The sequence below is a fragment of the Cajanus cajan genome, chromosome 7 (assembly GCF_000230855.2).
Source record: "Cajanus cajan strain Asha chromosome 7, NIPB_CcT2T_4, whole genome shotgun sequence".
NCBI classification, from domain to species: Eukaryota; Viridiplantae; Streptophyta; class Magnoliopsida; order Fabales; family Fabaceae; genus Cajanus; species Cajanus cajan.
Window position 1 is genome coordinate 5,588,606 of NC_138523.1, and position 144,179 is coordinate 5,732,784.

The 144,179-nt window shown below is 33.8% G+C and overlaps 7 protein-coding genes and 1 long non-coding RNA gene across 12 annotated transcripts; 5 read left to right on the forward strand and 3 right to left on the reverse strand.

The window, feature by feature from the left end:
- Window positions 1-10,491: 10,491 nt before the first annotated feature.
- Window positions 10,492-13,733, forward strand: LOC109810223 (uncharacterized). Its single transcript, XM_020373632.2, has 2 exons — window positions 10,492-11,330; window positions 12,057-13,733. Exons 1-2 carry the CDS (start codon window positions 10,495-10,497, stop codon window positions 12,319-12,321), a joined length of 1,101 nt encoding a protein of 366 aa, XP_020229221.1. The 5' UTR covers window positions 10,492-10,494; the 3' UTR covers window positions 12,322-13,733.
- A 1,239-nt stretch (window positions 13,734-14,972) lies between these two features.
- On the reverse strand, window positions 14,973-101,335 carry LOC145949691 (uncharacterized). Of its 4 annotated transcripts, XM_083060464.1 has the most exons (8): window positions 100,883-101,325; window positions 100,606-100,809; window positions 100,284-100,521; window positions 98,984-100,201; window positions 98,812-98,916; window positions 98,661-98,733; window positions 98,485-98,580; window positions 97,961-98,398 (listed from the first exon to the last, which is right to left on the reverse strand). In XM_083060464.1, exons 3-4 carry the CDS (start codon window positions 100,482-100,484, stop codon window positions 99,536-99,538), a joined length of 867 nt encoding a protein of 288 aa, XP_082916590.1. In that variant the 5' UTR covers window positions 100,485-100,521; window positions 100,606-100,809; window positions 100,883-101,325; the 3' UTR covers window positions 97,961-98,398; window positions 98,485-98,580; window positions 98,661-98,733; window positions 98,812-98,916; window positions 98,984-99,535. The 4 variants fall into 4 exon arrangements, with proteins under 4 accessions (XP_082916592.1, XP_082916590.1, XP_082916591.1 ...); XM_083060466.1 differs by lacking the exons at window positions 97,961-98,398; window positions 98,485-98,580 and adding an exon at window positions 14,973-14,983; XM_083060465.1 differs by having other exon boundaries at window positions 100,284-100,809.
- Window positions 33,339-37,800, forward strand: LOC145949692 (uncharacterized). Its single transcript, XR_014428096.1, has 3 exons — window positions 33,339-34,179; window positions 35,224-35,256; window positions 36,875-37,800. It is a non-coding gene; the product is annotated as an uncharacterized LOC145949692 (long non-coding RNA).
- Window positions 43,810-45,873, forward strand: LOC145949779 (uncharacterized). The gene is made up of 2 exons (XM_083060656.1): window positions 43,810-44,654; window positions 45,684-45,873. Exons 1-2 carry the CDS (start codon window positions 43,810-43,812, stop codon window positions 45,871-45,873), a joined length of 1,035 nt encoding a protein of 344 aa, XP_082916782.1.
- Window positions 52,351-53,268, forward strand: LOC109810225 (retrovirus-related Pol polyprotein from transposon RE1). Its single transcript, XM_020373634.2, has 2 exons — window positions 52,351-52,672; window positions 52,808-53,268. Exons 1-2 carry the CDS (start codon window positions 52,351-52,353, stop codon window positions 53,266-53,268), a joined length of 783 nt encoding a protein of 260 aa, XP_020229223.2.
- Window positions 101,336-103,198: 1,863 nt separating the features above from the next.
- LOC109810265 (uncharacterized) lies at window positions 103,199-104,303 on the forward strand. The gene is made up of 3 exons (XM_020373687.3): window positions 103,199-103,355; window positions 103,444-103,608; window positions 104,119-104,303. The coding sequence occupies exons 1-3, from the start codon at window positions 103,292-103,294 to the stop codon at window positions 104,256-104,258; spliced, it is 369 nt and encodes a 122-aa protein (XP_020229276.1). The 5' UTR covers window positions 103,199-103,291; the 3' UTR covers window positions 104,259-104,303.
- A 1,771-nt stretch (window positions 104,304-106,074) lies between these two features.
- On the reverse strand, window positions 106,075-109,346 carry LOC109791558 (kinesin-like protein KIN-12D). Of its 2 annotated transcripts, XM_083060492.1 has the most exons (8): window positions 109,172-109,346; window positions 108,833-109,066; window positions 108,684-108,753; window positions 108,531-108,593; window positions 108,300-108,379; window positions 108,140-108,188; window positions 107,331-107,876; window positions 106,075-106,237 (listed from the first exon to the last, which is right to left on the reverse strand). In XM_083060492.1, the coding sequence occupies exons 2-7, from the start codon at window positions 108,985-108,987 to the stop codon at window positions 107,658-107,660; spliced, it is 636 nt and encodes a 211-aa protein (XP_082916618.1). In that variant the 5' UTR covers window positions 108,988-109,066; window positions 109,172-109,346; the 3' UTR covers window positions 106,075-106,237; window positions 107,331-107,657. The 2 variants fall into 2 exon arrangements, with proteins under 2 accessions (XP_082916618.1, XP_082916619.1); XM_083060493.1 differs by lacking the exon at window positions 106,075-106,237 and adding an exon at window positions 106,673-107,158 and having other exon boundaries at window positions 108,833-109,345.
- A 16,490-nt stretch (window positions 109,347-125,836) lies between these two features.
- Window positions 125,837-129,117, reverse strand: LOC145949573 (triose phosphate/phosphate translocator, non-green plastid, chloroplastic-like). Its single transcript, XM_083059854.1, has 3 exons — window positions 126,833-129,117; window positions 126,479-126,608; window positions 125,837-126,369 (listed from the first exon to the last, which is right to left on the reverse strand). The coding sequence occupies exons 1-3, from the start codon at window positions 126,956-126,958 to the stop codon at window positions 126,302-126,304; spliced, it is 324 nt and encodes a 107-aa protein (XP_082915980.1). The 5' UTR covers window positions 126,959-129,117; the 3' UTR covers window positions 125,837-126,301.
- Between the last annotated feature and the right edge of the window lie 15,062 nt (window positions 129,118-144,179).

Genomic DNA, 144,179 nt, shown 5'->3' on the forward strand with positions numbered 1-144,179 from the left:
TGGCTTGGTTTGGACATCCAGACCACTTACATAAGCAAGTGGACCTCCAATTCTAATGGGCCAAAAAGAGTCTAGGCCATCCAATCCTAAATAAGTCTAACAAGACTTAGCTAGTTACACCTCGCCTAATGTACTAATTACACCCTTAAGTAAAACAATACAAGGAAAAAATTACCTACACTAAATTACCCAAAATACAAGGTCAAAATAAAGGAAAATATACAAAAATAATAATGAACTATGAAATAAGCCTATAGCTCAACAGATGATTATGTCCTCAACCTTCACCTTAAGCCCACTTTTCTTGCATTCTTCTTAACATTGCTTTTGTCAAAGGTCATATGGCCTTCAAAATGATTTTTCATCACCAAGGTATCACACCATTAAAGAGAATTAAATGAAAATAAGAATATCATTGGGAAATAAATAAAAAACAATTTTGTAATCAAAACACCATATAGTCAAAAAATAAAATGGTCATAACATAATTTTGATGTAAATAGATATGAGGATTTGAAAAGCTTCAATTATTGAAGACTTTTATGCCTTTTGTAATATCTCATTCTCACAATAATCTCCCTCATATTACAAAAGGTAAAGAAAAAAATTTTGATAAAAGAAAGAAAAAAGAAGATTGGGTTCTTATATATAGGTTGCAATGTGTAGAACCTAGTATAGCAAGCTATATGAACCAAACTTAGACTAAGAAGACTTAATATATGGTGACATTGGTATAGAAAGTTGTAGTGACCCGAAAATTCACAAAAATTAACAACATAAAAGTGGAAAAAACATAAAATCAGCTAACCAAGGGTTCTCATGAAACAAATCTCGGATATTCATGCAATGAAGTGTGTGTGTGTGTCAATGCAGAAAACATAAAACAAAGCCTACCCATATATGAAAATCCTGAGCCCTTTCTAAAGTTACAATTATCTTGAATTTAACAACACAAATGAATAATTTAAGTGGCTCGACCTTATCAAACTAACAACATAGAAAGACTTCTTATCTCTAAAGGTTTGGCTTAAAAGCCTATATCAAAGCATAAATGAGTTATTGGATTTTTCCACTTAAACTAGGAAACATTAATACTCTTGTTAGTAATAAAAAAAACTTGGGTGTGAGCTTACCACAACATTTACATGTGGATTAACCAAGCCCTAAACAAGATTAGACCGCCACCTACCCTCTAAATACTATTCACTATTTAAGTAGGGACTTTGGCCCCTGACCTCATGCCTTATTTATTGGTTACTTCACAAACAATATAGTTTGGCCTTGCCCCTATACTATATCAACCAAGAAGCTAGAGGAAACAACTTATAAAAGAAACTCTTCACTTTAAGAGTCAATTCTCTTTTTGAAGGGTTTTTTTTTATTTTTTTATTTTATTTTTTATCTTTGGGATCTTGTAGCACCACCACTTGAATCCTCACTATGAGATTTTTAAACACAAAAAAAAAAAAAAAAATCCATCTCTTTTGTTTCTAAGTTCAACTCACAACACATAAATCATGCATCATGCATAATAAACTCACACAACACTTATTGGATACAACATAATACACCTCAATTCAACATCATATATATACATCATAATCATCTTATAAAATAAGAGAATCAATATAACATACCATTTTTATGTAACAATATTATTTAACTTACAAATGTAATAAACAACTCACAATTGAACACACCAAGCACACCATCAAGATTCAACACAAAAAACAAAACATACAAAAATAGGGGAATCTTTCTAGGTAAGTATAGCCTCGTTAGAGGCCTAAACCGTACTAGAGCTCTTCACTAGGCGGGTTGTTCTCACTTAATAGCATAAGTTGTTGTGGCTGGGAAAACTTGACCCATTATAGGTCACCATGTGGGGCGATAACATTTGTGGAAGGAAACATTTGTGAATAGTTAAGATATGAGTTGATTGTTAGTGATTTGAGGTGTTTTGGTGATACGAGGCTAAGAAATTAATGTGTGATACTGATATCATTGTGAAACTAGTTAAGTTATTTATTGAAACGCATGGTTTGTGATGGAATAACACTAAGGCCAAGAAGACCAAGAGGTGATATATTGAAGGAAGCAAGAGGAATGGGTTAGTGTTGAAAAATCATAGGAGGAGTAAGCCTACTTTTGGGCCTTAGCTCCTAAGTTTTTATAGCATTTATTTTTATTCCTATTTTTGCCCTTATCTTTAATTTCCTATTTTACCCTTGTATTTTGGGGTGCTTAGGACTTAGAATTAATTTTCTTTGTATTTCCCATTTTGCCTTTGTATTATGGGGTGCTCTAGATAATTAGGTTTTTAATTTTGGGCTAGGGTGTTAATTAGAGGGTGATGCATGTTTTTTGGTGTCATTGGGTCTATTTTTGGTGTTAGAAAGGCTTAGGCCCAAGTGGAGGGCAAATGTTGCATGGTCTTATCATGCACCTAGATATAGCCAATCTAAACCCAAAGATTCCATCCTTAGCCACCAAGTTGCATCTAGGGTTCATTTGCATTTCATTTGGAATGCATTTGCCTACTCCAAATGCAACCCTAGATGTCTCCCCTCCTATAAATACCCAACACCCCACAGCTTGTAAATACTTTGGAATTTATGATATTAAGAGAGCCTTTGTGCCTTAATATTCTTCCTTAGTCCGCTTGGTCATTTCGGCCACCTATCCTTCTCATCTTCACCGTGAGTGTTCTCACCTTTAGGAGTGGCCTTCATCCATCAATGAAGTGAGCCAAAACCCTAGAGTACCACCTTAGCATTTCATCAAACACCTAGCCTCCATAAACACCATTCGCCCATCTCCATCTCCAAGGCTAGAAACCTTGAGTTCCATGATCCAAGGAGTCCGGTCATCCCTCTTTCACGCTCTTAACTCAATCCATGCAAGGAGGGTTGCCATCGTGTGGTATCTAGAACCAATGGTTCTTCAAGGGTAATCTCTAGTCTATTTTGAGTCTTTTAAAAATCCGGTCATGTCATGGTGTCTTCTTGCTTGTCTTGAAGTTGTGCTTGATAGATCATATTCATGATATATTCTCATGGTCTATGTGTCTTGTTTTGTTCATTGATTCATGCCATAAATTTCCTTATGAATCATCTTGGTGCCTAGGTTTCTTTGTAGGATCCGTCCATTTTTGTTTAAGTTTGGGTGGCTGGAAAATTTTGTGCATGATAAGAAAAATGATGATCATGTGTTTTTATTTTATAATCTATTAAGTTTTGTCATAAGAGTATGATTCTCCCTAATTTTTCTTGAAAGAAAAATCCAAATACACATGCCTAAAGACTTTCATGATCAAAATATGATATGCATGCTATATGTTTGTTGAAATGGCCGTGGGATTTAGAGTGCTTTAGAGAGTCAATCATGCATGCTAATTAATCCTAGCATGTTCCTTGATATTTAACCATTCATGTGTGATTTGTATCCTTGCACACATTGCAAAAATCGGCCATCTTGCTTTCCTTTTCCATTTGCACTTAATATGAACATGTTTTGATTGATAATTTGAGGTTGAAAAGTGATTATATGTGCTTATTTTACTGCTGGACTTTATTACACAAAAAGCTTAAAGAAACTAAAATTATTGACTCATTAAGCCATCACTAATTGCTAAAAGGATACTCCAAATTTTTTGCTAATCAAAATCAACAAACACAAGTGTAAAACCCAAGCAAAGGAGGAATATTAATATAAAAAAAAAAAGCAAGAAAGTGGCTGGACATTATCATTAAAAAAAAAAAAAGTGCCAAAACAAGTGAAAAAAAAAATGCAAACAAAAGGGATCCTTTGCTAGACTTGTGGACTTTTGGACAATTTTTCCTACCTTAGCAATTGGAGTTATTCTTTGGACCTTTGGACTATGTTTTAGTGGCTGAATGAGACTTTAAAATTTAACATGTTAAGAGCAACATTTTATCAAACACTTGCTACTCAATTCTAGTGCCATTCTAGGAATTAATCTTTTGAGTACTTGCCTTTCTTAATGTGCCTTAATTTTAGTTTTTGTGTCTTCTTTCTACTCTTAAGTTTTGTCACATATATCTCTACTTGAGTTTAGCCTTTTTAATTGTGCCTTTTTAGTTTTATTTCTTTGGACTCTTGTACTCTTGGGTGGTTTCTTCTTGATCTAGGTGTGGAAAGCTCCTAAAACTCATCACATACACTTTTGGTGAATTGACTGGAGGAGCTGTCCGATTTGATTCCAAGACCTTTGGAAGGATTTCTACTATCAAAAAGAGTGCATACACATTGAGAGGCTAACTTTTGGTTGTTCCTTGTGAAGGGGTGACAAGTGGGAGACTTGAAGACTCAATTTCTTGAATTGTTTTATCTTTTGCACCATTTCTTTTAGGCCACTTGTATTTGGCCTTTATTTATTCATTTTTGGTTTGTAATTGACCATTTATAAACCTCTTCACTTTGGTTTTAGTTCGTGTAGTTGAAGGTGATTTGAAAACCTTCACTTAGGACTTCGACTAGAGTATGTTTTAAGTGCTTTCCTTGTTGCATGTTTTAAAGCTTTTAGTAGTATAATTGTTTAGGTCCTTACTTTGCTTCCAATTACGTTTAGAAGGCTTTCTTTTGCCTACTAGGGGTAACGTGCACACACACACTTCATTGCTGTGCCAAATTGTTTTGTAAGAAAAGTTGAAAAGGCTTAGTGATTTTTACTTGATAAGGCTTGGTTATTAAGTGATTCTTTGTAGTCCACCTCCCTTTGAAAGTTCACTTTGTACACTTAGGCCTTTCCTACCTATCTTGCACTTTGAAAACCTTTTGTGAAAACCCTTTTATCACTCACTCTTTGTGAAAAACTTTTTCAACCTTTTTGAAAACAAATTTGTGAAAACCTTTTCTTGATCAAAGATGAGTGATCATTCTAGTGTTCATGGTCATAATTCTTGCAGTACTAGGTCTAGTGTTAGGGATGAACTTAGGCAACTAAAAGAGTACCTAAGAAAAAAAGAAGAGGAAAATATAAAAAGAGAGGAAGAGTTGAGAAGAAAAGAAAAAGAGTTTGAAAAAAATAATGCGGAAATAAAAAGGTTACTTGCAAAATTAGTTGAGAGGAGAGAAACTAGTGGATCCAAAACTAGGGTTGTCTCAACTAGGTATCAAAATTCCAAAGAGGTTAGAATCCCTAAGAGTATGCATGAGGAAGAAAATACAAAAAGAGAGGATGAACTTAGAAGAAAAGAAAAAGAAAAGAAAATAGAAAAGAAAGAAAAAATGAAGAAAAGTATAGAGAAAGTTCAAGAGTGGTTAGAAAATGAAACACAACCAACACTCTTAGAGAAGAGTAAGGAGGATAATGTTTCCTCCAAAGGGATTATGCTTGAAGAGAGTCACTTTCCCATTGAAAATGATTTAAAAGAAACTCTCTTTATTCATCAAGACCTTAACTCTTTCTCTCACATTGCCACTAGTCATGAAGTGGAGATTCAAAAACAAGTCCTTTTTAAAGAAAAAGAATCTCAACTTCAAGATTTAGTGAAGAAGAAGTGGACTTCACTTAGTCCCACTTCTTGTGCTACTTCCTTGGTGGTGCCCAAGGAAGATAAGCCTTCCTTCTTTAAGACTTTCTCCACTTTAGTTCCCTTCATAAAGCACCCAACTTTAGATTTGTATGATTTGTTGGATACATCTCATGGTGTCCTATTTTCTATTTTTGATCTTGAGGGAAGTTCAAACTTATTTGAACTTAACTTGGATACTTCCCTACAAGACAAACTTAGATTATATGAGTTTTCTAAACTCCTCTTAGCACCTTTTTCTCATATGTATCTAACAAATTATGCAATACAAAGTTGTTTAGGTAATTTTTTAGTTAAGTTTTCTTTATTTTCCAATACATACCTAGGTCATTACATTGGGCACTTCCAACAAGATATTTTAGTTTTTAGGACTAATACATTAGTGTGCTATAGTTTTAGTCTTTTTACCTTTTTAGGTTTTAGTTATACACCTAGACTTCACCATGGGGAGGATCCTATCCTTAACATTAGAGAGTCTAGTCCTTTTAATTTAGACAATCTTTTTAGCATTTTTAGTAGAACTCCTCTTAGGATACACTTTCCATTTCTATCATATACTATTACCTCTAATGCATATTTTTATGTTTTTGTTGGTCATGATGCCCACCATGAGGAACCTCTTGATTTGAGGTCAAATCCTTTTCAAGAGGGAGGGAATGATGGAATAACACTAAGGCCAAGAAGACCAAGAGGTGATATATTGAAGGAAGCAAGAGGAATGGGTTAGTGTTGAAAAACCATAGGAGGAGTAAGCCTACTTTTGGGCCTTAGCTCCTAAGTTTTTATAGCATTTATATTTATTCCTATTTTTGCCCTTATCTTTAATTTCCTATTTTACCCTTGTATTTTGGGGTGCTTAGGACTTAGAATTTATTTTCCTTGTATTTCCCATTTTGCCTTTGTATTATGGGGTGCTCTAGATAATTAGGTTTTTAATTTTGGGCTAGGGTGTTAATTAGAGGGTGATGCATGTTTTTTGGTGTCATTGGGTCTATTTTTGGTGTTAGAAAGGCTTAGGCCCAAGTGGAGGGCAAATGTTGCATGGTCTTATCATGCACCTAGATATAGCCAATCTAAACCCAAAGATTCCATCCTTGGCCACCAAGTTGCATCTAGGGTTCATTTGCATTTCATTTGGAATGCATTTGCCTACTCCAAATGCAACCCTAGATGCCTCCCCTCCTATAAATACCCAACACCCCACACCTTGTAAATACTTTGGAATTTATGATATTAAGAGAGCCTTTGTGCCTTAATATTCTTCCTTAGTCCCCTTGGTCATTTCGGCCACCTATCCTTCTCATCTTCACCGTGAGTGTTCTCACCTTTAGGAGTGGCCTTCATCCATCAATGAAGTGAGCCAAAACCCTAGAGTACCACCTTAGCATTTCATCAAACACCTAGCCTCCATAAACACCATTCGCCCATCTCCATCTCCAAGGCTAGAAACCTTGAGTTCCATGATCCAAGGAGTCCGGTCATCCCTCTTTCACGCTCTTAACTCAATCCATGCAAGGAGGGTTGCCATCAGTTTGGTATTGATATCCAATTTACTATGGTTAAGGTATTAATATGTGATGACATGAGTTCATTATTTTGAGTTTGAGATGATTTTATGATGATTAGCTTAAGGATAAGACCTTGGGTATGGAGAAAAGAAAAACACTAGAAGGGAATGTTGAATAGTGTCAATCAAAAACTCACATATTTTGAAACAGTGAAGTACTAATCTTAACTTTAGAAGTGTGGAAAAAGAGAAAATAAAGAATACCATATGTTTTTATATTGGTTTGTCTTAACCACCGAGACTACATCCAGTTCTTTATCAACTTGATTAAGTTCCACTATCTTTTACAAAGATATAAGTATTATTTCCCAAGTCACTTCTAGCTTAACCTAAGTTTTTTTTCTTGACTTTTCCCTTCAAGTAACTACCCAAGTATTCTTTGAACATAAAACCTCTCCAAGTTTTAAACAACCATATATTCTTTTTTCAATCAAGCTTTTCTAGGTTCAATGCAATAACACAAAGTTAAAGTTGGGTAGGATAAATGTTTTGTTTCGTCTTACTTTCAAGACATGATACAACAATATTAAGTACACGAATTTAGATAGAAAGAATAAATGTAATTTTACAATATATGTGCCTCTTCTCTTTTTGGATCTTCAAACTTCTTTATATAGGTGCTTCATTGAAGTTGACCATTGCAAATCTTTGAGTGTCTCTCATAAGCTTGCTTCATTTGTCTTCATTTTTTGTTCCTTGTGGAGAGAAGTGTCCATTGGTGCATTAAATGTGTTTCACCAAATTGTCACTTCTTAGCTAATCAAGGAAGCTACTTATCACCTTTTAGGTATAAAATAAGTAGAGTCATATGTGTGCCAGTTCAAAATAGGCTTTTCTTTTAGGATTCTCATGATTCAAGGGATTTACTCATATTTTTTCTAATGTAAAACATGTTTTCCTTATCTTTTGTTATTTTGGGTACCAAGGAATTTATTTCACTTTGATCTATTAAGGAATCAAGTGAACAAAGATTGATTTAGTTATTAGATATCATAAATGATATGGTTTCAAATAAATGTCTAACAAATTAAGTCTTTTGGCTAGTTGTGGGCTTCTTGAGAAAAGGCTCCTCCTCCAGTTCAACTTTGAATCAACCTTGTTTCCTCTTGTTGCCCAAGAGAAGGTGAGTGATCCCCATTTTCTTTAGGGTGGTGGAGTTGATTTCTTCTACACAACCCTTTCCTTGTCTCATAGGTAGTGATGTTGATGCCAATGTCCTCATTAACCTTAGTGAAGAGAATCCCATAGGGAATGGGTTCCCTCTTACTCCTTTCATGTCTCTTTGGCTGAGATAGGACTTCTAGTGGTTGAAAACCAAGATTGATAATCACCCATGAGCAAAGAGGTATGCTAAGGAGTCGAAGATCAATTTTTGACCTAATAAAAGGTATTAGCAAAGGTGTGAAAGTGATTAAGTTAATGATTTATAATCATAATAGTAATAAAGGATCTTGTAATTACTCTAATTGAGCTACTATTAGAGGATGTTGCGTATAGTATCTTGCAATGTGTGGACTATGTAATGTACTTATGTATTGTGTATTTGAGGTACATTGGTGGTGCTTAATTTAGTTACCAGATTTAATTTAATAATTTGAATTATTGATTGAAGTGTACATGAGAATGAGACAATGAGGATGTGCTATGTCTATGACATGAGTAGATGAAAAGTTCATGATGTGAAATATTGCATAGGGTCTTGTGTATGTGACATGCATTATATGCATGGAATGTTGATGACTGTACATGAGGATATTCAGAAATGTTGATGATCGTACATGAGGTTACTCGTACATGAGGATACCCATACATGTTAATAACCATACATGAGGATACTCGAACATATTGATAATTATACATGAAGATAACCTTACAAGATATTATTGGAGCCAAATGCATTTAGATCTAAATGAGTTTGTGTCCATTACATTGAGTGTGTAGATTGCAATTGGTTACTTTTTAGTGTATTATGTCGTTATATGAATGTTGTGACTAACTTGTAATTGATATTTGTTGTATATATCGTATGTTATGTGTTTATGTGTGTAGTTATTTGACCTTATCTTGCACTAGAAGCCAAAGTGAGACATATTGTTGTCCCCTTGTTCTATTTATTATATTTTTTTATGTATGTTTTACAAGAGGATCATCAAGATGATGATAAGGATAATGAGGCTTAGGCCTAAATATTTTTTTTGATAAAGCTTAATGAGATGTGGTATCATAGTATTTAGCTTAGGGTTTCAGTTTATTTGAACTTATTTACCTCATGATTATTATTTTTGTTTTACTTATGTAAAGGCTTTGGATAGCTACTATTTTATTTTATGCATTTTTATCTCTTTAATAATTTGTTTTTCGTTGAAATGAATGTGAGCCATCTATTATTATTACTGTTGTTGTTATTTGAAGTGAAATTAATATTATCCTTAAATAAAAAATAGAAATTTTAATAAGGAAAACAAATTATTAAATGGAATTGATAGTAAATGACAATGTGAAAATTAATTTTAATTCTTCTATTTCTTTAAATAAAATATTTAATAAAATCATGCATTTTGAAAATCTAATTTATCTAAAATTAATGATTAATATATATATACTAATTTTTTTTTTAAAATGAAATGGAAAATATATGAAATATAGGGAAATGCATTTAGCGAGTAATATAAATGTAATTTTGTCTAACAAAAAAAAAATGAACGTGGTCCACGTTGACTTGATTGATTTTATATGTTTACATTAAAAAAAAAATATATATATATATATATATATATATATATATATATATATATATATATATATATATATATATATATATTGGCATGTAATAGCGGCTACAAAATTAAAACTTACAACTTTATGTATATTATTCAAATCCTCTTTATGATTAGCTAACTATAGTGGTTCATTTATTCTTTTTATATAATAAATTAATAATGCATTTGGGAAGTAAATTAAATTAATATTAATTACTATGACTTTTTTATTGCAATAATTTAAGACTAACATTGTTTTCATTTAATCCCGCGTCTTGACATATGCAACATTTTGGTCTAAATCGAGAAATTAGATAAAGTCTATTTGAATATATTACACAAATGTAAAACACATTAAAAGAAATAGATTATTAATGCATTGCTCATAATACACTCTCAATATGGTTAACTTTCATACATAGAAAATCACCATTCATTCATCTTTAATTGCCTCATACATGGAAAGGACATTGAAACAATGAACTTGGTTCATTTCCCCCTCCAATTTCCTTCCCAAGATAAAAATGGCACCTCTTCATATTTTAAAATTAAACATCACATACCTTTATAAATAATAGCTATATTTTTATAACATCATCTCCACTCTCTATCAATGGCTTCTTTCATCCCATCTTCGGACCTAGGAGCCAATGTAATTGTTACGAAAGAAGAATTCTTTATCTTTCACAACATTGATCGTCAACTCTTCTCCCGATTGGTGGTGGGATTAGGCCATGACACTAGCCAATCCACACATGTCATGGCCTTCATCATGTGGCTTGAAAAACAGTGCAAAGATATGAAAATGGTGAAGAACATCCTCCAATGGCCAGAAGCCAAGCTTGATAGCCTTGCGGGTGAGGCCATCTTGGTTTTGAATTGCATTGAGAGTTCCCAATTCCCTCATGATGGTGTTGTTAACGATAAGGGTTTGCCTTTGATCAAAAGCATCATGCGAAACAATGCCATATCATTGAAATACTTTTATGATAATCGTGTGACTATAATCGATGAGCTAACAAAATTACTCAGCAATGTTTGTGAAAGAGCCTTCATAGACATAGTGCAACAAGTGCAATATACAAAGGCTATGGAGGAGCAACACTTGAAAATTGCAAATATTTATGGGGCTGGTCCTTATATAAAACAAATGGTATATTATACTCCGCTACCTGGGGTTAATATCGTACCTCATCAACAGGTTGCAATATCAACACCACAATGGAGTGAAGGAAGTTATAACACTTCGAGTGTTGCTAATCCTCCTCAAGAGACGACTTATGATGTTTCAGTCCAAAAAGAATGTAATCCAAATTTTAACGAGCTCATGGCCATGTTGAATCATACCAGTGAAAATAAGGAGGTTCCGGTTGATGATAGGATAATCTTTATGACGTTTTCCAGAGGGTACCTTATTTCGGAAGTTGAAGTCCGGGATTTCTTCTTAAGGTACACTATTTTTATATTTGTTACCATATCAATATATCAATCTACAAGCTTAGATTCAATAAATGGTGTATTACAATATATTGAATTGGGATTGTCTCGATTTGAACTTTTAATTGATACATGTGTGACCTTATGTATTTTACAATGCTTTGTCTCAATTGTCTTTGTTGTTGGTTTGGTTTGCACAAAAAGGTTCCTACAATGTCATCTTATTATTTCCAACCCGTGATCAATATACTTTGCTCATTTTTGAATGGGAATTGCTTGAAAACATTTATAAAATCCAACTAAAAATTTTCATAAAAATAGAGATTATTTTACGATTTTTCTTTATCTTCTGTGATATCCACACAATTTCGTAATTTTTAGAAAATTTCAGTCAAAGAAAAGCATGTTCAAGAGAGTGTTAGAGTGAAGGAATGAAAAACATACAGATATATATAGTTTTGATTATGCACCCGTGCAAATTCTACTATTCAACTTTTATTTACCGCATACACTTAAGGATTAGGTATTCTAAACATTTCACCGTTAAAATAATATTAGCAATTGCAAACTCGGTATTTAGATTTGACACAATTATATTTATCCACCAAACACAATAAAGAAGTCTTTTATACTTTTGTGAATAATCAAAAGGGCCAAAAGGGTTGAAACCTCATGTGGTATTTCTCCCCTCATTTTTTATTCTTTTTATATTTTCACTTTTTTTTTTCTGTCAAACAGAATGTATGGGGATATTGTTGAAGCATTGCATATGCAAGATGTAGTTCCACCGGAGCAACCGTTATATGCTCGCGTAGTGATTCGCGCTGAGGCCATACATATGATTGATCATATCCTTGAAAGTACAAATAAAGTAAAACTCTCCATCAATGGGAAGCATGCTTGGGCCAGAAAATATGTTCGTAAAGATAACAAGTCAACTATTGAAAAATCCCCAGTGACTTCACGAGCACCTTCACCATCTTCAATAAAGACATTTTATTGATATTTTCTGAAATGGGTTCAATTACTTCTATAAGATGTTAACTTTTGTTGTCAGGTCGTGCTTTGAATTTCCAGGGATATATATAAACAAAAATGGGGTTTGTGTCGAGATAACATATTGAAGGTTTTGAAAAGAACATTTTGAACAAATGTTTGTTCTCTAAATTATTATCTTTCATGAACTTTTTAAACCATTGAACTTAATGTTTGGATATCTTTCGATTTAAGTATATAGTTAATTTAGTTACCTTTAATTTTGTTGATTAGTTAAGATGTTTACTAGTTTTGATTATATACATACTTATAAATGTATCATGTAATGTGGAGATACCTTGCTTTTAGTGAAAAAAGAGTAAAAATAACTAATTCTTTTGAATTAGATGCTAAAAACACTAACTTGTAATTAGGGTCTATTTAGTGTTAAAAAATTGAGATAGTATGAATGAGGTCATAGTAGTGAAACTATTATATAGGAAAAAAAAATACAATACGACTTACATCTAGTTACAGAAACATATCCAATGTGACTTTTTATTTTCGATAAAAAAAAATTTGTATTAAAAAGAAACTAACGATCTATTTGGTAGTCAAGATAAGATAAGATGAGAAAATGATAGAATAAAAGTAGGATATGATAAATGTGAGATAAATTTTAATTCTATCTAATATTTGGAGCACCAGAGGATAACAAACCAGATCATATTTTTAAATTATAATTTTAACTATATTTTATACAATTTTTTTTTATTCAAGTAGTTACTTTTTTTCATTTGTAAAACACAAATTTCACAATTTTTTAAATTAAAAATATTATTTATCTCTATAAAAATTATTTGTATAAAACTAGTGGGACAAGTCCATTTCATATTGGTTGTGTCAATTTTATAACTTCAATTGTATAATTATAAAGATTTCAAGGATATATATGAATCTAGGGGTGATTTCATGTCAAACAAATAAATGATGTATAATTTTGTTCATTTTCACACCAGTGTTCTAAGGTTTTGCTTAAGGCTAATTTGTCTCAGTTGAGAGGTGAGTAAAGTCTATTGAGATTCACATGCTGCTGAATCAATTTGTGAGTGTATTGATGATTACAAAAAGGAAACATAAGATCATGAAATGTTTAAAGTGAAAAGTTATAATAGTGTAGTATATGTTATAATTGCTTTGTGTTTGTCTCTATTCATGTTAATATAATGTTTGTACTTTGTGCAAAGGTTAACCTTTATCCTAATCAACTTGAAAGTAGTATGATGATGATAAAATATAACTTGAGAAGGTTTATGGATGTTTAAATCGAATTTTGAGATATTACACAAAATAATCGATTATTCACAGGATAATCAATTATTTGTTCTGTTTTTCATTAAATTGAAAAGCCTTGCTGTAATAATCGACTTTCTGTAGAAATAATCAATTATTCCAGAAAGCACTCTTTAGAATAATCGATTATCCTGTGAAATAATTGATTATTTTGTTCTTGAGTGATTTCTAGAATTACTTAGAATAAAATAATCAATTATTCTTATAAATAATGATTATCTAAGCCTGAAAACTTTATAAAAATGGTTTTCTCATTCACAAACATATTCAAGTGATATTGTTCGAACTTTGTGAAATACTTTTGATCTTTGTGATCTTCTTGGAGCATTTTCTTTGTGAAACCAAGAATTGAAAACACTTTGTGAAATGTTTTGAGAAAACTCATCTTCATCACAACATTCTTGAAGATGAGGACTAAGATTTGTCAAGAATTCACAATTTGATCTGTTTAGCTTTTAGATGAATTCGTTCCTTAATTCTTTTTGTGTAATGTGGTAAGAATCTTGATTAAGTTTCTCAAGTATGAGAACTCTTGTAGTGAGTGACTGCAATAAGTGTTTTCTTGGGTGCAAGAAAGGTTGTATCTTGTATGTAGGAGTATATTGCATGTGTGGTGTGTGATCGTAAAACTACTTCATAAAGGTAGTGGACAAATCTTGATCAGGTTTTGATTGAGGGTTCGATATAGGCCACATATTGAGTGGGTGAACCATGATAAATCATCTTGCAGTCTCTCTCATCCTTACTTTTTTTTTAATTTAGTAATCTTTGATTAGTGTCTTAACTTAGTTAAAACTGGTTGCATGTGATAGCTATCTTTGTATAATTGAGATGTTAATTGAAACTTAATTCATGCATTGTTTCAGGCCTTTTAGCCAGAATAAATTAAAAAAAATTAAATTGTTTTTGAAATAAATTATTTAAAAAATAATTTACTAAAATAAATTATTTTGACCACGTGGCTACTCAAAAAATGTCACATGGTTCAACGTTTTGCATGTAAATGAAGAAAACATCAATATAAATGACAATTTATGCATGTAGAACACCACAAAACCTAACCCAAAAACATCACATGCATTGACTTTTCCATGCAAGTAAAACAAAACCGAAAAACATGGAAAGCGTCACACATATTAACGTCTTTGGTAAACTTTGGAACCAACCAAAAGCGTGACATTGGGTGACGTTTTCTCATGAACTTTCTTTTTTTTTTGGTATGTTTTAATTTTTTATATTTATTTTTATTTTATATTTTTGTTCTTTAAAGAAGTGGAATGGCCGAGTAGTGGCGGTAGTGATATTCAATCTGTAGTTTTGCCATTGAGCTTATTACACTGTGCATTTGCTTTGGTGACGTTATGATATATAGCTGTGCATTATGAGTCATGATCACATCATAACACACATTTCATTCTACTTATCTCTAGGATGATTTATAACTTTAGCCTCCCTATAATATACAATCGGTAGCCTCCCTCTATAATATACAATCGGATCCATTTTCTAATTTTACATATTTGGTTCACAATTTTATAAAATTACTAAATTTGGTCACAACACTGAATATTCATTTCTTAATGAATAAATTAATGTAATGTTGATCATTAATATTATTCATTTTCTATCAATTAAAAGATGACATGATAAATAATATTAAAATTATTTAGATTAAATTATATTTTTACTTTTTTTTATCTATACATAATAATTAAAGTTTCACGTTACCTATTACAAAACTTCATCAAAAACTTGATAAAAAACAATATTCTACTCCCGCTTTTGGCACTAGCAAAAGTTAGTCTTGTAGATACTCAATTTCGTCTAGGCATCCAAAATAAAACAAGAAGGCTTTGAAGGTCCAATATGACACTTGAACAGACTAGAACAACATTAAAGGGCCCAGAAGCACAAATGACTGAAATAGGAGCTTGGAACAGGTCGTTTCCAAATTGGAACGAACCGTTCCAAATCATAAAAAAGGTCTAAAAACCCTAGGTCAAAACGGGCCTTTCCAAAATCCAGAACGAGTCATTCCAACCCAGGTTGTTATGAGTAAAATAAGAATCTAGAACATGTCGTTCTGATTTCAGAATGAGTCATTCAAAATTCAAAATTTGCTAACAACAGATTAATCTAGAACGACCCTTTCCGATGACCAGAATGACCGTTCCAGTTAGATCTGACACTTGTAAATAGTTGTCTAGTGCATAGTGTAAGGGGACAAAAAAATTGGCTTTCTTTGATCCATTTTCAGTCATTTAGCTTAGAAACTCTCTCTCTTTCTTTCTTTCTCTCTCTCTCTCTTGTATTTCTTAAGCATTATGAGAACATTTGTAGTTCAAAAGGTTGTCAAAAAGCGCCTAACCCCCACATTTAAAGGAAGAATTCTATAAAAGCTCGCTTAGGAGGTACTTTTCAACAATTCTCATCTCTCTCTTTTATTTAAATTGCTTTATATACATGACTTTGTCATAGATAAATCGTAATCATGTAGACATACCATTTTCAAATGTGTCGGATCTAAATCCCTTATTTTTATATAAATAATCCCAATGTAACATGTAAATAACCACTAAAAGGGGAATAAATATTCAAACTATTATTCTTTATTATGTTAATTTCATCATAGGGTACCGATTTAAGACGTTGTAGGTGCCTAATACCTTCTCTACATGTAAACGACCCCGAACCCAATTCTGACTAGGAGGGTCATTTTGGCAATTTTAAAAATCTTTTCTTTTTCTGATGTTTTGAGTAAAACATTGGTGGCAACTCTTTCGAACTCTTTTCTAAAACCGTTGGTCAAGGATTAGTTTGGTTGTTGGGAACTTCCAAACCGATGAGATTTTCAAATAGAAGTCAAAACCATCTGTTGGCTAGATTAGAATTTTTTGGATTTCGATAGATGACGACTCCACTGGGAAAGCTTTAAGAGGGTCAGGCCTAACTAAATGATAAAATTAGCAAAATAAGAATAATAGTTCAAATATCTTTTCCCCTTACTTTGTTTTCTTTTATTTGGTTGGCTTTAATATCTGCATGTTTGTTTAAATTTCACACTTGTTTGAAATGAACAATTATACACAAACCTTTGCACACAACAATTTTTCCTACACTCGAGGGCATGAGCATGTAAACATAAAGAGTGGTTGACGTACGACCGACTCAAGAATGGCCTTGAGCCTACAAGTCTTGTCGAAAATCACACTCAGGGTGATAACCGGTTATTCTAGCCCAAAATACTGCGTTAGACCTTAGAGTTTGCTAGGTGATGACGATAGAGATATTGGGTCCCTATAATGGGGCCACCTTGGGAGCCTTTAAAGACTAGTGAGGATAATTAGAACCTTCCTATACAAAGCACTTTCTTTAATAAGGACCACATACCATGGATTAGAACGTGACTGTTTGTGGGTGTACGTTGGTTGAGCATATGTATGTTGCATTCTTTGTGTGTTTTTGTTTATTTCAAATGGATAAAGATTATAGGAAAATGAATGGATACTAATAAAAAAAATTAAAACCCTTCTATGTACCCTAACATTATCAAAAAAGAATCATATAGGTTAGTTTATTTTTTTTTAAAAAAATATTAGCAAAAAAAAATCATGCATCATAACCCCTAGATAAAACATGATAATACTTAGGCAGAAAATCACATCATGCATTTCTCCTAGGGTGGTAATTAATCAAACATTCATTTTCTTTATATATAGAAGATATAGATAGTAGCATGCATGGACCGTTGAGGAAAGAATATTATAAATTATGCAATGCCAAGAGTCAGTAGCTTGTGCGTCTTAATGCTAAGAGAGGTCAAGGCGGATTTCAAAAAAAATTATGGAAGAATCCTTGAGCTATTAAAGATATTTGTTGACCCCGCCTATATAAGAGCTTTGGTATATTTCAATTCTCGTACTTTGACTTAGTACCGACCATTGAGGAATACGACATAATGATCAGATGACACAAATCCAAAGGGATTTATTCCATCAAAAAAGGATGTATATCTTCAGATAAGGTAGCTGAAATAATCAGACTACCCCCTCATTTATTAACTTTAGAGGGCAATGGGACAGTCAAAGGATGAAAGCTCTCTATACTTTAAGGACACCTCTCCCTCCTATCTAAGCAAGAGGATTGGATGCACTTCAATAAGACACTCGCCTTAATCATGTTTGGGATAATACTTTTCCCATTTCATGAGAAGGTAATAGATCACACCGCAATTGATGCCTTCTTTGCCTGAGACACACACCTGAGGAGCCTCGTGCTTTCCATTCTTGCCGACACCTTGATTATTTTGGACTTTTGTAGTCATAAATCAGGAAAACAAATGAGATGTTATAGCCCGCTACTTTATGTTTAGGCATACACCCATTTCTTTACCAAGGGACATATGGGAAGACTACCTGATCCATTGATAAGTTTTCCTAGATTTTCCATGTCAAGGAAATACACCATGGTTTGGAAAGCCGAATTGGAGGATTGCAATGAAGACTTCTTCACATGGATTTGTCCATGGTTTCGACCAATTCAAGTACTAATCCGATGTGGCAAGTTTCCTAACGTACCTTTGATGGGACTAAGAGGATGCATAACCTACTCTCCGATGCTAGCATTAAGGCAGCTTGGGAGGACACAGACTTTGTCAAATCTGAAAGACCTCGGAGGGGTTTGCTTCTTTTACTCCTCCGATCAACAACAATTGATAGACACCATTAAGAAAGCTTGGAAGAATCCATTCTACTCTAGAGACGAAAAATGTGGTAGACCCCAGATAGCTTCTTCAGATGATTACCACCAATGGATAAGTGAAAGAGGAGTCAGGGGCACAACCAAACTGGTGAACCAACACGAGTAGCAACAAGTCAATGCCTTGACTAAGAGGATATAAGTTTTGGAAGCTCAAATAATGGCCCTAGAAGAAAAGGATGAGGCATCTAAAATTAACATCAATAGCCTACAAAGATAATGCAAGAAGAAGGACATGGAGATCGAGCGATTAAAGGATGAATGCACTGATTGTAATACACAGCCGATGAAGACTCCAAGAGTGGATTCAGATAAGAAACTCACGAAAGCTTTGTCAAAGGTAGCACAACTTGAAGTCAAGCTCCATGAGTAGGCATAAGAAATAAAATAGGAACAATGAAGCTTACCTACGACCCAATATGAGGTCTAGGTTTAGTGGGAAATAACCCAAAAATGAGCTACCACCATTTCTAACTTTCAACAAAGGGAGGAAAAGGGGCTCGAATAGCTTAAAGAAATCACCCACCAAAGAGACCAAACTCTTAAAGAAATTTAAGAGCTAAAAGTAATGATGGGACACCATCAAGAGAAGGTCAAGGAAGCATAATCAATTTGCGATAACATGAGCAAAGTGGTCCATGGACAGGCAAAAACAATGAAGAAACATGTTCTAGAAGCCGAGGATGACTTATCTATGTATCAACCAAGCATAAGCTTCTTTAGGCATCTACGTTATTGTCAAAATTTATTGAAAAGTATTGTATAAAGAATATTCTATAAATGAACAAATCAATAAGAATGATATTCATTGAATTCCTCAATTTTCCTTGAATCCTATGTTGCATTTCATTTAGAAAATATGCCTTCCATGTAAATAATAACAAAGATGTAAAAAGGGAAATCTAACCTATGCATGTTAATCAGATAATGAAATCACTAGTAATCAAATGCAAGCCTGGCGCATCAAATCGGGGAATGTTTCGCATAAAACTAATAAGCGCACAAAAGGACAAGTGGCAAAACATGACCAAATTAACAATTCCAGGCCTAGTCTTTTCCCATATGAAAGCAACAAGGTAGTGCCATGGATCTATGAAGTGCAAAGCTCGCCACTAATGGATTCATCAAATATTACCAAGATTGGAGGAATGACTAGGAGAGGATGAATCTATGCTCCTAAGGATTCACAAGGCAAAACCTCCAAAGGAAAGGATAAAGAGGAGGGGAGCAAGGAGCTTGACGGAAAAGATGAACTCCTTAAGTTTATTTGAAAAATTTAATACTTCATCATTGATCAACTAAACCATACCCCAACAGAAATCACACTGCTTTCATTGATCATGAGTTCAAAATCACATAGAAAGGCTTTATTAAAGGTTTTAAATGAAGCCTGTGTCGCACATCACATCTCTCAAGATAAATTTGAAGAGATTGTGAGCCACATCATGACTAATGATCACTTAACCTTCACAAACGATGAGATACCTAATGGACGATTAGACCATAACTGGCCCTTACATATCTCTGTAAAGTGTAAGGAGTTTCTCATCGTCAAAGTTTTGGTAGATAATGGGTCTTCTTTGATGTGCTTCCTAGGAGCACTCTCGATAAGCTAACAATCAAGTAAGCCCAAATGCGACCAAGCAACATGATCATTCGAGCCTTTAATGGATCCTGAAGGGAAGTAATGGGAGAAATCACCTTACCTATCCAGGTAGGGCCTACTATTTTTAATGTGTATTTTCAAGTGATGGACATCACTCCCACCTACAATTGTCTTCTTGGAAGGCCATGGATACATTAGGCAAAGGCAATACCCTCCACACTTCATCAGAACATTAAGCTAATAGTCGATGACAAGTTGATAGTCATGCAAGTAGAAGAAGACATGATTATCAGTAAGCATTGACCATCCCATACATAGATGTAGCTAGAGAAGCCTTAAAGACAGCTTTCCAAGCATTGGAGATCGCCTATGTCGAGAAGATCTCAAGCAAGAGGAATCTAACAGCTTAAATTTTGTTTAGAAGTGGCTAACGATCAGGACAAGGGCTCAGTAAGAACACCCAAGGAATAATGGAACTACCAGACTACATAGGCAATCTAGGATGAAAAGGTTTGGGATACGAACCAATCGTAGACCTTAGAAAAAAGAAGACAAGTAATCTTACTCTAAATGAGATCTTTTGAAGCCTTGACATCCAAGTAAGTAGTGATAGAAAAGAATGGCACAATCCAAGAGGGGGGGTGAATTGGATTCAATGACCCTTTAAAAATTTATCAGAGTATTTTGGATCTTAATTTCAATCAAAACTTTTCTATGACAGAATTTCCAAATGAAGCACTTCTAAAGACTTGTTACAAAAATATGAATGCAATATGCTCACTTGATTACAACATAATGAGGTTCAACAATAATGTTCAATTACAGATTTAAACCATCAAGATTCACATACACTTGTTAATCAAGTTTTATCTTCTTTAATATTCAATTAAGCAATTACTCAAAGTAAGAGATAAGGTAGAAGAAGATTGCACAAGTCTTTTATACTGGTTTAGCCACTCCACATGTGACCTACATCCAGTCCTTAATCAATACCTAATTAAGATTTGTTCCACTATCTTTAATCAAGAAGGTTTACAAGCAAACACACATGCATATACTTCTATACTAAAGATAACCACTTTCTTGACCCCAAGAAAGCACCCCTTGTAGAACCCACTACAAGAAACCTTATTACTTGAGAAACCCTTCTCAAGATTTTCCACAAAGATTCACAAAGAATAAAAGGAACGAATTCACCTGGAATTCTTGAACAAATCTTTATCTTCCCCTTTCAAGATTATGATGATGATGATCTTCTATCAAAGCTTTTCACAAACGTTTTTACTCTTGGATTTCACAAAGAAAACTCTCCAAGATGTCACAAAGACTCACAAAAACGTTTTTCACAAATTGATTATCAGTTCTAACTCATGTCTGAAGTTTCTCAAAGTTCAAACTATTTATAAAAGTTTCAGACACAGATAATCGATTATTTTAAAGAATAATCGATTATTTTGTTCTTCAAATTTTCTAGAAATCAACCAAGAACAATATAATCGATTATTTTGCTGGATAATCGATTATTCCAGAGAGTTGTTCCTGGGATAATCGATTCTTTTGGCAAATAATCGATTATTACAGCAAGGCATTCCACTTAGCCTATTTGCTGAAATAATTGATTATATTTAACAATAATCGATTATTTTGAGTTAGTTCTTAAAACTTCATTTTAAGACTCAAAATAACTTTCCAATGTTTTTAACTCATCATCATATACTCTCTACTTTTTTTAGATATAGATTTTCTTATGCACAAAGCATACTAAGCACACAAAACTATAGAAACATATTCACAACAATTTATATCCTAAGTTCTATTACATAGCTCCAACTCATAGCATTTTCTTGACACTTCTTTGACTTTGTTTTTGTGCTCCAAGTTGTTGTTCTCATGTTGTGATCATCAAAACTCTTTTAAGCTCTCCCAAGATCAACAAGTAGTGGAACATTTTTGGTAGTTAGGTCAACTAGGTCTCTATGAAGGGGAAATCTTCTATTAATATTCCTGTGTATGAATCATGAACTCGGGGCATCTACAATAAAAGGGCACATGTAAAATACAAGTTTATTTTAATGCCATATGCTTTATTCATTTCTTTTCTCTTTTTAAACATTAAATCTAGGCCTCATTAAATAATCTATAATAAACAAAGTGTGTTCAGAATAAGGATATCATCCAGATGATAACTTGACAAAATTAGAAAAAGAAAACGTAATAAAGAAGTAATCACACAAATTAAACATGACTAGGGTTTAATAAAGCTAAGCAAAGAAGGAGTCCTACATATCAAACAAACATTGCAAAAAAAAAAGCCCGACAGGAAACCCACAAAAGGGGGCTGTGCAAAAATTAGGGCAAGATGTACTAGGAAACTTATAAGCAAAATGGGTAACCTAGGCAAAAGTAAGGATAACAAAATGTCTGGTAGGGAACACATCTCAAGTGACTTAGGAAAAAGTTAGGACGCTAAAGTAGCAACCAAAGTTGAAAATCCAAAAGGCAACTTGGGGAGGAATCATTCAATAAAAAACACAAACCCCAAGGCATCACCCAAACTTGTAAAGGAAGGCTAAAACACTAAAACAATTTCCCTGTAATGAACACACCTTGTTTAGTAACCTTAAACACTAGCCTGTCTCGGCCAACCATTCTTCTAAAAAAACCCTTTTTGAAAAATCCCCTATAACAGACCTTTTGCAAAAATTGTATATCCCTTTTTTTTTTTCTCTTGACCCTTATGGCATTAAAATAGTACCAAGAGATACAGTGAAAACTCATAGTAAACGGATTAAGATGTCTCCGAAATGGGTCTGGAAATGCTTAACCACAATACGTTCTGGATAAACATATATTGGCCGAAACATGGGAGCAAATAAGCATATTCCTGGTAAATAATCAAACAAAGGCATGAATACAAAAATGAGTCGTCCGTGCCAATAGATAAATATTCACAATTTGATTTTCTTAAAATAAAATTGAACTTACATTTTTAAGAATAGAGCATAAATCAGATTGCATACAACAAAGGACATATAGAAAGGCTTTAGTAAAAAATAAAAAATAAAAAAAATAAAAATAAAAAAGGGAGAGGGGCCAAAACGAGTCGTTCCAAAATTGGAACGTCCCATTCTAGATCTCATTGGGCAGAACGAGTCGTTCCAAAGCCAGAACACCCTATTCTGGTCATCATTAAATCAAAACGGTCCATTTCAAAAGTGGAACGGGCCGTTCCAGTTTAACATTAAACCAGAACACCCTATTTTGAGGACTAGAATGGGCCATTTCACCTCAGAATGGGCCATTCCAGAGCCTGGAATGAATGTTCTATGCATTTTTGAGGCTATATAAAAGCCTTTCCCCCTTATAATCCTTAACTATTTCCCAAAATCCCCATACTTTAGAGCATTTTTATCATCTTTTTTCCTCATTTTTCACTATGCACCGAGGCGGATCATACCACAACTAAGGTAAAAGGGTTCAGATGCTCTCTTTGTTACCACCACCACTATAGGCTCCATCACCAACACCACCAGTTCAGGCCATAGAAGGACCTGTTGTCATGAGTGATGAGGTCTGCAAGCGGCTCCGCTTACGAAACTTCGAGTTCACATATGCCCAACAGCTGGATTTCACCATTCCGGAGTAGGTGGGACTTTTGGAAAAAGTCCAAGAGGTACTCAAGGCCATTGGATAGGAGTTATTTTTGGAGCCGCTTGATGGAGCCTATAGAGAGGCAATGATCGAGTTTTTGGCTTCGGCTAGACTATACACAGCCACAATACCCGAGGGACCAGATGCATTGATGGTTTTATTCTGGATGGCCAGGGTCCTCCGCACCATCACATTGGCAGTGTTTAACCGGATAGTCAATTTCATTATGGGGGAGCAGCTGGCGACGTTGGAGTATGATGCTAGTCTTCTCGCCCTTATCACTGACACCATGTGGCAGGAGCTCACTAGCGACACGATCATGCCAAGGACCATCAAGGCCTCGAGGCTTAGGGACCCCACACTTCGCGTGGTCCATAAGCTCATGATAGGTACTATTCATGGACATTACCAAAGCCCAGGCTCCGTCATGAAGAGCAACCTCTTCCCTTTATACTACATGACCCACGAGGTTCATTGCAACGTAGGAGCTTTCTTCCTCTGCCACATACAAGACTATGGCGATAGATCAGGCATTGCTAGTCATAGCGGCTTCATAGTGGTCGAAGCTATGCTTAGGCAGGTGGCCAAGCACTTTAGGATTGTCGACATGTACACTAGGATTGGGCCAGCCCTTCGACCCCTTGATGCACTCACCTTGAGGGGCATGGGTGTCATTGATCTCACCCGATATGGTTACATTGTCGTCAAGGCATTTGATATGGACAATATCATCTTTGGGGAGGTGCCCGCTCAATAGGAGGATCCCGCTCCGTAGCAGCAACCACCATAAGAGTAGTCGATGGCCTTGCAGCCACAACCATAGGGGGGATCAAACATTGAGGCCTTCCGCTAGTAGATGGAGAGGTGGTAGTAGAGTTTCAAAAGACGCCTCACATCTGTACAGGAGGAGATGCGCCAATAGCATAGTCAGCAGTAGTAGTGGCACGAGCAGATGATGAGCTAGCTGTAGAGGCGTTTCCCCGATCCCCTTATTGAGGATTAGGACTTTATTTTTCTATGTTCTTGTATTTTGATTTATGTATTGTACTATATATATATATGGGATCATTTTGTTTCAGCTACGTTCGATTGTCCTTATTTATTTTTATAGTTTTGGAAAAAAGAATAATAATGACAAAATAAAAAAATATAATAATACAGAAAAAGGCAATGCTTTTGCAATAGAAAAAGCTAAAGCTAAAAAAAAGCAACAAAAGCAAGACTTAGAAAAATCCTCGACATGTGGGATTCATCCACAAACAAGGGGCAGAGTTTTCCCATAGTAGCAATCCCGCCTTTTGGTTAACTTAAGCAATCCAATAAGGATCATAACCATCTACAAGTGGACCACGACACCCTCAAGCCACATCAACACCCAACACTACATCAAGATCATCAAGAGCTTCCTTGCTCCTCAGCACGCATCTCCAAACAATCCCGACAACACATCCACATGACTCCATTTGAGCAATCAATAACCATCCATCCAGAAAACTCCAATAGCCACACAAACACCTGGAGAGGCATCATAATACTCACACGTCTAGAACAACACAGAATCCCTGCCACATATTCCATCCCCAATAAAAATGCCTAGAGAGGCATCACAATTCTCACACGGCAGGGGCAACATCAGAGTCTCTATCACCTATCCATTCCCTAGTGATCACTCACACAGTAGGGGCATCACCCACATCCTACTAAACTCAAATCAAGAAAAGGTACACACCAAGCAACCCTTGCCCAGCATCCCAGGGGCATCCTACGAACAACAAAGTTGAGAACACTCACTACAAGGAAAATGATAAATTGTGACGGTTATCTAGAAACCGTCGTCGCTTGATATTGTGACCCTTCATACGACAGTTTTTCAAAACCGTCACAAAATTGTTTAACATTGCGACGATTTATCGTAAACCGTCGCAAAATTTGTTTAACATTGCGACGGTTTATCATAATCCGTCGCAAAATTTTTAAACATTGCGACGGTTTATCGTAAATCGTCGCAAAATTTGTTTAACATTGCGACGGTTTATGATAAACCGTCGCAAAATTTTTCAACATTGCGACGGTTTATCGTAAACCGTCGCAAAATTTATTTAAGATTGCGACAGTTAATCATAAACCGTCGCAAAAATTTTTTAACATTGCGACAGTTAGTCATAAACCGTCGCAAAATTTTCAGCATTGCGACGGTTTACTATAAACCGTCGCAATCTACAAGACAATTTTTTTTATTAGAATTTAAAAGTTTTTTTTTGAAGTATTATGTATATTATCTTAATGAACTTATATTTTATTAACAATTTTATATATACTTCCTTTAACATGAGGTACACAATTTTTTTTTCTTTATATAATTTCAAAATCGGGACTAGAATATAAATTTATCTTTCAACAAACTTATGAATTTATCTTGTATGTAAGATGTGTTAGAGTATATAAATAAATATAATTATCATTTTATAACTTAATTTTTGAGTTATCAGATCACATATTATTGAATAATTTACAATGTTAAATTTTATAAATTTTATTTTAAATGTCCATCTTTTTAACACTATTAAAAATATAAAAATAAATATGTTAAATTTTATAAAAATCCAGTTTAATTTATTTATGATATAAATATGTTTTTAATATCTAATATATATTTTTAGATGATAATTTATTTTAAAATATCTTATAATAACAATTCTAAATGGAACATAAATCTTCTGATTTTTCTTATTTTTGATTTTTTTAATCAATATATACAATTTTACTATTTTGTTGTTTTCAATCAACGTATATAATAAATAAAAAACACAAAAGATAAACATGCATGGTACAAATTTTATTTTATCAAAAAATTATTTATTTTAATATATTACATTATATATGTGAATATTAAGACATATATATATATATATATACATATATATTATAATTAAACTTTTTGAAAAAATTAATTCATTATTAAGAAATTTTTTTTATCACCTGAGAATTAATTTCTTTCAAAAATTTGTCAGATATCAAATAAATAAATTTTTTTTTGAATTTATATTTTTATTTTATTAGAATTTAATTTCTATTTTTTAAAATATATTATTATTTTAGATAAAAAATTATGTATATGTCAAATAGTAGTGGGGGCAAGTGCCCCACTATTCCAAACGTGCATCCGTCCATGTATATATATATATATATATATATATATATATATATATATATATATATATATATATATATATATATATATATATATATATAATATAGGGGGTTATAATTATACTGGTGTAACTTTTACCAAGTATTATGCCGCTCAATATCTTTATATTAAATGTGAATTTTGTAAATCCAACCGTTAAATTGAAAGTTCATATCACTTTATAAGTGTATATCAAATTTTGTTAAAATTTAACAACAACTGGAAGGTAATCAAAGTGTTTATATTTTAGTGTATTTTGAAATGAATATATTACATCAATTTTGTTTTATAAAAATAAAGTATCAAATCATCTTGGATTAATATAAAGTTTTATATATAATCTATGAGAGATATGAACTTTCAATCTAACAGTTGGATTTACCAAATTCACATTTAATATAAAGTTATCGAGCGGTATAATACTTAGTAAAATTTATATCGATGTAATTATAACCCCCCTCATATATATATATATATTAAATGTGACTTTTACTAAGTGTTACACCGCTCAATAATTTTATATTAAATGTGAATTTTGTAAATTCAACCGTTAAATTGAAAATCTTTTACTCTTAAATCATATATACAAAATGTTATATTAATCGAAGATGATTTCTTATAAAAAAAAATTAAATCTGTCGGAAAATTTATATTTTCAATGAGAAAATTTTTGTAGGAAATATTTCAGAAAAATTTATATTTGTCAAAAATGTAAGAACTGGTTTTAAATTTGATATGAAAATATTATGATATAATTAGATAAAATTTTAAGTTAGTATTTTATTAATGGTTGATAATTAAAAAATAAAACAATGATAAATACATTTTTGAATTTTATATGTTTGATTTAAGATAACTTACAAAATAACTCTTGGTAAAGTTATTCCGCTCAATAACTCATGGTGTGTGTTGAATTTCATCGATCCAATTAATTTTAATTTAAAATTTATTAAATTTTACTAATAATTAATATAAAAAAATTAATTAGTTTTGGAATAAATTATTTGCTAATTAAAAATATAATTGAAACATTAATTATTTTAAATTATTTAACTAAAATCTTATTGACATTTACTATATGATCTTAATATTTTTGTATAACTAATATCTGGTTTTAAATTTGATATGATAATATTATATATAATTAGATAAGATTTTAAGTTTAAAGTTAGTATTTTATTAATAGTTGATAATTAGAAAATAAAACAAGGATAAATACATTTGTTTTGAAATTTATATGTTTGATTTAAGGTAAATAAATATATTAAATTAATTAATAATTTATTTAAAATGTTAAAATATAATTTATAAGTATGTAATAAATAAATATTTATAATTTTATAAATTATATTATCATTATAAATTATAAAACTAAATAATTTAAATTATAATTTAAAATATAAATAAGTAGATGTTAATTATAAAAGTAAGTACATATAAATAAAGAATAACTAAATATATTATTATTATTATTATTATTATTATTATTCGTAATATAAAATTATTATATACTATTATTATAGTACAAATATGAGATTGTATATTTGAGGATGACTTAAATGAATTAATTTGTACAAGTTATACTGACAACATACATATACATTTCGGTAGCTTACTCATCAGAACTTCACAGTTAAGCGTGCTTGACCTGGAGTAGTACAGTGAAATATCGTGAAATAGAACCATTGAGAGACCAAATATGAGGATTGTTACATTAATAAATTTATTAAAATTAAAAAAAATTATAATTTCTGACGGGTGAAAAAAGGGTCATAATATTAATTTAGAGGCAGTTAGTGCGTCGGGTGCTTCAAGGGTCGCAATTCCAATTTTGCGACGGTTTGTGCAACGGTTCTGATAACCGTTGCAAAATTGCCTAGTGATGGACAATTCTGCGACGGTTCCCAAACCGTCGCAATGTTGTCTTTGTGGCAGTTCTAACCGTCGCAATGTAGGCCATATAACCGTCACAAAATCGTCATTTTCTTGTAGTGACTATCATGTTCCTCAAAAGTAGAATCATCAACACTTGAAAAAGGTTGACTGAAGCCTTAATGTTAGTCCAACCCGGAGAAGCTAAGCTCAGAATATACTCATTTCCTTCAAAGGAATCAATGATGGAGGCCCATGGGCCAAGGGCCCAACTACTAGAGCCATGGTTAAGAGGATACATGAAGAATAGGCCAGTGCTAAAGATAAACCCATAATTCTTTTCACTTGGGCTACACATTAAAATCCATGTAGAATAGGTTTAGCCCATTGGGCTTGTAATTCTTGTTTTTGGGCCTTGTATTTTGGCCAAGTAGTATAGGATTTGGGCCTTGTAATTTTCGGCCATTTTAGGACTAGGATAGTTAATCACATGTGATAATTCATTTACATGCCATTTAGTATGCATTTAGGATGCATTTGACCCATGTGATCCGGCCTAGAGGAAGGCGCACATGGCATGATTCAAATGCTATCCAAATGCACACTAAATCACATGCTAATGAACCAAGCACATGGCCAGACTCCAAAATTTGAATTTAAATTCAAATTTTGGCGCCTAAGGTTAACTTACACCATACCATGGTTTAATTTAACCTTAGGTCAAGTCTAGTTTGTCACACACACTTCCTAAGCTTATAAATTCTCTTTAGCCGTAAATTGTATTGACTTTGGCATATTGAATGAGAAATTCTTCATTAGAGAATTCTTACTCTCCACCGAAGTCACCATAAGGGGAAATCTCTTCTCCTTGTTGCCTTGAGCCTTTTTCTTTGTAGATTTAGGTTCATTTTCTTCTATCCGAAGCTCTTGGTTCATCATAGTGCAACATTGCTTCTCCCTCCAACTCAATCTACCTTGAATCTTCTCAAGAATCCTACGGAGAAGTTTGAGAAAATTCCATGGAATGTCAACTCAAGAAGACTCTATCACTATGACTTCGAAAAAGGTCAACTAGAGCCTCAATACCAACCAACTTGGAGAGGCTGAATCAAGAAGCACTTAAGGGCCAGCTAAAGGCATAATGTTAGTCTAGCCTAGAAAGGCTAAGCTTAGAATATACTCATCACCACGAATTAGAAAAGGTCGGCTGGAGCCTCAATACTAGTCCTACTTGGAGAGGTTGGATCAAGGAACACTCAAGGGTCGGTTGAAGCCCTAATGTCAATCCAGCCTGGAGAGGTTGAGCTTAGAATATACTTATCACCATGACTCGAAAAAGGACGATTGAAGTCTTAATGTTAGTCCATCCTGAAGAGGCTAAGCTTAGAATATACTCATCACCATAATTCGAGAAAGGCTGGTTAAAGCCTTAATGCCAATCTAGTTTGGAGAGGCTGAGCTTGTAATATACTCATCGACACTTGGAAAAGGCCGGTTGAGGCCTTAATGTCAGTCTAACTTGGAGAGGTTAAGCTCAAAATATACTCATTAACACTCAGAAAGGGTTGGTTGAAGCCCTAATGTCAATCCAGTCTAGAGAAGCTGAGCTCTGAATATACTCATCATCAACACTCAAAAAGGGTCAGCTGAAGTCCTAATGTCAGTCTAGCCTAGGGAGGTTGAGCTTAGAACATATTCATTCCGTAGCGAACCTAATAAGATCTTCACCTCACAAGGAAAGCAGAAACAGTGCATAGCATCTATACAAAGACCGAAGGTTCAAATTGTATATTTTGTCATCCTTGTTCCCTAATGGAGCACATAACCCAACACTTAGCTATTCCAAGGAACAAGGATATGGGAAAACCCATCTATCTTAAGGAAGCTACATAGAGGCACCTATACAAAAAGACAAAAAGAAGACATGGACAAAATGTCTATGTCTTTACTTGACTTTAGAAAAGCAACACATAGCTATCAAAGTACAAGTAAAGAGCGGTAACTATAGACACCAAATTTTGTTCGGGGCATCCAAAACAAAACAAGATGGCTTTGAAGGCCCAATATGACACTTGAACAGACCAAAACAACATCAGAGGGCCCAAAAGCACAAAAGACTAAAATAATAGGTCGAAACGGGTCATTCTAAATCATCAAAAAGGTCTAAAAACCTAGGTCAGAACGGGTCGTTCCAAAATCTAGAATAGGTCGTTCCAAAGTCCAGAACGGGTCGTTCCAACCCAGGTTATTATAAGTAAAATAAGAATCTGGAATAGGTCATTTCGATTTTAGAATAGGTCGTTCCAAATTCAAATTTTTCTCAAAACAGATTAATCTAGAATGAACCATTTTGGTGATCAAAACGGCCGTTCTAATCAGATCTCACACCTATGAATAGGTGTTTCGTGCATAGTGTAAGGGAACCAAAAAATTGGCTTTCTTTGACCCATTTTCAGTAGTATAGCGAAGAAATTCTCTTTCTCTCTCTCTCTCTCTCTCTCTCTCTTTTGTATTTCTTGAGTATGGTGAGAACATTTGTAGAGCGAAAAGCTACCAAAAAGTGCCTAGCCCCCACATTTAATGGAAGAATTCTATAAAAGTTCACTTCGAAGGTACTTTTCACTAATTTCCATTTCTCTTTTTTTTATTTAAATTACTTTATATGCATGACTCTGCCATACATAAACCGTAATCATGTAGACATACCATTTTCAAACGTGTGGGGTCTAAACCCCTTATTTTTATATAAATAATCACAATTTAACATGTAAATAACCATTAAAAAGGGAAATAAATATTCAAAATATTATTCTTTATTATGTTAATTTCATCATAAGGTACCGATTTAGGGCGTTGTAGAGTGTCTAATACCTTCCCTACACGTAAACAACCCTCTAACCCAATTTTGGCTACGAGAGCCATTTTGGTAATTTTAAAAATCTTTTCTTTTTCCAATGTTTTCAGTAAAACATCGGTGGTGACTCCTTCGAACTATTTTCTAAAACTGTTGGTTAGGGATAAGTCTGGTTTCCAGACATTCCCTAATCGATGAGATTTTCAAATAAAAGTCCAAACCATTTGTGCGCAAGATCAAAATTTTTTGAGTTTTGACAAGTCCAAGTCAACTAGAGTCCTTATCCAGGAAAAGACCAATGCTCAGTTTGACAAGAAGCTTTTGGTGGTGATGTTTAGCTTTTCGTTGTCTCTTGATGGTAGCAAGAAGTGTGCAATTGAGAAAACCCACCAGATGTGTTAAGATGACTACTTGACCAAGTTCTAATGCATGCATAATTTTAGGAAGAACAATTAAGGTATCTTTGCGGTGAAAATAAACAAAAATAATATCTATAAGTAAAAGAACAAAAAGATTGAAAATTAAAAGGAAAGAGATAATGAAATGTGTGATGTGGTTGGTAGAGTGTTACTTGTAAAGGCTCAAGTGGTAGGAAGAGGTGGAGTCAATTGGTAGTAGTTTTCCACGGCTTATATATGATAGTCCTTATCTATGCTAGAGGCGCCAGATTGATGGCACCAAGAAATTCTTATTTCCTTGACATCCTTGAGATAGTTTGCCTAAACCTTAAACCCTACAACACAATAGTTTAAATAAATATGTTAATAATCCATGATCAGTAATATATCAAACATTAAAACATATGATACTTACAATCGTATCTATGACATGAGTTTCCTCATATGTGTACTCCATTGATTTCTTCTATCGAGCCTTTTTCCATTTGGCATGACGAGTGGGAGGGGATACAAGACTGACCAGTGATCCATCACCCGCAGAAGAAGAAACCTCTTTAATCATATTCTCCTAAAACTTCTCATATTCCCTCATTTGACAATGTTTTGTTATACACTCTTCTTTTGTAGCTCCTATGCTTACCTTCTTTTTTCCTATTATATACAAAAGACAAACACACAATTAATTAGTAATAACAATACATATGTAAAAAAATGGTTTAAGATGTGATAATATTAACTTACCATAAAGTTTTGCTTGAGTCAACTTTCTTGAAATTGTTTTTAGGTTTCCTGATCAAGTCATTTATACTTCAGGCAAGGTTTTTCTTCAACTATTCACCAAAAATATAGAATTTGGTGAGATCACACTTAAAACCCCTCCAATGTTACCTAGCATACTTATTCCTCAATTAGTCAATGTTGTGAATGTCCTAAGTAAACTGCATAAGACATATATAACAATTATGTTAGTAAAGTTGAAAAATTAATTAACTCATTAAATATACAAGGTTAATGTTTCATACCATGATAGTTTGCAATATTTGGTTCTTCATGCTCTTTAGAACATGGTCCCAAGTGTCATAGGTAATATTAGCCTTGTTTTTGCCAATCAAGGCAACAACTATAAAACATTTTTTATTCAGCCCAAAAGCAATCCCTGTTTATGAATCAATGTTAATGTGCTTCCTCTCACCGTTTGTTAGAACTAGCAATCAAGTCTTTCAAAGTTTTCAGTTGCTTAACCATTTCCTTGGTAGGCTGACTTTATTGATTACCTCTTCAACCTTATGAGTGAGACAAAGAAGAAAGAGGAGAAAAAGTGCATAATGTGCTAGTCATATGTTTGTTAAAAAAACAAAAGTAAGTCATGTTAGTTTAAAGAATAACTTAATGATTAAAATAAAAAGTAATATTAATAAAAAAAATATAATATATATGAACATTATTTACACATACCTCATTTTAAGTATGAATGTTCTCCCACAATCATTCATCACGTCCATCACATATAACATGTACATTGTCACTCTAGTTGTCAACATTCAAGCTAGGCATGCATGTGGAGAAGATAAATATCAAGTGTTGAATCTTTGATAAAGCATGTTTTATACATTTAGCTTAGTTGGCATTTATATGTGTCTTAAATTGATGAATTGGTTGTGAATGCCTTAAATTAATTATAAATTATAGTTAATTTTGATAATGTTTTCCAACTTTGACATGTTGTCTTGCAATGGCTATATCTTGAGCTCCCAAACTAAGAATCAAAAGTTTTTGGTGTCTTTTGAAATATAAGACAAGGTTCTACAACTTCTCTGTTGGGAGCTTCAGTTAGTTTGGATGTCTTAATGTCTAAACATGTGCCACAAGTTTCTATCCCTACACTTTAAATTAAGTTTTATTTAGGAAATTATTTTAGAAGTAATTAAGAATTGTAATTAGGTGATTAGAGAGGTCGGGTTTATAATTAATCTAACTACACCCACTAATTTAGTTTATTAATATGTGTAAAGAGACTTACATTGCATATTTTTTACATCATTTTTTAGATTTAAAGTCTTTTTGTTTTACAAACTTCTCTAAATTCTCTCTCTTTCTCTCTCTCTCTCTCTCGCTCTCTCTCTCTCTCTCTCTCTCTCTCTCTTTGTTTCTTTCTCTTTCTTTACAATTTCTCCACGAGTTAATTGTAGCATCATGATGGAGAGGTGTGGCTAATCTACTCAATCAATTTGAGGTTTATGAATTGTAGTAAAATTTGAATTTGAATTTAATTTTTATGTACAAATTCTTCATCTCATTTTCTTCTCTTTTTTGGCTCTAATTTTTTTAGGGTTATGAATTGCATTTCTATTAGATCCAAATCATATTTGAATTGTGTTTTTGATCTAGATCTAAAATCACCTAAATCAACCATTCCTCGTTATTGAATTTTACAAAAATTATAAGATTGTAATTATTTCTTACGTCTTCAGTTTTCATGAAATTCTATAGATCTAGATTTATATATACATTTTAGTCACATTTGTGTTGATTTAAGGATGTTTGAATTCAAATTACATTTTAAACAATGAAAATTTTGTGGCAATGATTGAAATCTTGAATTGATTTTTTTTATTATCAAAATTCTCTCAATTTTCTATTGATTTTGCTTTCATTTTTAATTATACAAGTATTTATGATTCTATTGAAAAATATGCTTTCTAACAATTACGTGATAAATTTGGATTATATTTATTTGTGTCTCAGAAAAGAATGACATAGGTTATTCCCTATATTACAAATCAAAGAGGAAATATAGCTATTTTTTATAGTGACTCGACACTGTTATCAATCTTTATGGTCATAGGTATCATGAATGTTTTTTCCTTGTAAAACAAATGACCAATTTTTGTTAACAGGCGATTAGTAACACAAAACACTTGTTTTACTTGGTTTGCCCTGGTGAATGACTCACACCATCTTTTGTCTTACCTTAAATGTTTAGAAGCGTTCAAATAACATTGTCAAACACATTTTTTTTCCATGCATGACATCTATACAATGTCTCACATCAAGGATCTCCCAATACAACAAATAAAAATACATTGACTTTTTCTTACATATGTTTCTCCCAGTAGATTGTTTTTCAATCTTCCGAAGTACCACAATTAACTTTTTCACCCGTTCATAAACTTGGTCATCAATAAAGGCATTAAAGTTACTTCATTTTCCTAACACCCATTACGTGGTTTCTTAAATCTATGTTGCAGATGATTACAACATAGAAATCTCTGATGCTTAAGGTAAATTGTTTTCCTTCCATGTAACAATTGATGGTAACACGTGCCTTTTTCCCATATAGGACACACTTTTTGTCCCTTAACAATGTAGTCGTTTATATTGCCATATGATTGAAAGTCATTGATTGTTTAAAATAACATGTACTAGAAAATTCTTCAAACACATCAGCATCTTTCTCTCACAATATCCTCACGTCTTTAACCTGGTGACTTAGATAAACATGAATATCGTTTCATCATTGTTTTGGACCCGAAATCATCATAGATAGCATTTAATAATTACGCTTTATGTGCAACCACTAAGTTAGTTGTAAATCACTACCAAGACAAGCCATAAACCATGTTTACAGCTTAGGTTATCATATGGATTCATTTCATCTAAGACAGGTCCAAACCTAAGGTTTCTTGGATAATTACTGAAATTTGGAAACATTAAATGTTTTTTATTCCATTTCAAAGAATCTACTAAATGCCTCAACTGTCCATTTTTCTTTTGTCCACTAGATGCCGCCTAATGTTTTTGGCATCATGGACGTTAGTGAATAATCGTTTCAATCTTGTAACAATAGGAAGATATCATAAAACCTTTGCAGAAAGACACTTTCTCACCCCACATTCAGAGTCACCTTTCTTCAGTTTGTATCATAATACCCCACATTGTGGACACTTATGTAATTTATCAAACTTTCTCCCAAACAAAATTCAATCATTAGGACATGCATTTTTTTTTAAACTCCATACCCATTAGACATAATATCTTCTTAGTATCATAATTACGTGTTGGCAACATGTTACCTTTAGGAAGCATGTCACTCAACAACTCAAACAATTATGTGAAACTTTTATGAGTCCAATCCTTTTTTGCATTAAGCTTGAAAAATCTTAACAACATGGACAATCGTGTAAAATTAGTGCATTCTATATACAAAGCTTTCTTCGAATCATTGTGCAACTGTGTGTGTTTGAAAGAATTAGCTCCAACATCATAGATCATGTATAATTTATCTCTAAATCAACTTGTTCTTCTTGTGTTTGAGACACTTGTATGCATGGCATGTCTAACAATACAACATGTCATGTCCATATTGTGTAACTTTTTAGGAACCCATCACATAAAATATGTTTTGTACAAAGAACATAAGAAAAAACCCTTGAAAGTACATTCTTGAGGGTCAAAAACAAAACCCATCTGTATCTAGTATAATCATCCATAATGACTAGACTATACCTCTTACCACTAGAAGACATAGTTCTAGTTAGACCAAACATATCAATATGTAAGAGCTCCAATGGCCTTAAGGTGAAAACTATATATATATATATATATATATATATATATATATATTATATTAAAAAGTTTTAACTTGTTTCCCTTTTTTGGCATTCTTCACAAAACTCACTAGAGTGGTAAGCAAGATTTAGAAGTCCTCTTACGAGGTTATGCTTTTTCTACTTTAAGATTAATCTTAAGCTAGCTTGTCCAAACTTCTTGTGCCACGTCCAATAGCTTTCAATTGAAACCAAACATCTTACATTTTGATGTGTTAGTTCATCCAATTTAATCTTATACAAATTATTTTATCTTATGGCAATGAAAAGTTGCATCTTGTCACTATTTCAGGCTATACACTTATCCTTGTTAAAAGATAGATCACAAGCACTCACTACAAGAAAATTCGCTATTACAGACGGCCAGAATCCGTGGGAAATACCAAAAATCTGTGGGTAATAGTGCATTTTCGACAGATTACCGATGCACACTAATTCGTCGGTAAATTGCTCGTCTGAAATATTTACCGACGGATTTTTATCCGTGGGTAACTTCCGACGGATTTTCCCACGGATATATTCGTGGGAAATTACCCTGAAGGAATTTTTCGTGAAAATTATAATTTTTAATTTTAATAAATTTATTAATGTAACAACCCTCATATTTGGCCTCTCAAGGGTTCTATTTCACGATATTTCATTGTTTAGCGTGTTTTATCCTTATTTGTGCAATTTCTGGGAAACTTCCCAGAAGGTCACCCATCCCTGTACTACTCCAGGTCAAGCACGCTTAACTGTGAAGTTCTGATGAGTAGGCTACCGAAATGTATATGTATGTTGTCAGTATAACTTGTACAAATTAATTCATTTAAGTCATCCTCAAATATATAATCTCATATTTGTACTGTAATAATAATATATAATAATTTTATATTACAAATAATAATAATTAATAATAATAATATATTTAATTATTATTTATTTATATGTACTTACTTTATATAATTAACATCTACTTATTTTTATTTAAAATTATAATTTAAATAATTTTATTTTATGATTTATAATGATAATATAATTTATAAAATTATAAATATTTATTTATTACATACTTATAAATTAAATTTTAATATTTTAAATAAATTATTAATTAATTTAATATATTTATTTACCTTAAATCAAACATATAAAATTCAAAAAATATATTTATCCTTGTTTTTTTTTTTCTAATTATCAACTATTAATAAAATACTAACTTAAAATCTTATCTAATTATATATAATATTCTCATATCAAATTTAAAACCAGATATTAGTTATACAAAAATATTAAGATCATATAGTAAATTGTCACTAAGATTTTATATTAATTATTAGTAAAATTTAATAACTTTTAATTTAACAATTAATTGGATCGATAAAATTCAACACACGTCATGTGTTATTGAGCGAAATAACTTTACCAAGAGTTATTTTGTAAGTTATCTTTAATCAAACATATAAAATTCAAAAAATATATTTATCCTTGTTTTATTTTTTAATTATCAACCATTAATAAAATACTAACTTAAAATCTTATCTAATAATATCATAATATTTTCATATCAAATTTAAAACTAGTTCTTAAATTTTCGACAAATATAAATTTGTCTGAAATATTTCATCAATAATATAACTTTTCCTACAAAAATTTTCTCATCGAAAATATAAATTGTTCGACAAATTTAATTTTGTTTTATAAGAAATCATCTTCGATTAATATAACATTTTGTATATATGATTTAAGAGTAAAATATTTTTAATTTAACGATTGAATTTACAAAATTCACATTTAATATAAAGTTATACGTAATCTTGTAACTGAATTTGTCTAAAAAGTAATAGATAATCATACCTTTAACTGATTTTTATTTTATATATTCTAATTTTATTTGTAATAATATGATTATATATTTAAATAGTTTAATTTTAATAATTTTTTAAGTATATTTTTGTCTTTTCACTTAAAATATTTGAATTTCTATATTTTAATTTGAGTTATTTTTTAAGTATATTTTTGTCTTTTTGTCTTAAATTTTTGAATTTCTATATTGTAATTTTAATAATTTTTTATTTCTATTATTTATTAATTCTTTTCTTTTTTAATGTTTTATAACATTATTAAAATTTTATAATTTTAATATCTATAATTTTATCTTACTTTTTATTTTATAAATATAATTTGGATTATTCATTTTATAATTAAATTTTTTAAATTTTTTATGAGTTTACATTCTAAGAATATTGAAACCCCTTAATCTTTAATTCTACTGATCGTACTATATGTTATTTTTAAATTTGAACTCCTAAACTTTATTTGTATGAATGAACTTGTTTTGATTTACATAATTATGATTGATTTAATATCTTTAAATAAGATAATTATTTAATACAATTTTGAATTTTTAAAAAATAATTTTTCACATAATTTCCGACGGATTTCCCACGGATTTATCCGTGGATAATTTCCCACGGACTAATCCGTGGGTAATTTCCCACGGATTCGTCCGCGGGTAAATTTCCCACGGACTAATCCGTGGGTAATTTCTCATGGATTTTTCCGTGGGTAATTTCTCACGGATAAATCCGTGGGAAATCCGTGAGAAATTCTGTGAAAAATTATCTTTTTTTTAATTCAAATTTGTATTAAATAATTATCCTATTTAAAGATATTAAATCAATCATAATTATGTAAATCAAAACAAGTTCATTCATACAAAATAAAATGTCATACATAACAAATAAAGTTTAGGAGTTCAAATTTAAAAATAACATATAGTACGATCAGTAGAATTATAACATAATGTCTAATAATCAGAATATCCATGTTGTTGCTATCTAATAATCAAAGATTGAGGGGTTTCAATACATTCTTAGAATGTAAACTCATAAAAATTTTAAAAAATTAATTTAATTATAAAATGAATAATCCAAATTATATTTATAAAATAAAAAGTAAGATAAAATTATAGAAATTAAAATTATAAAATTTTAATAATGTTATAAAACATTAAAAAAGAAAAGAATTAATAAATAATAGAAATAAAAAATTATTAATATTAAAATATAGAAATTCAAAAATTTAAGACAAACAGACAAAAATATACTTAGAAAATAATTCAAATTAAAATATAGAAATTCAAATATTTTAAGTGAAAAGACAAAAATATACTTAAAAAATTATTAAAATAAAACTATTTAAATATATAATCATATTATTACAAATAAAATTAGAATATATAAAATAAAAATCAGTTAAGGGTATGATTATCTATTATTTTTTAGATAAAATCAATTAAAAGATGACGTATATTTCCCTTTATTTATTACTATAGATAATCAAACAACTATATATTTAACTATTTTTCTTCCATTCATTTTCTCTGTCTTTATCTCTACTTTCTATATATAGATTCATTGAAGTTTTAAATACTCATATTTATACTCGTTACTTTGTATTTTACTGATTTACTTAAATATAAAATTCAGAAATCAATAAAATGTAAATTTAAGAAATTACTAAACTTAAAGATATATTTTTAAATCAATCAGTTATTAGGAAAAAAAATAATTATTTAGTGTAATTATTTTAACTTTAATATTTTAAGTTTTAAATAAAGAAGATTTAATCTAGAAAAAATTCCATTAACCCCTACTTGAAGTTTTTCTCAATAACGTCATACGTATATCTCTACTCAAATTTTTAAGTGAGTATTAATTTTCTTATTTATTTATTTAAGTGGCACATACAACTACTTATATAAGATAATACTATTTATATACTATTAAGAAAAAATAATTTATTAATACAAATATCAATAATTAAATGAGATTTGATCTCTTATTTCATTATTTCAACTTTTTTTGAAATTTATTTTAAATATCATGCTCACTGTGATTTAAAAAATATATTAAATTTAAGTAATAATTTTAAAAATGAATTGAAAAAAATCTTATTTTCAAAATTGAAGATCAATGAAAGTTTTCATGAAAATAACATAGTATTGGATGTAATTTAGAAATAAATGATAGATACATATATATGATTTGCAGAATATAATTTAACTTTTTCCCCCCTTATTTAATTAATAACGTTATTTTCAAAGAGATGAGTGATTTTTAAAAATTAAAGAAAAGATATGTTATTCTTAAATTTAGACGTCATGTGTTGGTATTTTTCAAGATAAGTAAAAAAAACACATTTACGCTAATTAGTTTATAATTTATAATAACCTAATTAAACATATAATTATATATAGGTAAGTCATACCTCACTCACTCTTATTTATATTTATCTTATTCATTACAATATATTTATATTTTGAAAACACCCATATAATAATGAAAATATTATATAGTGCATTGTTGTGTGTATCGATGGGATCAGGATTGCTTGCATTTGAAAAATAATGGGTTTATATTTTATTTAATAATTTCAGACGGATTTAAATCCGTGGGAAATTCCGTCAAAAATTTCCGACGGATTTAAATTCGTGGGAAATTCTGTCGGAAATTTCAGACGAATTTAAATCCGTCAGAAATTCCGTCGAAAATTCCATCAGTTAAAATTCCGTCGGATCTAAATCCGTGGAAAATATCCGACGGATTTTTATCCGTGGGAAATTATCCGTCGAAAATTTAACTTTTTCTTGTAGTGACTATCCCATAATTGATTTATGCTAAGCATGTTATGTTTAAGTCTATCAATATAGAGTACATTATTAGTAGATAAAGAGGAGGATATACATATCTTACATATTCCTTTGATCTTACGCTTATGATTTCCTCTGAAAGTGACTTGACCACCATTCCTTGGTCTCAGGCTTTGAAATATAAACATTTCTCTTTTTATGTGACATGAACAACCATTGTTCATATATCATGATTGCACTTTTCTATTCCCACTATCAATAAGATCTACAATAGAACTTATTTTGGTTTTAGGTACCCAAATGGACTTGGGCCTTTTTCTATTAATCTTAGAGACATTGGGAGGTCTCTTCTTAGGCAGGTTATTGCATTTGGACATAATATATTTAGTCTTTCCACAAAAAGTAATGGTTATTTCTAAAAGTACTTTGAATTTTCAACATTCAATTAAAACTTTTTATTTTTTATATAACTATTAGTAATAATATTTGAAAATTTTATTTTGTTTTGTTTTGTTTGTAGTATAATAGGCAGAGAAGAGACTATGAGTGATGATATTATGTTATTAAGCAAGTGCAAACCATTTTTATGAAAACATAGTATATTCATAGAGTAGTGTAAATTTTGTAATATGAAACATCATTTATATGTATACTAGCTTCTTGTATATTTCATTAAATAATATTGTGTATTTCCTTTACAATTATGGATATTTTTGGATTCATTACTATTGTCTATTATGGAAATGAACACCATGCGACAACAATTAATGGGCAAGATTCTTCCTTAAGGTTACTCAAAGTTGACTCTAATTTATTAGTTTTTAGCATGTTAGAACATAATTTAGGTTGTATATGATTGTTAGGATGCTTTTAGTTATCTTATCTTAATATTATGTTATGTAAATCATTTTGATGTACTAGATGATGTTAAATTATATCATTTTTAGTTTGTTTATGTACTTATTATGTACAACATAAATTAATATTATAAGAGTAATATGGTGCATTGAGGAATTTTTTACTACCAAGGATTGTTCGTGAATTGTCTGGTACTCAAATTGTGTATTTGCAAGTTTGGGGTGATATAAAAAGTAACCTGCCTATTAAAGAACCCATCACATTCCACATAGGTTATGATCATAAGTGATGAAAAATGAGTCATATTCTACATTGATTAGAATATGAATTAATATAATGATCAATTTTACATCAGTTCTTTGTTCAATGTGAAATGACTCCTAATTTCATATTGATGAATTCTATGTCCATTGTACAATCGATGTAAAAAAATCACTTCAACAATGTGAAATTACCTTTTCCTAGTGACTTTAAGATGTTAAAGTAAAATATTAAACTAAGTACCAAATTAAAATAAAAATAAAATGAGGAACACAACTAATATATCAAAGTAAAATATTTAAACTAAGTATAAAAATTAAATAATAAATAAAATGAGGGACACAAGGGTATTTCAGCTAGCCTTATTATTATTAATTTTATTTTTTTATGCAATTAATTTTATCATTGACCACATAAATGATTTTTTTTATTATTTCAAAACAAACTATTGAGTGAAAATGAAAATATATACTACTATGGAATTAACTTTTACTATTTTATTTATGGACATAAAAATATTTAAGAAAAGAATACGTTTCGTAAGGCTAATTTTCTTTTTCAAAATAATGATTAAAAAATAATTTTCATTTTTAAAATAAAATATAAATTAGAGGATACAAGGGAAGGCAATTAGTAATCATTTCTTTAAATGTAATTTAGTAAGTCAAATAAAAGTTAAATGTCGTCCACGTTGAATAATTGAATTTATATATTTTTCTTTCAAAATAATTTATTAAAAAATTTATTCGGAAAATATTTTTAATTGATATTAATTCTATTACATTATATTAAAATAATTTACTAACGAGAATCGAGTCTAGTAAAATGAGTTATTGTTTTCAATAACATGGCGAACTATAGCTCAAATTCTTGCTAGAAGAGTTATCTATCATTTAGGGTTTAATCATACTTCAAACATGATTGTCTTCAAAGTAAGATGTATATGAAAAAACAAAAGAAAAGTTTATAATTAATTTATATAGACTGAAAGCGTTATTTTCATCATGAGTCATGACATATGCATCATATTAATTTACATTAAGGAGTTTTAAAAATTATTATTTGACTAGATTACACAATTATAAACACATTAAAACATATAATTAATAAAGAAAAAATATTAATACATTATTCATAATACACTCAGAATTCGGTCAACTATTGTACATAGAAAATTTCCATTGATTTTAATTGCTCCAAACATGGAAAAGATATTGCAAAACGATGAACTAAACATTCGTAACTTATGAGTTCAGAAAAAAATAAATCAAACATAAAAAAAATTAAAATTCTTAACTTTCAGAAAATTAATAATTCTTAGAAATGATATTTTTTAAATTCTTTATATTTCCCCACCAATTGCCTAACAAAGATTTAAATTGAACATCTTCCTTTTTCTCTTTTATTTAAACGTCACACATATCAACATAAATTATAATCGATCATTTTCACAATCTCATCATCACCATCATCTAACAATGTCTTTCTCTGCTCCATTCACAGACCCAAGTACACTTGTCATTGTTACTAAAGAAGAGTTCCTTAGCTTTTACAATATTGATCGTCAACTCTTCACTCGATTGGTAGTGGGATTAGGCCGTGGCACTAGCCAATCAACACATGTCATGGCTTTCATTATATGGCTTGAAAAACAGTGCAAAGATATGAATTTGATGAAAAACATGCTCCAATGGCCTGACACTACGTTGGCTAGCCTTGTAGATGAGGTTATCTTGGTTATTAATTGCATTGAGAGTCCCCAATTCATTTATGATGATGTTGTTAATCATAATGCTTTGCCTGTGGTCAAAAGCATCCTGCAAAACAACGATACATCACTCAAATATTTTTATGGAAAACGTTTGATTATCATAAGTGCAGTCACCAAGATACTCAACAATATCTGTTTAAAAGTCTTCATAGACATAGTGCAACAAGTGCAATACACGAAGGCTATGAAAGAAAGGGTATATTATAATCCATTACCTGGATTTACTATTGTACCCGAACAGGTTGTTCTACCAACACCACAAAGGAGTGAAGGGAGTTCATGCTATTGGGATGGTTCTAATCCTCCACTGGAGACTTATGATGTTTCAAACCAAAAAGAGTTTGATCCAAATTTGAATGAGGTATCGGCCATGTTTAATAAAACTAGTGTTACTACGAGTAATAGTACAAGTGACCAAGCTAGTATTACTACTACTAGTAATACCATTAATGATGAGAAAAGGGAGGTTCCGGTTGATGATAGGATAATTTTTATTACTTTCTCAGAAGGTTACCCTACTTCAAAGGCGGAAATTCGAGATTTCTTCTCAAGGTACACAAATTCTTACTTACTCTAATAGCAATATATGTATTTGCTTAGATGCAAGGATTTGCTACGGTAAACAAAATTTGGTTAGCCTTGATTTCTGCTCTAAATTGATACACATGGTTTATTATTATTTTATGTTTTACACTCCCAGTATTATAAGTTTTATATCATATTATAAATATGAAATATATGTCTAATTCAACTTTAAAAAATCAGCTTGTAAGATAATAATTGTTTTCAACTTATATACTATTTTACAATTTTATTATTCATTAATGTGATATTTTCAATACACACCTTACATTAAGGATTGAATATTTATAGGCAAATTGATAATGATTCGATAGTGAATGATTTGACAACAACACTATAATGAGTGACCAATAATAAACCCAACAATATTTCCTAGATTATACTTTGATATCATATTATGAAAATATATTATAAGTCTATTTTATTCTTACAAAATCAATTAGACATCAACTTGTTTAATAATAAATCTTTATTTCATTCTTCTCAATATGCACTTGAAGATTATGCACTCTACTTATAAAAATAATATATATTAGCAATATCATACGACATTTATGTGCAAATATTCCATTCAATATTTGTCCAAATAAAAGAATGAAGAAGGTTTAGTATTAATGGAAATATTCCAAATGGCCAAATAATAACAAGCTTGAAACCAAATAATAACACGATGATTTTTATCCGAATCCTAAGGGTAAATTTAATTTAATCATTCATTAGTCAACAAATGAAAAATCAGTTTGTAGGGTTTTTTTTTTTCAATCAGTTTGTAGGTTACATTATGTTTCAATCGACTAATCGTATTTCGTGGATATTATATAAATTTTTCACTTCAAGAAAGAAAATTATATTGTGTGATTGTTTTGAAAGCAGTATATATATTTCATTATAACTTCATTCGGAAATTCTCTTAAAATTATGCTCATCCTATATCATATGGGTTTTTCACTTCTCTTGTTTTTTCTTTCTTCTCATTTACATTTTAACTATATCAAACAGAAGGTATGGAAATATTATTGAAGCATTGCTTATGCAAGATGTGGCTCCACCAGACCAACCAGTGTACGCTTGTGTAGTAATTCGCGCCGAGGCCATACATATGATCGAACATTTTCTTGAGAGCACAAAGAGTGTGAGACTCTACATTAATGGGAAGCATGCTTGGGCTACAAAATATGTTCCAAAGTAATTAAAAAGTCTCCAAAGGGAAAATCTCTAATGACTTCTTAAGCACATTCACCAACTTTAACAAAGTCATTTTATTGATGATTAATTTCTTGAAATGTGTTCGATCTTTGATCGTGTTTTGAGTTTCCAAGCCAGACTAATAAGGGGTTTGTGCTCAGCATATAACAAGGTTTGAAAAAAACATCTTGAATATCTTTGTTTTATTAATTATAACGCTATGTAATAAATTAATGTTTTGATGTTGACGGATTTAAATAACTATTGTGGTCACTTTTAATTTTGGTGGTTACTTGTGACTTTTACTAGTTTTGCATTCTATTTCTTTTATATATATATATATATATATATATATATATATATATATATATATATATATATATATATATATATATCACATTAGTCTTAGATGTAAACAAGTCACCCCTTATACTTAAAAATATTCTATGTGCATGAAGTTTTTTTTTTTTTTTTAAGAACAAATTAATTGAAAAGTGGTGAGAATAAAGTATATGTGATACAAAATATATTCCTTCTCACCTAACCCATCTCTAGGGTGAATTTGGTGGGAGAGTTTGCATTATTTCCTTGATATATTAAGTTTTAATCCCCTCTGGCTCCATGAAAAGATGTATAAATATTACAAGAAAATTGTTATATAGCGACACAAACCTTATAGTGGCACTATACATGTCACTAAAAATTATTTTTACTCACACAATAACTATAATATATGTTGGTATATTATTAAAAAATGTGATTAACTAGGAATGGCCTGTTCCAAATTAACTTAGGTTTTAGCTTTTTTTAGGAACTTGGAACGGCCCGTTCCAAATTAGGGTTTTAGGCCTTTTTTTGTAAATTGGAACGGCACGTTTCGGTTTTGGAACAGTCCGTTCCGGGCTACTAAACAAGCTTATTTGGGTTTTAGGCTTTTTGATGACATGTCCTGTTGTTTCCATGCTTCGGGAGCTTCTTTCCTTCGATAATGGAAGTCCATTTCCTTGTTTGTATGCCCCCGGATGAAATTGGGTGTCTATAGCTGCCCCTCTTTACTTGTCCTTTGGAATAACTGTGTTTCTTTTCCAAAGGCAAGTAAAGACGTAGACATTTCGTCCGGGTCTTCTCCTCGTCTCTTTGGTGTTGGCGCTTCTACGTTTGTTTACCTTGAATAGGTGTATTTGCTCGTATCCTCATCCTTTAGAGCAGTTGAGTGTTGGTTGCGTACTCTATTAGGTAACAAGGGTGATAAACTGTACACCTGATCTTCAGTGTTCAAGTAGATGCTCCATTGTTTCTCTTGTGATAGTGCGTTCTTTTATTCATAGCTTGTTGAAGAGTATGCTGACCTCTCCAGGCCGGTTGCTGAAGTTTTGAGTGCCGACCTCTCTAGGCCGGTTGCTGATGGTAAGTATTGTTGTGCCAGCCTCTCCAGGCCAATTGCTGATAGCGAGTATTGTTGTGTCACCCTCTCTAGGCCAGTTGCTAATGGTGAGTATTGTTGTGCCGGCCTCTCCAGGCCATGTGGCAACCCAAAAATTTCCGATCTTGCGACCTATGATTTAGACATCCTTTTGAAAGTATCATTAATTAAGGAATGTTCGGACACCAGACTAATCTTTAATTAATGGTTTTGAAAATAGGTTCATGGAGTCGCCACCAATGTTTTACTCAAAACATTGGAAAAATAAAAGATTTTTAAAGATTCAATAATGACCTCGATAACCAGAATTGGGTTCGGGAGTCGGTTACGTGTAGGGAAGGTATTAAGCACTCCTACAACGCCCTAAATTGGTACCCTATAATGAAGATAATGTAATAAGAATTAATAGTTTAAATATTTAATCCCCTTTATTAATGATTACTTACATGAAAATTAAATTACACGATGAACCCTAAGATATCTACATGATTGCGTTTATTATAGCAATAAGTGAAATAAAAGAAGAGAAAGATAGAACAAGAGATTGATGAGTAATACCTCGTAGCAAGCTTTATTAGATCTTCAACTATGGAGATTTTAGGTGCTTTGCGGCAACCTTTCACACTACAATGTGCCTCACAAAACTTAAGAAATACAATAGGAGGGAGAGAGAGAGAAATTTCGAACTCTAAGGAGTTTGAGATGAAATTTTGTGGCCTTGAGAATTGTGCCCAAGCTGTCTATTTATAGACATCAGAAAGGTGCCAGAATGGCCCGTTCTGGATCTGAACATTATATGTTAAATTCTTACCCTGGAACAGCCTGTCTTGAAACCAGAACGGCCCGTTCTAGGGTTGAAATTAACACAAAAAATGCATTACTAGAACAGACCGTTTCAAACTAGGTTTTTTAGGCTATTTAGCGGTTTGGAACGACCCGTTCCAGAAAAGGTTTTTAGGCCTTTTTTGTGGCTTGGAACGGCGCGTTCCGGGCCACTAAAACCAATTTATTCGGGCTTTAGGCCTTCTGATGTCCTGTCCTGTTGTTTGCATGCTTTGGGAGCTCCTTCCCTTCATAACAGAGGTCCATTTCCTTGTTTGTATGCCCCCGGACGAAATTGGGTGTCTACAGGCCAGTTTCTAATGGTGAGTATTGTTGTGTCGGCCTCTCCAGGCCGCCTACTGATGTTGTGAGTATTGTTGTGCTGACCTCTCTAGGCTGCCTGTTGATATTGTGAGTATTATTGCGTCGACCTCTCCAGGCCGCCTGCTGATGTTGTAAATGTTGTGTCGGCCTCTCCAGGCCGCCTGTTGATATTGTGAGTATTGTTGTGCCAGCCTCTCCAGACTGCTTGATGATATTGTGAGTATTGTTGTGCCAACCTTTCCAGGCCGCCTGCTGATATTATGAGTATTATTGTGCTAGCCTCTCCAGGCCACTTACTGATATTGTGAGTATTGTTGTGTCGGCCTCTCTAGGCCGTGTTGCTGATGTTGTGGGTATTGTTGTGCCAACCTCTCCAGGATGCTTGCTGATATTGTGAGTATTGTTGTGCTAACCTCTCCAAACCGCTTGCTGGTATTGTGAGTATTATTGTGCCGACCTCTCCAGGCCGCCTGTTGATGTTGTAAGTATTATTGTGCCAGCCTCTTTAAGCCGCCTGCTGATGTTGTAAGTATTGTTATGTCGGCCTCTCCAGGCCGTCTGTTGATGTTGTAAGTATTGTTATGCCGACCTCTCCAGGCTAGCTGCTGATAGTGAGTATTGTTATGCCGGCCTCTCCAGGATGGCTACTGGTATTGTGATTTGATTGCCCCATTTTCTTTGGCGAGGGTGTCTGATGAAGATGAGGATTGCTGGTAGGTGGTGCCATTGTGCTGGTGGGCAGAGGAAGATGGGTGATAGGGATTCTAGTGTTGCCCCTACCATGTGAGTATTGTGATGTCTTTCCAGGCATCTATTGTGGAGTCCCTTTGGTTCGTTGATGACTGATTGTTTATGCTTTCCTGATTGCTTTCCTGATTGATGATTGTTGATGCCCTTAGTTTGGGCTGCTTTTGCCTCTTGTTGGGATGATATCAATCGGAACTCGTGTTTCCCTTTTTGGCTTTTCTTGTTGAGATGCAAAAAGATGTTGAATGCTTATTTATGCATGATGGTAGTTATTGCATATTTTGAATAATTCTCCTTTGATAAAGAAAGTTTTCTAAGTCTGTGAGATGCTTTTTTGAGATGCATGCGATGCATATTTTAGTTTCCTCCTTTTTAGATGGTGGCTTTTCTTTTCTCTTTCCCACGAATGGACTGCTTTGATTGATGTGCAACATTAGTCATATTGGCCGTTTGGTGTATTGAGTCATCTTGGGGATCTTTTTTTTTTCTTTTTGTTTAGAAACCCTAACTTTTGCCTAGGATGTATCCTAGCGAGTATTTTTGCTATTTTCATTTGCCCTAATTTTTTTCCTAAGATGCCCTTTACGAGTTTTCATCCCAGCGGGTCATTTTCATTTTTTTGTTTCTCTTTTTTTGTACTTGTTTAAATTTTGACAACCATCAACAATATACGTCATTAAGATTGGACAAGGCAGAAAGGAAAGAAAAAAATGATTTAGAATGAATAGGTAGTTGAGGTAGGAAGATTTAGAATGAATGGGTAGTGGAGATAGGTGAGTGTTTAAGTTTTTTAAACAAACATTTCCTTGGATAATTATTATAATCATTCTCCTAATTATTTTGAACTACATGTCTGAGTCTCAGGCAGAGTCTTCACAGAATTTTTCCCCTTGTAGAAGTGTTCAAGCCGCCTTTTAGCTTTCAACTATGAGAAGCATCACTTGCTATTTTTATCCTTTTTAGATCCCTAATTTTTGCCTAGGATGTGTCCTAGCGGAAACTTTTGATTTTTGTTTTTTTTTTGTTTTTTTTTTTTTTTGCCTAAGATGCCCTTTGCAGGTTTTCATCCTAGCAGTATTTTGCAAGTGATATTATTTTTTTGGAAAAACACTTCTTTGCTTTGACAAAATCTCCTGCCATCCGCGTTTGGGAGGACTAGCATCTTTGATGATTAACACTGCCTCCTCCATCAATAATTTCACCACCCCTCCCATTAACACCTCCAACCTTTGGATTTTTCGACTAGGACACCTTTCCGGAAAGCGTCTCAATGTTTTGCACATGAGTTTTCCTCTTATTTCTAAACATGTTGATGATAATTGTGATATTTGTCATTTGGCTAAACAAAAACGTTTGTCACACTCTCCAAGTATGAATAGTTCTTCCAATTTATTTGTCTTATTAAAATATAAAGGGAAGTTCGAACACATGTCCAAAATTTTATTTCTTTAATTAAAAATCAATTTCATGCCACCATTAAGTGTATTCGATCTAATAATGGGCTTGCATTTTTTCAAAAAGATTATTTTTCATCAAAAGGCAATTTACACCAAACAAGTTGCGTTTATACCCCACAACAAAATGGACGAGTGAAGAGAAAACATCAACACATTCTCAATGTGGCTAGGGCACTCATGTTTCAATCTAATCTTCCAAAACATTTTTGGTCTTATGCTATTAAACATGCAGTCTTCTTAATAAATCGTGTTCCTTCTCCAGTTATTAAAAATAAAACCCCTTTTGAGTTATTATATAACAAACCTCCAGATTTTTCCATGATTAAAATTTTTGGTTGTCTTTGTTATGCCTCCACAAATCCATCTCGCCAAAAATTTGATGCCCGCTCTAGACGTGGGATTTTTTTGGGTTTTCAAACAGGAACTAAAGGCTATGTTATTTTTGATATCAATAACAAAGAAATTTTTGTATCAAGCAATGTTCAATTCAATGAGACGTTTTTTCCTTTTCTACCACCCAATCCAACTTCCCAAACCCACATACACTCTCAACCTGATTCTAATACCAGCCCAATCCACATTTAATCCCTTCTAGAAACTGACACAGATTACTTACACCAACCCTATTCTAAGCCACCCATCTCCCATCAACCCTCTCACATATCTCAACCCACCCTTAGTCCTAATTCAGCTTCTCTAAATACCACCACTCCTCCTTCCTCACCCTCTTCGCGCTATCAACCCTCTCTGGCCCACACATAGTCATTCCATTACTTCAGTACCAACTCCAGATCCAGCCCCACCACCACATTCCAAACGCATCACAACTCATCCAAGCTACCTTAATGATTATTATTGTCACACTTTTTCAAGTGATTTGGCTCTTGTTCCAAAAGACTCCAACCAATCTTCTTCCAAGGTCCTGTATCCTATTTAATCTGTCCTTGATTACACTCATGTGTCTCCCTCTCACTCTTATTTCCTAATGTGTCTCTATTCTGAGCAAGAACCAAAATCGTATCATGAGGCCATCACTAAGCCTTTCTGGCAGGAGGCAATGCAAGCCGAAATGGCAGCTTTAATGAAGAACCAAACTTGGGACATCATAGCCACACCTCTCACTGTCAAACCCATCGGTTGCAAATGGGTTTTCAAGATCAAACGAAGGCCTAACGGATCCTTTGAATGCTACAAAGATCGCCTAGTAGCGAAAGGTTACTCACAAATTGAAGGCATTGACTACCTTGAAACTTTCTCTCCCATTGTGAAAATGGCTACAATTCGAGTCGTTCTTGCTTTGGCATACATTCACAATTGGGACTTGCAATAACTCGATGTTAGTAACCCTTTCCTCCATGGAGACATTTCAAAAGATGTTTATATGATGATACCTCCTGGACTCACTAGCCATCCCTCCAACCATTGTTGCAAACACAAAAAGTCACTCTACGTATTGAAGTAAGCAAGCCGAAAATCGTATGAGAATTTATCCATTTTACTGTTGTCTTGTGGATATGTTCAAGCACATGCTGATCATAGTTTATTCATCAAATTCACGTAATTTGCCTACGCAGCTCTCATTGTTTACGTTGATGATATCATGCTTATTGGAAATTGTGCTTATGAAATTATTGAAATTAAAACCACTATTCACTCTCTCTTCCACATGAAAGATCTTGGTCAATTGAAATATTTTTTGGGTATAGAAATGGCTCATTCAAACAAAGGAATATCCATATGTCAACATAAATACTGTCTGGATTTGATCAAAGAATTTGGTCTCATGGGGTGTAAACCCTCTTCCACTCCAATGGACGATTCCATGCATCTTCATCAAGACTCTAGTGAACCTTTGAATGATCCTTTGTCATATAGACGCTTAGTGGGTCGCCTTATCTATTTAACAAGCACAAGGCCTGATATAGTTTTTGCTACCCAGCAGCTTAGTCAATTTATGTTAGCACCAACTCAAACTCATCTTCAATCTGCCTTAAGAGTGATCCATTATCTCAAGGGGTATCCTGGAAAAGGTCTATTTCTCAGCCACAAGTCCTCCACACAACTTCTTAGATTCAGTGATGCCGATTAGGCCACATGTGTTGATACACGTTGCTCCATCACATGTTATTATTTTTTTATTGGTAATTCTCTGGTGTCCTGGAAAGCCAAGAAGCAATCTACTATTTCTCGGTCTTCGACAGAAGCAGAATACAGAGCCCTTGCCTTTGCAACCTGTGAGTTCCAATGGCTTTCTTTCCTACTTGCAGATTTGAGAATTCCTTTTACCAAGTGCCCTGTTCTTTACTGTGACAGCCAAAGTGCCTTGTACATTGTCGCCAACCCAGTTTTTCACGAAAGAACAAAGCTTTTGGAGATTGATTGCCATGTTGTCCGTGAAAAATTGCTTACTGGTCTCATGCATCTTCTACCAGTTTCTTCATCACATCAACTAGCAGATATCTTCACTAAGGCGCTTTCTCCACGACTATTTCACTTAAATTTATCCAAGTTGGAGCTTCTTGACATTTTCAAGCCTCCAACTTGTGAGGGGCTAAACGAAGAAGAACCAAAAGCATCAAGAATAGTCAAAACAAGAACTTCAGCCCAATTCTATAACAATACATAAGTCCATATTATAACAACTTCATCCCAATTGTATAATGATACATAAGTCCATATTGTGAAGATATTTGTTTCCTTAAGATTCTAGATATAACCATAAATATCTTTCTAGTCAGTACATAATAGAGGATTCTAGATAGGAATGAGGTGTACCACCCTCTGAGCTGTATTTTTTCTGTTATTCCTTTTGTCCTTATCCTTTCGTAGATGATAGGTTGTATATATTCAATATTGCTTTCAACAATACATAGTGAATCATTTTCTCAATCATTTTCCTAAGCCTTTTCTCTTCCATTTGTCTTTTTCTCTTTTATGGACCAAAGTGAGCTCCCTTAGAGAATTGGTCAACCACCACGAGTACTACTATGTAGCCTTGAGAAGGAGGAAGGCTAGTGATGAAATCAAAAGGCAAACCCTCCCATATGGTAGAAGGAATACGAAATGGTTGGAGTAATCCAACTAGTTTTTTGGTTTCATATTTCAATTGTTGACAAGTGTGGCATTAAGCAACAAAATTTTGAACATCCAAGCACATATGAGACCAAAAAAATTGATGTTGAGACATTTAAAAGTCTTGGTGACTCCCATATGGCCACTAAGAGAGGGGTGGTGTTGAACTCCTTAAACAACACTTGTTAAACAACACTTGTTTGAATGGATTGGTAGGACTAATCTAGATTTTGTCTTGAAATAAAATGAGGTCATTATGTAGATAGTACTCGGCAAACAAAGTGGGATTCTAAAGGATGGTTTCATGAAAGGAACAAAATTCAGGGTCCACATGTAGGGCCCAACGCAACTATAAAAAAATAAAATAAAATTGAGGCATGGAAAGAACGAAGCAATGGGCTGTGGACTAATCAAGGATGCGAGAGAAGGCATCAGGTACAATATTGGGGAACTTAGACTTGTATTGGATTGAATAATCATATTCCAATAGCATGGAGAGGTAGACTTGTTGTTCAAGCATTTGTGATGGCATCCTAGCTTGCATGAACTTGAGATGATCAACAAAGAATAGGACGCCTTCTCCAAGGATCAAGTTCTTCAAAGGTGGCACAAGGTTTTAGGGTGGATGATGATGGAATGGACGAAAATAGAGGTTGGGTAGAAGGTGTTTGAGGAAATGCTTGAGAAGGGTACTCTAGGGTTGGCTCACTTCATGATGATAAAGGCCACTTCTAGGGTTGTTTCTCTCAAGGTGGAGATGGGAGGGAGGTGGCCGAATTAGCCAAGGGTGACTAAGGAAAGATATAAAGGCACAAAAGACTCTCTTTATATTTAATATCCAAAGTATTTACAAGGTGTGGTGCCTAAGGTATTTATAGGAGTGGGAGGCATCTAGGGTTGCATTTAGGGTGCCAAATGCACGCCAAATGAAACCCAAATTAACCCTAGATGCAACTTGGGCCTAAGCCTTTCTAACACCAAAAATAGGTCGAATAGCCACAAAAATATGTATAGGTTTTTGTTCCCACCCTAATCAAATACCTTAGCCCAAAAATAAAATCATATGATCTAAAGCACCCTATAATACAAGGGTAAAATGAGAAATACAAAAGAAAATAAATCCTATGACTAATATACCCCAAAATACAAGGGTAAAATTGGAAATACAAGTAAAATAAATTCTAAGACTAAAATACCCCAAAATACAAGGGTAAAATAGGAAATCAAATACAAGGACAAAATAGGAATAAATGTTATGCTAAGAAAATCTTAGGAGCTAAGGCCCAAAAGTGGGCCCACTCCTCCTATGTTTTTTTTTCAACACTAACCCATTCCTTTTGCCTCCTTCAATACATCACCTCTTGGACTTCTTGGCCTTAATGTTATTCCATCATTCCCTCTCTCTTGAAAAGGATTTGACCTCAAATGAAGAGGTTCCTCACGGTGGGCATCATGACCAACAAAAACATAAAAATAAGCATTAGAGGTAATAATATATGATAGAAATGGGAAGTGTATCCTAAGAGGAGTTCCCCTAAAAATGCTAAAAAAATTGTCTAAATTAAAAGGACTAGACTCTCTAATGCGAAAGATAGGATCCTCCCCATGGTGAAGTCTAAGTGTATAACTAAAACCTAAAAAGGTAAAAAGACTAAAACTATAGCACACTAATGCATTAGTCCTAAAAACTAAAATGTCTTGTTGGAGGTACCCAATGTAGTGACCTAGGTATGTATTGGAAAATAAAGTAATCTTAACTAAAAAATTACCTAAACAGCTTTGTATTGCATAATTTGTTAGATACATATGATAAAAAGGTGTTAAGAGGAGTCTAGAAAAATCATATAATCTAAGTTTGTCTTGTAGGGAAGTAACCAAGTTAAGTTTAAATAAGTGTGAACTTCCTTCAAGATCAAAAATAGAAGATACAACACCATGAGATGTATCTAACAAACCATACAAACCAAAAGTTGGGTGCTTTATGAAGGGAACTAAAGTGGAATGAGTCTTAAAGAAGGAAGGCTTATCTTCCTTGGGCACTACCAAGGAAGTAGCACAAGAAGTGGGACTAAGTGAATTCCACTTCTTCTTCACTAAATCTTGAAGTTGAGATTTTTTTTCTTTAAAAAGAATTTGTTTTTGAATCTCCACTTCATGACTAGTGGCAATGTGAGAGAAAGAGTTAAGGTCTTGATGAATGAAGAGAGTCTTTTTTAAATCATTTTCAATGGGAAAGTGACTCTCTTCAAGCATAAGCCCTTTGGAAGAAAGATTATTCTCCTTACTCTTCTCTAAGAGTGTTGGTTGTTGTTTTTCTTGTTCTAACCACTCTTTAACCCTCTTTATACTTTTCTTCTTTTTTTCTTTCTTTTCTTTTTCTTTGCTTCTAAGTTCTTCCTCTCTTTTTGTATTTTCTTCCTCATGCATACTCTTAGGGATTCTAACCTCTTTGTATTTTTGATACCTAGTTGGGAAAACCCTAGGTTTGGATCCACTAGTTTCTCTCCCCTCAACTAATTTTGCAAGTAATTATTTTATTTCCTCCTTATTCCTAGTATTTTCTTTTTCTCTTTTTCTAATTTCTTCCTTTCTTTTTATGTGTTCCTCTTCTTTTTTTCTTATGTACTCTTTTAACTCTCTAATCTCATCTCTAACACTAGACCTAGTACTACAAGAATTATGACCATGTACACTAGAATGAGTACTCATCTTTGATCAAGAAAAGGTTTTCACAAATTTGTTTTCAAAAGGTTGGTAAAAAGGTTTTCACAAAGAATGAGTGATAAAAAGGTTTTCACAAAAAGGTTTTCAAGATGCAAGATTGGTATGAAAAGGCCTAAGTGTACAAAGTGAACTATTAAGGGAGGTGGACTACAAGGAATCACTTAAAAACCAAGCCTTTTCAAGTAAGAATCACTAAGCCTTTTCACACATTTCTCACAAAACAATTTTTTTTTTGCACAAGAAAATGGTGTGTGGTGTGCACAGCCCCCTAGTAAGAAAATTGAAGCCTTCTAGACGAAACAAATAGACAAAGTAAAGACCTAGGCAATTATACTACAAAAGCTATAAAGCATGCAAAGGAAAACACTTAAAACATATGCTAGTCGGATTCCTAGGTGAAGGTTTTCAAATCACCTTCAAACTACACGAAATTACTACAAAAAAAATGAAGAGGTTTAAAAAATGGCCAATTACAACCCAAAATGTAAGAAAACAAAGGCCAAATACAAGAAGGCCAAAAATAAAACAAGAAAGAAACAAGTAAGAAAAAGAAATTGTTGAATATCCAAGTCTTCAAATCTCCACCCCTTCACAATGAACACCCAAGGTTAGCCTTTCAATGGTGTTTGCACTCTTTGATTTGGTGTGATCCTCCAAAGTTCCTTGAACTTAAATCGGACAGCCCCTCCACTCAATCCACCAAGAAAGTGTGTGGTGTTTAGAAGCTTTCCTCACCTAGGTCAAGAAAAAAACACAACCCAAGAGTACAAGAGGCCAAGGAAGAAAACTAGAAAGGCACAATTAAAAAGGCTAAACTCAAGTGGATTTGTTGAGACAAACTTAAGAGTAGAAAGAAAGACTCAAAAACTAAAATTAAGGCACATTAACAAAATGCAAGCACACAAAAGAGTAAGACCTAGAATGGAACTAGAATAGAATTCAACAAGTAGGCTTAAAAGAAAATAATGCACTTAAGGTGTTTGATTTAATGTCTCATAAGGTAAATAAGCATTGTCCAATGGTCCAAGATTAACTCCAAGTGCTAAGGTATGAAAATTTTGGGTCCAAACTCAACAAGTCTAGCAAAGGTTCCCTTTTTCTTTTGTCTTTGATTCTTTTGATTTTGTTTCTTTTGTTTCTTTTGACACTTGACTAGGTCACGGTTTTGAGGTCCAAAAGTCCAGCCAATACTCTTTTTTTTGTTTTGAATTTTATAGTTCTCCTTTGCTTGGGTTTTACACTTGTGTTTGTTAATTTGATGAGTAAGTCCTTGGAGTATCTTTTTAGCAACTTACAATGGCTTAAAGAGACAAGTTTTGAGTGTCTTCTTAAGGTTTTTAATGTGCAATGTCCAGCAACAACAACTTGCACATAAAAGGCATTTTCATACTCAAAACATCAAACAGTACATAGGCATGTTAAGTGCACCATGGAATACACAAAGTGGCCAAAATTTTTAAAGCAAGTATGTGCAAAGAAATTAATTAATCACATATGATATTTTAGGAATGTGGAACATGCTAGAACTAATTAGCATGCATGATTGACTCTCTAAAGCACATCAAGGACTCACGGCCATTTTATCAAACAAGTGGCATGCGTGTCATTTTTTGTTCATTTCAAAGGCTAAACATAAAAACTTGGAATTTCTTTCAAGGTAGTTCAAAGGAAACAAGCTTATGACAAAACCATATGGATTATAAAATGAAAAACATCATTATATCATGCAGCCCAAAAATTTCCAGCAACTCAATTTTAAAGAAAAAATGGTAGGAACCCTAGCAAGGAAGCCTAAAGCACCAAGATGATTCACAAGAATGATGAGGCATGAATCAATACATGAAAAGGAGGAATAAGAATTATGATATATGACAAGATGATGACTCAATCACGCACAAAAATTTAAACATTCAAGGAGAAACAAATGACATGACCGAAAATACCAAAGATGGAAAAGTTACCCTTGAAGAACAAAGACTTTAGATACCACATGATGGAATCCTAGCTTGCATGAACTTGAGATGATCAACAAAGAATAGGACGCCTTCTCCAAGGATCAAGTTCTTTAAAGGTGGCACAAGGTTTTAGGGTGGATGATGATGGAATGGACGAAAATGGAGGTTGGGTAGAAGGTGTTTGAGGAAATGCTTGAGAAGGGTACTCTAGGGTTGGCTCACTTCATGATGATGAAGGCCACTTCTATAGGGTTTTTTCTCTCAAGGTGGAGATGGGAGGGAGGTGGCCGAATTAGCCAAGGATGACTAAGGAAAGATATAAAGGCACAAAAGGCTCTCTTTATATTCAATATCCAAAGTATTTACAAGGTGTGGTGCCTAGGGTATTTATAGGAGTGGGAGGCATCTAGGGTTGCATTTAGGGAGCCAAATGCACACCAAATGAAACCCAAATTAACCCTAGATGCAACTTGGTGGCCAAGGATGAAATCTTTGGGTTTAGTCAGGCTACATCTAGGTGCATGATAAGACCATGCAACCTTTGCCCTCCACTTGGGCCTAAGCCTTTCTAACACCAAAAATAGGTCGAATAGACACAAACATATGTATAGGTTTTTGTTCCCACCCTAATCAAATACCTTAGCCCAAAAATAAAATCCTATGATCTAAAGCACTCCATAATACAAGGTAAAATGGGAAATACAAAAGAAAATAAATCCTATGACTAAGATACCCCAAAATACAAGGGTAAAATTGGAAATACAAGTAAAATAAATTCTAAGACTAAAATACCCCAAAATACAAGGGTAAAATAGGAAATCAAATACAAGGACAAAATAGGAATAAATGCTATGCTAAGAAAATCTTAGAAGTTAAGGCCCAAAAGTGGGCTCACTCCTCCTATGTTTTTTTTTTCAACACTAACTCATTCCTTTTGTCTCCTTCAATACATCACCTCTTGGACTTCTTGGCTTTAGTGTTATTCCATCAATTTGAATCACTCAGACCATTAAATCTTTAGACTTAGACCTCAATTTATGTTGTGGTTTTGAATTTACTTAATTTGATTTGATTATATGTGACATCGAGACATGACATTTTGTTTAGACGTATTTTATTTTTTATAAATATAAAAAATTTTGGTTTTTTATTTTATTTTTTGAATTTTCATAACGTGTATGTTAATAAACACACAATAGATAGCTTGTCGTAATTTAATTTTTTTGTAATAAAAAAAAATAAAACACAATGGTTAGATGATGTAACACTTTCTTTACCCGTTACAATGTGCTTGAATCGGGGAAGGTGAATAGGAGGAGATGAATTTTATTAAATTTTTAATTATATCATTTATGGCATTTATGATAATTTAACAATTAATAATGCCATAAATATATTTCAGTTTTGTTTGTTTGTTATTAATTGTTATACGTTTATAATGATATTACCTTCGTGTCACTTGGTATAAGACCTTTTTTTTTATATTATCTCTTTTGCATTAGTACTATTTATTATTGAATAAAAATTATTAAAAATTACAAAACTACATCTCATTTAAAGAATATTTCTCATGATTTAGTTGTAAACTCATTAAAATTGTAATTTTCAACTAATAATTGGAAGAATATTAAAAAAAAAAAAGTGTGATAATATTTCTTACTCCTAGCCAATGAAGAGCGATTCACATGTGAGTTTATTTTTTTCCTTTTGAAGAAATTTTTATCGGCATGTCTAGTTCATGGGGCCATTTGAAACATCTTTATAAAGTATTTAATTTTAAATACAATAATTAAATTGTTGAATATGCATATATAATTAAAATCAACATTTTATCTCACTTATTATACTGTCACTAAACACATTAAAGAGAGTTTTCTAACACATGGTATTTAAGTACGTAGACAATCAAAACCACACAACTCACCCACTAAGGACAATGGCAATAACATTCAAGTACCTTATTACCATCCTCTTCCTTACCGTCGTTATCAGAGGTATACTCTTTTCCCTTTAAAATTTTACCATTTTTCTTTCCCTTCTAACCTTTCACTGTGTCCCAATACTAAACTTTTACGTTTTTTCTCTTGTTTCACCAAGATTTTCTCTCTTTTCTCCTTGTGTTTGATCCACTAAATTTTCAGGGTCTAGTTACTGTTCCTTGAACAACATCAATATTGGGACCACAAGGAGTGGGAGAATAATAGATGGCAAGCCTGAGTGGAACGTTGTTTTGATCAACAATTGTTCTTGTGTACAAAGCCACATACGGTTGGCTTGCAAAGGATTTCGAAGTGTAGAAAATGTTAATTCATCAATTCTTTCCATACAGGGTGATAGTTGTCTCCTTATCAACGGCTATCCCTTGAAGGGTTTCGACACTGTTCGCTTCTCCTATGCATGGGATCCTCCTTTTTTACTTATGCCTACAAGCTCTCGCATATATAGATGTTGATAATTAATTTTGATATAAACCATGCTATGGATTTCAGTGGGAATGCTATGGATATTAGCCACCTCTGAACTTTGATCTATATATTCTTGATTTTAATAATATTTTGAATCGTACTTCCTATTTTGTGTTGGTGTTACTTTTTTCTATTGATACAAATAATTCAAGAAATAGTTGATACAATAACATATAATAGTGTGTACAATATATGTAAATATATATATATATATATATATATATATATATATATTTTATTTATTTGGCATAGTTACACATAATTTTAGTATTAATTTTAAATAAAATATAATAATATACTAACATATATTATATTTATTGTATGAATAAAAATAATTTTTAGTAGTATATATTATATCACTATAAAATATGTTGGTGTATGATAATTTTCTTGTATAGAAATGAAGAGTAGTGCAATGAAGACAGGAGTAGTGTCATGACCCAATTTTGACTCACATTCGTACAATTTATCATCCTATATTGGCAAGCTTAATTTATTTAAAAGAAACTCAACATAGATGACTCGTGTACTATTTATTTACAAAAGAAAATATATTTCAAAGGAATTTCTACCTAAATTTTGGTCGAATAATATGAATAGCGCAAATTTTTCATTGACTTGCAGGATCACAAAATTATAAATCCAGACATGATAAAGGCCCACACGAGCCGATCACAGAATTTCTCTACGCTGATAATATGTTTTTTTTTTTTTTGCCATCGATAATACTGACGAAAGGTGTTTGCTAAGTCATTAGGAAGAAGGAAGAAAATTACCATTTTTAGCGAGATAAATGGGGGAATTAAAAAAAAAAAACGTTAGTAAATAATTTCAAATAGATTTGACCAACTAACAAATTTTATTTTATTGCCGAATGTTTTTACATTTGAATTAGTACATCATTAATTGAATTGTATAAATTAATCATTAATTTCATAAAATATTATTATTATTATTATTGTCAATGATATATATAATTGATCATGTGGTGTGGTTAAATCTATTGCTTTTATGTGTGTATTTCAAAAGAATGAAATCTCATATTACTTGAATCTAGTAAAGTATAAGTGCTTATATATTAAAGAATATCTTACACTTTTAAAGAGGCAAATTGGTGGTGGGTTCGCACCCATGAGAATTGTAACACCTCGATTTTTAAAAATTATATAAAGGATCAAAGTCTAAATAAGGGTGATTTAGTAGTCTAGAATGAGTTGTTCCAAACTACTAAAAAGGCCTATAATCCTAGTTGGGGACGGACCGTTCTGGTTTAAGAATGAGCCGTTCCAAACATGGTCGTTGTGAGTTAAACTCAACCCCAGAACGGGCTGTTCTAGTTTAAGAATAGGCCGTTCTAGATGTGAATTTTACACATGACGAATGAGTCCAGAACAGGCCGTTCTGGATCCAAAACGGTCCGTTCTAACCACTCCTGACGTCTATAAATAACAAACTCTGACACTACCAAAAACATATTTTTCACTTCTGACATCTTTTTCTTCTATACTCTCTGGAGACCAAGGGGAATCTAGAGGAGGAGAATCCTATGTTTGTTGTATGCTCATGTATGAGGCATTTTCCCAATTATATCTGTTTCATCTATTGTTCTTCTTATATGTAAATAATTGTATGATTTGAGATCTCTATGGGTTCCTATGGGAAACCTTAAGGGAATCCATTGGTGATTGTAAGAGGAAATTGTTTGAAGAGGTAATTGTATGAGTAAATTGTATTGTTTTAAATATTTATTGTATGAATTAGAGTGCTCCGTGGGTTTCTGTGGGAACCTTATGAGAAACAGACAAATTTGTAATATTTCTGTTTTACCTTCTAAGTTTTCTGTTGTATTCCGTGATGTTTGCTAAGTGTAAATATGTGTTTATTTTCGAAAATAGACAAGTTTTGATATAAATTAAAGTTATCTGTGGAGACTATGAATATGATGAGATAATGTGAAAAGTGAATATGAGACATGAGATATAATGATATGTGATAATGTGATATGAGAATGGATAGAGTCTTGAATTACATGCATCATTTGCATAAATGTTTTAAGGGTACGATATGGAATACGCCCTCAAGGAAGGCTCCCTTGTGTAAAAGCTTGGGGATTAGTCCTTGGGGATAGCTTAGTTTGGAAGTCTCAATCTCGCCCATTGTGTGCATGAGATGTATCTTGCGCGTCTTAGCTATCTCGATTAGACCCTGATAGTATGTCCTTCTAGTGGGAGTGCGTAGAGGGTGTGACCTGGCATGTACTCCTAGACTACTCTTCGTGTGTTGCTAGCGGCAATTGTGACACCCTTACTACCCCAACACATATATCGTAATAATGTAATTAAACTAAGGAAATAAAGGGTTCGCATAAAAACCTTCAGAACAATTCTTCAATATCCAAAATAATTGAAAAATAAAAATTTAAAAATAAGACATAAGAGTTTATAAATTATTTTTAAAGGAATAAGTATAACTCCAATTATAAATAAAAATCCATGTCCTAGAAATCCTCTGCCCCAATGTCACAATATTAGAGCATACCCACAATTCAATTGTTGACATTATAGATGCCACACATAGCCAGATCTTCCTCACCTAAAACATCCATAAATTGTAGGCCGTTTCCAAATTGGAACGGGCCGTTCCAAACTACTAAAATTGCCTACAAATCTTAGTTGAGAACGGGGCGTTCCAAATTACCAAAAAGGCTTGTAATCCTAGTTGGGAACGGGCCGTTCTGGTATAAGAACGGGCCGTTCCAAACATGGCCGTTATGGGTTAAAATATAACCCCAGAACGGGCTATTCTGGTTTTAAAATGGGTCGTTCTGGATGTGAAATTTAACACATGATGAAGAGTCCACAACGGGCCGTTCTGGATTTGAAACGGGTCGTTCCAGCCACTCCTGATGCCTATAAATAGCACGCTCTGGCACACCCAAAAACACACTTTTCAGTTATGACTTTTTTCAGTTCTGACTTCTTTTCCTTCTACATTATCTGAAGACCGAGGGGAACCTAGAGGAGGAGACCAACCAGATCCTGCTTTAGTTTCAGCTACTGCTTATCGAGGTACGGGGGAAAATGGAATTATTTGTATGCAAAGTTACATAAGGGAATTGGGTAGAGGAGGAAGCTTGTAGGATTATGAGTAATTTTATAATTATGTATTATGAAGATAAATATAAAGGTTTTCTACTCAAAACATCGGTCACCACAATGGCTTTGGCCAAACAAAAAATAAGATCAAAATCTTATTTCTTAAGAAATTCCAACTATCTCTTTTGGTCAAAAGATATTTAAGGCTCTTATGATCACTAAATACCTCAAACTTAGAATCATATAGGTAGTGTCTCCAAATCTTAGAATAAATATTACAACTACTAACTTAAAGTCATGGGTAAGGTAATTCCTCTCATGAATTCTCAATTTCCTAGAATCATAAGCTACTACCGTTCCTTCTTGCATCAACACTCCGCTCAAACCTATCTTAGAAACACTACTATATACCATAAAAGGCTTACTAAAATCCAATAATATTAACAGTAGCCAACCTTTCCTTAAGAGTTTGGAAACTACTCTCATACTTGCCATCCCACACAAAGGCAACTCTCTCTTCCTAGTCAATCCAGTCAATGGTAATGTTATCTTAGAAATTTCCTCAATAAACCTCCTATAATAATAAGATAATCTAAGAAAACTCTTAACCTCACTAATTGACTTAAGTATCTCCCACTTAAGCACAACTTCTACCATAGATAGATCTACATTATACCTCCACTAAAATTTAAAAGACCTAGAAACTCACTTCATATAACCAAAAATCATACTTAGATAACTTAGTCTAAAGTTGTCTTGGATATATCCTCACTCTCAACTCCAATCTGATGACATCACATCCTAAGGTCAATCTCACTAATCATACAAACATTCACTAATTGATCCCTAAGGTCATCTATCCTCATATCAACATACATGCATATCAAATCATATTAGAATACCTATTTTAAACATTCATATATACCATCCCTAAGCATGTACGAATTAATCACCGTTTACTCCATATAGCATGTACATGAACCAACTTTACCACATAGCATCATACAACCTTAAAGAACCTTTCAATCCATATGACAACGCCTCAGAACATGATAACCAAATCAATTTTTATTCTTGCATTGCCTAACAACTTAAAACATCATGACACCGTACATATCCCTTCAATAATTGTCAAAGAAAATGATACCTAGAGAGTTATACTCATCCAAATGATCTCAAACCTATCTCAAAAGAAAGCTAAGAGAATAAGCTACAACTCTTATGAAAAAAAAAGATCATCTTCTTAGCTAAAAAATTCAAAAACCACAACAAATATATTCATCGGTTACAGCTAGACCTCTAACCACCAAAGTAGCTATAACTGGAGTTCTAGATCTTTGTTTTACCTGATTCTAGTTCCATTGGAAAGATAACATCCAAGGCTACAAGTTTTGTGAAGACTATAAAATCTAAACCTGTCAATAAAGAACTTGTATGGGTACAACAAAACTGCAGTGTAAACATCCCCTACACCAGACAGTAATAGTGTATCAATATCTAAAGCCACGAAAATACCTTAACCCTTCCAAACCCACTCCTTTCCACCTCAAACTCATATCCAAGCTTCCCACTACAAACCTAAACCAAAACAACACACATATTCAACACAAAAGACTTAGAAACTGAAATAAAACTTACATGCTACCTAAACCATAAAAGGTTAACACGCAAGCACCAACCCTAAAGGAATTCACCAACATTTCAATCTCTCATCAAGAATACCAAAACTCCAGTTCTCAACATACAATCTCCTTGGATTCAATCACTACAACTATAGATTTCAGAAACTCCATCAACTCCAAACTCTCAATAAACTCGACAATTCAATGTCTCACCCACACCCAAAGTTCCAATTGTTTCTAGTTGATTAGCACAATATGTCGTCTACTACTACTCGCACATATGCTTGCAACACAAGCGATATCACTCATCCACTACTTCTTACGTAAGCAAGAAGTATAAAAAAATTAAGCACTCATAAGAATGATGAAGAGTAGTAATAACGATATTAGCTAACACTATTTATCATTCCTCTAATTACAATATAATCTAAAAGTATCAAACTCAACAATATCAACGTAAGGAGAACATCATCATCATCATTATCAAAGCAAAGCATCATCAAAGTACCAACAAACAAAACACTGTCAGAGTACATAATAGAATCATGATAATTACATAACTCACAGCCAATTGGATTGACCTTCTTTGATGCCACTAAATGTGACACCCTTACTACCCCAACACATATATCGTAATAATGTAATTAAACTAAGGAAATAAAGGGTTCACATAAAAACCTTCAGAACAATTCTTCAATATCCAAAATAATCGAGAAATAAAAATTGGAAAATAAGACATAAGAGTTTATAAATTATTTTCAAAGGAATAAGTATAACTCTAATTACAAATAAAAATCCATGTCCTAGAAATTCTCTGCCCCGATGTCACAATATTAAAAGCACACCCATAATTCAATTGTTGGCATTCTACATGCCACTCATAGCCGGATCATCCTCACCTAAAACATCCACAAATTGTACGGTGAGAAAAGAAAACATCTATATGTAAAGTACACAACGAAAACATAACACTATCTCATCACTTAATGAAATATTTACAACCATCTCTATATGTCCTAATTCTATCAATCATGCATCAACTTCACATCACAATTTTACAATCACACCAATCCATCACAAATCTTGCAATTAACACTATGCCAAGGTCACGCCACCCCATTAGTAGCCCAAGGTCGTGCCACCCTTGACATAACACTGTGCCAAGGTCATGCCACCCCTGTAACATCTCTTGTCCAAGGTCGTGCCACCCTTGACATGTTATACCAAGGTCACGCCACCCTTGTAGCATATCTTGCCCAAGGTCGTGCCACCCCTGACATAAGTGATACGTATTAATTTCCTCACACATCCCACACTATGCCAAGGTCATGCCTGTCGCCACCCGCCGAAACGGACCTTGGCATTCGCGACGATGGTCGGACACTTTTTAAGTTTTGAAAAATGATGGATTGTTAGAACGACTTATTCTCAAACTGAGACCTCATCGAACTAACAATTTTCTTTAAATGAATCTCACCAATCCATGTTAATCCCAAGCGGAACCCTCCATGGATTAGTGGTTTTCGTAAAAAGAAGGGTTCTTGGAGTCGCCACCAATATTTTACTCAAAACATTGGAAAAAGATATAAGGCAATTGATTTTCATAAATCAACCTTGGCCATTACAACCAGAGTCGGGTAAGGGAGTCGGTTACGTGCGAGGAAGGTGTTAGCACCCCACAACGCCCCTTTCGGGTTCCCTATGACGGATTATTTCATAAATAACAGTGTAAAGTTACTAAATTACCCCTATTTATTAGAAACGATTATAAGTAAAATATTTACATGATGAAAGCTCTAAACATGCAATGCGGCAATCAAAAATCAATAAAAGCGGTAAAAGAAAGGATTTAGAAAGAAACCTTCGAAGCGGGCTTTTATATATTCAAAACGAAGTTTAGGAGGCTTTTTGGCGCTCCTTCCCACTACACGTCCGCTCGCTCCTTTCCCCTAAAGATAATTTTTACTATGGAAATCACAGAGATTTCCCTTCGACTTGTTCGAATCTCAAGCTAATGGCTCATGACTCAAGAACTTCGTCGGATCGGCTCCCGGAGAGATATCTAGGGCAGAGAATAGCTCAAAAAACCCAAGAATACTCAGCAGGAGGGTTGAGGAATGTGTAAAAAGTGTGGGAGGACGTGCCAATGACGTCCTATTTATAGGATTGAGGCGCAATACGGCCTGGGAGGTCAATACGGCCCGTACTGGGTTTTTGAACTACAGTACGGCCGTATTGAATTTGGTACGGCCGTACTGAAGTTCAAAAACTTCAGTACGGCCGTATTGAGTTCACTACGGCCGTATTGCAGTTCAAATGGTTCAGTACGACTGTAATGAACCTCTGGGAGGGCGTATTGAGCTCCAATCCTCGCACACCCTTATTCTAAGCTACTCTAAGACTCCTAGACTTACAAAGAATCATCCTAGGGTCTTCCAGGAGTCCTTCCGGCTGACTTTCCTTCGGTCTTCGAGAGTCTTTGAGTCTTATTTCCGACCCGGACAATTTTAGGGGTCTACAATGCCATCCTTGTAGCATCACTTACCCAAGGTCGTGCCACCCCTAGTCATAAGTGTGAGGAACCACAATCACATTCACATTCCAAAACTCAATTCCATAACACATACACAAAATCCACACAAAATAGTGGTTCACATACTCCTCAAGGAATTAACCATGAATCCTCATCTAGATCATCAATTCTTACCATATAATATAACAATAACATTTATAAATTAATATAATACTTAATTGAATCACCAATTTAATAGAATCTTAACTCAAATAGTAAAATCCCAATTTTTTCCAAAACCTAACTCACAAGCACTTTTCTACGATTTCGTTCTCTCTCTCGGAGCATAATTTTTACAAATTAATCATATATTCATAATCCTAAACACATACAAATCTGATAATACCAATAATTCTCCAAACAGAAATAATTATAAAATTACTCATAATCCTACGAGCTTCCTCCTTTACCCAATTACCTTATGTAAATTTGCATACAAATAATTCCCTTTTCCCCCGTACCTCGATAAGTAGTAGCTGAAACTAAAGCAGGATCTAGTTGGTCTCCTCCTCTAGGTTCCCCTCGGTCTTTAGAAAATATAGAAGGAAAAGAAGTCAGAACTGAATGAAGTCAGAACCAAAAAGTGTATTTTTGGGTGTGCTAGAGCGTGCTATTTATAGGCATCAAGAGTGGCCAGAATGGCCCGTTTCAAATTCAGAATAGCCCGTTCTGGACTCTTCATCATGTGTAAAATTTCACATCCAGAACAACCCATTCTAAAACCAGAATGGCCCGTTCTAGGGTTACATTTTAATCCATAACGGCCATGTTTGGAACGCCCCGTTCTTAAACCAGAACGGCCCGTTCCCAACTAGGGTTACAAGCCTTTTTGATAATTTGGAATGCCCCATTCCATTTGGGAACGCCCCATTCTCAACTAAGATTTGTAGGCAATTTTAGTAGTTTGGAACGACCCATTTCAGTTTGGGAACGACCCGTTCTAGGCTACTAAATCACCCTTATTGGACTTTGGGCATTTGTACAATCTGTGAAAATTGGGTTGTTACAGCAATACACCATGTGATGTGTTACTGGCGCCACATGCATGATAATATGTAGTCCGTGTCCATTACATGTGCATTTTTAATGTTATATGTTAAAGTGAAATTTATGTCTTTGGTGAGTGGCATGTGATATTGTTGTTAATCTATCTATGCTATGTACATATACATGTCTTGTTTGTGTTTGGCTATCTGGTGTGTATTCCTACACAGTGAGCCAGAGTGAGATGTTTCTCACTCCCTTTTCTTTTGTGTCATTTTCCTTTGATTGTTATACAGGTGATCATCAGCATGAAGCTGAGGGTGTTGGTGTTGAAGCTTAGGCTTCAATGTTAGACTTGCTCTGATAGGACATGTGACATCAGGGCATAGATAGGATTAGATTAGGTTGTTGTTCTTATTAAATTATTTTGGAAATCTTAGCATTATTTCTTCATAATTTTCGTTGATTTTGTTATTTGTTTAAGTCATGGATGTGGTACTCTCTATCTGAACATGTTTGATATTTTAATTATGAAAGATTATGTTTTTCAAATTTTGTTATCTATGTGTTATGGTATGCAGGGTAGAGGGTGTCACATTTAGTGGTATCAAAGCTTGGTTGATTCAAACCGAACGTGTATGTTATGTGCTTATCATTATTCTGTTGTGTACTCTGATAGTGTTTTTTTTGTGTACTTTGATGATGCTTTTCTTTGATAATGATGATGATGATGATGATGATGATGTTCTCCTTGTGTTGATATTGTTGAGTTTGATACTGTTAGATTATATTGTAATTAGAGGAATGATAGATAGTGTTAGCTAATATCATTATGACTGCTCTTCTTCATTCTTATGATTGCTTATTTGTTTGATACTTCTTGCTTATGTAAGAAGTAGTGGATGAGTGGTATCGCTTGTGTTGCAAGCATATGTGTGAGTAGTAGTAAACAAAATATTGTGCTAATCAACTAGAAACTATTGGAACCTTGGATATGGGTGAGACATTGATTTGTCAAGTGTATTTGAGTTTATGGTTGATAGAGTTTCTGAAATATATATTTGTAGCGATTGAATCCAAGGAGGTTGTATGTTGAGAATTGGAGTTTTGGTATTCTTGATGAGAGATTGAAATGTTGGTAATTTCCTTGAGTGTTGGTGCTTGCATGTTAACCTTTTATGATTTAGGTAGCATGTGAGTTTTATTTTTTAATTCTTTTTTGTTGAATATGTGAGTCGTTTTGGTTTAGGATTATAGTGGAAAGCTTGGATATGAGTTTGAGGTAGAAAGGAGTGGGTTTGGAAGGGCGGAGGTATTTTCGTGGCCTTAGATGTTGATACACTATTGTTGTCTAGTGTAGGGGATGTTTGCACTGCAGTTTTGTTGTGCCCGTAAGAGTTATTTATTGATAGATTTAGATTTTGTGGTCATCATGAACTAGAATCAGGTAAAACGGAGGTCTAGAACGCCAATTATAGCTGCTTTGGTGATCAAAGGTCTAGTTGTAAGCATTGAACATATCTGTTGTGGTTTTTGAATTTTTAGCTAAGAAGATGATCTTTTCAGAATCTCATGTCTTCATAACCGTTGTATCTTATTCTCTTAGCTTTCTTTTGAGACAGGTTTGAGATCATTTGGATGAGTATAACTCTCTCTATGTATCATTTTCTTGAAAGTTGTTGAAGGGATATGTATGGTGTCATGATATTTTTGAGTTATTAGGAAATGCAAGGATAAAAACTGATTTTGTTATGATGTTCTAAGGTGTTATCATGTAGATTAAGAGGTTGTTTAAGGTTGTATGATGCTATGAGGTAAATTTCATGTGCATGCTATATGGTGTAAATGGTGATTGATTCGTACAAGCTTAGGGATGGTGTATATGAATGTTTAAAGTAAGAATTCTAATATCATTTGATATACATGCATGTTGATATGTGGATAGATGACCTTAGGGATCAATTAGTGAATGTTTGTGTGTTTAGTAAGATTGACCTTAAGGTGTGATATCATCATATTGGAAGTTGTGGGTAAAGATGTATCCAAGATAGTTTTATGCTAAGTTATCTAAATATGATTTTTGAATGTATGAAGTGAGCTTTTTAGGTCCTATAATTTCCAGCGAAGGTATAACGTAGGTCTATCTAAGTTAGAAGTTGTGCTTAAGTGGGAGATACCAAAGTCAATTAGTGAGGATAGGAGTTTTCTTAGTTTAACTTATTATTATAGGAGATTTATTGAGGAAATTTCTAAGATACCATTACCTTTGACTGGATTGACCAGGAAGTGAGGATCTTTAACAAGAGATCTTTAGTTGTAGAAGAATCTATACATGTTAAATTTGATGAAACTAACACCCTTAAGAAGGGAAGTTTTCTTAATGATGAGGATGAGATAGGTAATGAAGAAACACAACAAGAAGAACAAAGCGAAGAGCAACAACTACAACCTACTCCAATTTTTGGAACTCCTTTACCCAAAGAATGGAAGAAACCGAGAGATCTATCTTTGGACAATTTCATAGGTGATATAGATAAGGGAGTCTCTACTCGACATTCTCTTAATCTATTCTGTGATGATGTGGCATTTGTCTCTCAAGTTGAACCATCATGTATTGAACATGCTTTAAAAGATGAATTTTGGTTAATGGCTATGCATAATGAATTGAATCAATTCAAGAGAAACATTGTATGGGACTTAGTTCCCTCCAATAACAATATGAATGTCATAGGTACTAAATGGGTGTTTAGAAATAAACTGAACGAGGATGGTGTAATTGTTAAATATAAAGCTAGATTGGTTGCTAAAGGTTATAATCAACAAGAAGGAATTAATTATGATGAAACCTGTGCACTGGTAGCTAGACTAGAAGTTGTAAGTCTTTTAATTGCATTTGCATGTGTTTATGATTTCAAATTATATCAAATTGATGTTAAAAGTGCATTTTTAAATGGCTTTATTGAAGAAGAAGTGTATCTATCCCAACCCCCTGGTTTTATTGATTGCAAATTGCCTAAACATCTATACAAGCTTAAAAAGGCTTTGTATGGGCTTAAATAAGCTCCTAGACAATGGTATGAAATACTGAGCAAGTTTCTCTTGTCTCAAGACTTTCAAAGAGACAATGTTGACAAAACTGTTTTCATAAAAAGAGCCTCAAAAGATATTTTGTTAGTTCAAGTTTATGTTGATGACATAATTTTTGGGTCAACTAACACATCTCTTTGTGAATAATTTGTTTTAAGTATGTAGGGTGAGTTTGATATGTCAATGATGGGAGAATTAAGTTTCTTCTTTGGATTACAGATAAAACAAATGAAGAAGGGAATCTTTCTACATCAAACCAAGTACAGCAAAGAGCTTCTAAAGAAGTCTGAGATGGAGAACTGTAAAATCTTAAACATCCCTATGTCCACTAACTATTATCTAGACAATGATGTTGCAGGAAAGGAAGTAAAAGAATCAAGATATAGAGGAATCATTGGATCTCTCTTATATCTCACAGCAAGTAGACTAGACATAATGTTTAGTGTGTGCATGGTGCTAGATTTCATTCTACTCCTAAGGAATCACACTTGAAAGCTGTGAAAAAAATCATGAAGTATCTCAAAGGAACCCTCAATGTTGCAAGTTAGATAGAAAAAACACTAGCAATACATGTCATATATTTGGAGAATGTCTTGTATCTTGGCATAGCAAGAAATAAGCTTGTGTAGCACTTTCTACAACTAAAGCTGAATATATAGCAGCTGGGAGCTGTTGTGCTCGAGCTATATGGATCAAGCATCAACTTCAAGACTATGGACTGAAGCTAGATCACATTCCACAAAAATATGACAACATAAGTGCTATCAACATCTCAAAGAACCCAATTATGGACTCAAGAACAAAGCATATTAAGGTACGACATCATTTCATAAGAGATCACGTGGAAAAAGGTGATTGCAATATTGAGTTTATTGATTTGGAAAATCAATTGGTTGATATATTAACAAAGCCACTACCAAAGGAAAGGTATTACAAGCTTAGAACCAATCTCAGTATCATTAGTGAGTATAACCTTGCCTAAATTTCAATATATACTTGTGTATCTGTTAATAAATGAATTGTGTATGCAAACCATATTTGTGTGAGTGAAATAGGTTGAAAAGATCATACTCTCTGTGATAGTCGATTACCACTCGTGTTAACCAATTACCATTTAGAAAATAGGTTGAAAAGGTGAAAAACCATCGTGTTAATCGATTATTGCTGAAATTAATCGATTACCCTGGTGAAAAATCACATTCTTTGTTAAATGTTCACTTTGATAATTGATTACCACATATAGTAATCGATTACCCTAAACCTAGAGACCAAAAATCCTTCTTAGATAGTCAAGATAATCGATTACCTGCGTCGTAACTGCTTAAAAACTGCTTATTCTTGACTTTTTAACTTTGAAAAACCCTCAAAAGGTGAAACATTTCACAATCAAACCACCTCTCTCGTGTTTTCTCTCTCAAACCCTAGACACACTTTCTCAAAAATCTACACACCTCTCTTTGGTACTCTTCAAAAATTAACAATGGAAGACCTAGGAAGAGGAAAAATAGTGAAACACAAGGAAAACTGTGAATATCCTAAACTTTCTAAGCCCACTCAAGGTGAATCTTCTGCAAGGAAGAAGAAAAGGGAACCTTCTCCTCAAGCTAAAGCCGTGGAAGAACCTTCTCACCATTAGTTCACAACAGAGGCTCAAGAGGAAATTTCCAATGAATCATTTGCTTGCAAAGATATCGTTCTCCTAGGGTATTCTATCCTTCCTGGCTGACCAAGGAAGGCTTTAATTTTCAAAATATTTTGTCTACTTAAGGTTTAGATAAGTTCATTAATCTGAATAGACTCTACTATCCTGATCTTGTTTGTGTGTTTTAGTGTAATTTATGCAAGAACAATGACCATGTTCTGGTATCTGAGGTGAATGGTATAACCATTTCCATGACTAATGAAGTTTTTTTAAAAGGTGGGTGGTTTAAAGAGAACTGGTATTATTCCAAATTATGCCAATCTCAAAGAAAAAGGTGTTGAGATTGATAAGGATGTGTTTGTTGAAAGTATGCTTAGAGATGTATCTGCTTGGGAAGCCGATAAGGCTGCAAAGAAAAGAAACAACAAGAAGGTCACATATAATTTTGGTGGTCTTTTCACAGATGATAGACTACTACATTATTGTATTGTGTGGATTATGTTTGTAAGGGGGAGCAATCATGCTCGAATTAGTGAAGACGACATGATTCTTATGGATTCACTTAAGAATAGAGTCAAAGTTGACTGGATTCATGTGTTGGAAGACTCAATGCTGAAGACCAGGAAACTCATGGACTACAAGTGTCCTTATGCTCTGTTCATTAGGAAGGTGCTGGCTCATTATGAAGTACCCCTAGAAAATGAAGCTATGGAAGTAACTAGGGAGGCTTATAATGTCAAGTATCGTGCTCTGAAGATGATGAAACTGACCAAGCATGAAGGAAGAAGGAAAGAAAAGGATGAAGTGGTGGAAGCTAAAGCAGAAGCCGAACCTGAACCTGAACAGAAACCACTTTCAACATTTGAACTAGCAGTGTTAGCTAAGCTGGATGACATTATGGAATCTCAAAGGCGTGACTATGAGGAACTCAAAGCCTGGACGCAATGAATGTAACACCCCAATTTTCACAGATTATATGAAGGCCCAAAGCCCAATAAGGGTGATTTAGTAGTCTAGAATGGACCGTTCCCAAATTGGAACGGGCCGTTCCAAACTACTAAAAAGGGATTATAAATCCTAGTTGGGAACGGGTCATTCCCAACTGGAACGGGGTGTTCCAAATCACCAAAAAGGCTTGTAACTCAAGTTGAGAATGGGTCGTTCTGGTTTAAGAATGGGTCATTCCAAACATGGCCGTTATGGGTTAAAATGCAACCCTAGAACGGGTCGTTCTAGTTTAAGAACGGGATGTTCTGGATGTGAATTTTACACATGACGAATGAGTCTAGAACGGGCCATTCCCGATTTGAAATGGGCCATTCTGGCCACTCTTGATGCCTATAAATAACACGCTCTAACACTCCCAAAAACACACTTTTCACTTCTAACTTCTTTTCCTTCTACACTCTCTAAAGACCAAGGGAAACCTAGAGGAGGAGACCAACCAGATCCTGTTTTAGATTCAGCTGCTGCTTATCGAGGTACCGGGGAAAAAGATTATTTATATGCAAAGTTACATGAGAGAATTGGGTAGAGGAGTAATTCCGTAGGATTATGGCTAATTTTATAATTATTTCCGTTTGAGAAATTGATGATCCCATTAGATTTTGCATGTATTGAGGATTAGGAATATGCAATTAATTTGTAAAAATGAAAATCTAGGAGAGAGAACGAAATTGTAGAAAAGTGCCTATGAGTCAGGTTTTGGAAAAATTGGGGGTTTTACTAATTGAGTTAAGATTCTATTAAAATTGTGATTCAATTGAGTGTTATATTACATTATAAATGTTATTGTTATATTATATGGTAAAAATTGATGATCTAGATGTGAATTCATGGTGAATTGCTTGAGGGGTATGTGACCCACTATTTTGTGTGGACTTATCTATTTTGTGTATGTGATGTGGAATTGAATTATGGAATGCGGTGTGATGCCTTCGCACAAATGTATACATTACATCTACCATTTTAGTATTGAATTGATAACATGATGTGACGAATGGTATATTGTGACTTAATTGTTCAATTAATTATGATGTGAGTATGTTGACATGAAATGAGATGTTGTGTTGAATGTGAATGTGATGTGATTGTGGTTCCTCACACTTATGATCAGGGATGGCACGACCTTAGGTAAGTGATGCTACAGGGATGGCGTGACCTTGGCATAGTGTGGAATGAGTGAGGCAATTAACATATATCACTTATGTCAGTAATGGCACGACCTTGGGCAAGAGATACTACAGGGGTGGCGTGACCTTGACATAGTATTAATTGTAAGATTTGTGATGATTATGAACAAAATGTGATTGTGATTGTGAATATGAATGTGATGTGATTTTGGTTCTTCACACTTATGAACAGGGATGACACGACCTTGGGTAAGTGATGCTACAAGGACGGCATGACCTTGGCATAGTGTGGGATGAGTGAGGCAATTAACACGTATCACTTATGTCAGTAATGGCACGACCTTGGGCAAGAAATGCTACAAGGGTGGCGTAACCTTGGCACAATGTTAATTGTAAGATTTGTGATGATTATGAATAAAATGTGATTGTGATTGTGAATATGAATGTGATGTGATTGTGGTTCCTCACACTTATGACCAGGGATGGCACGACCTTGGGTAAGTCATGCTACAAAGATGGCGTGACCTTTGCATAGTGTGGAATGAGTGAGGTAATTAACATGTATCACTTATGTTAGTAATGACATGACCTTGGGCAAGAGATACTTTAGGGGTGGCGTGACCTTGACATAGTGTTAATTGTAAGATTTGTGATGATTATGAATAAAATGTGATTGTGATTGTGAATGTGAATGTGATGTGATTGTGGTTCTTCACACTTATGAACAGGGATGACACGACCTTGGGTAAGTGATGCTACAGGGATGGCGTGACCTTGGCATAGTATGGGATGAGTGAGGCAATTAACACGTATCACTTATGTCAGTAATGGCACGACCTTGGGCAAGAGATGCTACAAGGGTGGCGTGAGCTTGGCATAGTGTTAATTGTAAGATTTGTGATGATTATGAATAAAATGTGATTGTGATTGTGAATGTAAATGTGATGTGATTGTGGTTCCTCACACTTATGACCAGGGATGACACGACCTTGGGTAAGTGATGCTACAGGGATGTGATGAGTCATTATTTTCCCTTATTTATTTATCTTTCTGTACTTATTTTAATTGTTGATTTGGGCTTAATCGCTTATTAATTGAATAATTTCACTGTTTGGGCTTCATTGGGCCAGTAATTCGAATTTTAATTAATTCTAATTCACTTGGTCTAATTTTTGTCTATTAATTATTTTCAGGTTAATTGTGAAGCATTTTTGGGCTTGGATATTATTTTTGGACTTCAAGAGATAAATGCCACGTCAGCACCACATCAGCACCACATGAGCGCCACATCAGCATTTTGTTTTATTTTATTTTTCGTTTATTTTATGTATTTTCGGGTCAAACCTGACTTGGGGGCCCATTTTGACTCTTCTAGGGTTTTTAGGGTCCCAGGGTAGACCATACAGCCCCCATCTGATGTGACCACGTTGGGGGACACCTTCCTTCTCTTTGTTTTTCACATTTTTTCTCTTTTTGCTCTTTGTTCTTGTATCTACAGTTTACGTTTTGCTCTCCTCTCCTCTTATCTGCAATTTACGTTTTGTATCTAAACCCTTGCATTGAAGAATACAGATTATTCATTTTTGTTTTGGTCTCCTCTCCTTGCATTTTCATTTCTGTATCTGCTTTTGTTTTAATGGAAGGCTAAAATCCCTGGGATTGGCTTCTTGTTATGGATTGTAATCTCTGTTTGAGGTTGTGTATGTTTGTATATCTCTGTTCTACTTGGTCATTTTTCATTTAACCTTTGTATCAATGTGTCCATGCTTAATGGGCTTTACTCAATGCCATAGTTGCTTAATCTGTGAAAAGGTTGATGTTGTATACGTTTGCTTAAGTCGTGTAGGGAAATATTGAGTTAATCTTCGCTTAGTTGGTTAACTCGAATAGAACAAGGATTAAGTAGTTAATAGATTAATCTCATTGTGAACCAAGGATAAGAGAGTTACAATCCGAATAAGAAGCCAATCTATTTTACTTGCTGTGTTATCTGAGTTTTATTGTGTTATAAAATGAAAAATCTAAACCAAACCCCCACCACTTCGTTTTTAAGCCTTTGACAGAGAAAAATGGTCCTTGGGAGATGACCTAGGACAAATTCCTAGTACTGCACTTAATTTTTTTATTTTATTTGACTGGATACGGCTTCGATCAAGATGGCGTGACCTTGGCATAGTGTGGGATGAGTAAGGCAATTAACGCGTATCACTTATGTCAGTAATGGCACGACCTTGGGCAAGAGATGCTACAAGGGTGGTGTGACCTTGGCATAGTGTTAATTGCAAGATTTGTGACGGATTGATGTGATTGTGAATCGTGATGTGAGGATGATGCATGATTGATAGCATTAAGATATATAGAAATGCTTGTAAATACTTCATCAAGTAACGAGTTATGATAAGATTATGTTGTGGATTTTCCTTGTGTGCTTTACATATAGATGTTTCTTTTCTCACGGTACAATTTGTGGATGTTTTAGGTTAGGAAGATCCGGCTATGAGTGGCATCTAGAATGCCAACAGTTGAATTATGGGTATGCTCTGATATTTTGACATCGGGACAAGGGATTTCTAGGACATGGATTTTTATATGGATTTGGAGTTATACTTATTATTTTGAAAACAATTTGTAAACTTTTATTTTCAATTATTTTGGATATTAAAGAACAGTTATGTAGATTTTATGTGAACCCTTTTTACCAACGTTGAAAAATTTATTCATTAGTTTTATTTACATTATTACAAGATATGTGTTGGGTAGTAACGGTGTCAAAATGAACATTCCATACCCTGTTGAGTACCCACACGATTAGGCACTGCATCGTTTATTTTGTTGCATTTGGATATGTTTTTTGTTATTTTGTTTTGTGAATTTTTAATGGGTTGTAATATTTTTAAATTTTGCTTATTCTGAACAATGAGTACTCTGGTTATGTTTTATGTTTTATCAATGAAGTTTTGTTTAAATTTATGGCTATAGTTATGTTAGCTTGCAATTATTATTTCTCTTTGTTAAATTTAGTTTGGTTAAGCCAAATACGGGGAGAAAAGAATGAAGAATAAATTGAAAAGATTGAAGAATGAATTGAATGATATGATCAAATTGAATGATATGATAAATTGAATGATATGATTAATTGCTGATGAAAGAATGCTTTTGAATGATATGAATGAATGATCAATGTATTACTAAACTTGTTTTTGGAAGATTTTTTTTTTGGTATAACGCATTGCAGGTGGATCATCAAGCAAACACAAGACATTAATTCTATGTCATTTATCTTAATTAGATATTTGGCTCATCAAAATCGAAAAAGGGGAGATTTTTAGAGATGGTTGAGATAATGAAGATCATTGAGATGACAAGAAGACCCCTCAAGAAGTTTTAGTTTTGATGATATTGTATAAATGATGTTTGAGCCTATGAAAAAGGATATTGTATTGGTTGTAATAGCTATAGGCTTATGTGTATTTTTTTATGTTTGATGATGTATGCTTAATTCAAGAATGTGTCAAGCTTTTAAAGAATCCAAGAATTTGTTTTTTAAGTATTTCTATTAGTAAGAATGAAGTAATAGATTATCTTGAAAAGGATAATTTACTACCAAGTGTTTAAACATAGAAATAGAACTTGATTCAGACAAGAGGTTTCAAGGTAACTTTGTTAATCAAATTACCATTCATGGTAATAGATTACCAAACCTATTATTGGAAAAGGATATTCAAAATGTTCTCTATGTTAATAGATTACCAAGTCTGTTACTAAACATATTTTTAAAGAACTCTATGAGGTAACAGATTACCAAAATTGGTAATGTAACGCCATGGAAATATCGAGCTATTTGGTAGATATACTTTATGTATGTATGTGTGTGTGTGTGTGTATGCTGTTTATATAGATTTGGATTGGATTCTGGAGGTATGGATTTGAAATGTACTTATCTTTGTGCGTGTTATATATTTATGTGATTTTGATTAGTTGTTTGGACATAGAAGTGATTTTGCAGTATGGAGTGAGATATCGTTGTTTTGAGGTGTTTATATAGGCATGTGTATGCATGAGTATGGTGAATGATGCATTGTACACCATTATACTGAATTGGTACTAAGAGGGAAGAAGACTGATCACCTTCCTTCTCATCTTAGTTAAGTGAAGTATTGTGGCATGCAACTCATTATTCCAAGAATATGTATATGAATGTGATGTTTGTTTGCAGGTTAATACATGTTGCACTTCATATGGTGGTGAGTTGTGAGTATTGCATGGAAATGAGTAAGAATGGTGGGGCATTGGAGGATAGTAACATAAGATAAATCTGGTCTTTCTGAGTGAATTTGAGGTTGTTTTAGAGCTTAGGAAGTTGAAATACTGCAAGGAGTAGGATATTTGAGGTGAATAGGTGCTAAGGGTGAAATTTGAAAATTTTGGAAAATGGCTATATATAGGGACTAGGACCGGAGGGTTTCATTTGTCAAATAGAAACATTTTCTAGAGAGAGGAAGTAGAGAGAGAAGCTCTGGTCTAGAGGGAAGCTGAGGACACATTTGGAAAGCTTATCAAGTCAGGATCAATCTTCACAACTAGAGTTTCAAGAGATTTAACCTCTAAAGCCTTGAAAAGTGAGATTGAAGTTTGAATTGGGATTTGCGGGTTTTGTTCAAATCTTGCATTTCTGAAGTTTCTGAGGTAAGGGTAGTACTTATAAGACTTAATCCAGTATGTATGGGTTTGAAATATCACATTGATTCTGTGTTTTATGCATGATTAAGGCTGGATTGAGTGTAAAAGGGTTTGGTTGGCTTTCTTCATGATTTTCATGGATTAATGGTTAAGACTGGATTTTTCACTTAATATGTTGTTTCTGGATTAGTGTTCATGCTTTATAGTGGTTCGAAATCGTGTAATTTGGATTGGGGTTCATGTTGGGAAGGGATTTTCGAGGTTTTTAGAGGTTTCTAGTTTAACATGCCCCAGGTGTAGTTCTTGGCGCCTGGCGTGCATTCATCAGGGACCACCATTGTCAAATCATGCTGGGTGCGAGGCTAGTTGAGCCGAGCTCGATTTGAAGTGAGAAGTCTCTAGATGGACCACGCCGGGCGTGAAGGGAACCACGCTGGGCGTGCTAGCAGACGTGGACCTGGTGTTTTTAGTTACTGATATGGCGCAAGGCGTGATCAAAGCATGCCGGGCGTGGAAACTTATTGGGAGTCTCTGTCTGGGGTTGCACCGAGCGTAGGATAGTGTGCCAGGCGCTGAGACCTCTGTAGGTCTCTGTTGAGACTCTTATGAGTCTCTGTTTGAGTTTGTGTCGAGCGTGATCTGAATGCGCTGGGCGCGTGGTCTATTTGAGGAAAACCTTTTATAATTGAGTTTTTATGAAACTTTTAAATGTTGAATCATATCATCTTTGATGTTATATATTTGGTATGGAATGTGGCATGGTTATGAAAAAGATTGCATGTAATTATAGAATGTTCTTATGTGTGTTTGGTTTGGAAAGCTAATAGGACTTAGAGGAGTAAGGTTATGGTATGGATTAGGAGATCTCTTGGTGAGATCTGGATATAATCTTTGGGAAAATATGGAATTTGGGGGTCCCATGGTGAGGATCCCAATATAGAACTTTTCCAAAGATTATATAATAAACCACTTCAGATGTTAGGTGGATTCTAAAGTACTCCTCTAAGCATTTTATTTACTACCGGTATGAGGGCAAGGTCGAGTCATAACGATGGATGAAGTGGCTAGGATCACCAGGGTTACGTGACGACGTAACTCAACTGTATATTTTCCAGGAGAGGTTAGGTGTGTGACATGGGAAAGTGACATGTTCATGAATTCAACACTTGGTTTGGATGTGTTGAGGTCAACATTTGGTTTGGATGTGTTGGCTACTTCATGGGATTATACAGTGGTGTGACGTTGGTTTGGATATAGAATATGTATGCATTTGGTATGGATTGTGTACATTGGTGATGGATTCTTTATTACTATAGATTATGTATGCATTGGTATGGATGTGTATACATTGGATTTTGGATTTGGTTTATATTGGCATGGAGATAGACATTATAATAATGTTGTCATTCCCTTGGTATGAATAAATGTGATGATGAATATCTAGTTTGATGATATTTCATTTATATTGTACTATGGTTGGTTTTATGCGTACTAACTCTTATATTTCCATGATGTGGACTGTGATGATCTCACTATGTGGGGGAGCAGATCAGGTGTGAGGCTTTGGGATGGCAAGGAGTCTTTTGGTAGCTGCTTTGAGAAGTGGCTAGACTTAGAGCTTGACCAGCACCTAGGGTGTCTTATTTTGATGTTTTCCTGATGTTGTCTCTATATTATCTTTTTGATGACTATATAACCTTATTGGTGATATCTCTCTTATAAAGTTATGTTTTATATGATGAAAACAATTACACGTTTTAAAATATTTTCACTCTAGTGTAGCTGGCATTTGCTCTCTTTTCTTTATTTATTCTTTTATTTCTTATGTATTGTTCGATTGGTTGTTGATGTGGCGACCTAAGGCGGGTTGTTACAGGTAATAGATTAAAATAGAGTCTCTTGCTTGGAATCAGACTGAAAAAACTAAGTTTTCATCGTGTTAATTGATTACTAAGATAAATAATCGATTACCACGTAGTGAAATTCAATTTTAGGACTTTTCAAGCTCGGGATAATCGATTACCACCTGGGATAATCGATTACCTGGGCAGTTTTCATGTTTCTGGTTCAAATAAAGAGCTCGTAATAGAAAGCCTTCATATGTAGTAGATTACTTCTGTTATTACTCTTTATAACTGAATCACGTCTTCCACTCTATAAAAATGAATCTATTTGAAATTTAAAAAAAGACCTGTTAGTCAAATAGCCTCGTATAACTTAAGAGGGAGTGAATTAAGTTAACCAATTTTTTCTTCCTTTATTTCTCTTTAGAAATGCTTTCTCATATATTCAAATTCTTAGACAAATTGTCTGTAATTAATGATGCAAAACTACTCAAAACACAAGTAAGTAACAAGTAATTAAAAGTGTAGGGAAAGAAGAATTGCAAACTCAATTTATACTGGTTCTGTCAATCCTGCCTACATCTAGTCCTCAAGTCTCCAACTTGAGATTTCCACTATTCTTGTAACTCTTACAAGACTTGAATCCTACAACACCTCAGAACTCTCTTTCCTTGTGTTGAGATTCAAAAACGAACAAGGAGAAAAACCCTTTCTCCTTTACAGATCAACTAATCAAGTGGGTATTACAAAATAACTCTCTTGTAGAGTAGATTTTAAACTTTCATGATCTTAATGAACTATTTAGAAAAATGCAAATGAATTTGGCCAAGATGTTTTTGTATATGACTTTTTAACAATAGAGTTCATAACCTTCTTCTGAAAAATTATAGGTATTTATAGATAATTATATCTTAGGTTGTGTCTTTTCATGAAGAGTTGTAACTCTTTATAATTTTTCAGAAAAGATACTCTGGTAATCGATTGCAAGACTTGGTAATCGATTACAGCGGTTTTAAGTTCAAAAAATTTGAAGCGTTGTATCTTTTAAATTCAAAATTTTGAAGTTCTGATGGAGGACCATCCATGGTACTTCATGTGAAACCCATCACATGGTCCAATGCTATGACTAATTTTGAGTAGTGTAGGATTTATTTGGTTTATTCCAATTTTACCCTTGTATTTTGGGGTATTTTAGTCATAGGATTTATTTTCTTTGTATTTCCTATTTTACCCTTGTATTATGGGGTGCTTTAGATAATTAGGGTTTTCAATTTTTGGGCTAGGGTGTTTTAGAGGAGGTGACGCAATTTTTGGCAAAGTTTGGACCTATTTTTGGTGTTAGAAAGGCTTAGGCCCAAGTGGAGGGCAAAGGTTGCATGGTCTTATCATGCACCTTGTTATAGCCAATCTAAACCCATAAATTCCAAACTTGGCCACCAAGTTGCATCTAGGGTTAATTTGGCATTGCATTTGGAGTGCATTTGGCCTTGGCATTTTCGGCCATGCAACCCTAAATGCAACTCCTCCTATAAAAACCCCACACCCCACCACTTGTAAACACTTTGGATTATATAGAATTTGAGTGAGCTTTTATGCCTCAAGTCCTTATCCTTAGTCCCTAGGGTTGCTTCGGCTAGCCTTCCTTCATTCTCCACCCTTGGAGAGTGAAACCTAGAGTGGCCTCCACCTACCTTGGAGTGAGCCAACTCTGAGCACCCAAACACCTCCACCCTAAGTGCTTCCGCCCAAACACCATCATTTCACGCCAACCTCCTTTCCTTCACCATATATCCTCCTTTTGTCCACCTTGTTGAACCTAGATCAAGGGCAAGGCTTCCTCTCCTTCATCCCTACATCATTTCATGGAGAAGGAACCCATCAAGTGGTATCAAGAGCCAAGGTTCTACAAGGGTAACATCTAATCTTTTTGTGTCTTCTTTGAGTCTTCTCTTTGTTATTTTTGCTTTCGGTCACTTTCTTCCTCCTTGCTTTCTTTGTGTGGCCGAATAGCTTTAGGGTTCACACCTTGTCCTTGTGAGCCTTCCATGCCATTTTAGGTTTCCATGTTTTTTAGGGTTGCCATGCTTTTCATTTTTCTTGAGTCTCATATGAAAATGCCATAAACATGCTTTTTGATTTTTGAATCCACCTAAGTTTTGTCATTACTATTTCCTATATTTTTTTGTCTACATAAATTCCATGTATGTGCCAAACACTTTGCATGAAACACATGAACAAAATATATGCCATATTGCATGATAGTGGGCGTGACATTTAGAAGCTTTTTTAGAGGTCATTCATGCATGCTAAATAGTCCTAGCATGTTCCTTGTAATTTTGAGTTTCCATGTGTGAAATGATTCCTTGCACATACATATAACTTGTTGCCCACTCTTTCCCTTGCATTCCACTTGTTTTGGTTAATTTTGTATGCTTAAAGGAACCCTAAAAGAATCTAAGAGGTGGCTATAAAAAAAAAAAAAAAAAAAAAAATTTGTGCCAACAACTTGTACCAACTAGTACAAACCTTTTCCACTAAAAAGATTCCTTAAGGAACCACTAAGAAACGCCACTTGTCATCCTCTCTTCTCCTAAAGATTAACCTAATTTTTGACCATCCACAAGTGCAAAACCTAAGCAACATTTGGGCTTAATTTAACAAAAAATTTCGGACCCAAGACATATAAAAGAAAAGAATTGTCGTGAAAAGAAAGAAAAAGAATAGAACAAAAAATTCTTGGACCAAAAAGGACTTGTTGCTAGACTTGTGGACTTGGACAAATACCTATGCATTTGGGAGTTGGACTTATGACAATTTGACCTTATTTTTGGGACTTTCCTTTGGCTGGACCGAAAAACAAAAAGAACTTAATCAAGTGGACTAAACACTAACCTAATTCTAGTGCCTTTCTAGGATTACTCTTTGTGTGCTTCCTTTCTTTGATTGAGTCTTAATTTTTGCTTGTCTTTCTTGGCCTCTTTTGTTTTGTCATCTTAAATTCTCTTTGAGTTTAGCCTTTCTTAATTGTGCTTTTCAGTTTTTATTTCTTGGACTCTTGCTTTGGGTTGGTTTTAATTTCATTGTAGGTCAAAACCCACTCTAGTCATTTTTCACACCTTTGGTGGATTTGAGTGGAGGGGTGAACCGAATCCAAGCCTAGCCTTTGGAGGGACTTACACCACACATAAAGGAGTGAACAAACACTTGGAGAGGTCTAACACGTTTGTTCATTGTGAAGGAACCCATTTGGAGGAGTTTGAAGACTTGAATCTTTGTTTTACTTGATTTTTGCTTAAATTTTTTCTCTCTCGGCCTCTTTGTGTTTTTTTGGCCTTAGCTTCTTATTTTGGTTTGTAATTTGGCCATTATTAAACCTCTTCTACTTGGTTTTAGTTCGTGTAGTTGAAGGTGATTTGAAAACCTTCACCTAGGACCTCGACTAGAACATGTTTTAAGTGCTTTCCTTTTGCATGTTTTAAAGCTTTTAGTAGTATAATTGCTTAGGACTTTATCTTTGTGCAATTACATTTAGAAGGCTTGTTTTGCCTACTAGGGGTAACGTGCACACACTCACTTATTGCTTGTGCTAATTGTTTTGTAAGAAAAGTAGCAAAAGGCTTAGTGATTTTTACTTGATAGGGCTTGGTTATTAAGTGATTCATTGTAGTCCACCTCCCCTTGAAAGTTCACTTTGTGCACTTAGGCCTTTCCTACCTATCTTGCACCTTGAAAACCTTTTTGTGAAAAACCTTTTATCACTCACTCTTTGTGAAAACCATTTTCAATCCCTTTTTGAAAAACAATTTGTGAAAACCTTTTTCTTGATCAAAGATGAGTGATCATTCTAGTGTCCATGGTCATAATTCTCGTAGCACTAGGTCTAGTGTTAGGGATGAACTTAGGGAATTGAAAGAGTACCTAAGAAAAAAAGAAGAGGAAAATATAAAAAGAGAAGAAGAATTGAAAAGGAAAGAAAAAGAGTTTGAAAGAAACAATGAGGAAATAAAAAGATTACTTGAAAGATTAGTTGTGGGAGGAGAGGCTAGTGGTTCAAGACCAAAAGTCACTTCTCCTCAACCCTCAAGAGGAAAGGGGCATATGTATGCAAGTGCTCATGAGGAGGAAGGGCATCATACCCAACCTCCAAGTGATCTCTTCTTTAGTAGTCATCACAATGATGATTACTATCAAAGGCCCCCAAGACATCATAGAAATAGGGAGTCCTCCAATAGGGAACCTAACATCAATCTTCCCCCATTTCATGGCAAGGATAATGTTGAAAATTATTTAGATTGGGAAATGAAAGTTGAGCAACTTTTCTCTTGCCATGGAATAAGTGAAGATAGGAAGGTTTCTTTAGCAACCCTTAGCTTCCAAGGGCATGCTATGTATTGGTGGACCTCCTTAGAAAAAGAAAGGAGAATAAATCATGAGCCCCCAATCCAATATTGGAATGAGCTCCGTAGTGCCTTAAGAAGGAGGCATATTCCTCCATACTATGACCGAGAGCTTATGGATAAGCTTCAAAGATTGAAACAAGGGTCCTCTAGTGTGGAAGAATATAGGCAATCTATGGAGTTGCTAATGATGAGGGCTGGGATTAGGGAGGAAGAGAGGACCACAATCTCTAGATTTCAAAGTGGTCTTAATCTTGAGATAAGAGACAAAGTTGAACTTCTACCTTATAGGGATTTGAATGAACTAGTTCAACTTTGTTCAAGAGTGGAGCATCAACTTCAACGAAAACCTTTTCGAAAGGACTCCATTCCCTCTTATTCCAAGAGTTTTAAGAAGGAGGGCCACTCTTCCCTACCTTATCCCAAGGAAGAAAAAGAAAAAGAAAAAGAAAAAGAAAAACCATCTTTTAACGCATCTTCCAAAGACACTAAAACAAGTGACATCAAGTGTTTCAAGTGTCTTGGACGTGGGCACATTGCTTCACAATGTCCCACCAAAAAAACCATGCTTTTAAAGGGCCAAGATCACTATAGTAGCCTTGATGAAGCTACTTCCTCATCTTCAAGTGATGAAGAAGAAGTTTTAGCATCCGAGGAAGAAATCTTACCTTGTGAAGGAGACCTATTGTTGGTTAGAAGGCTCCTTAACAATCAATCTAATGAAATTGACCAATCACAACGAGAGAACTTGTTTCAAACAAAATGCAAGGTCTTAGAAAGTACTTGTTCTCTCATTGTCGATAGTGGGTCTACTTCTAATTGTTGTAGTACTAGATTGGTTGATAAGCTAGCCTTAACTACAAAACCTCATCCTAAACCTTACAAAATGCAATGGATCAATGAGGAAAGAGGTGTTGTAGTCAACCAACAAGCAAGCATACCAATCTCTATTGGCAAATATCAAGAAGAAGTTTTGTGTGACATAGTGCCATTAGAGGTTAGTCATGTCTTGCTTGGAAGGCCATGGCAATTTGACAAGCACATAATCCATGATGGCCTCACCAATAAAATAAGTTTCCAACACTTAGGTAAGAAGTTTGTGTGGTGTCCTCTATCACCCTCTCAAGTGAATGAGGACCAACTCAAACTAAAGGCTAAGAAAGATGATGAAGAGAAAAGCAAAAACAAAAACAAAAAGAAAAGAAAAGAAAAAAAGAATTTTTCCTTTGAAGACAAAGGGCTAGGTTCAAAAGAACCTTAACCCTTGTGCCATCCTCCTTCTTTTGGTGCCAAAGAAATATGGCAATGGAGGATGAGCACCTTTTTAAAAGCCATCATTGAATAAAAGGCACCCAATCCTAAGTTAGATGATTTGGTGAATGAATTGCATGGGTCAATAAATTTTAAATGGTGATGCCTCTTTGGCTCTTCCCTTTTGCCCTAAGCACCTTCATTCAACAAATTATGTACTTAAGGATTGCATAGTTAAGTTTTAATATTTTACTCCCCTAATTGTGGTTTCACTTCTTTTGAAGGATCAATGGAATGGAAGAACTTGAAGATTTGTGGTCAAATCCTTCTCAAGAAGGAGGGTATGATGGAGCACCATCCATGGTACTTCATGTGAAACCCATCACATGGTCCAATGCTATGACTAATTTTGAGTAGTGTAGGATTTATTTGGTTTATTCCAATTTTACCCTTGTATTTTGGGGTATTTTAGTCATAGGATTTATTTTCTTTGTATTTCCTATTTTACCCTTGTATTATGGGGTGCTTTAGATAATTAGGGTTTTCAATTTTTGGGCTAGGGTGTTTTAGAGGAGGTGACGCAATTTTTGGCAAAGTTTGGACCTATTTTTGGTGTTAGAAAGGCTTAGGCCCAAGTGGAGGGCAAAGGTTGCATGGTCTTATCATGCACCTTGTTATAGCCAATCTAAACCCATAGATTCCAAACTTGGCCACCAAGTTGCATCTAGGGTTAATTTGGCATTGCATTTGGAGTGCATTTGGCCTTGGCATTTTCGGCCATGCAACCCTAAATGCAACTCCTCCTATAAAAACCCCACACCCCACCACTTGTAAACACTTTGGATTATATAGAATTTGAGTGAGCTTTTATGCCTCAAGTCCTTATCCTTAGTCCCTAGGGTTGCTTCGGCTAGCCTTCCTTCATTCTCCACCCTTGGAGAGTGAAACCTAGAGTGGCCTCCACCTACCTTGGAGTGAGCCAACTTTGAGCACCCAAACACCTCCACCCTAAGTGCTTCCGCCCAAACACCATCATTTCACGCCAACCTCCTTTCCTTCACCATATATCCTCCTTTTGTCCACCTTGTTGAACCTAGATCAAGGGCAAGGCTTCCTCTCCTTCATCCCTACATCATTTCATGGAGAAGGAACCCATCAAGTTCTCTCTTCTGGTAATCGATTACAAGGTCTGGTAATCGATTACCAGAACACATTTTGTATTCAAAATTTGAACTTTGAAGTTTCCTTGCTCTGGTAATCGATTACATAAGCTGGTAATCGATTACCAGAAAACTATTACTATATTTGTTACACAAATTTTTGATTATAGGAAACTTCTAATTTTCAGTCAAAAATATTTTTGTAAAATCTTTTCACTACTACAAGATACACATTTTACATCGGTTCTTTAAAGTCATCTACATCGGTTCTAAAACCGATGTAGAATAGAGCGACGTAAAAAATGTATACATTTTTACATCGGTTCTGAAAAACCGATGTAGATTTAAGCATAAATTTACATCGGTTCTCTGGAGAACCGATGTAGATTTAAGCATAAATCTACATCGGTTCTCAAGAGAACCGATGTAAATTGCAGTTTTTTTTTTTTTAAAAAAAATAATGCTTATTTTTGGATTATTTTTGATTACCTGTAATTAAATACAAATGTATGCTCATTACATTTCTTTGCTAATAGGAGATAAATTTATAGTATACAGAAAGCAAATAGGAGGTGTATTATAGTAACATCTCATACTCCCACCAGCAAGTCTTTCCCATATGGATAACAAAATTAATAGCTTACAAAATCATCATTGCTAAATTAGAGTGCACAGTTATGACAGTAATATTTTAGATAAATTTATGATGTTTAAAAAACAACAATTACAACTTAATGAAAATACAATGCTTCAACTGTGCGGGGGACACACAGGCACACAGTTTACTTCATGTAAGATACAATGCAACATGCTACCAAGAAAAGAAATTACTACTCCTACCACATTAATGCTTCTTCACCTCATTTTTATGCCTGTCCACTAGTATGCAAAGCTGTCCTCCTATTCTGTGAATCTTGAGCAGATGGATCAGCTCCAGCTGCAAGCAATATCTGCACCAGTTCTCTCCCCTCTATATAAGCAAATTACAAATAGATAAGCAGTGGCTGAGATAGTTCTGCAGTCATAAATAATCAAGGAAGTCCAAAATTATGACGAACATAAATTTATATCAACCAAGACAACATGATATTACAAATTATAATATACATACTTATGTATAAATTTTAATGAAACAAATAAATATAAACGTACCCTTTTAGAGGCTAGCTCAAGAGCAATTCTCGCTCTTGCTATAACTCCAAATTGTCCTAAGCCTCCAGGAATGCTGTCATAACAAATGATGCCCTGTTCAGAAAAAAAAAAATATTTAAGAGTAGAAAAACATTAGAATAATTTACTAACTTCCATGAGATAAAACATGGAATGTATTAATTAATTGTAAATTTTGTTTAGGGAACAGATATGAGTGATTTTAATTTTTACCCAATATGGAATTCCATAGAGCTTGAGCAAAATTTGAATCATACTATAAAGTAGTAAAATAAATTTGAATCATAAATACTTCAATTGAATAACCAGATTTGCAGCACAAGCGCTCAACACACAAGGGTCTCCCCTTGTAAGGAGTGATCTCCTTCAATCCACAGGAAAAAAAAACTACTATAATAATCAACCCCCATCCGAACATAATGTACACACAAACATGACACAACTGTCCAACACAATTAATACAAATAACTGCCAAATAAACCACATTAATAAATGTCAGATAAACCGCACGTAGCTGTTCAACACATATATAAATAACTGATGGAGCCTATTTCTTATAACTCATATCATATACTTGAGGCCTTCCATCGGTCTATCCAGTTTGAAACTTTAAGCCATGACTGAGGATTTAAAATGAATTATTAAATTTAAACAAAAGGATCAATGTATGAAAAGCTCAGCCAATGTTAAGTAACCAAATATCACTTCTTGTTACTTACTAATCCTCTGGAGGCTAACAAAAAAAAAGTAGTTATTTGCCTACATGATTTTAGCATTCTTTTATATATTTCATCAAACTTCAAGTTCAAGCATACATCCAAGAAAAATATTTGTTAAACCCAGACATAATGATTGATAAAAAAATCAATACACATTAATTTTAGCCCCTGAAAGTGACAACTTGAGTTACTTGGTCCCAGACAAATTATTTCTTTGAGGGATGAAACTGAATACAGATTGACAATTGTGTAGGCTAAACATGTTAGTTGATAAATCATATCAATTCCGAACAAAATTGCTACATGGTTGCATGATTGCATGATTATGACAGTACACAACACACCACTATTACATATGGATCAACATTCAATTCACCGTCTAACAAAGTATATAAACTGATATTTGCCCACTAATCACCATAGTAATAGTAGTGGTCTGCAAATTATTGGTGTATAATCACAGTACACAACACACTTGTTAGGGCCAAGGAGATAAGAAAAATTTATTTCCTAGTAAGTTGTAAATCATTCTCAGCCAGCCAATACACAACCAATGAAGGGGTTCCCTCTTAAGCCCTCTATCATCATTTTGGACACACCCATGTAGCACTCCATCAACCATTTGAGACAGCACATACTTATAAAGACAGATACATGTCACTGACAATTAACATTTGCCGTTCAAAAAAAAAAAAATGCCACTAATATTATTTCACTAACTCCTCAGAAATAGGAGATTTAACCATACCAACACTAACTCACAACTTATTAAATGTAACAACAGTTGATAGCTGAAAGCCTTAAACCAAGGATTTATTAGTAAAAATGAATTTGAATTCTAGTTTGCACTTTGCAAGTGCTCGGGATAACTCTAGTTTGCACTTTGCAACATTTTGCCCCACCAAATTAAGTAATGCAGAACGCTAGTGTACCTCACTTTCAAAGCAGTCCAAAAAATTTAAACTAAACATCATCCAAGCCATGAACATAACTAAACTTAATCCACATTTTACAAATTATAAACAAGCAACACTCATCCAAACGCAAATATTTCATAAAACAACCAAAATCCAGCTAGCATAACAGTTATACCTTCTCCTGAGACTGAAAAACAGGTTGCTCGACTTGAACCGGAACCACAAAACCATGCACGGGCACATGGAAAGACACGTAATTCCCCCCAGCAGCAGCGGCAACAACTTCAACCGAAGCCTTCATCTCTAAAGTGGTAGTAAAGTACTCCGAAGACATAATCTAATTCAACTTCTCCTCAATGCAGCATCTAAAAATAGAAACCAGAAAAAGAAAACATCAATAACAAGTTAACAAACAACAACGAAACACAAAGCATCAAGCCCAATGGGCTGCTCGGACTTGGCGAGCCATAGCTTGGTGTGTTTCGCGCAGCGCTGGAGCCCGTTCTTGTGCGAGAAGCTGGAATCGGCGGGGTGTGAAACGAGAAGGGCGTGCAAGGCAGAGATCGAATCGAGGTTCTTCTCGCCGAGCAGATCGGTGGCGTCATCGGTGACGTAGTCGTAGGTCAAGCAGCAACCGCGCTCGTGCGTCTGGGTGAACATCGTGGAGGGAAGTCGCTCTTGATGTCGAAGAGCGAGCCGAAGTAGAGCAGGTTGAGGAGGTCCTTGAGAACAGCGTTGTTCGAGTGCGGCGGCGGCTTGCTGGAGTGAGATTTCTCGGCTAGGGTTTCGGTGCCATGGCGGGTGTGCGCGGCGGAGGCTTCAACGCTAGGTCTTACCAAAACTAAACAAGATGAATAGAATGTTTAGGGCTTCAACGTATGCGTCTGAGTATTACATCGGTTATTGAGTGAACCGATGTAGATGTATTTGTAATTATTTACAAAATTGCCACCGCGCATTCAAAACGACATCGGTTCCACAAAAACGATGTAAAATGCTTAATATTTACATCGGTTTCAGCTATAACCGATGTAAATATGCACTGTATTTGATTTTTACACCGTTTCTACCTAAACCGATGTAGAATTGACGATGTTGAATAGTCATTTTCTAGTAGTGTTTTGAACACTATTTTTAGCTTCTTTTTCAAAAACTTATTCTTATATTCAAAAAGACTAAATTTAGATTTTCTTGAAATCCTTATTTTAATGACCAAGTGAAATTTGCAATTTCTAAAAGTTCATTTTACATATCAAGCTAAGTAGTCAAGACTTATCTAGTTATTTCTTGAGATTTTGTTTCTTGATCAACTTGCTTTATAACTTGACCTTTTATTTTCTTCGACGCTTTGGCATCATCAAAACTTTATGCATATATTCTTCCACAAGACCCAAGAGAATTTTTAGAAATCTTAAAAAAAGAAATATTTTCAGAAACAAGATTAAGGTGTTACCCAAGAAACTTTCTAAAATTTCAAGAAGTGCAAAGATAGGACATGAATTCTTGAAAGGTGAAATTCAAGAACTGTATTCAAGAGTGAAAGATCAACATCTTCATAGAATTAGGTGATATTACTCTGATCTTGAAACTTGTATTTTCATTTTTGACTGGTGTATCTCTTGAGATAGGGTATCTCAACAAGAGATGGTGAAATCTTGAGAAGGGTTTCTCAAGTAATTTCTGTGGGGTACAGAAATTTTGATTATTTTAAATCTTGTACTGTCAAGATTGATGTATGTTTTATATTCTTGTAATATTGTGTGTGCAAGGTGTTTGTAAACAATATTATAGTGAATGATCTTTGATTTGGTGGGGTGCTAAATCAAGGAAAGTTGGATGTAGGCCAAGTGGGTGGCTGAACCAGTATAAATTTCTGTGTTCTTTATTTTCTAACTCTTATCTTTAAAGAATCTTGTTGATTTCATGTTTCAAAGATTTTTAATATTTGATAAAAATGAAATTTCAATTATAGTACCAATTTTGATCTTAATTCTTGTAATTGAATTGATTAGAAGGAATGTAATATAAAATCAACCATGATTATAAGTGATTGATTCACTGCTCATTCTTTGATATTCTGCTACCTCAGTAATAAACCATGTAATCTACTGTTGTTTATTACCCAAATTGCATAAAGGTTGTATTTTTGATTTCTTGAGAGGTTATTTTTCGAGAATTGTGCAAAAGAGCAATCTTAAGATAGAATCTATTCAATCCCCCTTCTAGATTCTAGTACACTAGAACCAACATGGTGAGTCAAGTAAACCCAAAAGGGATGGTGAAGGGACTTCTAGGCCTAAAAAGGATAAGGAAGTAGAAAGGCCTTGATGTAATGAGAGGCCCAAAAGTGACTATAGAGAAGATCATTTTTTTTTTCAAAAAAACTATATATCATTTTTCACATTCAGGACTCAAACAAAATCAATCTTTGTGATATTACTTTCAAAAAATACTCTCTAAAAAGATTTCTCTTTGTAAGAAGAAGTATGTTACCCTTTGTGGGAACCTTACAAAAAGATTCAAGAATTGAATTGATCTCCATCTTCATGGAGGTATAGGATAATCGTTTGATTCACCTACTCTGAAATGTTTTGCACATAAAGTGAATTTGATCTTTAATCTATGTTACTGGTTTTCTTAAGTAGGTTTCTTAGGAAAAAAAAAATCTTGTAATGGGGTGCTACAAGAAAGTGTTTCTTAGGGTGTAAGAAGTGGTTTCTTTATTGTTGCAGAAGCATATTCCATATTGTATTTTGATTATAAATCTTTTAACATTAAAAATTAGTGGAAAATCTCTATCGAGTTGATTGGGGACTCGATCTAGGTCATAAGTGATTGTTGATATGGTTGAACTAGTATAAATTTATTGTGCATTTTTCTATTTCCCAACATTTGTGTTTACATTCTTACAAATTTGATTATGTGTTTAACTTTGTAAGATAAGAAACATGAACATTACATACAAAGACCAATTGAATTTTGAATTTGCATGTAATCTCAACATCATATCCTATATACAACTATATATCAACATACTTCTTCGAAAAGTTTTAGAAAAGTTATTGTAAATAAAAATGATTTAGAAAGAAATTTTTAATAACCAATTCTCCCTCATTTCCTGGTTAAGCCAAATTTTCTCACAAAGAAATGTATGAGGGGAAAAGTCCAATGTGAAGAGGGCTTGTCCTTATGATGGTGACATCTTAATGGTCAGAAGGCTCATAAGAAGCAAACCTAGCGAAGAACACTTATCTCAAAGAGAAAACATCTTTCATACAATATAAGACATCTGTAAATACTTATTCTCTCATTGTAGATGGTGGATCTTGTTGGACATATTGTAGCATAATCTTGGTAGAAAAGTATAACCTCCCCACTATTCTACACAACAAACCTTATAGACATTATTAGCTTAATAAAGATGGAGATATAGTGGCTGACCAATAAGTAAAAGTTAAGTTTCCATGAGCAACTATGAAGATAAAGTTTTATGTGATATAGTGCCAACGGAAGCTTTTCATATTTTGTTAGGTAGACCTTGGAAATTTGATTAAAAAAAAGTCCATGCACAATGGTCTAACTAATGAGCTAAGCGCCACCCATTAGTAAAATAAACTTTTACTTCATCCTTTTTCACCAACACAAGTGGTTGATGATCAAGCAGAATTGAAAAAACAAAAGAAAAGAAGAGAAATAGAAAGTAATGGAAAAGAGAAGGCCAATAAGGATATTGTCATCTCCTTAGAGATTGTTCAAAAGGAAAGCATTTTTGCTACAAAAAGTGAACTTAAACAAACTCTTATTCTTAAAATACCTCCATATTTTCTTGTGTAAATGGACATTTGCTTGCATTGTCACATCACTTGAACATGAAACTCTACCAAGTGGGGTAAAAACTCTTTAAAAATAATTTGATTATGTATTTCCTAAATAGAGTCCTAAGGGATTACCTTCTTTTAGATGAAAAAAACATCAAACAGATCTTGTACTTGGAGTCATTTTACCAAATAGGTCAACTTATAAGACAAAACCCCAAGAGACTAAAGAAATAAAGTCTTAAATTCAAGAGTTATTGGATATGGGTTGGGTTCAAAAGAGCCTGAGTCCTTGTGCAATTCTTGTGCTTTTGGTGTCCAAGAAAGATGGGAAATTAAAGGCATGTTGTGAATGTAGAGCCATAAACAACATAGCCATTAAGTATAAGCAACCAATTCTTGGGATTTATGACATGTTAGATAAGTTACATGGTTCAACCATATTTTCCAAGATTGATCCTAAAAATTATTATCACTAAATTCGAATTAAAGAAGGTGATGGGTGAAAAACTACTTTTAAAACCAAATTTGGACTTTATGAGTGGCTAGTAATGCCTTTTCAGCTTACTAATACACCAACTACATTCACGAGATTAATGAAACCTACCTGGTTATCTAGGATACTTAAGGCATGATTTGCTAGTTCTTAGGAAAAACAATCCTTTTTCTAATGTAGATTAATGCTCCTTTTATGTTGATAGTGTAGTTTTCTTAGGGTTTGTAGCTAGTGCAACAAGGGTCTATGTGGATCATGAAAAATATCAAAGTATTCAAGAATAACCCACCCCTTTAAGTGTTGGAGATACTAGGAGATTTTATAGTTTGACATGTTTATATAGGATATTTGTTCCTAATTTATCTACACTTGCTTCTCCGCTCAATGAATTGGTGAATAAGGATGTTCCTTTCCTATGGGGTGAGAAACATGAAAAGACCTTTCAACTCCTAAAGGAAAAACTTACCGATGCACCAGTTCTAACTCTACCATACTTTTTTTTAGAGCTTTAAGCTAGAATGTGATGCTTATGGGAGTAGTTTCTTGAAGAGACAAGTCAAAAAATACTTAGGGTTGAACCAAAAGTGGCTTTGTTGAAAGATGATGGAACTCAATCTCATTGGATTGAGAACTATACGTAGACTTGATGGTTAAGACAAATCAACATATAATATTGAGTATTTCATTTGATGTCTTTTTGCAATCTATATGACTAGAATTACTACTTCACTACAAAAAAGTATGAGTTTTTAATACACATTATTCAAACCCCTTCAAGTATTTACCTTTTCTCCTTAAGCCCACACTAAAGCATAAAACTCTTTGTCATAGGTAGGGTATTTGAGGGAGATACCATATGTATTGGGGGTGTCCTCCTTGCAAAAAAAAATAGCTCCCAGAAGTATTCTTTTCAAAATGAGTCACTTAAAGATAATAGGTCAAACTTTGTTCCTTGACACGGTCGAGCCTCTTAGATTGCTCATTAAGCTACAGGGATCTCAAAAGTTGAAAACGTGTGATGACACCTAAGTTGTTAAAGTTGTGATTGTTTTATAAGTTGATAAATTTATGAAGTTGTTTTGTGATCAAAAGTTGTTAAAGTTCAATTGATTTTTGAAGTTGTTCTTTCACGAGCATACACTTGTTTTTCCATGTGTTGGACTATAATGATCATACTTGATATCGGAGCATGTTAGGATTAAGAAAAAGGGAGAGCACCATTTGATTGCCATGCTAAAGATGAAATTTTGTGGAACTATTGTAATACAAATTTGTATAGCATGGCATGATTGACACTTAGGATTTATGTTTTCAATATTCATATTTTCGTTGTATATGTAAAATAATGGGATTATTCACTAGTACAGAAAGGGTCTTTTATGTCGTGTATTTTGACCCTTTTACGTCGGAAAAGGGTCCGACGTTAATACGGGAGTCGTAAATTTACGTCGCCTCTGAAAGACGACGTAAATTTACGTCGGAGATTATTCCAGACCGACGTAAAAAGGGGCAAAATCATGCCACAATTTTACGTCGGACAAGGCCACGTCCGACGTAAATTGTGGGAGTTTTTTTTTAAAAAAACTTTTGTAAATTGATATACCCAACACCTGCATATAAATATAATCCAGAATACCAACTCTAAACCAGGCAGTCCAGAATAGAAATTCAAATTGTATTTCAAAATTGAATGACAAAAAGAAAATAATATATAAATCTTAAAAAACATAAATTATGACAATGTAAATCCTATTATCCTAAAAAAGCTATAAAACATGTTTGTCAATGCTATCTAACTAACTAAACTAACTAACTATCAAACTATAAACATAATATCTAACTAACTATCAAACTATAAACATAATATCTAACTAACTAAACTTAGAAAAAAAATTGCCCATTGTTCTCTTATCTTGAGCAACTCATCTTCGGGCAATGGAGATGGATCTTGAAAGACCTGAAAGGGTAATTTAAGTGTCATTAATATGCAATGTTAATTATTCTAAAGGTAAATATAGTTAAATAAATTTTGATATGAATTACCTGCGCCCAAGAATCAATAATACCCGCAGAAACTATGGCTTTCATCCAATACATGATGTAATAGCCACATTCAAACGAGTCTTGTTGCTTATTACACTAAAATGAGAAACAAATAACTATTAATTCCAAAGTCAATAAATTTAAATATTATTGATTGTATGAATTTATTTGCTAACCTTAGGGTATATGAAATGCAATGACTTTGATGATCTGGCTCTTCCACTTAATATATTAGCTCCAGACACGATTCTAATTAATTGAAATAAAAAAAAATGTTAGCCAATATATATAATTAGTTTTAAAACATAATGAAAAAAATTTAGTTACCCATGTAATTGGCTTTTAATTTCATGGCTTGGTTTTCGATGAAGTGAACAAAACCACACCACGGTATATTCCTTAGGAATGATTACCATTAACTGCCAATGGGACCTACATTGTATGACAAACAAATCAGTTAAAAAATTACCATGATTAAAAAACCAATTAAAAAACTAACCCGTCAATGTATGGAGCCATGTATATATGTCTTCTTGAGTCACTCATCCATGTTTGCATATATTGTTGGATCTGGACCTGAGTGTTTCCTGATTTTTGGATGGATTGAGGCTCAATAAATCCATATACTTCTTCTTGTGCTTGCTCCACACTCAATTTATCCATGTACCTAACACAAATAATTATTATAAGTTAAATGTAATTATTGTAAATTTAGACTCATAAAAGAAAATATGACTTACATGGCCCACAACTGTATGACAGATATATTTAACATGCAGTTTCCCCCAACAATCTCTAATGCATCAGGCAGAGATATGTATAGTGGAACATCAGAGCTATCAACTCCAAAAACTCTAATGTCCCACTGCAATTGAATTAGATGCTTCTTTATTCGTGGTAATTTGATTAGAAGCATAGATATGGGATCATCCTCAGCTTCTGCGATATTGGCATCATGAACATGAGGTTCTCTCATGACCTCCTTACCACGATTGATAAAATCTTAAAGAAATAATCAAAATTAGTTAAACAATAATAGAATTATAAAAATCTAAAAGAACAATAATATAATTACCTTTGCCCGTGCTAAAAGCGGCATGACCAAACGTTTTGGCCAAGCTAAGAATGTGCCGGTTGCCTGCCCCACTAGTTGAACCTCTGTATTGGGCAAAGGCACTGGAGCAGCAGCATCTTGAACTTGGTCAACCACAACCCGTGTCCAATCTGGCTGTAGAGGGACACCATGGATGGTTGAGCCACCCTCAAATACTCGGCCAATAGCCACTAACCGTGGGGGGTCATCCTCAACATATAACTCACACTGGTTTGGTACATCAGTGTGAGTCTGATCCGGTGAGGGATCTGGAGCAGCACAACTCCCTTTAGTGCTGACTCGAACACCATCATGAGCAACTGCAGTCTGTTGCTGAGAACGAGCCAAAAGTTCAAACTTCTGTTCAAACTGTTTTCCAATATTCTTCAGTTTCTCTTCAAACTCTATCTTCAATCTCTGCTCCAATTCCTGTATAACCTCTTGACTGCAAGAGTTGACAGTGCTCCTCGATGATCGGCCACCAAAGAAATCTCGGTGGCTCCAAGAACCACCAACACCACGCACACGACCTCCGTACTCTGGCTTTCCTATGGCCGTTGTGAGGATATCATAACGACCATCAGAAACAAATGAGCCCTGGGTGCTCTGCTCAACTAAACCCTCCTGCAACAATAAGAAAGATTAAAAATTCTTATGAATTAAATGAGTTGAAATGAAGAGTCTTAGTTTGTATATTTTTACTTACTATTTTACTAGCAACGACTCTTGCAGACTCAGAAGTCATTTGCCCATCTGGTTTTGTCCGGGCTGCTATCCACATCTCATGGCGGGGAGGTGACTCTACACGGTCAGCATCCTTAACCCCTGCTGCCTGTGCCTTAGCCTTCTTCATTTGCTTTTTTTTTTCTTTCATATCCCCCTCTTGACAATAGATGGGGTGCATCATTCTTGGCCTGTCGTTCTTGGGCAGCTATTCTTTTAGCCTGCAATAATACAAAAAAGAAAATGAGATAAATTAAAATGTACCTTAAGTATTTGTGTCAATGTAAAAGTTATCAATAACTAACCTGCCACGAAGGGTCCAATCGAGTGGCACAAAATTGCATCCACTCCTCATCAGTGATCTGGTACTTTAGACAGGGAGTCTCATTTTGGCGCTCTCCAAATACATACTCCCGTGTCAAAAAAGTCTTGAAGTCTCTCCACCTGGTGGCAAGGGCAGATAACATCTTCCTCCTCATGCCCTCAGTGTTGGGAATGTCAAAATTTTGCTATGAAAATAACAAAAAATAATAAATAATGTATTTTAGTTATATAATATTGAAAGGATGTGAAAGTATATACCTGAATATCCTGCCACATGAGGTTCTTGTCAACCTCCTGAACGTCATCCCATGATGGAATGATAATAGAAACATGTCGTCGAGCTAAGACTCCCAAATAGCTCTTAAACTTGGCAGCATTTGGGCCTGATGCCTTTCCAGAACGAGGATCCACCTCAACCGGTGTCCTCTCCTTGGCAATGCGCCCAGCTGTCAACCCAGACAATCGGGTGACAGATCTACCTTCCCTCCTTCCACTGCCAGACCCAGAATCCTCCATAATCCTGAAAAAATTAAACTGTCATTATTAAAACAATGAATTAACTGAATAGACAAATAAAGTAAAAAAGATAATAATAATATAGCAACAAAATAACTAATAAAAAAATAAATAATACATAAACAGAAACCTATTAGCTTGGAATGTAAACTATTGACTCAGTTATTCATAAATTTTCTAACCTAAACTATAACCCTAAAAAATCGATGGTAAACTAAAGGTCAATGCCTAAAACTCTTCTTTAATGCATCTGGAACGGCCCGTACTGAAACTAGAACGGACCGTTCCAGATCAAAAAATTACAACAACAAATTTCCAGCAGAACGAGTCGTTCTCTTGGCAGAACAACCCATTCTGCAAGGAGAACGGCCCGTTCTGCAAGGAGAATGGGTCGTTCCAGCGGAACAAATAGCAAAAAAAAAAACAAAACAATTACGGGGACAACAAACTAACCTCAAACGACCAACGTGCAGACACTTAGAGACTTGGATACGTTGAATGTAGCACTAAACGCAGTGGGAGACTCAGAAATTCAGAGAAAATGAGAGAGGTTGTTTGTAAATTGTGAGCGCGGGAATGGAAAATACGAAGGTGGGGAATATAGGGCCATTTTTTACGTCGGGCTTCGATGTTCCGGCGTAAATTTACGTCGGGTTTCGTTGTTCCGACGTAAATTTACGTCGGACTAGAGGTGGTCCGACGTAAATTTACGTCGCAGTATGAGACTGCGACGTTAATTCCCACATTTACGTCGGACTAGGAGGGGTCCGACGTAAATTAGTCTCCTCTTAATTACGAAACTGCCACCGCGTTTTTACAACGTCGGTGTTTACTGTTTCCGACGTAAATTGGGTGACGTAAATACCCTTTTTTGCACTAGTGATTGTAAACCCATAAGGGCATTTATGTTTTTAGTTGGAAAGAATTTTTTTTTCTTTGTTTTATGTAACTTGTATATGTATTTGTTATATGAATATTTAAGCATTAATTGCATGTTAATCTTGGGAAGATGACATTGAAATTCTCCCATGCATTGTCATTCAACTTTATCAAGTATAGTGATGTACAGGATCATTACCCAACTTGTGTGTTAAAACCAAATTAGGATGCCAAAGATGTCACATCCACTAAATCTTTATATATTGATAAGATTTGTAAAATAGTAACAAATGCTACATGTATTTATGTTTTAGAATAAACATAAAGGTAATGACTACTTAAGTCAAGAAAGTTAGAGATAATAAGTACAAACACTTGAGAATGAACTTTGTGAAAACTAGTGACAAGCATTAAGTGCAAAGCTTGAAAGTGAGCAAGTCCTACTACTATTAAATGTGTATCCATGGAATTAAATGATGAAGATATCCTCTGTTTCTTTTAGAGAACAAAATCTTCCACCTTTCTAACAAAGTTACTTTTTTAAGATTCATATACGCATTCGCTACCTAAATCATGAAAATCATCTACAAGATGCAATTTTTAGTGTTTTTTAATTGATATCCATATTTTGTATTTCTTTTATTGTATAAAATTAGTCTATTTAAAAATTAAACATGTCAAGATCGACCCTTGTTTATACTTTTAGAGTGATAGGCCTATCTCAAATAATTTAATCAACAATGAAAAATTGAAACATGTGTTACTTTAAGAGGGACTAAATTAATAAAATGAATGGAAGATGGAAACATAGATTAAAAATATTAGAGGTACTAAAATTAACTTTTACACATAAAAGTAAAATTACAAAAGAAATTTTTTTTTTCTGAAGGCAAAATAGTGTATCTTTTTATAATAAACTTTAACATGTATTTTCACAATTAATTCAATTTCCTAATTAGCATGATTTCTAAATTCAAAACGTAAAAGTCAATAAGCATTTAAAAACTAATATTAATTTTTAGAATCAAATTAATGCAATAAATCTATATCGTATTTAATTAAGTTTAAAAATTTTAAGGTAAAAGTCCATAAGATATTAAATAACAATGAATACATATCATATTTCATGCCATAATACAAAGTCCACCTGTTACTATAAATATTCGATGTGTCAATATGAATTTAAGAAACACTAATTTCTCTGAGCAAACATAGAGATTCTTGTTTGTTTTAGATTTAACAATTATATCTTAAAAATTATACATAGGAGATATGCCAAAGGTTTCATTCAAATTAGTCCTTTTGTTTGTGATTTTTGTCACAGAAGCTTATCATGGTATTAATTTTCTTTCCATCTCTTTCCTGTAATAAGTTATGTTTTACTCAAATGTACTTATATTAAAACTATATCTTTTTTTTTTCAGGACTTTCGTTTTCAAGGATACCAATAACAAACACAAATGAGAAAGTAACTTCATGTGTTACTGTGGATGATTGCTTTCATAGCCTTCACAATATAAAGTGTGATGCATCATCAGTTACATGTTTGGACAATTATTGCGGTTGTAAACAAAAAACCAAAGAACCGGGTATATAAAAAAAATGAAGAAAAAATTGTCTACAAAAGAAAATGTGTTCATATTTTTAGAATACAATATTATCACATTGAAATCATATTTAATTAGAGACCTAATGATTATTAGATAAAGTCATTTATAAATATTCACAAAAGTAATATAATTTATTTCATGCATACCCATTGTCATAAATATTTATAATAATAACATTATTCAAAGAAACACTAATTTCTTTTCAAATACATCAAATTTTAAATATCTTTTTCTAGACATCAATATTATTGCGAAAACAACACCAAATTTTCTTAAAATGTGTTATATTTTCATTTAATTCTTATATCTTAAGATTGCTTCTTAATTAGGAAATAACTCAAACTTTACTAAACCTAGTATTTTTGTTTAAACTTTTGCCTTAAAAAGTTGTTATGGTCTTTTTTATTTATTTATTTACCACTTACACTTTCTATGTCATTTTTTTTCATTAATATTTCTTATTTTAAAATTTTACACTTAACTTTGTAGGTCATGCTTTTTCGAGTATACCATTATCAAAGGCTGGAGTGGTAGATTCTCAATGTCGTTCAAGCGATGATTGTCTTTATTACATTCCATCTTGTCATGGATCACCACCTAAATGTGATGATGGTATTTGTACTTGTTAATTAAAATACTCTTATGATTAAAAATAAATAAATGTCTTAAATAAATGTGTTTTGAAGTTTTAAGAATAAGGGCTTAAATAAGATAGTGAGTTATACAATGAACATACAAGGTTCTTGCATCAAATATACAAAAATGATGAATACGACAAATGTACCCTTATTCAATTTTATGTGAACATTTAGCGTTTTGTGCCACCAAATGAAAGTATAGTTACATGAAAACTGTCATGGATCAACCATTATATTACATTAAATTTGTGGATGATTCCTAACTAATCTTCTAAAGCAAATTTCCATGATGATATGAAGCATGAACGAAAAAATAAAATTTTGCTAAAGGGGCATAATTTTAACACATGATAAATAAAACTAATATTTATAACTAGAATTAAATTTTCTCATATGAATCAATTTAAAGGATAACACAGAATGGATAAAATATATTTGAAAGCAATTAACATATAATTGTGAAAATTATATGGCATATAAAATAATTAGTTTTCCACAATTTATGTAACAAAAAATTATATGGCAATCAACATAAAATAAATAATTATAGCTTAAACTAATATATATATATATATATATATATATATATATAAAAGAAATTAAATAGATAGTTTATATTTTACCAATAAAAATGTATAAAAAAATTACTTTGTTGAATAAAACCATAAAAAATAAATAAAATAATAACTAATAATGTTATATTTGAAATAATAATAACAACAAATATCGGTAACAACCCAATAGATTGTCACACTAGCAACACACAACACACACACCACGCAACAAAAAAACATAACACATCTAATCTAGGATTCTCATGCGAACAGTACTTGCATATTCATGCAACAATATATGGGTATTGTTTGAGTCTATGCATTCCATGCTTTATTCTTAGAATAATGCGGGTCTATCACTACAAAAAAATGTGTGATTTGTGGCGGTTATTTTGGCAGTTTCTGGCGGTTAAAAACCGCCACAAATCGCATTACCAGCGTCATAAATAACCGCCGGATCTACGGTCGCCAAAAACCGTTTGCGGCGGATATTTTGTAAACGCTGGTTTTGAGTGCCAGAAAATTCAATCTCTTTGTGGCGGTTTCAAACCGCCACAAAATTTCAGTTCTGTTTGACTTGTTTGTCATTTTATGGCGGTTTAGAACCGCCACAAAAGGTTTTTTTAATTCTGCCAATACAAAGTTTCTGACGATTTTGAAACCGCCGCAAAATTATCATTATTTTACTTGTTTTTCATTTTCTGGCAGTTTTAGTTGCCCAAAAATATATTTTCTATTGTCTCATATTTTCTAACAATTTTAAACTGTCATTGCGGTAATTTTTTATTTTTAAAAACACATTTTTGCTATAAATTGACAAATAATATTCTATATATTTTAAGCATTTATCAAATTATTATTAAAAATTATCACTAACCATATTAATCATTAAAAATTAATAATCACTATTATATTTTTATTTAATTCAATTATATTTTTATTTAATTCAAGTAACTTATAAATAAAAATTTTACTTGTCAAATTCTAGGATCACTTATTTTAGTAAATTCTACCTATAATTATAATAATATTTATGTGCTTTGTATGTTTCTTGTTCAAATATAATTACGTAATGATACATTAAATTAACAACTTTTAACATTATAAAAAAAATCAAGACAACATCTAACATAGGTCTAGCATGACATTTTTATTATTAAGACATTAACATCCATCAATTCTAAAACATATCCAACATATTAAGTAACTAAAAATCAAATTCATGATTAATGCTCAAAAGCAAAATATGTAAATTGTCCCAAAATTAATCTTGCTTCAAATATAAAAACAGGTTCAAATTCATGAGTTCATCATGTCTAACAAAAAAATAATAATAATATGTCAAACTCCATGAACATTACTATCTAATGAAGATCCTCCTTGTGGTGTTGGCATGTCATGTCCACTCCCTTCATCCTATAAAATATTAAACTTCAATTAAGTATTAATATAATTTAATTTAGTGCAAAAACATATAAAACAGTTACCCCTACATTACTAATAAGTTTGATAGTAAATTAATTAATGTGGCATCTTACCGCTAAATCTTAATTACCGCTACATATAAAACATATAAAATTAATCTTAATTTAATTTATTATTAGTAATTATTAATAAATTAATTACTAATAATTTAATTTTGTTTGTGTACTTTATACACATAACATAGTGGTGTGTGCTTTTACATTTTAAGAAGTGTTGTCTACCGTCTAAAATAATGTTCATCTGAATTGGACCCTCATGGCCCCATAGTAACCCAGAATCAAATCATAATTTTTGTAGAAATTTAATTAATAAAAAAACACTTCACTTTAATAGTAACAAAGAAAAGACCAACAAAGCCTACAGTCCTCAGGGGAAAATATTCTTTTGCCCATTTATACACTTAACCTTACAAAACAATGTTCAAAACTATCCTCTCCTAAAAATATGAAGATTTAACAAAAATCAGCGAGGCCCATTGCCACATACCCTAACCACATAAACACAATTGACTCACAAAACCCTATTCGCTGCACCGCATCATCTTCTACCTAGTTACACCACACAAATCACTGCAACACAACAATGTGACACACCTCACCCTCCCTGCTAACATGAATCATTGGTCCAAAATATGAACTACATGCCACCTCAGTTAACTCAATTCAGGGCCCCAATTACGTTTTTAGTTCAACTTATTTTGGAAAAACAATCAGTTTTTTCACCAACTTTCAGAGAGCGTCCAATTTTTTTTCTTCTCAAAATGAATCCATTCCCAAACATGCCATTTTTCTAGAATAAATATTCGATATTGTCATCCCTTTTAGTTTCCGATCCTCTTCCCTCAATAAATCCCTTTACACATCAACATCAGAACCACATGTTCTATCAGGCCTTAAAACTGAAAAAGACACAACACCAAACGCAATCATACTCTGAACTCACACTTTTGCCAGTAACACAACATCACTAAATCCCTTTAACACTGTAAACATAAATAAATAAATAAAAGAATCAAAATTCATACTTCAAGGTCTTGTCCCAGCTTCCCGTGGCTAAAAGATTCATCTCCGGTATCCAAGCAATATCTTTCACAGGAGCATCGTGCATCGCAACAGTCATTGGTTGCCCACCAGACGTAAGCGACCACATCTTCACCTGCACCCTCCTATTTTGATAGACAGAAGAGTACACTGTTGCACTTCCCTAAAGTTATGAGCATGTCTATGAACTTGAGCCTGCAAAACAAATCACCCCCAAAATAGATAATATATGTTGTGATTCTAAAGCTTCAATAACAGACTTTGCCTCTTTCAGATCATCATTTGTATCTTCTAATTGCTTGCTTGTTTGCTTAAGCTTGTCTTTTGCCATCAGAAATTCCTGATTTAAGCATGTTGTTTGGTCCTCTAATAGGCCACGGAAAGTCCTCTCTTCCTTCAGAATGACCTTTATTATATCTAATTCCAGCTGCAAATTTAAAATATCTTCTGTGTTTTAACATTTGAGTTTCATGCTTCAGCCCGATCTGCAGAACTGCCTGAGCTTCACAAAATGATCCTTCTGTAGAAACCTGAAAACAATAATGATAAAAAAAAAACATTATTTCACATGTCATAGAACTATCCTACATATGAAGTGATAAAAATAAAATAAAAAATTGTAGCAGAAAGCCATAATGTGTATGGAATATGAAAGGTCCAAAAGAATCCACATGATTGAGTTCATCATAAGCTTTCCACACAAATACCATTCACATCCTCCTCCTCCTATAGATTTGTACAATGTAGTAAAGAAAAAAAATGAAAAGATGTGAAATCAGAATAACAAAACTACCTTTGTAGCATTTGTGCTGCTTAGTGTTGAGTGAAGAGAGTTTATTTCCCTGTATAAATATGCAATGAAAAAAACATTAGGATTTTTACAGCCAAATTTTGGATTTCCAATCTGCTTCCATTCAACCAAAAGAACTTCAACAAGAGTACCAAAATCATACCTACTGAGTTTTGCATTCTCCTCTAGGCAATAATTTAAATTACGCATGCATTCCTGTAACTCATCAAGGGTGTTTCTTAGCTGCAATCCATGAACAGAAGTGGTTACATTTCTAATTTAACAACCAAAAAGGTTAAATTATTATGAAGGAAGGAATAAAACCTCGAGATCAACAGAGTTATTTTCTTTCTTGCAGCACTGAGTTTTCTGCTTCAAGTAATTAAAGACTGACCTGAGGTTCAATATCATGATTTGAATTACCCTGTATGGAGTTTCTTCCATGGTACTGAATCAACTGCAGAACTAAGGTTTTCAATCATAGAATCTTAAATGCAAGGATTCTAGAAGGGAAATTATTTGTATTAAAATCCAGAAACACAAGTACCTGTTCCCTCAAAGAAGACACTTCAGTCAAAAGAATCTCTCTCTCACCTTCTTCATAGAACTCTTGATATCTGTGATAATAATGATAAGGATCTGCTAAAAACTGAGAACATTTCATAGTCATTTTCTTGGTTAGAGAAGATACATCACCTTCTAAGTTGGTCCAGAAGCTTCGAATCCGCTTTCTCGATTATCTTCACCACTTGATCCACAACGGCCTTGCAAGCGGGTGAGTTTGGCTTGAACGCTGATTTCCTCAACTCGGCGTCTTTCTCCGCCACCGCGGTAATCTCCATCACCGCCATCGCCGAATTGTACTGCACCGCCTCCGTTCCCTTCCAAATCGTGGTTGGTTTTCCCTTCCAACTTTTTTTGAAGTTATGCCTTCGCCACCACAATTGTAGCCGGAGAAGTCACATTTCTCTGCAATTTTCCATAATCACGAGGAAACTATAATTGAACGCTGAGTAGAGAGAAGAATTACATTACCTCTTAGGACTTTGAAATTTGTCGGGGAAGACAAAAGAGAATGAGAGCTTGGCATTTCTTCGACTCGTATCATGAGCAAATTCTTTGACTTGCAAAAAAACAGAGAATGAATGAGTGAACCCTAAAAAGTGGAGAGAAAAAGAGTAATAGAGTAGTGTTTTTGATTAAAAATGGAAAATGGGAAATCCTCAGATTAAACTATCTAAGTTTTTGATTTTTTATTTTTATTTTTTTAAAAATAATATAAAAAAATGGTTGCTACGTGTGATATAGAAAGGTTGAACAGTATTTAAATATTGTGGCGGTTTAAAACCGCTGAAAATATATTTCTTTTGTGGCAGTTAAAGTAACCGCCAGAAATATAATATTTTTTTTGCGGTTTTTTGAAACCGCCAGAAAAAAAACCCCACTAATTACATAATTTTTTATAGTGTATGCAGGTTGTGACACACTCAACCCCTCATGGATAATACCTTGAAACTAAAATATTTGAAAATAATATGGAATTAAATAATTCCAAATGAAGCTAAATGGTCTCACATCTCAAGTTCAAAATCCAATAGAATACTAAAACTATCATAAAATTATAAAGAGTTTCAAGAAAATGAACTAAAATTCTTAAAACGGAAAACATGAAATTTTATTCCAAAAATCCTGATGTCACGGGTATTAGAGTTATCCCTCGCATCAATTAAACTCTTCCAAAAGAAAGTATCCTCCAAACACATATAAAAACAATCAATAATAAAAATATTGGAGCGAGAACATATCTCACTTCGAATATCGGTGTAAAATATGGTCGGGTAACCACACAAAGTAAAACACTTAAACATAATATTTGTAACATTAATCAATCCATATACTAATATGGCGTGGCAATCAAAACACTATTCCACATTTCATATTTTAGCAAATTACACCTACCAAAACCTCTACCTTATACTTCTAAAAACATTTATTTCAATGAACCAATTCATATTACCGAGTAGTAATGCATGTTTAACTTGATACTTCTCTACCTTCCCTAATTTATAACAAAAACACTTCCAAAGATGACCCCCAAATCATAGAAACTTTTTTCTACAATCGTTTTTATTCTTCCTTGAGTAACCCAAACACTCATGCACTATAAATACCACAAGGTTTACTATAATTAGGGAAAGTGGGACAAACATAGTATTCAACTTACACAAAATTTTAGTAAGGATTTATACATTTGGTGATGGAGACATGCTTTGGAACCGGATTGATGTTGATTCCTCTTCAAGTTTCTCCCTAGATCTCTGACTCCTTGATACTTCTCAAGCTTTTCCAAAGCTTCCAATGGAGGAGAAGCTTCGGATTTCACCAAGGTTTGGTGAAGAACACTCTTCAAGAGGCACCATTCCTTGGAAGACAGATAAGCCACTTCAATCCTCACCACAATCTTTCTTGAAGCAGAGAAGAGAATTGGATGAATATCAAAGAGGTTAATGACTTTTAGAAGAGAGAAATTGGCTGAACAATTTCAGAATTCACTCGATATATCATCAAAAAGTGATTACAAAGGTGAGAGAAAGGCTTATACAGAGTAGGGAAATTTGTGGTGCAAGCTAGGCTAACTATGGTTCAAGAGAACCATGGTTAGCGTAACTTGACCAACCTAGTTGATTTAAGAGGCTTGTGGAGCAAGCTTCTAACTTAGAAGCTTGGGAAGCAAGCTAAGTTAGAAGCTTGTAGCACAAGCTTCCCAAGTGTGCAAGGTAAGCCAAGCAATTTGGCCAATGGAACTAGGCTAGGCGGCCAAGCCTTGGAATTCCATATTTAATCCAATCCAAAAACCTGGAATTGGTTTAGTTAGGTTCACCAAATGATGGTGAGACCTAGCTAAATCAATTCCTTGGAAAAATATGGAGTAAAAAAAGCCCAATATGTAAAATTTGGCCTAGGCCCAATTCTAGTCCAATTACTAGTTGCACTTAAATACCATGGTATTTGTCACCCCACTTCTACTACTAAAAATATGAAAATGAATGATCCTTAATACAAGGTCAAATGGAGAAAAAGTCTCCAAGTAACATACCCTAAAATCCTAAAGGATAACCTGTAACAAAAGAAAGAAAGTGCCTCACAAATACAAAGGTAAAATACACCTATACAAGCAACTACTATGTACAAGTATCATACAATGTATATACAATGGAAACTAAGGGACTAAAAAGAGGAATCATACTCAATGCTCATGAAAAGCATAGGTCTAATAAGCACCTCCTCTATAGAAGCTTCCTCTAGCCTCCTAACCATGGACCTAGTTAATGTGACACCCTTACTACCCCAACACATATTTAAATAAATCTTGTAATTAACTAAAGAATAAAATATTCAACAATGGTAAAAAGAGTTCACATAAAACCTTCATAAATAACCAAAATAATTAAAAATGAAATTTAGAAAGTAAAACTTGAGAGTTTACAAATTGTTTTCAAAAGAGAAGTTATAACTCTAAATACATATAAAAATTTATCCTAGAATTCTCTACCCCGATGTCACAATATCAAAGCACACCCATAACTCAATGGTTGGCATTCTAGATGCCACTCAAAGCCGGATCTTCCTCACCTTAAACATCCGCAAATTATACGGTGAGAAAAGAAAACATCTATATGGAAAGCACACAAGGAAAAACACAACATAATCCATCATAACTCCTTACTGAATGAAATATTCACAAGCATTTATATATATCATAATTTATCAATCATTCATCATCTTCACATCTCAATTACATCAATCTATCACAATCCACACAAATCTTACAATTAACACTATGTCAAGGCCACGCCACAACTAACATAAGTGATACGGGTTAATTGTCTCACTCATCACACACCACGCCAGGGTCACGCCCTCCCTGTAGCATCACTTACCCAGGTAATATAACATCAAGCAATTCACATCTAAATCATCAATTTTTATCAAGTAATATAACAATAACATTCATAAATTAATATAATACTCAACGGAATTACCAATTTAATATAATTTCAACATAACGATAAAACCCCCAATTGTTCCAAAACCTAGCTCACAGGCACTTTTCTACAGTTTCGTTCTCCCTCTCAGATCATCATTCTTACAAATTAAATATATATTTCTAATTCTCAACACATACAGAATCTAATGGGATCATCAATTTCTCAAATAGAAATAATTATAAAATTACTCATAATCATAAGGGACTCTTCCTCTACCAAATTTCCTCATGTAACTCTACATATAAATAATCCCCTTTTCCCCCGTACCTGGATGAGCAAAAGACGAATGGTCTTGTGTGATCTAAGATCGTTCCTGAGTACTCTTCCTTAGAGCTCTTTGTTTCTCCTCTTTTTTTTCTCTAATCCTTCAGAATGCAAATGAGGCAGATAGGGTTAATACCACCTGACTCCTTTCTTAAAATTAATCCATTGGGTTGGGTCAACCCAACCCATTTTCCTTCTCTTCTAACCCACTTCTCTTTTTCCTCAAAATAATTAAATTAAATAAATACATGTATATTATAAAATATTTTTTCTCTATAATAATAATATATTTCTGACCCAAAATATAATAATATAATTCAATAACAAAATATCATATAAAATCAACCTTCTCTTAAAACATATAAATATTTATTTAAAAATGCTAATAAAAATACTTATTTAATACGTGAAAAATAATTGTCCAAAATAATAATTATTTAAAACGTACAAAATAATATTCTTCTATAATTATTAAAATAATTATGACCAAATACCATCTAATAATAATAATAATAATAACCTTTTTGAAAATTGGGGTGTTACAGTTAAAGGCCTAATGGTCTTCAAGTGTAAGCCTTCTTGGATCAACCTTCATTTTTCTTTGTTTTACCTCTTTCAAAGGGATCCTTGGGAATTAGATTTCCATTATTTGGCCTTTCATACATGGAATACATCTAATCAACCTATAAAAAAATTATTCCCATTACTCCCCAAAAGCTAACTAGACACGCCATTGAAGGAAACATTAAGGAATTCTCTAACATTAAGGAAAAATCTTCAATGAAGAAGAAGTAAATGTCAAAGTACTAAAGTCACTAAATAGGAGATGGAAACCTACGGTGACAGCAATCCCTAAATCTAAGAATCTGGCTCAAATGACAAGTGTTGAGTTATTTGGGAAACTTAGAGAATATGAGATGGACATAACAAGAATTGCGGAAGAAGAACAAAAAGATAAGAAAATCAAGGGTCTTGCACTAAAGTTGGAAATCTCTTCAAGTGAAGAAGAAGAGGTAGCAATGAGGACAAATTTGAACTAGAAGAATTGAATTTAATGGTAAGGAAATTCTGGAAGTTCATGAAAGAGAAGAACAACAAAAGAAATTCCTCAAAACAAAAAATATTCTTCAGAAAAAGTGACAAGTCCTCTCCAAAATTCAAATGCTTTGAATGTGGCAAAGCTGGACATATAAAGGTTGATTGCCCCAATCTAAATAAGAAAGGACAAGAGGAAAAGAAATCAAAGTTCAGATCAATGAAAACGAAGGCGTATATAGCCTGGGAAGAAAATGACTCAACAACTTCTAGTGAGACGGATAGTGAAGAAAAGGAAAATTTGTGTCTCATGGATAATCATGAAAATGACTACGAGGAAATTGATTCTGGTTCTTCTATTTATTCATATGATCAATTATATGATGCTTTTTGTAACTTGTATAAAGAAGCTAAGAAGTTAAGCTTTGAAAACAGATATCTAAAAGGAGATATTAAAGAAATGGAATTGAAAATCTATTTTCTTGAAAAAGATATTAATTTGCTCAAATCTGAAAATGAGAAATTGAGATTTCCTTGTTTAGAATGCAAAAACTTATACACTGTTTTGAAAAAGAGAAATGAAGCATCAATGAATAAAAACAAATCCATTACTTCTCACATTTCATGTAATTATTGCACGAAACCTGGACATAGCTCTTATAAATGCATGATAAGGAAATTTGGTGTTCCATGTGAAAAGTTTGTATGGATTAAGAAATTGAATGATGACTGCACTAACACACAAGGACCCAAGATCCTTTGGGTACCAAAATAAACTTATTCTCATAATTATAGGTATGCTTGAGAGCCAAGCAAACAATATAGTATCTGGACAGCGGCTACTCAAGACATATGTCAAGGGATAAAAGCAAGTTTGTATCCCTACAAGGAAAAGAAAGCGGAATAGTAACATATGGAGATAACAACAAAGGTAAAATACTAGGAACGGGTACAGTTGGTAACTCTTCTAATACCCTTATTGAAGACGTTCTATTTGCTGAAGGCTTAAAATATAATATGCTTAGTATTAGTCAACCTTGTGATAAGAATTTCAATGTCTCCTTTAAAAATGAATGTTTCTTGGTATGTGAGAAGTCAACCAATGAAACACTATTTGTTGGAAAAAGGATTATTAACATATACATCTTAGACTTAGACAATAATGCATCCAAGATTACATGTCTTTCCTCCAATGATGACTTAACATGGCTATGGCATGGCCACATTACTCATATCAATGTAGATCAACTGAATAGACTTCCATCTAAGAATCTAGTTGAAGGACTACCTAAAATCAAGTTCTTAAAAGAAGGACTATGTGATTCTTGTCAAAAGGGAAAGCAATTTAGAACAACTTTTAAAATTAAATCTTTGAGAAGTGATCATGGTGGTGAATTTCAAAATGAAAATTTTCAAACATTTTGTGAAAAGCATGGGATAAATCACAATTTTTCTGCTCCTGGAACTCCTCAACAAAATGGAGTTGTAGAACGGAAAAATAGATCTCTAATAGAGCTAGCAAGGGCCATGTTGAATGAAAATGATTTGCCAAATTATTTTTGGGCCAATGTAGTTAACACTACATTCTATGTTCTAAATAGAATTGTGATAAGACCCTTTTAAAGAAAACACCATATGAGCTTTATATAGATAGAAGGCCTAACATTTCATATTTTAAAGTGTTTGCGTGTAAGTGTTTTATTCTGAATAATGGTATAGAAACTCTTGGAAAGTTTGATGCCAAGGCTGATGAAGGTGTCTTTATTGGATACTCTGCAACTAGTAAGGCATATAGGATCTTTAACAAGAGATCATTAGTTGTATAAGAATCTATACATGTTAAATTTGATGAACCTAACACCCTTAAGAAGGGACATTTGCTTAATGATGAGGATGAGACAGGTAATGAAGAAACACAACAAGAAGAACAAAGTGAAGATCAACAACTACAATCTACACCAATTGTTGGAACTCCTCTACCCAAAGAATAGAAGAAACTAAGAGATTTATCTTTGGACAATGTCATAGGTGATATAGATAACGGAGTCTCTACTCGACATTCTCTTAATCTATTCTGTGATGATGTGGCATTTGTCTCTCAAGTTGAACCATCGTGTATTGAACATGCTTTAAAAGATGAATTTTGGTTAATGGCTATGCATGATGAGTTGCATTAATTCAAGAGAAACAATGTATGGGACTTAGTTCCCTCCAATAACAACATGAATGTCATAGGTACTAAATGGGTGTTTAGAAATAAACTAAATGAGGATGGTTTAATTGTTAAGAATAAAGCTAGATTGGTTGCTAAAGGTTATAATCAACAAGAATTAATTGATTATGATGAAACCTATGCACCGGTAGCTAGACTAGAAGCTATAATGCTTTTGATTGCATTTGCATGTGTTTATGATTTCAAATTATATCAAATGGATGTTAAAAGTGGATTTTTAAATGGCTTTATTGAAGAAGAAGTGTATGTATCCTAACCCCCTGGTTTTATTGATTGCGAATTGCCTAAACATGTATACAAGCTTAAAAAGGATTTTTGTGGGCTTAAACAAGCTCCTAGACAATGGTATGAAAGGCTGAGCAAGTTTCTCTTGTCTTATGACTTTCAAAGAGACAATGTTGACAAAACTCTTTTCATAAAGAGCACATTAAAAGATAATTTGTTAGTTCAAGTTTATGTTGATGAATAATTTTTGGGTCAACTAACACATCTCTTTGTGAAGAATTTGTTTTAAGTATGCAGGGTGAGTTTAATATGTCAATGATGGGAGAATTAAGTTTCTTCTTGGGATTACAGATTATAAAAATGAATAAGGGAATCTTTATACATCAAACCAAGTACAGCAAATAACATGTAAAGAAGTTTGAGATGGAGAACTGTAAAATCTCAAACATCCCTATGTCCACTAACTGTTATCTAGACAATGATGTTGCAGGAAAAGAAATAGAAGAATCAAGATAAAGAGGAATCATTGAATCTCTCTTATATCTCACAGCAAGTAGACCAGACATAATGTTTAGTGTGTGCATGGTGTTATATTTCAATCTACTTTTAAGGAATCACACTTGAAAGTTGTGAAAAAAATCATGAAGTATCTCAAAGGAACTCTCAATGTTGCAAGTTAGATAGAAAAAACACTAGTGATACATGTCATATATTTCGAGAATGTCTTGTATCTTGGCATAGCAAGAAACAAGCTTGTGTAGCACTTTCTACAGCTAAATCTGAATATATAGCAGCTGGTAGCTATTGTGCTCAAGCTATATGGATTAAGCATGAACTTCAAGACTATGGACTGAAGCTAGATCACATTCCACTAAAATTTGACAACGCAAGTGCTATCAACATCTCAAAGAACCCAATTATGGACTCAAGAACAAAGCATATTGAGGTCCGACATCATTTCATAAAAACCCTTCTCAAATAGTTGAGATAATCAATTACTAAAGGAGATAATCGATTACCTATGCCGTAACTGCTTAAAAACTACTTATTTATTACTTTTTTAACTTCTAAAAACCCTTTAAAGGTGAAACCTTTCACATTCAAACCTTCTCTCTCGTGTTTTCTCTCTCAAACCCTAGACACACTTTCTCAAAAATCTACACACCTCTCTTGTGTACTCTTCAAAAATCAACAATGAAAGACCTAGGAAGAGGAAAAATAGTGAAACACAAGGCAAACTGTGAATATCCTAAACCTTCTAAGCCCACTTAAGGTGAATCTTCTGAAAGGAAGAAGAAAAAGGAACCTTCTCCTCAAGCTAAAGTAGTGGAAGAACCTTCTCACCATTGGTTCACAATAAAGGCTCAAGAGGAAATTTTCAAGGACTCTTTTTCTTGCAAAGGTATCGTTCTCCTTAGGTAGTCTATCCCTTTAAAAGGTGGGTGGTTTACAGAGAACTGGTATTATTCTAGATTATGCCAATCTCAAAGAAAAAGGTGTTGAGATTGATAAGGATGTGTTTTTCGAAAGTATGCTCAGAGATGTATATGCTTGGGAAGCCGATAAGGCTGCAAAGAAAAGGAACAGCAAGAAGGACACATATAATGTTGGTGGTCTTTTCACAGATGATAGACTACTACATTATTGTATTGTGTGGATTCTGGCTACAAGGGGGTGCAATCATGCTCGGATTAGTGAAGACGACATGATTATTATGGATGCACTTAAGAACAGAGTCAAAGTTGACTGGATTCATGTGTTGGAAGAGTAAATGTTGAAGACCAGGAAACTCATGGACTACAAGTGTCCATATGCTCTGTTCTTTAGCAAGGTGCTGGCTCATTATGAAGTACCCATGGAAAACGAAGCTATGGAAGTAACTAGGGAGGCTCATAATGTCAAGGATCGTGCTCTGAAGATTATGAAACTGACAAAGCATGAAGGTAGAAGGAAAGCAAAGGATGAAGTGGTGGAAGCTGAAGCAAAAGCCAAACCTGAACCTGAAAAGAAACCACTTTTCACCATTTGAATTGGCGATGTTAGCTAAGCTGTATGACATTAGGGAATCTCAGAGGCGTGGTTATGGGGAACTCAAAGCCTGTTTTGAGTCTATCTTTGAACGCCTGGACACAATGAACATTCCATACCCTGATGAGCACCCACATGATTAGGCACTGCATAGTTTATTTTGTTTCATTTGGATATGTTTTTTGTTATTTTGTTTTGTGAATTTTTAATGGGTTGTAATATTTTTACATTTTGCTTATTTTGTACAATGAGTACTCTGGTTGTGTTTTAATTCTTATCAATGAAATTTTGTTTAAATTTATGGCTATAGTTCTGTTATTTTGCAATTATTATTTCTCTTTATTAAATTTGGTTTGGTTAAGCCAAATAGGGGGAGAAAAGAATGAAGAATAAATTGAAGAGATTGAAGAATGAATTGAATGATATGATCAAATTGAATGATATGATAAATTAAATGAAATGATCAATTGCTGATGAAAGAATTCTTTTGAATGATATGAATGAATGATCAATGTATTACATAATGTATTACTTAACTTGTTTTTGGAAGATTTTTTTTGTATAAAGCATTGCAGGTGGATCATCAAGCAAACATAAGACATCAATTTTATGTCATTTATCTTAATTAGATATTTGGCTCATCAAAACCAAAAAAGGGGAGATTGTTGGAGATGGTTGAGATAATGAAGATCATTGAGATGACAAGAAGACCCCTCAAGAAGTTTTAGTTTTGATGATATTGCATAAATGATGTTTGAGCCTATGAAAAAGGACATTGTATTGGTTGTAATAGATATAGGCTTATGTGTGTTTGTTTATGTTTGATGATGTATGCTTAATTCAAGAATCTGTCAATCTTTTAAAGAATCCAAGAATTTGTTTTTTAAGTATTTCTATGAGTAAGCATGAAGTAATAGATTATCTTGAAAAGGGTAATTTACTACCAAGTGTTTAAACATAGAAATAGAACTTGATTCAAACAAGAGTTTTCAAGGTAACTTTGTTAATCAAATTACCATTCATGGTAATAGATTACCAAACCTATTATTGGAAAAGGATATTCAAAATGTCCTTTGTGTTAATAGATTACGAAGTTTGTTACAAAACATATTTTTAAAGAACTCTCTGACGTAACAAATTACCAAAATTGGTAATAGATTAAAATAGAGTCTCTTGCTTGGAATCAGACGAAAAAAACTAAGTTTTCATCGTGTTAATCGATTACCAAGATAAATAATCGATTACCACATAGTGAAATTCAAATTTGGGACTTTTCAAGCTTGGGTTAATCAATTACCACTTGGGATAATCGATTACCTTGGGCAGTTTTCATGTTTCTGGTTCAAAATAAAGAGCTGGTAATAGAAAGCCTTCACAAGTAGTAGATTACTTCTATTATTACTTTTTATAACTGAATCACGTCTTGGACTCTATAAAAATAAATGTTTTTGAAATTTAAAAAGAGACCCAAGAGAATTTTTAGAAATCTTAAGAAAAGAAATATTTTCAGAAACAAGATTAAGGTGTTACCCAAGAAACTTTCTAAAATTTCAAGAAGCGCAAAGATAGGACATGAATTCTTGAAAGGTGAAATTCAAGAGCTGTATTCAAGAGTGAAAGATCAACATCTTCATAGAATTAGGTGATATTACTTCGATATTGAAACTTATATTTTCATTTTTGACTGGTGTATCTCTTGAGATAGGGTATCTCAACAAGAGATGGTGAAATCTTGAGAAGGGTTTCTCTAGTAATTTTTGTGGGGTATAGAAATTTTGATTATTTTGAATCTTGTGGTGTTAAGATTGATGTGTGTTTGATATTCTTGTAATATTGCGTGTGCAAGGTGTTTGTAAACAATATTATAGTGAATGATCTTTGATTTGGTTGGGTGCTAAATCAAGGAAAATTGGATGTAGGCCAAGTGGGTGGTTGAACTAGTATAAATTTATGTGTTCTTTATCTTCTAACTCTTATCTTTGAAGAATCTTGTTGATTTCATGTTTCAAAGATTTTAAAGATTTGAGAAAAATGAAAATTTAATTATAGTACCAATTTTGATCTTAATTCTTGTAATTAAATTGATTAAAAGGAAAGCAATATAAAATCAACCATGATTACAAGTGATTGATTCGCTGCTCATTCATTGATATTCTGCTACATCAATAATAAACCTTGTAATCTACTGTAGTTTGTTATTCAAATTGCATAAACGTTGTATTTTAGATTTCTTGAGAGGTTATTTCTCAAGAATTGTGCAAAAGAGAGTAATCTTAGGATATAATTTATTCAATCCCCCCTTCTAGATTCTAGTACACTAGAACCAACATGGTGAGTCTAGTAAACCCAGGAGGGATGGTGAAGGGACTTCTAGGCCTAAATAGGATAAGGAATTAGAAAGGCCTTGATGTAATGAGAGGCCTAAAAGTGACTACAGAGAAATTCATTTTTTTTTCAAAAAACTATATGTCATTTTTCACATTCAAAACTCAAACAAAATCAATCTTTGTGATATTACTTTCAAAAAATACTCTCTAAAAAACATTTCTCTTTGTAAGAAGAAGTTTGATACCCTTTATGGGAACCTTACAAAAAGATTCAAGAATTGAATTGATCTCCATCTTCATGGATGTATAGGATAATCGTTTGATTCACCTACTCTGAAATGTTTTGCACATAAAGTGAATTTGATCTTTAATCTATGTTACTGGTTTTCTTAAGTAGGTTTCTTAGGGAAAAAAATCTTGTAATGGGGTGCTACAAGTAAGTGTTTCTTAGGGTGTAAGAAGTTGTTTCTTTATTGTTGCAGAAGCATATTCCATATTGTATTTTGATTATAAATCTTTTAACATTAAAAATTAATGGAAAATATCTATCAAGTTGATTGGGGACTCGATCTAGGTCATAAGTGATTGTTGATATGGCTGAACTAGTATAAATTTGTTGTGCATTTTTCTATTTCCCAACATTTGTGTTTACATTCCTACAAATTTGATTATGTGTTTAACGTTGTAAGATAAGAAACATGAACATTACATACAAGACCAATTGTGTGACACCCTCTACCCCAACATACATATATAGTAATTGTATAAAATAAATAAAATAAAATACAATTCTTCAACATAAGACGATCAAATCTCCAACAACATAAGGGTAAAGAGTTCACATTCATAAACTTAATCCAAATAACATGTAGAGAAATTACAAGGAAATGAAACTGAGTTTTTTTCAAAATGATTTAATAAAAATAACATTCCAATCTAATCCTATTTAAGCCCCGATGTCACATGTCCTATCAGAGAAAATCCCAACATAGAAGCCTAAGCTTCATCACCAACATCCTCAGCCTCATGCTGATAATAACCTGTATGATAGTTATAGAAAACAACACAAGAGAAAAGGGAGTGAGAAACATCTCACTCTGACTCACAGGTAGAAATATATGCCAAATAGCCAAACACAAACAAAAACAAGTATAACATAGATAAATTAATAATAACATATCACACTCATCCAAGACATAAACCATCACTTTATCATATAACATTAAGAATGCATATGCATGGACACGGACTACATATTATCATGCAAGTGGCGCCAGTAAAACATCACATGGCATATTGCCGCTAGCAATACACGAAGAGTAGTCTAAGAGTACATGCCGGGTCACACCCTCTGCGCACTCTCACTAGAAGGATATACTACCAGAGTCTCGTCGGGATAGCTAAGCCGCGCAAGATACATCCCATGCACACAATGAGCGAGACTGGGACTTCCAAACCGAGTTATCCCCAAGGACTAATCCCCAAAGCTTTTACACTAGGGGGCCTTCTCTGGCGGTGTATTCCATATCATACCCTTAAAACACTTATGCAAATGATGCATGTCAATCAAGACTCTATGCATTCTCATATCACATTATCATTTCCCATGGTCATATCACATCATCGCATTTCGTCATCATATTTCATTATCACATTTCATATCCCATGTCTCAATCACATTTCACTTTACATCATCATATTCACAAAGCCTCCACAGGGCACTTTAATTTATATCAAAACTCGTTTATTTATAAAATTAAATACATATTTTTACATCGCATCAAACAAGGAATATAACAGAAAAATCAGAAATCAAAACAGAAAATATTTCATATTTTGCCTATTTCTCATAGGGTTTCCTAGAGGAACCCATAGAGCACTCTAGATTATATTAAAACATATTTATTTTCAAAATTAACCACATACTCATGCATCACATCCAACAAGGAACACAACAAAGTAATCAGAAGACAAAATAGAAAACATTCATATTTTGCTCGTTTTCTCATAGGGTTTCCTGATGGCTTCCTCCTTCCATGGTTGTTGTAGAGTATGAAAGGGAAGACCTTGCCCTTGATCTTAGGCTCACCAAAGGTAGACAAAGGGTGACTTAGGATGGGAAAAAGGATGATAGGCGAGTAAGGAGAGAAGGGTGGCGAAAGTGATTATGGGATGGTGTTTGGTGCTCACAAGGTTGGCTCACTCCAAAAGTGAATGGAGGCCACTCTAGGGTTCCCACTCTCCAAGGGTGGAGATAGGAGAAGGTTAGCCAAAGTTAACCTAGTGACTAAGGAGAGGATTTGAGGCACAAAAGGCTCACTCAAATTCTATATATTCCAAAGTATTTACAAGTGGTGGGGTGTTGGGTATTTATAGGAGGGGAGGCATCTAGGGTTGCATTTGGGACATGCATGGCCGAAATTCATAAGGCAAATGCACTCCAAATGACATGCCAAATGAACCCTAGATGCTACTTGGTGACCAAGTTTGGAATCTATGGGTCTAGATTGGCTACATCAAGGTGCATGATATAATCATGCAACCTTTACCCTCCACTTGGGCCTAAGCCTTTCTATCACCAAAAATAGATCCAAAACTCACCAAAAATAGGCGTCATCTCCTAATGTGATACCCTAGCCCAAATTAGAAACCTAATCTCCTAAAGCACCCCATAATACAAGGGTAAAATGGGAAATACAAAGAAATAAATCCTATGACTAAAATACCCCAAAATACAAGGGTAAAAATGGAAAATATAATAAATCCTAAATTAATGAGGCTTAGGAGAGCACTAATACTCTATGATCATGAGGAGAGTGTCCCTTGGTGTGTGAACTCCCTCCTCCTCTTCAACTCTCCTAGCCATGGACCTAGTGATGGGGCCCACATGTGTCTTCAAGGATGGTCCTCCATCATCCCCTCTTTCTTGAGAAGCATCTGTCCTCAGATTAGATTCTTCATCCAAATCCTCAACTCCTAAAAATGGTGTGAGATCACAAACATTAAAAGATGAGCTAGTGCCATAATCAGAAGGAAGGTCTAATTTATATGCATTGTCGTTTATTTTGTGAATGACTTGGAATGATCCATCTCCCCTAGGGTTTAGTTTTGACATCCTTTGAGTAGGAAATCTATCCTTCCTCAAATGAAGCCAAACCCAATCCCCAACTTCAAAAGTAAGTTTCTTTCTTCCTTTGTTGTTGTATTTGGCATATTTTTGAGTTTGTTGTTCAATTTGACTCTTGATCTTTTCATGGTATTTTTTGATGAAATCCTCCCTAGATACTCCTTCTTTATGAAACAAGGAAGGGGTATTAGGGAGGGGTAAAAGATCAAGAGGAGTGATTGGGTTAAAGCCATAGACAACTTCAAAGGGGGAAAGATTAGTAGTCTTATGGACTACTCTATTGTATGCAAATTCTAAATGGGGGAGACAATCATCCCAAGTTTTCTTATTTCCTTTGAGGAGTACCCTCAACAAAGTGGATAGGGATCTATTTACTTCTTCGGTTTGGCCATCGGTTTGAGGATGACAAGTAGTAGAATAGAGGAGCTTAGTTCCTAGTTTTTCCCATAAAACTTTCCAAAAATGACTAAGGAACTTAGCATCCCTATCGGACACAATTGTTTTGGGTAGACCATGCAAACGGACCACTTCCCTAAAGAAAAGTTTAGCTATATAGCTAGCATCATCCACTTTGTGGCATGGTATAAAATGAGCCATTTTGCTAAAATGGTCCACTACCACAAAGATGGAGTCAAATCCCCTTAGAGTCCTTGGAAGCGCAAGCACAAAGTCTATGCTAATATCTACCCAAGGGGAGCTAGCTATAGGAAGGGGGGTATAGAGTCCATGAGGCATTACTCTTGATTTAGCTTTCAAACAAGTAATGCATTTGGAGCAATGCCTTTGGACATCTATTCTCATGTGGGGCCAATAAAATTTAGCTTTCAAGAAGCTTAGGGTTTTATCAACCCCAAAATGGCCCATGAGACCGCCTTCATGACTCTCTTTGACCAAAAGTTTTCTAATGGATCCTTGGGGTATGCAAAGTTTGCCCATTCGAAAAAGATACCCCTCAAGAAGATAGAATCCATCAAAAGGCTTTTGGAGACATTTGGCATAAGTGGCTTGGAAGTCTAAATCAAGCTCATACAATTCCTTTACATCATCAAAGCCAAGTATTTGTGTTCCTAAGGTGGAGAGCAAGGTGTGCCTCCTTGAAAGAGCATCGGCTACCACATTGCTCTTTCCCTTCTTATATTTGATGATGTAGGGGAATTGTTCAAGATATTCCACCCACTTTGCATGCCTTTTATTCAACTTACCTTGCCCTCTAAGATACTTGAGTGACTCATGGTCGGTGTGAATAACAAATTCTTTAGTCACCAAGTAGTGCTCCCAAACTTGGAGAGCTCTTAGGAGGGCATAGAGTTCCTTGTCATAGGTGGGATAATTCAAGGTGGCCCCATGAAGTTTTTCACTAAAGTAAGCAATGGGGTGACCTCCTTGAAGTAACACAGCACCTATGCCCAAACCGGATGCATCACATTCTAGCTCAAAGGTTTGATCAAAATTTGGTAGAGCTAGAATGGGTGCATTGGTGAGTTTCTCTTTTAGGTTTTTAAATGCTTTTTCTTGGGCTTCACCCCAAAGGAAGGGCACATCCTTCTTAACAAGCTCGTTAAGAGGGGATGCAAGTGTGGAGAAGTTTTTTACAAACCTTCTATAGAAGCTAGCTAAGCCATGAAAACTTCTAACTTCTCCAACACTTTTTGGGGTGGGCCATTCTTGGATAGCCTTTATTTTCTCGGAGTCAACTTGTACTCCCTCTTTGCCAACAATGAAGCCCAAAAATTTAACTTGTTCTTGACAAAAAGTACATTTTTCAAGGTTGGCATAGAGGTGGTTGACTCTAAGAATTATTAGGACTTGCCTTAGATGTCCAAGATGTTCATCTAAGGTCTTACTATACACAAGGATGTCATCAAAGTAGACAACCACAAATTTTCCTATGCAATCCCTAAGAATATGATTCATTAGGCGCATGAAAGTACTAGGGGCATTAGTGAGACCAAAAGGCATCACTAACCACTCATATAAACCAAACTTGGTCTTAAAAGCGGTTTTCCATTCATCCACTACAAGAAAAATCAGCATTATCTACGGAATTTTTCCGTAGATAATGATGAAAATCCGTAGATAACTGATAATTATCTACGGATTATCTACGGAAAAAAATCCGTAGATAATACGGTCGTAGATAACATTATCTACGGAAATTTTTCCGTAGATAACGTTATCTACGGATTTTATCTACGGATTTAGAATTTATCTACGGATGCGTTTATCTACGGAATATATCTACGGATGCAGTTATCTACGGAAATTTCCGTAGATAAGTTACCTACGGAAATTTCCGTAGATAAGTTATCTACGGAAATTTCCGTAGGTAACTTATCTACGGAAAATTCCGTAGATAAGTTATCTACGGATATTTCCGTAGATAACTTATCTACGGAATTTTCCGTAGATAAGTTACCTACGGAAATTTCCGTAGATAAGTTACCTACGGAAATTTCCGTAGATAACTTATCTACGGAATTTCCATAGATAACTTACCTACGGAAATTTCCGTAGGTAACTAATTTCAACATAGAATCCATGGGAATGTTAGAATATGCACTCTCTGCCATGGAAAAGGAATAATAATGGATATTATGTCATACATAGAATCCAATAATAACAAAATCCAAGGAAACCAGGAAGGTAAAAGTGAGTCCTATTAACAAGTAAATCATAAGACACAATAAATCACATAAAAGCATGGAAAAAAAGTTAACCAATTTTGACCAAACGAACATTTAAAACGATGATTAGACTTATACAATAGAAAATCCACACTTTCCTATTGCATAGCTAGAAAGAAAATAAGGAGTCAATAAACGTAATCCTCATATTCGCTATCTCGCCTACAAAGAAATTCGGAATTGCATGTTGCAGCTATTTGGCTTTTGTGATGCAACTAACAAAATTTAAGAGGAAAACGCCGGCAAGAGCTATAGCAGTCCCTGTAGAAACAGAATATAAAAATATAAGCAACATATTGAATGGTTAAGAGAATTTCAAAACAAAAACCTTCAAACATTTTCCATTTAAACCAGAAAGAAGCAACTTTACCAAAAGCATTCACAGGTGAGACAGGTGTCTGGAAGAAGATGACAGAGCTCACAATGACGACAACCCGCTTCACACAATTGCCCACAGAGTGGGTAACTGGTGATACCCTTTGCAATATCATATAAGAAACCTGCCAGCCAATTCACAGAAAACCATCACTATACTATTCAGGTATATACAGCACCATTTAACTATTACAAAAGGGAGCCATGTATAAAAATTATAGAAGAAGACCTTATTTAAGGCCTGGCGTGCAAATAGCAACTAGTAAAATCCTTATTTATAATTATAACACTAATTTTTCTTTCATATATTTGTCTCTTTAATGATGGTCATATGTCAAAAAGCTTCCACTATCATTGTACCGTTTACGCATAATATTACCTCTTTATTAACCATGGCCTTTTTGCTAAGAACATTACGAGGTTGATTTGACACATTGGATGCCATTGCACTCCAAAATCCAGCCCTGTTCACCATTCCACCAAAGCATATTACAGTTTGCAATTTTGCATGACCAAAACTTTTTTTTTCAAATCCTACCGGGTCACCTCTCCTCTTCCTCAAGAAGGATCAAGACAAAGGACCAGACATCTTACTAATTGAAAGAGGCCTCTGTAACAGACGCCAGTGCAACTCCACCAACAATAGGTACAAGGGAACCGACCACCCAAGGTGTAAGGAACTGAAAGAGAGTGAAACAAAATTAACATTGGTCGGAATTTGAATAAACAAGATGGGATAGTAGTAAGCAAATGAAAGCACAACACTCTCTCCAAAACCCCCATTCTCCGAATACGCACACATCATCGAGTTCCACGTCACCAAGTTCCTCTGCGGCATTGTCACAAACACCTTGACCGCACTCTCCACGAACCCGCACTTCCCATACATTGCAATCAAAGCGTTCCCCACAAACACGTCGGAGAAAAGACCAACACGAGGAACAGGTCCTTTTGGGTCGCGGCGTCAAAGACGGAGCGAGAGTCCGCAGGGGACCCACATGAGGAGTACATGGCGATAGCGCGAGTGCTGAGAACGACGTCGTTGCGGAAATGGTGCGAGGCGGAGACCATAGCGTGAAGTTTTCGCCCAACCTCGATGTCTTTGTGGTGGCCACATGCTCGTAGTAAGAGGCCAATAGCTTCTCGAATGTGCGGAGAGGAAACGGCGCCTTTTTGGGAGTGAGAGTGAAGGAGGTTGAGGGCAACGTTGAGGTTCCCGGAGTCGCAGAGATTGTGTAGGCATTGGAGAAAGGGTTGGGTTGAGTGTGATTTGGGGGGAGAATAGGAGCCTTTCCTCTGAAAGTTGTCGGCTCTGTTAAGGGATGTGGCGTGGACTTAGATCAGAACCTCGCCGTCTCGGAGTTGGGGATCTTCAACTTCTCGAAGCTGCAGCACTTCGGGACCCCCCGGACTGCTTTCTCACTTCGCTTCGGATTCAGACAACCACCTCCTAATAAACCCTAAGCACAAATACCTTCACAACAGAGTCGCACAATAGGACGACTGCGTTTCCGAAAACCTCCTCCGGGAGTTCCTCCACACCCTAAAACATTAGCACCCACGCATTTGTACAAGATGAGAGAGGCAAAAACAACCAAAACACAAAATGAAGATACGCACCTAAAATGACTTCCCTGTGTTGCCCTTCGTCGAATACGACTTCAATGTTTCCTTCGAGGGTTGTTGAAGATAAACGAGCGTTTTAGGTTTCACTGAGTTGAGAGGGTGTGCGAGAGAGAGCGTTCTAGAGTGAGCAAGAGGTAGGGTTCGAGAGTGCATTTGAGAGTGTTTCAGAGGGTCAGCAACTATACTCATTTTAATTTTATAATTTTTATTTTAAAAAGTATTAATTAAGTTTTTATTTATTCAAATTTATTGAATTTGATTTATTTTAAAATTAAATTTACTCTTATTTTTTAAAAATAATTGAAGTTAAAAGGAAAAGAAATTTGATTAAATTAAAATATTTTAAAAAATTAAACACTCAATTGAGTATTTTCAAAATAAATTTAATATTTAAATAAGAAAATTAATTATTGAATCTTTTAAAAATAAGAGAACCAAATTTAACTTAAAAATTATTAAATAAATTATATAAATTATTATATAATATAAGAAATATTTATAATTAATATAAATAGAAATATAAATTATTAATTGTTATATTAGTTTTTATTTGTTAAAAAAATTCAATCTTTAATTTGTTTCTTACGTTTAATAACATTATTTTTATTTTAGAAGGTATCAATTAAGTTTTTATTTATTAAAATATGTTAAATAAGTTATTTTTTAATTAAGTAAACATTGATTAAATTAATCTTATTTTTAAAAATTAAAGATTCAATTCAAGTTTCTCAAAAATATATAGTAATATAACATTATAAGATCTTATCATATAAAAACTTATTATATAACATCTTAAACAAGTATTATTTCTTAAAACATATCATTATTCATTGATCTTATTACATAAAAATTTATTATATAATATCTTAAATAAGTTATTTCTTTAAATATATCCTTATTTATCAGATGTTTAATAGTAATATAATTTGTTGAAATCTTTATTAATATGATTCGCTGAATATCTAATTAAAACTTACATCGTATAAAATTCAAATTAAAGAAAAAGGTAACAAACACATGTACCATGACAACTAATAAACTAAAAAACCATAAACAGAAAATGAAACACAAAAGGAAAGCAATTTATATATATATATATATATATATATATATATATATATATATATTAAAGAAGATGGATCTTTTTACTCTAAGAGTTACATAGACTTACTCCGTTCAATAACTCATTTTCTCTATGAAATTTCAATTATCTAACCGTTCAATTTAAAGTTCTTAATGCATAGATCAAATATGTAAATTGTTAGAAAATTTAAAAATCATTTGATACTTCGTTTCATTAATTTTAATCAATGTATAAAATGATTCTATGATTATCCGTCAATTTGAATTAATGAAATGAAGTATCAAATAATTTTTAAATTTTTTACAAATTTGTAAATTTGATCTATGCATTAAAATTTTTAAATTGAACAGTTTGATCGTTAATAATAATTAAAAATTATTTATTTATTTAGGTTATCACATACCATTATACATTTCATGTCTTTAAATCTTTTAATAAAAAGTTAAATTAATAACTAAAAATTATTTATTTATTTCTTAAGAATTGAGGGTATATAATTATCCATTATTTTGGAGACAAAAATTAGTTACAAGATGACGTATATATATTTCCCTTTATCTATTACTATATACATATAATCAAATAACTATATGTTTAACTATTTTTCTTCCATTCATTTTCTCAGTCTCTCTGTCTCTGTCTCTATATATATATATAGACAAACAGGTTATACTAACAGTAATACCGGGTGTAACTTTTATTAAGTATTACACACCACTCGATAATTAATTATTATATTATGAATAATAATAATATATATATTTAATTCATCTTTAAAAATAATTGAAGTTAAAAGGAAAAGAAATTTGATTAAATTAATATATTTTAAAAAATTAAAGACTCAATTGAGTATTTTCAAAATAAATTTAATATTTACATAAGAAAATTAATTATTGAATCTTTTAAAAATAAGATAATCAAATTTAACTTAAAAAATATTAAATAAATTATATGAATTATTATATAATATAAGAAATATTTATAATTAATATAAATAGAAATATAAATTATTAATTGTTATATTAATTTTTATTTGTTAAAGAAATTCAATCTTTAATTTGTTTCTTACGTTTAATAAAGTAAAACTGAATTCATCTTTTCTTTATGTTTTCCATTAAATATGGTACACAAAAGTTAAAGTTATTCATTATTCTAAATTATATTTTACTTAAAAATAATTTTTTAGTAAATAAAAAGTATTATAATAAATAATTAAACTAAAAAAAATAAATTATATAATAATTAATTTTTTTAATGATATGTTAAATTAAATATTTTAATTATTTTATAAAAAAATGTTTTACCTACGGAATATTATCTACGGAATTTTTTCCGTAGATAATTTCCAGTTATCTACGGAAATATCCGTAGATAAGTTATCTACGGAAATTTCCGTAGATAACTGGAAATTATCTACGGAAAAAATTCCGTAGATAATATTCCGTAGAAAATTAAATATTATCTACGGAAAATATTCCGTAGATAATATTCCATAGATAATTAAATGTTATCTACGGAAAAATTTCCGTAGATAATATTCCGTAGATAATATCAATTTTTCTTGTAGTGATCACCTTCTTTGATTCGAATTTGGTGATAACCACTTTTAAGGTCAATTTTGGAAAAGATGATGGCCCCATGTAATTCGTCTAACATATCATCTAGCCTAGGGATTGGGTGCCTATATTTTATTGTTATGTTATTGATGGCTCTACAATCAGTGCACATCCTCCATTTGCCATCTTTCTTAGGCACCAAGAGAACGGGGACGGCACAAGGGCTAAGGCTCTTTTGAACCCAACCCTTCTTCAACAAGTCATCAACTTGAGCTTCTATCTCTTTGGTTTCTTGTGGGTTAGTCCTATAGGCGGGCCTATTAGGAAGACTAGAACCCGGTATGAGGTCTATTTGATGTTCTATTCCTCTTAAAGGTGGAAGTCCACTTGGAACTTCTTGAGGAAATAGATCATCAAACTCCTTTAAAAGTTTTTGAACCTCATGAGGTAGAGACTCAAGCTCATGACTAGTGGCAGCAAGTGTCTCTTTGAAATAGAGAAGGTACAAAGGTTGTTCAATCAAAAGTGTGTTTTTGATATCATTTTTAAGGGATAAAACACTTTTATGAACAACTTCTTTAGAGGGGACACTTGCCTCTAAACTTGGTACCTCCTCTTCCCCTTCTTTATTTTTAAGGGAAAGGTCTTTTTTTTCTTTCTTTGGTTTTCTACTTTTTTTTTCTTCTCCCTCTCTTTTGTCCTTCATTTTGAGTTGGTCCTCATACACTTGGGAGGGTGATAGAGGACACAACACAATCCTTTTACCTAAGTGATGAAAACTTATTTTGTTGGTTAGGCCATCATGAATAGTTTTTTGGTCAAATTGCCAAGGCCTTCCAAGTAAAATATGACTAACATCCAATGGCACTATATCACATAAAACTTCATCTTGGTATTTGCCAATGGAGATAGGTATATTTACTTGTTGATTAACTACAATACCTCCCTCTTCATTGATCCATTGTAATTTGTAAGGTTTTGGGTGAGGTATAGTAGTTAAGGCTAGCTTATCCACTAATCTAGTGCTACAACAATTGCAACTAGATCCACTATCCACAATGAGAGAACAAGTGTTTTCTAAAACTTTGCACCTTGTATGAAACAAATTCTCTCTTTGGGATTGGTCTAGGTTACTAGATTGGTTTCCAAGAAGCTTTCTAACCATTAACAAGTCTCCTTCACAAGGGTAAATTTCTTCCTCGGACTCTAAGTTTTCTTCTTCATCACTTGAAGAAGAAGAAGAAGTTTCATCAAGGCTACTATAGTGGTCTTGGCCCTTTAAAATCATGATTTTCTTTGTTGGGCATTGAGAGGCAATGTGCCCTCGACCAAGGCACTTAAAGCACTTGATGTCACTTGTCTTAGTGTCTTTGGAAGATGTCTTTTGAGAGGTTTCTTTTTCTTTTTCTTTAGGAAAAGGATTGGAAGAGGGGCCCTCCTTCTTAAAACTCTTGAAATAAGATGGAGTGGAGTCTTTTCTAAAAGTTTTTCTTTTAAGTTGGTGCTCCACTCTAGAACAAAGTTGAACAAGCTCATTCAAATCTCTATATGGTAAGAGCTCAACTTTGTCCCTTATTTCAAGGTTAAGACCACTTTGGAATCTTGAGATGGTGGTCCTCTCTTCTTCCCTTATCCCAGCTCTCATCATGAGTAACTCCATAGATTGCCTATATTCTTCCACACTAGATGACCCTTGTTTCAATCTTTGTAGCTTATCCATAAGCTCACGGTCATAGTATGGAGGAATATGCCTCCTTCTCAAGGCACTACGGAGCTCATTCCAATATTGAATTGGAGGCTCATGGTTTATTCTTCTCTCTTTTTCTAAGGAGGTCCACCAATACATGGCATGCCCTTGGAAGCTAAGGGTTGCCAAAGAAACCTTTCTCTCTTCACTCACTCCATGGCAAGAAAATAGTTGTTCTACTTTCATTTCCCAATCCAAATAAGTTTCCACATTGTCTTTGCCATGGAATGGGGGAAGAGGGATGTGGGGTTCCCTATTGGAAGACTCCCTATGTCTATGATGCCTTGGGGGTCTTTGATAGTAACCATCATTGTGATGGCTACTAATGAAGGTATCACTTAGAGGTTGGGTGTGATGCCCTTCCTCCTCATGAACACTTGCATACATATGCCCCTTTCCTCTTGAGGGTTGAGGAGAAGTGACTCTTGGTTTTGAACCACTAGCCTCTCCTCCCGCAACTAGTCTTTCAAGCAATCTTTTTATTTCTTCATTATTTCTTTCAAAGTCTTTTTCTTTTCTTCTCAATTCTTCCTCTCTTTTTATATTTTCCTCTTCTTTTTTTCTTAGGTAATCTTTCAATTCCCTAAGTTCATCCCTAACACTAGACCTAGTACTACGAGAATTATGACCATGGACACTAGAATGATCACTCATCTTTGATCCAAAAAGGTTTTCACAAAGTTGTTTTCAAAAAGTGTTTGAAATGGTTTTCACAAAGAGTGAGTGATAAAAAGGTTTTCACAAAAAGGGGTTTTCAAGGTGCAAGATAGGTAGGAAAAGGCCTAAGTGTTCAAAGTGAACTTTCAAGGGGAGGTGGACTACAAAGAATCACTTAATAACCAAGCCCTATCAAGTAAAAATCACTAAGCCTTTTCTACTTTTCTTACAAAACAATTTGGCACAATAATAAAGTGTGTGTGTGCACGTTACCCCTAGTAGGCAAAAGCAAGCCTTCTAAACGGATTTGGAGACAAAGATAAAAGCCTAAGAAATTATACTACCAAAACTATAAAACATGCAAAAGGAAAGCACTTAAAACATATTCTAGTCGAGCTCCTAGGTGAAGGTTTTCAAATCACCTTCAACTACACGAAGCTAAACCAAAATGAAGAGGTTTAAGAATGGCCAAATTACAAACCAAAAAGAATGAAACTAAGGCCCAAAAACACACTAGGCCGAGAAGAAGAAAAATTAAGCAAAATTATGAAAAACACAAGTCTAAGTCTTCAAACTCCTCCACTTGGGTTCCTTCACAAAGAGAAAACTTGTTAGTCCTCTCCAAGTGTTTGATCACTCCTTTTAGTGTAGTGAAATCCCTTCAAAGGCTAGGTTTGGATTCGGTTCACTCCTCCACTCAAATCCACCAAAGGGTGTGATAGTTTGCTAGAGAAGTTCTTCACCTACAAGTAAAGTGAAACCAACCCAAAGAGCAAGAGTCCAAGAAATAAAACTGAAAAAGCACAATTAAGAAGGCTAAACTCAAGGATAATTGATGGAGACAAAACAAAAGAGGCCAAAGAAAGACAAACTAAAAATTAAGACTCAATCAAAAAAAGGAAGCACACAAAGATTAATCCTAGAAAGGCACTAGAGTGGATTAGTGTTTATGCTCACTTGATTAAGTCTTTTAGTGATTCGGTCCAGCCAATATTAAGGTCTCAACAATGGTCCAAAAATGTCACAAGTCCAACTCCAAATGCTTAGGTAATGGTCCAAGTCCACAAGTCTAGCAACAAGTCCTTTTTTTGGTCCAATATTTTTTTTTTGATACTATTGTTCACGTCAATTTCTTTTTGATGTTCCTTGGGTCCAATTTTTTTTTTTTAATATTCAGCCCATTTGTTGCTTAGGTTTTGCACTTGTGGGTGGTAAATTTAGGTCAAATTTTAGAAGAGAGAGAGAAGGACAAGTGGCGTGATTTTAGAGGTGTTTAGGGTATCTTTGAGTGGAAATTGTTTTGTACTAACTAGTACAAGTTGTTTTGCACAAAATTTTCAGCACACCACTTAGATTCTTTTAGGGTTTCTTTAGGCATAGAAAATTGACCAAATCAAGTGAGAATGCAAGGGAGAGTGGGCGGTTATGCATGTGCAAGAAAATGTTTACACATGGAAATCACAAAATCACATAGAACATGCTAGGACTAGGTAGCATGCATGAATGACTCCTAAAGAGAAAGCTATATGTCACGCCCACTATGTCATGCAATATGGCATATTTTTTTTGTTCATGTAATCATGCAAAGTGTTTGGCACATACATGGAATTTTTGTAGACAAAATTTAGGAAACAAAAATGACAAAACTTTAAGTGGATTCAAAAATTAAAAGCATGTTCATAGCATGTTCTTCATGTTCATGTGAGACTAAGAAAAATGAAAAGCATGGCAACACCTAATAATGGAAACCTAAAATGGCAAGGAAGGCTCACAAGGAACAAGGTGTGAACCCAAAAACTATTCGGCCACACAAAGAAAACAAAGAGGAGAAAAAAATGACCGAATAGAAAAGACACACAAGAAGACAAGAAGGACTAGATTTTACCCTTGATGAACCTTGGCTCTTGATACCACTTGATGGCTTCCTCCTTCCATGGTTGTTGTAGAGTATGAAAGGGAAGACCTTGCCCTTGATCTTAGGCTCACCAAAGGTAGACAAAGGGTGACTTAGGATGGGAAAAAGGATGATAGGCGAGTAAGGAGAGAAGGGTGGCGGAAGTGATTATGGGATGGTGTTTGGTGCTCACAAGGTTGGCTCACTCCAAAAGTGAATGGAGGCCACTCTAGGGTTCCCACTCTCCAAGGGTGGAGATAGGAGAAGGTTAGCCAAAGTTAACCTAGTGACTAAGGAGAGGATTTGAGGCACAAAAGGCTCACTCAAATTCTATATATTCCAAAGTATTTACAAGTGGTGGGGTGTTGGGTATTTATAGGAGGGGAGGCATCTAGGGTTGCATTTGGGACATGCATGGCCGAAATTCATAAGGAAAATGCACTCCAAATGACATGTCAAATGAACCCTAGATGCTACTTGGTGACCAAGTTTGGAATCTATGGGTCTAGATTGGCTACATCAAGGTGCATGATATAATCATGCAACCTTTACCCTCCACTTGGGCCTAAGCCTTTCTATCACCAAAAATAGATCCAAAACTCACCAAAAATAGGCGTCACCTCCTAATGTGATACCCTAGCCCAAATTAGAAACCTAATCTCCTAAAGCACCCCATAATACAAGGGTAAAATGGGAAATACAAAGAAATAAATCCTATGACTAAAATACCCCAAAATACAAGGGTAAAAATGGAAAATATAATAAATCCTAAATTAATGAGGCTTAGGAGAGCACTAATACTCTATGATCATGAGGAGAGTGTCCCTTGGTGTGTGAACTCCCTCCTCCTCTTCAACTCTCCTAGCCATGGACCTAGTGATGGGGCCCACATGTGTCTTCAAGGATGGTCCTCCATCATTTCCCACAGGAACCCATAGAGATCTCAAGTCATACAATTAATTGCATATAAGAAAAATAATAAGCAAAACAGATACAATTGAGAGAAACCCCTCATACATGAGCATACATAAAAATACAGCAAATATAGGATTGGGGGCCAATCCCACTACCCAGCATACAATCTCACACCCAGAGCGAGGTTTCTCACTCCCCCCTTACCTGGATGAGCAGAAGACGGATGGTCTTGGTGTGATCTAAGATCGTTCTTGAGTACTCTTCCTTAGAGCTCTTTGTTTCTCCTCTCTTTTTTTTTCTAACCCCTCAGAATGCAAATGAGGCAGATAGGGTTAACACTACCTGATTCCTTTCTTAAAATTAATCTATTGGGCTGGGTCAACCCAACCCATTTTCCTTCTCTTCTAACCCACTTCTCTTTCTCCTCAAAATAATTAAATAAAATAAATACATGTATATTATAAAATATTTTTCCTCTGTAATAATAATGTATTTCTTACCCAAAATATAATAATAAATTTCAATAACAAAATATCATATAAAATCAACCTTCTCTTAAAACATATAAATATTTATTTAAAAATACTAATAAAAATACTTATTTAATACGTACAAAATAATTGTCCAAAATAATAATTATTTAAAACGTACAAAATAATATTTCTATATAATTATTAAAATAATTATGATCAAATACCATATAATAATAATAATAATAACAATAACCTTTTTGAAAACTAGGGTGTTACAAATTGAATTTTGAATTTGCATGTAATCTCAACATCATATCCTATATACAACTATATATCAACATACTTCTTCGAAAATTTTTAGAAAAGTTATTATAAATAAAAAAGATTTAGAAAGAAATTTTTAATAACCAATTCTCCTTTGCTTCCTGGTTAAGCCAAATTTTCTCACAAAGAAATGTTTGGGGGGAAAGTCCAATGTGAAGAGGGCTTATCCTTATGATGGTGACATCTTAATGGTCAAAAGGCTTATAAGAAGCAAACCTAGTGAAGAACACTTATCTCAAAGAGAAAACATCTTTCATACAATATAAGACTTCTGCAAATACTTATTCTCCCATTGTAGATGGTGGATCTTGTTGGACTTATTTGATGGAAATCTAATCCCCAAGGATCCCTTTGGACAAGGTAAGACCAAGAAGGGTGAAGGTTGATCCAAGGAGGCTCACACTTGAACACCATCAGGCCTTTAACTAGGTCCATGGTTATGAGGCTAGAGGAGGCTTCTAGAGAGGAGGTGCTTCTTGATGGAACAACACTAAGGCCGAGAAGACCAAGAGGTGATATATTAAAGGAGGCAAGAGGAATGGGTTAGTGAGGCCACTTTTGGACCTTAGCTCCTAAGTTCTTTTTAATCATAGAATTTATTTTACTTGTATTTCCATTTTTACCCTTGTATTTTGGGGTGTTTAGGACTTAGAATTTATTTTCCCTTGTATTTCCCTTTTTACCCTTGTATTATGGGGTGCTATAGATGATTAGGGTTTTTAATTTTGGGATAGGGTGTTAATTAGAGGGTGACGCATGTTTTTGGTGTTATTGGGTCTATTTTTGGTGTTAGAAAGGCTTAGGCCCAAGTGGAGGGCAAAGGTTGCATGGTCTTATCATGCACCTAGATATAGCCAATCTAAACCCAAAGATTCCATCCTTGGCCACCAAGTTGCATCTAGGGTTCATTTGCATTTCATTTGGAATGCATTTGCCTACTCCAAATGCAACCCTAGATGCCTCCCCTCCTATAAATACCCAATGCACCACACCATGTAAATACTTTGGATTATATGATATTGAGTGAGCTTTTATGCCTCAACATCTCTTCCTTAGTCACTAGGTTAACTTCGGCTAGCCTCCTTCATTCTCCACCCTTGGAGAGTGAAACCCTAGAGTGGCCTCCACCTATACTTGGAGTGAGCCAACCTTGAGCAACCAAACACCATTCACCTAAACATTTCCGCCACCCTAAACCTACTTCACGCCCATCTTCCTTTTCCCATCATAAGTCACCTTTTGTCTACCCTTTTGTGAGCCTAGATCAAGGGCAAGGTCTTCCCCCTTCACACTCTACATCCATCATGGAAGGAGGAAGCCATCAAGTGGTATCAGAGCCAAGGTTCATCAAGGGTAAATGTTATTTTTCCTTGTCTCCTTTGTCTTCTTTCCATTCGGTCTTTGTCTCTCTTTTGCTTTCTTTGTATGACCGAATGTTTGGGTTCATATTCTTGCTTCTTGTGAACCTTCCTTGAACATTTTAGGTTTCCATTATTAGGTGTTGCCATGCTTTTCATTTTCTTGAGTCTCACATGAACATGAAGAACATGCTATGAACATGCTTTTTGATTTTTGAATCCACCTAAAGTTTTGTCATTTTGTTTCCTATATTTTGTCTACATAAATTCCATGTATGTGCCAAACACTTTGCATGAAACACATGAACAAAATATGCCATATTGCATTACATAGTGGGCGTGACATATAACTTTCTTTTTAGGAGTCATTCATGCATGCTACCTAGTCCTAACATGTTCTATGTGATTTTTGATTTCCATGTGTAAACATTTCCTTGCACATGCATAACCGCCCACTCTCCTTGCATTCTCACTTGATTTGGTCATCTTTCTATGCCTAAAGAAACCCTAAAAGAATCTAAGAGGTGTGCTGAAAAATTTTGTGCAAACAACTTGTACTAGATAGTGCAAATCATTTTCCACTCAAAAGATACCCTAAACACCTCTAAAATCACGCCACTTGTGCTCCTCTCCTTCTCCTAAAATTTAACCTAATTTTCACCACCCACAAGTGCAAAACCTAAGCAACAATGGGCTGAACATTAAAGAAAATAAATTGGACCCAAGAAGCCTAAAAGAAATTGACGTGAAAAATAGAACAAAAGAAGAAAAAGTATCAAAAAAAATTTGGACCAAAAAGGACTTGTTGCTAGACTTGTGGACTTGGACCATTCCCTAAGCATTTGGAGTTGGACTTGTGACATTTTTGGACCATTGTTGAGACCTTAGTATTGGCTGGACCGAATCCTTAAAAGACTTAATCAAGTGAGCTTAAACACTAATCTATTCTAGTGCCTTTCTAGGTTTAATCTTTTGTATGCTTCCTTCTTTTGATTGAGTCTTATTTTTAGTTTGTCTTTCTTTGGCCTCTTTTGTTTTGTCTCCATCAATTCTCTTTGAGTTTAGCCTTCCTAATTGTGCCTTTTCAGTTTTATCTTTTTGGACTCTTGCTCTTGGGTTGGTTTCATTTTACTTGTAGGTGAAGGACTTCTCCTAGCAAACTAGCACACCTTTGGTGGATTTGAGTGGAGGAGTGAACCGAATCCAAACCTAGCCTTTGGAGGGATTTCACTACACTAAAAGGAGTGATCAAACACTTGGAGAGGACTAACAAGTTTTCTCTTTGTGAAGGAACCCAAGTGAAGGAGTTTGAAGACCTAAATTTTTTTGTTCATCATAATTTTGCTTAATTTTCTTCATCTCGGCCTAGTGTGTTTTTGGGCCTTAGTTTCATTCATTTTTGGTTTGTAATTGGCCATTTTTAAACCTTTTCAATTTGGTGGTAGTTTCGTGTAGTTTGAAGGTGATTTGAAAACCTTCACCTAGGAAACCGACTAGCATATGCTTTAAGTGCTTTCCTTTGCATGCTTTAAAGCTTTGGTAGTATATTTTCCTAGGACTTTACATTGTTTATTTGTTTCGTTTAGAAGGCTTCATTTGCCTACTAGGGGGCGTGCACATCACACACCTTAGTATTGTGAAAATTGTTTTTGTGAGAAAAGTGTGAAAAGGCTTAGTGATTTTTACTTGAAAAGGCTTGGTTTTTAAGTGATTCTTAGTAGTCCACCTCCCTTGATAGTTCACTTTGTACACTTAGGCCTTTTCATACCTATCTTGCACCTTGAAAATCCTTTTTTGTGAAAACCCTTTTATCACTCACTCTTTGTGAAAACTTTTTCAAACCTTTTTGAAAACACTTTGTGAAAACCTTTTTAGATCAAAGATGAGTGATCATTCTAGTGTCCATGGTCATAACTCTTGTAGTACTAGGTCTAGTGTTAGGGAAGAAATTAGGCAACTCAAAGAGTACCTAAGAAAAAAAGAAGAGGAAAATATAAAAAGAGAGGAAGAATTGAGAAGAAAAGAAAAAGAGTTTGAAAAAAATAATGAGGAAATAAAACAACTACTTGCAAAATTAGTTGAGAGGAGAGAAACTAGTGGATCCCAACCTAGGATTGTTCCAACTAGATCTCAAAAAGGCAAAGAAGTTAGAGTTCCTAGGAGTATGCATGAGCAAGAAAATACAACAAGAGAGGAGGAACTTAGAAGGAAAGAAAAAGAAAAGAAAATAGAAAAGAAAGAAAAAATAAAGAAAAGTATAGAGAAGGTTAAAGAGTGGCTAGAAAATGAAAAACAACAACCAACACTCTTAGAGAAGAGTAAGGAGGATAATGTTTCATCCAAAGGGCTTATGCTTGAAGAGAGTCACTTTCCCATTGAAAATGATTTTAAAAAGACTTTCTTCATTCATCAAGACCTTAACTCTTTCTCTCACGTTGCCACTAGTCATGAAGTGGAGATTCAAAAACAAATCCTTTTTAAAGAAAAAGAATCTCAACTTCAAGATTTAGTGAAGAAGAAGTGGACTTCACTTAGTCCCACTTCTTGTGCTACTTCCTTGGTGGTGCCCAAGGAAGATAAGCCTTCTTTCTTTAAGACTCTTTCTACTTTAGTTTTCTTCATAAAGCACCCAACTTTTGGTTTGTATGGTTTGTTGGATACATCTCATGGTGTTGTATCTTCTATTTTTGATCTTGAAGGAAGTTCAAACTTATTTGAACTTAACTTGAATACTTTCCTACAAGACAAACTTAGATTATATGAGTTTCCTAGACTCCTCTTAACACCTTTTTCTCATATGTATCTAACAAAGTATGCAATACAAAGTTGTTTAGGTAATTTTTTAGTTAAGTTTTCTTTATTTTCCAATACATACCTAGGCATTACATTGGGCACTTTCCAACAAGATATTTTAGTTTTTAGGACTAATACATTAGTGTGTTATAGTTTTAGTCTTTTTACCTTTTTAGGTTTTAGTTATACACCTAGACTTCACCGTGGGGAGGATCCTATCCTTAACATTAGAAAGTCTAGTCCTTTTAATTAAGACAATCTTTTTAGCATTTTTAGTAGAAATCCTCTTAGGATACACTTTCCATTTCTATCATATACTATTACCTCTAATGCTTATTTTTATGTTTTTGTTGGTCATGATGCCCACCATGAGGAACCTCTTGATTTGAGGTCAAATCCTTTTCAAGAGGGGGGGAATGATGGAATAACACTAAGGCCGAGAAGACCAAGAGGTGATATATTAAAGGAGGCAAGAGGAATGGGTTAGTGAGGCCACTTTTGGACCTTAGCTCCTAAGTTCTTTTTAATCATAGAATTTATTTTACTTGTATTTCCAATTTTACCCTTGTATTTTGGGGTGTTTAGGACTTAGAATTTATTTTCCCTTGTATTTCCCTTTTTACCCTTGTATTATGGGGTGCTATAGATGATTAGGGTTTTTAATTTTGGGATAGGGTGTTAATTAGAGGGTGACGCATGTTTTTGGTGTTATTGGGTCTATTTTTGGTGTTAGAAAGGCTTAGGCCCAAGTGGAGGGCAAAGGTTGCATGGTCTTATCATGCACCTAGATATAGCCAATCTAAACCCAAAGATTCCATCCTTGGCCACCAAGTTGCATCTAGGGTTCATTTGCATTTCATTTGGAATGCATTTGCCTACTCCAAATGCAACCCTAGATGCCTCCCCTCCTATAAATACCCAATGCACCACACCATGTAAATACTTTGGATTATATGATATTGAGTGAGCTTTTATGCCTCAACATCTCTTCCTTAGCCACTAGGTTAACTTCGGCTAGCCTCCTTCATTCTCCACCCTTGGAGAGTGAAACCCTAGAGTGGCCTCCACCTATACTTGGAGTGAGCCAACCTTGAGCAACCAAACACCATTCACCTAAACATTTCCGCCACCCTAAACCTACTTCACGCCCATCTTCCTTTTCCCATCATAAGTCACCTTTTGTCTACCCTTTTGTGAGCCTAGATCAAGGGCAAGGTCTTCCCCCTTCACACTCTACATCCATCATGGAAGGAGGAAGCCATCACTTCTTAGACCTATTCTCAATATGAGTATTGAGTATGATTCCTCTTTTTAGTCTCATAGTCTCTATTGTACATACATTGTATAGTTTGATTTCTTGTACCTTGTATATAGTAGATACTTGTATAGGTGTATTTTTGCCTTTGTATTTGTGAGGCACTTTATTTCCTTTTATTAGCTATTGTATATTATTTCTAGGGTAGGTTACTTGGACACTTTGAATCCATTTAACCTAATCTAGAAATACACTTTTTTCTTAGTTTTCTAGTAGTAGGATTGGGAGTGGCATTAGCAAGCTAGAGAGTGTAACTAGCAAGCTAGAGAGTGTTACTAGCAATTGGGCCTAGAGATGGGCCTAGGCAAAATTTTACATATTAGACTCATTTTACTCCTAATTTTTCATAGATTTGATTTAGCTAGGTTTCATTCACATTGGATGAACCTAACTAAACCAAATCAACATTTTTTTCAAAACTGGTTGGAGTAAAATAAAGTCCATGAGCCGCCCACCTTGATTTGTGTTCACATTGCTTGTTCACACTCAAGCAAAGATTGGTCTAGACCAAATGAAAGTCAACCAAGCATCAGACAAAGGACAGCACAGACTGAAAGGTATTCCAAACGGAAACAAAGTCTGTCCATCTACAATATTGACCAGACCAAAAGAAGTCAAAGCATCAATGTCAAATGCTCAGACAAAGATCAAAACTTGAGATGCATATGGACTAACAGACGCAGACGAAGAATTCCATGAAAGCATATAAGGAATCATGTCTCAAAGGACAACTCAGGCATCGTCTACAATCATATGAAAGCTCTCAACATGCTCGCGTGATTAAAGGAAGAAAAGATGAAGAAGAAAAGTACACCAAAAGTAAAAGCATGCATGTGTCAGAAAAAGTACATTACTAATCGATGTGGGACTTAAGTTTTTTCTAATAAATAATTGTTACTAATAGTAAATTTTAGTGTAATATAAATACATTTTGAGTGACTATTATATATTAGCCATTAATATTTTTATATATAGCAGCAATTAAATTATTACCATTAAATAATTATCGTTAATAACAAATTTTGTTGTAATACTATTTAGGAGTCAATTTGGCAATCATTGCATCCAAAAGAAATTTTTTTCTTATAGAAATATGTCCATGGTGGGATATTACAAATGCATTCATGTTCAACAAATTTATGGAAGACTATGGTTCCTATCCTCTTTACAATTTGGAGGTGAATCGAAGATTCATATTCTTAGAAATTGTCCAAAAAGTGTCTCGAGTTTAGGTCTTGCAACTGTCACATCTTTTTATGAGCAAGATTTAATTGATTGGTTTTAGACTAACATTATGGATATAACCACATTAGTTAAGGATGTTTCTTGGGTTGTCTTGTCTTTGATTTTTCTTAAGGGTATATGGAAAGTAAGAAGCAATATTATTTTTAATATGTTGAATTTAATCATGTTGAAGTGGGAAATTAGTTTTTCAAAAGGCTTTACAGGCCTTACATGATACTACAATGTCAAAACCAATTTTAATGGTTAATATGCATGAAAATCATGATATTAGTTTGGGTCCCCTCAAGCTGGTTGGTTCAAAGCTAATTCGAATGAACCTGTTAGACAAGGTGGGATGCAAGCCTCTTGTGCTGGTGTATTACGTGATGATAATGGTAATTGGCGTGGTGGATTTTTTAGAAACTTGGGATAGACAAATGTATATATGGATGAGTGATGAGGAGTTGCTTCTACCCTCTTTCTAGCATTGAATTACAGAGTGAGAAAAATTGTAATTGATTGCAACTCTAAGGTTATCATTCATTTTGTTAATAAGGACGTGGGAAGATCTCATTTCTTATTGGTCACTAGTTCAATTTATTAGATATTGAACTCACAAAGAACTTCTCACATGTATTTAGAGAGACTAATATGGTCATTGACTATATGATTTCTTTCTTGAGATTCCTCTTATGATATTGGCTATCATAGGTTAGACAATCCACCTACT

Excerpts from the sequence above, each read along its gene's own strand:
- LOC109810223 (XM_020373632.2), top strand. The coding sequence starts at position 10,495 with ATGGCTTCTTTCATCCCATCTTCGGACCTAGGAGCCAATGTAATTGTT. Across the intron at positions 11,331-12,056 it reads GTCCGGGATTTCTTCTTAAG|AATGTATGGGGATATTGTTG; the intron begins GTACACTATTTT and ends TCTGTCAAACAG.
- LOC145949691 (XM_083060466.1), bottom strand. The coding sequence starts at position 100,484 with ATGATGCACCCCATCTATTGTCAAGAGGGGGATATGAAAGAAAAAAAA. Across the intron at positions 100,202-100,283 it reads GAGTCGTTGCTAGTAAAATA|GAGGGTTTAGTTGAGCAGAG; the intron begins GTAAGTAAAAAT and ends TTATTGTTGCAG.
- LOC145949779 (XM_083060656.1), top strand. The coding sequence starts at position 43,810 with ATGTCTTTCTCTGCTCCATTCACAGACCCAAGTACACTTGTCATTGTT. Across the intron at positions 44,655-45,683 it reads ATTCGAGATTTCTTCTCAAG|AAGGTATGGAAATATTATTG; the intron begins GTACACAAATTC and ends TATATCAAACAG.
- LOC109810265 (XM_020373687.3), top strand. The coding sequence starts at position 103,292 with ATGCCAAAGGTTTCATTCAAATTAGTCCTTTTGTTTGTGATTTTTGTC. Across the intron at positions 103,356-103,443 it reads TGTCACAGAAGCTTATCATG|GACTTTCGTTTTCAAGGATA; the intron begins GTATTAATTTTC and ends TTTTTTTTTCAG. Across the intron at positions 103,609-104,118 it reads ACAAAAAACCAAAGAACCGG|GTCATGCTTTTTCGAGTATA; the intron begins GTATATAAAAAA and ends TTAACTTTGTAG.
- LOC109810225 (XM_020373634.2), top strand. The coding sequence starts at position 52,351 with ATGGCTCATTCAAACAAAGGAATATCCATATGTCAACATAAATACTGT. Across the intron at positions 52,673-52,807 it reads CAAGGGGTATCCTGGAAAAG|CCAAGAAGCAATCTACTATT; the intron begins GTCTATTTCTCA and ends TGTCCTGGAAAG.
- LOC109791558 (XM_083060492.1), bottom strand. The coding sequence starts at position 108,987 with ATGGCGGTGATGGAGATTACCGCGGTGGCGGAGAAAGACGCCGAGTTG. Across the intron at positions 108,594-108,683 it reads TGTCTTCTTTGAGGGAACAG|TTGATTCAGTACCATGGAAG; the intron begins GTACTTGTGTTT and ends TTAGTTCTGCAG. Across the intron at positions 108,189-108,299 it reads GAGAATGCAAAACTCAGTAG|GGAAATAAACTCTCTTCACT; the intron begins GTATGATTTTGG and ends ATATTTATACAG.
- LOC145949573 (XM_083059854.1), bottom strand. The coding sequence starts at position 126,958 with ATGGTGAACAGGGCTGGATTTTGGAGTGCAATGGCATCCAATGTGTCA. Across the intron at positions 126,609-126,832 it reads GCGTAAACGGTACAATGATA|GTTTCTTATATGATATTGCA; the intron begins GTGGAAGCTTTT and ends ATTGGCTGGCAG. Across the intron at positions 126,370-126,478 it reads CTCACCTGTGAATGCTTTTG|GGACTGCTATAGCTCTTGCC; the intron begins GTAAAGTTGCTT and ends CTGTTTCTACAG.